At 36.8% G+C, this 137,807-nt stretch overlaps 5 protein-coding genes across 7 annotated transcripts in view; all 5 read right to left on the reverse strand.

The window, feature by feature from the left end:
• pip (heparan sulfate 2-O-sulfotransferase pipe) overlaps positions 1-36,870 on the reverse strand; it is a 91,123-nt gene extending 54,253 nt beyond the window's left edge. Inside the window, exons 1-2 of the mRNA XM_074090979.1 lie at positions 36,595-36,870; positions 33,133-33,311 (exon numbers count right to left, since the gene is read on the reverse strand). Of these exons, the coding sequence (XP_073947080.1) occupies positions 33,133-33,176 (44 nt within the window). The 5' untranslated portion in view covers positions 33,177-33,311; positions 36,595-36,870. The remainder of the gene's footprint in view (positions 1-33,132; positions 33,312-36,594) is intronic.
• Positions 36,871-48,162: 11,292 nt separating this feature from the next.
• Positions 48,163-53,966, reverse strand: LOC141430328 (uncharacterized). The gene is made up of 4 exons (XM_074090981.1): positions 53,462-53,966; positions 52,687-53,044; positions 52,217-52,478; positions 48,163-51,591 (listed from the first exon to the last, which is right to left on the reverse strand). Exons 1-4 carry the CDS (start codon positions 53,964-53,966, stop codon positions 51,229-51,231), a joined length of 1,488 nt encoding a protein of 495 aa, XP_073947082.1. The 3' UTR covers positions 48,163-51,228.
• An 8-nt stretch (positions 53,967-53,974) lies between these two features.
• Positions 53,975-54,777, reverse strand: cnir (cornichon-like protein). Its single transcript, XM_074090982.1, has one exon. It carries the CDS (start codon positions 54,446-54,448, stop codon positions 53,975-53,977), a length of 474 nt encoding a protein of 157 aa, XP_073947083.1. The 5' UTR covers positions 54,449-54,777.
• Positions 54,778-56,756: 1,979 nt separating this feature from the next.
• On the reverse strand, positions 56,757-115,150 carry Mrtf (Myocardin-related transcription factor). Its single transcript, XM_074090986.1, has 6 exons — positions 115,000-115,150; positions 68,851-69,088; positions 67,084-67,223; positions 63,514-63,579; positions 62,974-63,107; positions 56,757-62,731 (listed from the first exon to the last, which is right to left on the reverse strand). Exons 1-6 carry the CDS (start codon positions 115,070-115,072, stop codon positions 60,590-60,592), a joined length of 2,793 nt encoding a protein of 930 aa, XP_073947087.1. The 5' UTR covers positions 115,073-115,150; the 3' UTR covers positions 56,757-60,589.
• A 12,147-nt stretch (positions 115,151-127,297) lies between these two features.
• Positions 127,298-134,105, reverse strand: LOC141430018 (ethanolamine-phosphate cytidylyltransferase-like). Of its 3 annotated transcripts, XM_074090554.1 has the most exons (7): positions 134,006-134,105; positions 132,736-132,813; positions 131,745-131,798; positions 129,537-129,696; positions 128,832-129,020; positions 128,102-128,260; positions 127,298-127,675 (listed from the first exon to the last, which is right to left on the reverse strand). In XM_074090554.1, exons 2-7 carry the CDS (start codon positions 132,762-132,764, stop codon positions 127,499-127,501), a joined length of 768 nt encoding a protein of 255 aa, XP_073946655.1. In that variant the 5' UTR covers positions 132,765-132,813; positions 134,006-134,105; the 3' UTR covers positions 127,298-127,498. The 3 variants fall into 3 exon arrangements, with proteins under 3 accessions (XP_073946655.1, XP_073946657.1, XP_073946656.1); XM_074090556.1 differs by lacking the exon at positions 131,745-131,798 and having other exon boundaries at positions 129,537-129,693; positions 134,006-134,104; XM_074090555.1 differs by lacking the exon at positions 131,745-131,798 and having other exon boundaries at positions 134,006-134,104.
• Between the last annotated feature and the right edge of the window lie 3,702 nt (positions 134,106-137,807).

The following is a 137,807-nucleotide window of genomic DNA, read 5'->3' on the forward strand; positions in this document are numbered from 1 at the left end:
CTCTCGTGGCACTAACTAGGTATACGTAAAGTACGCCTCCGCTATCACGAACTCAGCCGCTTAACGTCTCAATCGGCCATTAAAGTCATTCCATAAACAGCTCCTGCCTCGCTATCGCACACACACCCGTGGCGCAATCAGAGCCCTACGTAGGTTGATTTGAATCGTTCTCGAAGGATTTAAGATAGCTAAGGCAAGGTAAGATATATTAACTTGCAGCGCTTGACATTTGCGTGCAGAAAAATTACACTGATACAATGAAGACACCCGTGGTGCAATCGACGAGAGATACGTAGGTTGATTTAAATCGTTCTGGAAGGATTCAAAATAGCTAAAGCAAGGTAAGATATAACTTGCAGCACTTGACACTTGCGTGTAGAAAAATCTCGTTGATGCAATGATTGCTCGTCACAATGGCTCAGTAATACTGCACGATGTCACCCGTCATGCATCCGCCTCCGTTCTGCCTGTCTGCTCGTATTGTGCAGATGAAAATAATTCGCGTTGAAATCGCGCGCGCTCATGTGGAATACACCTGCTATATTTGACATGGTTTCTTTGTTTGGAAAAACAATTGAAATGCGCTTAGAAATTTTCAGCCAAGCCCAGTTCTGATTTTGGGCGACACACTTACTCCGAAACACTAAGTTGATAAAGCGAAAACAATGGGATGTGTAACGTGCGATTTAACTTAAAACTCTTGGTCCCATGATTGTTACTTTTCTATGAACTAGTTTCCATTTTGTCGATCCTTTTAATTTGGATCTAAAGAATACTCTGATGATTACATTCTGCTTCAAAAATGTATACACAATGTAAATAATTTCTGAATAAACTAAACTGAAACTGATCAAAATGGGACCATAATAATGTCCATTTCGTATTTAAATGCAATGGAGTCCTCTTCATGAATCCCTCTTTAGTTAATAAACACATCGCACTAACACGCTCTAACGAACATACATAATTCATCTGATTCTTGCTCTAATCTATCACCATTTACGTATCCACTGGCATAAATCAAAGTCTTTTTTTTATCTCACCATTGCATTAATATATAATTCGATTAGCCTTACATTTTCTCATCCATCAACATAACGTAAAAAAGGTTAGTATGATGGAGTACAACTGGAAGGAAAATGGATTGTTAAAATGCGATTTCCGAGTGATTATGCGCACGCTTTTCAACTGGAACCAACATTAGTCTATGGGCATGCAAACGGGTAGATTCGGAATCACTCCTGTAAACTAAACGTTGTTCTTTACACTTAAACTTAACATACATACATAGACCTTCCAAATTTCAATACATGATATGTTAAGAGCGTTTATACCTGCTGAGCTGGCAACTTATATTCTTTAAAAACGAACAAATGTTTATTAATGGTTTTTAAAGAAAATAAAAGTCTATCACGAAAAATTGTTGGAGTAGACCGTGAGTAGACCCATTAACTTATATATTAAGGTTGTTGTGTTGTTCTTATTATACACTTTTTTCATTATCTTCTTTGCATTTTGAATTTTGAGTTGTTCCATGGAACACGTCAAATAATCTGGCAGATTTACTAAAGACAGTCATAAATTCAATGACAATATTAATAATTCAATTAAAAAAAAACAATACATTCCTTCATCAATATAGAATCACATCCACGTCAAAATTTTGATGGAGACTTAAAAATAAACGTTGTTTATTTGTTATAAGTTCTTTTCCATAATTTTTTTGTTTGAGAATATTGTCAGTTATTTCCCCAATTAAACACATAAACATACATTTATAATGTACAAATAATTATTTCACCGTTGATATCCACAAAGTTCTAGAAGGTGCAGTCATCAGCAGATACATTATTCATTAAGCGTAATAAAACTTAAAGATCAAAGACCTCAAAAAATTACAAATATCTCTTTTGTGAAGAGATGCGTTTGCGTGTGGATAATCTTAATTTATCCCCGAGTAAGAACATACTTAAATCAACGTAAAGGAAAAGTAAATGTTTTATTACTCTGAAGCCGAAACTAAAAATAAATCATTTGTAAAAATATCGTTTTTTATTTTTAACCCCACATATTAACCGTGAACAATCACGTTAAAGTTTTAACGCAGTTAAATGGTTTGAATAAGCATACCTTTCATTTTTTTTATATGTATAGGAATAAAAGCTACAAAAACCCGTATGATTACTAATTCGATTCGTTTAACGAATGTTAGTACTGTGATAAACACAGAGTATTAAACGAAGACTATAATTGAAATGCAAAAAAGAAATAAAAGTATATTGACTGCAATAATGGAAATATTAGACTAACTTCACATAATTTGGATTACAATTAGCTTCATATGACGTTTTGTTATGTGTAAATACTAGTACATACCTATAAAATAAACTCTTAAATGATTTACATATCAAAGATACTTAACTAAATATTTCAGTTTTGGCTCATGAGCCATATCAATAATGATATGTTAAGTAACCTAAAGTAAACTTTCGAATGTCTTCACCAGGTCTTCACTATAAATAAGGCGCCTTTCAAATCAGACAAGAGTTGAAAGCACTAAGTTCTGAGCACAAAGGGATAGTTTCTTTTTTTAGTCTTGCGTTAAATGTTAAATAGAAGAAAGATAAATATTTATTTATGGCTGGCCTGCTCTAGTGTTACAATACAATATAAATATTCTTAATTGCACTCCGCAACACAACACAAAAGTTATAGTAAACAATATGCTGTTATCGCTTAAAAGTAATCTCTTCCAGACCATCATAAGTAAATATAAAGAAACTAGTATAAATATGTTATAGTAGGTAACGAAAACACATAAACGAGAGAAATAGTCAGTAGTATTAAAATAAATATTAATGTAAGTAATACATTAAAATCAATTAAAAATAAAACAGTACTGAGAACATAATGATAAACTTGCGTATAAAAAATAATGAAAGAAAAAAATGACTTATTTCTTCATTCCTTACTAAGTTCCTGGCCTGATGCTGAAGTAGGTAGTATTATGCGGCATTAGTTGCAACTATATCGCATATATCTGTTACATAAAATAATTATGGAGCTAGAAAACAATTTATTAAAAAATATTAAGAAAATACAAAATGTCCATAGGACTAAAACTACTATTAAATTAAAATAACTAAAACTTTAATTAAAAAAGAGAGGTGGGCCTCTTGGCATGGTGCCCATCACGCAGGCAGCATTCCCGCGTTGAACTGCGATTGAGATTCTTTGCACGAGAAAACTGCCGGCGCGAGTAAATTATTACATATAAATGAAAATAAAATTATTCAATTAAAAATAAATGCTGTTCAATAACGAACTTTGACAGTCCTTGACACGATTGTCCTTAGACTGGTAGTGATGTGACGGTTCGTGATATTATGATTGTTAAAGTTTCATCTTAAATACCTCCATACGAAAACATATCACTTTCTTTCACTGCTGTTCGATGAGGCAAGGCTGCATACAGCCCGTTTTATTAACCGATTTTATATTCTAACTACTTATAACACTTTGGTCAGCATCCATTACAATATCACATCTGCTTTCATTTAATAAAATAAAAACTGAAGATACTGGGTCATGTTTTCAGATCATATTCGTGTATTATTTTTTCCTTCTTAGTACCTCACGTACCTCGCAATTTCTTTTATGCCATGACCAGGTCCGAGGAAAAAAAGCGAATAGCATTACATTGCCGTACTCGCTTTATCACTTTTTACTCGATAACCCGGAGAAAGCGCAATGTAAATGCGACTCTAGAATTTTCCCGCGCTGTTCCAAAGCCATTCTTCCGCGGACGTGCCGACAACCGACGTAGAGTGTATTAATTGCCAATCGGGATCCAATCAGAAGTAGATCGCGCTGATATCTTCATATCTCGCACTCAATTACACCGGCAAGTGCTAAATTAATAGACTATTTTTGTTTGCGCCTCGTTTTTTGCCGTCACACCGCAATCAAACTCTGTCCATTTTAATTGATCTTTGCTGTATGTGATATTGGTTAGGCATAATGGACTGAGATTAAATGGATTCCCAGGAAGTGATTCGGATAAGCTTATAATTAATGCTCTATAATTGAATTGAAACCGAATTCATTTCAAATGTTTTTTGAGGACATGTTTGGTTGGACTGTTATGTGACATTTATTAAACAACTGTCAATTTAATTTGTTGTTATCAGAATAGTGCTTGTATCTGAAATTAAACTGCTACCGTACAACGGCTAACCGATAGTGTCTTTTCCAACCTCGACATTGGCGGAATCATGATAGTATCGATGGAGCTATACTTTCAAGAACTGAATTGAATTGAAATTAAACTATGTTTAGTTATAAATATTACAGGAATCGCTTGTGTAATTTGCAAATTCTAGTGTTATTGTTTGATTAAAAAAAATAGCAAAAACTATGTTTATAACTTGTATTTAATAATATAAGGTTGAATTCAGTCTACCGTTTTGGTAGTTATTATTTTTAAAACAGTTTTAATTGTTATCCAACAATCTTTGCTTCCACTAACAAAAGGACATCAAACTGATAATAATGCATACACTTCCCACGTCTAACCGTTACAAGTTATTTTACCCTTCACAAGGTCTTGCTGTTACACGAAAAAAAATCCTGTTGTTTAAATTGCTTACTGTAATTGAATTAAGATAATTTGGTAACTCGAAATGACGAATAACTGTTGTGAAACACAACCCGTAATCTGCGTATACATTAATTTGGTCTCATTACCATTATAATTTTATAATTGCCACTGTTGTGTAATAGCCAGCATCTATTACAGATGTTTACTAGCATAACTTTACGGAAAGATACAATACCTACTGTGTTTATAGTTTTTATAGCATTTGTTAATTTGAAATAAACTAAAAGAATTTCTTTGCTCACCCGCGACCTTTTGACAGCTAAGTTTATGCAAGATATGCGTGTTCATGCAGTTCTTCCACCTCCACACAAATGACACAAACCCATCTATCACCTCCATCACACTACACTGACGTGTTTCAAACTCAACCAGAGCTCATCTTCAGAGTAACGCAACCATACACCATGCTACCAGATGTTAGAGTAATAAAACACAACAAACATTTTAATTTGTCACTGTAACTTCCTACGTACCTACCTAGGTATACTTTTTCTCAAACAAAACTATATACCCACAACATATTAGTATATTTTAATCGTCATAATTATAAAACTACCTTGAATTTTTATTTATTTACTTTTAAGGCGTGTTTTATTAATCCTAACTGTTATTGCTGAAATTAGACCCATGCCGTAGCAAGGGAGATGATACTAAATTTACCTGTTCATTATAGGTCTATTATAAATGAACAGGTAAATTTAGTATTGCCTAAGTTTGCGAGGTAAAAAGAGTCCCACGCGGCGCCCTTGGGTACTCTCCAGGGTGCCCTAGGGTGCCGCGGCACACAGGTTGAGAACCCGTGATTTATACTAATGATTGACTTTTATTACCCTTTATGACCACCGGTTAGAAATAATTACGCTATGCCAATTTGGTTACTGTTTTTAATTCGTGCCAAGTCTATCGATCACGGGATCTGTCTACATTAGTGTGAAGTATGAGCTACACAGGCTAAGCACAATTGTCGTCATAAATTTCCTCTAGCTTTTGATATTTATAGGAGTTCTTGAGATTTATAGGAGATAAAAACCTGGCAGTTTTATTGCTTAAAGCGTTAATTTTAAACTGATACATAAGGATATAAGGACTACATAAGGAGCATGGCAAAACTCAAGTATGTATATATATTAACTCTTTATTGCACATAAAACAACATGAAATTGACAGATAACAAAGATGTATAGAAGCAAACTCATCCCTTAAGCGGATCTCTTTCTATTAACTTCCTAAGAGTAGAAGCGTGTTCAGATATTTATGATTAAATTTTTGCTCAGAAGTTTACGATATCGACTGTACACAGACCATTAATTAATCCCCAACTTGCGCGTTTGCATTCAGATCTAATCGCACCTTTAAACTTTTATGAAATTATTGCCTTTAAACTAATTTTAGATTAGATAATGTCATACAATAGATTAAGTAAACAATGTCTATTTATCAGTTTTGTGTATCAACTTTTGGAAAAGTGCTTATAGCTTTCTTTATCATATCATTATCATGCATCTTAACTTGATTGATTGTTTATTGTTTGGTCTACCTCTCAGTTTATTGTAGATGACTGTTTTACTTTTGGAGGATTCTATGTGGCTTGGCTTTTTCACCGACACAATGCATACACCATTATTGTCATTAATAATCATCATCATTTAATTTAAATTTAATGTGTTAACTTAAAATACTTATAGCACATGTTTTTTTTTCTTTGCATGTTCGATGACACAGAAGTTAGTTGTGGTTACCTATAATTAGATAAACATCTACCTGGAATGTCTTCTACTCGATATTTATGTTTTTGTATGATGTATTATCTGTTGGTGATCCTTAATAAATAAATAAATAAATAATCTTTTTGTCCCATATAATTAGGCGCACTGATTCTACATATACGAAATGAAGAATGTAGAAACTTGACATGTATGCTTATTCCGGCTCATTGATTAATTTTTAAGTGACATATCTGTGCCGTCTCTGTTTATTTGCTCCGAATAAACACTTTCTGTAACTTTAATTTAACGTGCGCTAAGTAAAGTCGACCAGTCAATCACCCTCAGCGATAATTTTTCTGATGAAAGGACTGTCATCAAAATACCACTTGATTAGGTACCAGTACTTACTTACTTACTTGGTTGTCAAAATTTCATGTTTTCTTACTTCAATCTCATGAAGTTGTTATTTATGCTATTCTCTCTCTACTCTGCATAATATGTCAATGCTGATTTGAATAAGGCGCTTGATAAGAAGTCTCATATTTTCCCTATTTTTTACTTGCGCTTGTAAAGGCAATGTTTCTACTAAATCATTTAACACGTCAATTAAATCGCGGTGTAGTTTTTTATATTTAATAGTTAGTTTTTGTTATTTGTCCATTACGTTTTTGCGCGGTGGTGGGCTGACAGGTGACACGATGCCGCAAGGGTGACCAGTTGTTCTAAAGACACCGGACACAAATTAAAAAAGGAACATACTTATCGCTACATGTGTACTTTTTATACGTAGGATGAAAACCCTACGGTAAAAAAGGACAAATGTAGCGATAAAGATAGATTATAAAATGCGTAAAGCGACTTTGTGTACTTAGCGTGTAAAGACTTATTCGTAAGTTTGAATTATAATATCAATACCTTGCTTCTCCGCTACCAACCGTGAACGGCAGCTAGGTCTGTGCGACACATAGGGGAAGGGGGGGCATAACGGGGACGTGGGGCACGACGGAACCACCCACACATACAAGTAACTAAGCACACTAACCGTGTTTTGTTTTCGCCAATAAGAGGGCATTTCGCATCGGCCTTCAGCACGGCAGTGACCGGCGACCAGAGTGCACGCGTTTATTTTTGACGACCGTTTTTTTTTCCGACGACATTTCATCTAATTTTGCGTGGTTACCAAAAAGCGTCTAAAAAGGTAAGTGTTTAGATTACTACTATAGTTTTTTTAATGTTTTTGACTACTAACATCAACTATTGATATGTTTTGAGCAAAATCACTCTGACCTTAAATTATTTTTTTTGTTCGTTATTAAAAGTTCTGTTAGATATGGGGGCATAACAGGGACAGGGCTATGAGACACAATGGGGTACCCCGTTGTGCCCCGTCCCCATTATGCCCCTGAATAGTCTGTTCATGTGATAATATTACAATAATATTATTTATTTTGTTTTAGGTATATAAAAATGGTACGAACCCACAAAAATAACAGTTCCAGAGGCAGTTGGTCTGTAGAAAGCATGAGACACGCAAATGATACAGTTTGAAGCAAATCAGCAGGTTACAAAAAAGCAGCTCATTTGCACGGTGTTCCACAGCCCACATTGGAGTGTCAAGTCGCCTCCCCTTGAAGAGGAACCTCTTGAACCTGTTTTACCTGCAATATGGACGCATTTACATCAGAAAACTCCTATCTCAAGAGCCTCAACCTGGACCATCTCTATGCAAGACAAAAATTGCGTTAACCGATCTCCTATTCGAAGAATTCGTCGTGATTTAACAACTTCCTTTGAAAAAGCTTCTCCCAAAGACATTTTCCCCATCTCCACAGTCAAAATAATGTACCCCGTACTTACCCCGCACTGGGTACCCCATACTGCCCCTACACCGGGGCACGATGGAGTTTTCATGAAGGTTTTGTGAAATTAAAATATTATTTGATTTCTTACTTCACCAAATTTGGTGTCATATGATAATTTAATAAGTAACCAAAGAGTTGTTATTAGTTTCATTAAAAAATATTTTACGTTTATTTATTTATTGTTTATTTCCCTTAACGTCCCCGTTATGCCCCCCTCCCTTATATGTTGACACGCAGATATGTCGCACAGTACATTAACGCCTGAATAAATAAATTTATATTTAAATTAAGTGCTTACACAATTCGGGCGCCAAAGTACGATAGAGTAGCGCGTAATTATGTAGGTAGCAAAAATATTTTTTTCTAATTGAATTTCATCCACTTCTAGTGCTCGGATCGACTTCAAATTTGGTACGGGTATGTTGTTTGAATTTATAGTTAAAATAATTCAAATTTTTTTTTTTCTTGAAAAAATGAAATTATGCCAAGTTTCTTGCAACATTATTTTTAGCAATGATCATTCCGAAAGCACCTGCATGCTGATAGTATAAAAAGATGACATGAAAGAGCCCTTTGCGGTCTACTTACAGAATAAATGTTTTGATTTAGATTTTGGGTGAAGTGATTAAAAAAAGCTTGTATTAAATACGTTTAATTATTTTAAAGAAAAGGTCGTCTTATGCCTGGTCACCCTATGAGCTAATGTGCGAAGCTAAACGCCGCCTGCGCACCTGCAGGGCTACTACAAAACTCCAAACTCGAAGTTCGTGTCGTGCGGTCCCTCTGGCACTCATACTATTTAATACTAGAGCGAGAGGGACGTTACGATACGAACTTCGAGTTTCGAGTTTCGTAGTAGCCCTGCTGCTCTAATGCTAAACATTACACTGACAAGCTCCTTGCTAACTACCGTTACGTTTTGACATATACGAGTAAAACATGTATATTGGACAGGTATTACTGGTTTTTTTTTCATGAACTGTGACCTGGCTATTCTGCAAAAAGAGAGTGCTAATACTTTTTATACAAATAACTGCCCTCCTCTGCTTTTTTTGTAAGAAGCTGATATAAGTAGGGTTACTTTAACATATACACATATACAGGGTGTTATAAAAATAATGAGGGTTTTCACGGAGGCGAAATATATTTTGCCTCTGTGGAAACCCTCATTATTCCGGAATATTTCAGTAAAGCATATTTTTGGGTCAGTATGACTGAATAGTAAGCCGTGGTGGCCTAGTGGTTTGACCTATGGCCTCTTAAGCAGAGGATCGTGGGTTCAAATCCCGACTCGCACCTCTGAGTTTTTCGAAATTCATGTGCGAAATTACATTTGAAATATAGCACGAGCTTTACGGTGAAGGAAAACATCGTGAGGAAACCTGTACAAACCTGCGAAGCAATTCAATGATATGTGTGAAGTTCCCAACCCGCACTGGGCCTGCGTGGGAACTACGGCCCAAGCCCTCACAGTCTGAGAGGAGGCCTGTGCCCAGCAGTGGGACGTATATAGGCTGGGATGATTGATGATTGATGACTGAATATTCTGTAACGCTTTAAAATTATGTCCAACTCGGACACTTTCTTTGTTTTGTTGTTTCGTGTATGTTTCTCAGGTTAGTCGGGCAGTACATTTTTATCGCACATATACGTATTAATGACTAAATAGGTTTGACTGTCGCAGACCTGATTACATTTTTTTCACATTTCTGTCTTCTCATTTCAGTACGGCTAGCCCCGAGCCCGTTACCCGCGACTCCGTCTGCGTAGAATTCTTTTATCGCTATCCCGCGGGAACTATGCATTTTCTCGTGATAAAAACTATCCTATATCCTTCCTCGGGACTCAAACTATTTGTATAACAAATTTCATCTACTTAAATCTGTTCAGTGGTTTAGACGTAATGAGGTAACAAACAAACAAAAAAACAGACTTAAAAACTTTTGCATTTATAATATTAGTGGGATTTATAAAAAAAATATAAAATAATTGCATGTGAAACAAAAGAACGCATATCGTAACACAAACCCAAATATGCTGTTGATTAAACAAAACCGCTGAACCATTTACTTAAATAAGTTCTCATTAGCCCGTTGATGTCTTTGATACGGACACGAATTCCAACGTCGGAGGAAGCCATATCGGCTAACTGCGCTGCGTATTCAATTCAAATAGGCTCATTACTGGGCGGCTCATTGTGTAACTAAAATATGGCTTCCTTATAATTCCCTAATACGTATGGGTATTTCAGTAGTTTCAGCATGACCTTGTGGAAGGTATTATATTCTACCTTATTTATAAACGCTCCTTAAATTAATTTATCCTTATCTGTTACTTTGACATTTGCCTTTGCCGGAAAAACACATTTTACTTTGAAAGGAGATTATATTAATAAGGTAGTTAGATTTATCTTTGATATTATGAGCGAAGAATTGACCAGCATAAGATGCATTCAACTTTAGCCGTCTTTATTGACGATGTACATGTACTGGTCTCCCTTAATTGACATAACATTAATATACCTACTATAAAGACATATAATAGATTTGGCATTATTAAACATAACGTTGAAGTGGTGTAGCATTCAAACGCGTGATACTTAAAATCCATAATATTGAATACGCATAGTGTAAATTTGCATGACGTTATTAAGCATAAATCTTGAAAAGCATAACTAGTAAATCCCCTAAAAAATTAAGGATATAAAAAAACATATTACGAGTGTATAAAAACGCCTGCATATTTTTTTTATTAGTACTAAAATACCTTTTATACCATTTATCTTTGATACACGTCGCCTGTTATTATTCAGTATAAAAGGAGTAGTTTATGTTGTCTTTAATTACATTTCATCATGCTTATGCGAGGAATGAAGACTCAATAAAACTAAAAGGGCGACTTTATGGTAATAATTAACTTTATAATGAACAAGCGCATTAAGTATTTACCTAGATAATGTAAACCTCCGAGTGCACGACACTCTAAAGCCCAATAGCCACTCACATGCTTTTGGTAACTCTAGTTGCCTGTCAACGCTCTTATTTTGTTAATGAATAGAGTTCAACTCAAAATTCAATAAAAAAAAAGATAAATATATTTATTTGTTAAAACACATGCATGCATGTGAAGTAGATAGAAGACACCCTAGTGTTACCTCTATTGCTAATGAAATAAAATTAAAGATGATGATGATAATTCGTACAATGACAAGTACTCGTACATTTACCTTATCAAGCCTTTATTTTTTTCTTTGAAATACTGTCATTACCTTAGAAAATCTCTATATAATATACATGTGTTTCCTGTACTGCTTACTATGTGGTGGTGTGCAATAAAGAGTTATTGTATTGTTTTGTACCACAACACTGCAAATATTCTATTGAAGCGTGAATGTTACTAAGATGATTCCTCTTTGACTACAATTCAATCTAGTCATCTACATTTACATGCAGTAAGAACTTAGCTACACTAATTATTGATAACAATACAATATAATGACTCTTTATTAAACACCGCAATATAATAATCAATGTAGAAAACAGAGGTATTATAAGGTTCACAATTAATGTATTCTAATATAATAGAGAGATAAACTTTGGTTTTGCTTGTTATTTTTTAAATAGGGTGGTTTGCAGGTGGTAGGACCTTGTGCAAGGTCCGCCCGCCCAGATTGCTACCACCATCTTGCTCGCTAATCCTGCCGTGAAACAGCAGTGCTTGCACTGTTGTGTTTCGGCGTGGAGAGTAAGACAGCCGGTGAAATTACTGGCACTTGAGGTATCCCATCTTAGGCCTCTAGGTTAGCAACGCATCTGCAATACCCCTGGTGTTGCAGATGTTTATGGGCGGTGGTGATCTCTTACCATCAGGAGACCCACTTGCTCGTTTGCCATCCAGTCAAATAAAAAATAAAATAATTAAAAAAAAAACTGACAATACTGAACCAATTTTTAAAATTATCTCACTTGCATAAAGGTAAGGTATAAATCCGAGTGCTCGGCATCCTGTTGTCTCTTTTCCTCTTTTCTTTTCCTGTTGTGTTTGACGACCAGATGGCCTAGTGGTTTGAGAACCTGACTTGAACCTGGTTTGAGAAGCTTGAGGTCCCGGGTTCGATTCCCGTGTCGGGGCAGATATTTGTATGAAAAATACGAATGTTTGTTCTCGGGTCTTGGGTGTTTAATATGTATTTAAGTATGTATCTATATCTATATAATTATATTTATCCGTTGCTTAGTACCCATAACACAAGCTTTGCAAAGCTTACTTTGGGACTAGGTAAATTAGGTATTTATTATTGATAATGAGTCATGAGACATTAAATTAATGATAGCAACTATTGGGACCGAGTAAATACTTGTACGTGTACCTTACACTATTCCAGGTTATGTGTTTAACCCGTATGTATATAATATGTATTCCTATGTACTCTCGTAACGACATTGATAAATGATATGTCATTGGATTCGTCTTGATGACGCGAGTGACACTGGGTACATAAAATTCTTGAAAATCAAAATGGCGAATTTTTGGCGCCAAAATGTGAGTTATTAAAAATATATATATTCAAACCTATCGAGTAGGGTATCAAATGAAAGCTAATAATTAGGCTATTCTAAATATACATGGGTAATAATAGTTTTAATTTACCATTTTCACAGAAATATCAAAAAAGTGTGAAATAAAACAATAAATTTAAAAAATCAAAAAACCCGACTGCCTTAAAAATACTAAAAAGAAGAAAACAAGTCTAGTGGGCTAGAACTCTGTTAAGTAGCTATTCAAATCGTGACCAGCTCAAAAATTCTTAGTACTTAATGGGTCCCGTCCCGACTGTTGAACTTTAAGTTAGGTACTTAACAAAGTTCTAGCCCACTAGACTTCTTATCTTCTTTTTAGTATTTTTAAGGCAGTCGGGGTTTTTTTTTATTTTATTTATTATCCTGGGGAAGTGCAAAGTCCCCGCAGTATGCAGACAAAGTTGTAGGCAACAGCTAGTTAGTCACTGAATTTAGTAAATGACGAATGTAATGTAATGTCATATGTGGCACCAGTTACCACTTACGACAACGAGTTCTACTAAAATACAAATGACATATTTCAGAGTACCTTATAGGAAATTCTTAATAGATTATGCATTCATCCCACTAATATTATAAATGCGAAAGTTTGTAAGTCTGTTTGTTTGATTGTTTGTTACTTTATCACGTCCAAACTGCTGAACCGATTTCAATTAAATTCGGTATACAAATAGCTTGAGTCCCAGGGAAGCACATAGGATACTTTTTATCTCGGAAAATTACATAGTTCTTGCGGGATAGCGATAAACAAATTCTACGCGGACGGAGACGCGGGTAGCAGGCTAGTTATGCATATGCTAACGTACATTTTATTTTACCAGTGACGTTTGTAGGTGCGCAGGTCCCCGCGGGAAAAATAAATGGGGTCCCCAATTTTTTTCTGACTATTTTCTCTGTCTTGGCGATGTTTGCGCTTAAAAGCACCAATAGCTTAATTTTATTATGCGTCTTAAACCGAGTTTAGCACCAGTAGCTTAGGAGCTTTACGATTCGAGCTAAACTTTGACAATCCGTTATAATATCATTTAATATGAGTGAGTCTCACGGTAGTTTCAAGCTTAATTTTTATTCATAATTTGCAATTTAGGGTCCGAAAGCCCCTTGAGCGCTCTGATAGGTATGCCACTGCTTAACACTTACATATAAATAGCTGTTATATTGTATTGGATACTGTTGCCTGTAATCACGTAACGCATTAACATATGTCTAACCGCGATATAGCAAATGTAAGCCGCATACACATCAGTTACTAATGGGTCCAAGCAACGGTACCTTTTTTGTCACAAGATTGCTTAATAAGATATGTAAGAAGATTATTAAAAAAAAATCAATGCAACCTTCCGCTGCATTCACGCACACGATGCTCTGATTCACAAATATACACACACTTTGATATCAAGCACACACACATTCATACAATTACCGTCATGTGAAACAACAAACTAATTAATCTAAAGTCACCAATAAGGTTGGAATTTAGGCTTTCGATAGAATACCTAAACCTTTTTTACTCGATTTTTTGTGTGTGTCGGATATTACTTAAAATGAGGGTGAATTTTTGACTTTTTCTTTAGATTAAACTTGATTTGCGAGTCTACTATAAATCGTGACATTTTTGATTTCCGTTAACTTCAAGAGAACTTCAACAGGTCAGATGAAGTTAATTTCTCTAAGAAACTCGCAACCTAGTGAAAGAAACGCCCAACTCTTGCTGTTTGATAGATTATCAAGAATTAAAATAATTTATTAAACGTGGCAAAACGATATAAAAAAATTATTAATTTATGACAATATTAACTTGCTGTTAAATTGTTTTTAAATTTTATTTTTACGTTATCTGAACGTGAACACTTTCGACATTTTATAAAAAACCGAACCTAACAAATTGTCAGCAACACAATGTTAAGAGCGTCTGAAACTAGAGCTCTCGACTCGATGCGTTACCGGAAACAAAACCTTATAACGCAACGTTAGAGCTGAAACCGCGAACCGCCACACCACAAACCATAACAATTTTAAAATAAACCTTACTTAAGCTTAATACAGGTTAAATTTCAATTGTTAATCCAGGTGCATCACTGTGAAACTGCATTGCTTAGAGTAACTTAGTAGTGGTGTAATAAAGAACTTTAGTTGTGGAAAGTGCAACCGTCAGGCTCTAGTGCTGCGGTTTCCGCGGCGTGCCATTGTGTTGCAGTTATCTTGGATATGTGTCAGTGTTATAAGATCAGACGACACGGTGGAGGCACCGGAATCCGGTTAACGTTAATTAAAAAAAAACTACGGATTGAGTTTGCTGTATTACTATTTGTCGGGTTTCTAACCAAATAATTATCTCATTCACTCAAAGGTTGACTTTAAGAGAACTCTCAAGGCCAATGACCTTTGACACGGTTTTGCGCGCATAAAACAATTGAAAAGTAACTAACCACCCGCTCCGGCTCCGCACGGGAATATTAATGAGACATATGAGACTAAATCTCCCCTGCCAGCGTGTTCTGCCTCACCCACTCACTTTGTGCATGGAGATTTTTAAATGCGGTTTTTTTCTCGCATATAATATTTAACATTTTTTTCATACAAAGTTTCTCATACTTCTCACAAACAAAAACAAAAATAATTTTCCATTTCTGCAATTCATTTTTATTTATATAGACTTACAAGTTAGTATGTACTTACAAGTAGTATAATTTAGCGGCAGTAAATACATTCCTGAGCAAATAGGAACATGAAAAGAAAGTTATATTTCGGGCGCCTTTAACTGTTACTACTTAATCAAGATGAAAAACACTCCCTGTTTAATCACATCACACAACAATTAATCAAAAGAAATCGTTTAGTAAAACATAATTTATAGGTACTTCCCATAGCGGCCCGCTAACGGTGCAATAATGCACCATTAACAAATCATTAATCGATACATCGTATCGAATCTATCACCTGTTATCAAATACTCAAACCAATTGCTCGCTTTCACGGAAAATCGACTATTTTCTGGCCCAGTTCTCAACTTTCTACGGACCTTTCATGGGACTTTAATTATTATTTTTATAGGCTCTGATCGAGCGTGACGACGAAAGTGGTGCATGAATCGATCTTGACCGATTTTATTGGTTAGACCAATTAAGACGAGACACCATACAATTCGCTCAACACAATCGTATGCGGCAAAGCACCTAAAAGTATAAAATCAGTCATAAAAAGTTAAGTAAACCTAACGACTAACGCTGCAAAAGAAATTAATTTCTATCACTCTTGGAATATTTTCAGATGTCCCACTTTAATGTGCAACACAATCATGACACTACCGAGCTTTATCTACCTCTATTCTTTTTTAATCGACTCCAAACTTACACTCATTTGTTTACTACACAAGAGTGAGAAATCATGTATTTTATTGTATACTTAATTGACTATAGTAAAACCTGACCCGCAGTTACTTTCAATATGACTTTTAGTTTGAAGATGAAATAACAACTAAATTGCAAGACAGCCACAATGGTGCAATGATTTAGTTTCATGGCTAATTAACCGGGAGCAACTAAGCAAATTTAAATGAAGCTGTTTTGTGCAAGGAATTGAACTAATTTTTTTTTCAACACATAAAAACACAAGTGAACTGCCGTTGAATTAAACCACCTTTGAACGTAATTCTACCTACTTAGTATAACTCAAATTGTATTAAGAACTGGTGGTATTTATGATGTGGTCCCAGCAATTATATTTTTCAATTTAAATCTCCAACCAAGGCAGAAAAGGCTTAAGTATTTAAAACTAGGAATTTATCACTACAGAACTGAGCGTAATACAAAATCGAGATTTGGTGTTAAGGTCATTAGTTTTTCCTTTTAAAATATAGAGATACATACCTTCATAAAAGTATGAATAAATTAAATTCAATCTAAGTCCTCCCAAGTGGGTACCCTATGAAAAGAAGTTATTGTTACTATCTCGGGAAATTAAGAACAAATTGACGTTAATATCGCCATAGCTAATGCGATAAGGCAAAAGTAACGCAAAATTATTACTAAAAACAAAGAGGTTAGTATAACGCATACCAAGAAAACGCTGCATCACCGTGCCCTCCTTTTGAAAAATACAATATCGCTTTTTTGATACAAATAGTTGGAAAACTTTTTGTTTCTTATGAGTACCTGAACAAGTACGCGAAAAAAATATATTCGAATCTTATTAGTGTTTTTTAGGGAAACGAGCAAGTTGGCAATCCCAAGACAGTCGGTGGTCCACCGTCGACGGGAGTTGATTTCACGATTTCGACGAGGCAGAAAATTCCGAAGGAGACGTGCATTTGTACACCACCATTCATTCAGCTAGGTGCTGACGATAGAATCCGGAATTACGACGTGACCCAGTGGCAGCCATTGGCTTAAAAATCTGTATCACACTCGATCACAATTTGTATGTGTAATCAAGATCAATTCACAATCGATTATGCCCGCAGCGGCGCCGACGCACGCGCCTCCGTCGAAAGTGGTGCGCGCGCCCCGCTGCCACACTTGCGGCACGCGCCAAACTATCGTCTGAATATTTACATGCATGGCGTATGCGGGAGTGAACCAGCGAATTGAGACAAATGCGAATCTACTTCAGAAAGTTAAATTGAACTGAGAACTTAGGTAATTCGTAACGAAACTACATTCTTAGCAGACAGATTTACAAACAATCCATTAGGCATGGTCGATTGTATAATGGCGGATATACCTAATAAGTCTCTACTCTACTAAACTAAGGTTCGTGAAACTGCAGTTACACTTACACTTTTTAATTTTTATTTTGATGTCAAAATCAAAAAAATTAGGTGAAACTGTTTTTAAAGTAGGTACGTACCTACATAAACCAATAACAAAATCATCAACATAACCAATTACATTCGTGCTCCAATCATCTATGTACGAATAAAAGATTTCTAAAAACAAGTTTAATGTAATTTGATCTGAACTTTCACCTCAAATTACGATTTCGCCGAGTTATCACAACGACAATGTAAATCATGTTTGTGTTTACTTTCCACTTGACCCGCATCATCAGCCGAGCCCGAAAGAATTACCGCGGCATGGCGTCCGAATTAAATTAACACAGAACAATTTGCTTCTTAGAGTTCCACACGTCGGAAGTCCTTAACAATAATGGCTCTCTTCGACCTAATAGCCGAGTTTTACAAAACCCAGACAATTACCCGGCCGGCTAACAACAGTGTCCGACCACCGAACGGTAAGTTGGGGTTACAAAAAGTCAATTCATGCATCGGTCCGAGAAAGAAATTATCTAACTGTTCGTTACTCAATTTTGGAACTCGACACACGAGATGTCCAAGTCCAACAAAGGCACCGGCCGCACTTGTATTTCAATAACGAACGAAACGAGATCGCAAATACTCAGACTTTCTAAGTCGGATGCTCTAAACGGGCAAATTTCACGGACAAAAGCGCATTGTCTGAATTGAATACCCAATAGAAAACATCTGGGTTGTCGTTGACAACCACAAAGCGACGGGTCAGGAGGCATGCCGCATCGTTGACGTTCATTTGTTTACCGATAATCCTGCGCTTGCGTTGACAAGAAGACAAATTACCCACGCAGATTATCTTTTTGAGAGCTGATGACAATCATACTCTGAACAGGTTATATAAGTAAGATTTCCACATAAAACGAAACAAGTATTTTTGCCAACCGAGCCTAGAAAGCCACTTGGAAATATCCATTTTCGACGGCCATCCGTATACATGCCGACAGGTCATAAGAAATAGTGCCGTGCAAATGGCATGGAATGATGCTTGTTAAGCCGAAAGCGACAAAGAACGTCTACGCAATTTTTTTTGTTCTCACACATGAGCCGTTTGACTGGGAAAAGTGTATTGTAAGTGGGTATACGCTTGTGAGAAAAGCGGGTTGCATGAATGCGATTGCAAAAAAGTTGGTCAAACGGAGCGTCTTCCCAGGCCGTTAGGACTGCCCATTAAGGACAAGATCAACATTAAAGTAAGTAAAAGAAATGCTGACGTAAAAAGCCAATCATGGTTATAATCAGAAGTGATCGACACACATCCTGGTAAGGCAGCGTTTTAATACCAGGTGCACGCAGTTAATACAAGCACTTCATTAAATTTACAAAATTTCTGCACATTCAATCGTTAACCATTTCAATTAAGTAGCATATGTAAACAGGTACGGTCCATTAAACACAAAATTAAAAATAAATTATAAGAAACAAATTAGTAACATCCCGTTTCATCGAAGTATGAGGGGATAATAAATAAATACCATCTATGTAGACGAGTTTGTACTTCAAGTTTTTCTTACTAACTCACTCAATTAGTAAATAATTATCAATATTCTCAAGGAGCTTTGTTTAACCGTTATCGACAATAATATCATAACACTTACTAGTTTTTGTTCTAAAGCACACATCCTTGTCGACGACGACGATGCGAAAGAACGACTTTACATTGACCGATATGCATGAATCGGTAAACTGTTACCAGTTACATCCGCATGGGGTAATTATAGTAAAATTACATAACTAGACGAGGGTAGGAAGTGAAGCGTGGCGCTAACTGTCCGGCGGATATTACCTAGACCTAGACCTAAACTGTCTTGGTTGCCCCTGAAGCTACAGCTGTTGCCTTACAACTTCGTCTGTGTCCCACAGGAACTTTTTGCTTTCCGAGGAGTAGCCTTAGTAATTAGAAATATCTACACACTGCTTTCTATTAGTGAAAAATGGTTTAGAATAGAATCGGTTCAATAGTTTCAGCAATTACTTCTATCATCAGGCCTACGTGTCCGTCCCAGACGAATTTTGGCGTGTTGCCTGTGCACAACGTCTTTGGTGGCTGACCAGGCCGATGCGAGAGCGACATGTTCGTCCATAGACCTGATAAGAGAAGTCTTCGGATGTTGGTGCAGAACCACCTTGGTGTCGTTTCTGCCTCTTGTCAGCAAGTGCCTTGATGGCTGGCGGCTTCATCGCAATACTTGCGACCCTCCAATACACGTCCGCGCCAATCTGTGCGTTTTACTGCCAGCTTTTTCCGTCAAGGTGGTAAATTTTTTGAAGGCGGCCATATCTCGCTTAGCGCAGTTCTTAAATCTGAGCAAAGGTGCAAATGCGTGTAAAATATGTTGTTTTTATGTGATAGTGAGGGATCGAACTTTTGGTGCGGATGAATTAAGTATTTTTAACCGATTTCAAAAAAGGAAGAGGTTATCAGCACCTGTGGGGACCTGTTTAGCGTCATGTATGTCTTTATTTGTTCTATGTTTGTTCCCATTGTAATCAGCCCTTTGATCACTCTATATGTGACTGAAGTTTATTGAATCCTGGTCAGTACGGCACCCTATTGTAATAACCCTTCTAATGGCCTTGAATTAATAGCTAATTTTAAAGACTAACTAACTACCCCTTCTTAACCTACTTAATACTACACTTAACTTGAGGTAACGCTATGGTGATTTAACTTAAATTAATTTATGGCCTTGTGATCGTGAATCGTCTAGTGGATTAGGAACCTACCTTATGCCCAGCAATAACCTAAGTGCTTTTATTTGAGAGTTAATTTGAAAAGCCTACAGTTGTGTTTCTAATGTTATAATTAATTAAGCAGTACCTAACTTCGTGATAATTTTGACTCTAGATTGAACTCTACTGAACTTTAGGATGAAATTCTAATTACTGAGATGTGAATTTAGATATACTAGTAAGTTTAGATTGGATAGTTCTAGAAATGGATCTTTCAGGTTACCTAGAATAATCAGTTTGGAAAAATGAGAGGAAATATTTCTACTACGGATAGTGTTTGTGTTTGTATTACTTCTGAATCTATTTTGACTTAAAACTAAGTTTAATACCGAGACCTAAGGTCTCGGAGGATCTCTTCCAGCCACCCCCGATCCTTTCCTTTCGCACTCCAGAGCAATATATCTCTATGGATATGTCAAGTTATGATTTTACTAGACTAAGCACTAACCTTGGTGCATCAAATCAAAGTATGGAAATACAAACACAATGTTTTGTAAGAAGTTGAATCTAATTTTAGACTTATGGTTACTTATTCTATGCTTATATTAGAATACTCTATGAGATGCTTAATTATAACTTTGATAATTAGTTCAGGAATGAGTTTAGACACTATAGCTTTTCATTTACTATAGGCGCTAGTATCTCTTAATTTAGATTACGTCTTATCTATCTTAGATATATGAAACGTCTAATTTGACATAATTTTATTTTGGTATAATTACTAATCTCATAGTGACTTTCACTTATTTTAATGAGCTATCTACTTAGTCTAATTTTCTAGTTCTACCAGCATTTGGCGTTACCAGAGTAAAGCAGAAAGTAAGTACCGATTTCTATACTTTACGCCCAGAACACAAGCGTTAATAATAATCTAACTAGCTTATAACTAGATAACCCTTGGGTATTCAAGATAACCTCTGTATTAGGTTTTGGACTCGTCTATGACTAGTTTTGTCTCAATTCATATATTTTAAATGAACAATAAACTGTTTCAACTATCGATCCTTAATCAATTATGTTTAAATCGAGATCGAATGAAAAGTACGTAAATTTCCAGATAGACTGTTGCCTGGTATGTGTCAACGTAAGCTATCGACCGTAGTCAGGATTTCTACATCCGTTCACTCAATGTAAGTAGGTACGACAACTAAAACAGCTAGTATGTATTTATAACACGAAAGACTTTTGTATTTTAATTGATAGATGGTCCAAAACCCTCTACGATTTTATCTCTAACTTATTACTAGACATAATTTGATGAGATCTTGATCAAAAGTATGAATATGATGTTTGATATTAATTTTATCAAAACAAAGCTTATTTTAGCTGGCAATCGTAATTCAAATCGAAATTAGATGATAATTGTGTTAAATATTATTCAGTAAGTTATCTGGCATTTAATTGTCCACTTAGCTATGAGATCGTGTCATATCAATTCCCGCTTATTCATTATAGGAAAGACAGCTAAAATATGTTATTGTTATTTACTCTTAACAAAATGATCAAACCGTATTTTGGTTTTAAATTGAAGTCAACTTACTAATTTTAATAAAGTTATTCGTAGTCAAGTTCTTATGAACTAAGTTTTGTATAAGTAATGAAGTTTTGACGTAAATACTTAAATAAATTTTATGTTTTATTTTATTTTCTTAAAATCTAGTTTATGCCTTAAAACTATGTGTGTGCGAGTTTAAACTTTCCCTAGCTCTGTTTTGAAGTTTAGCAATTTGGAGGAAAACCCTCATAGGTGAACTAATTGTGTGGTGAGTTAAAAATAGTAACTTTTCCCGGTGTAAGGAAACGATACTCTAGTTAAGCCCTATGAACTTCCCTGCCTATATAGCCCTAACAAATCCTACAATTGTACTTTAAGCTTGCCTGAGGCCCCTACTCTCTGTCTGTGATTAGCAAAACTAGAGAATTAATCCCACATGTACATTTAGTGTAATGTAGAAATTCACGGTGCAATGAATTTCTTCTAATCTCCTATCAACAATGATGGTGTGTATACCTAAAGCCCTATCGGTCCCTAAAAGGTGCTGAGCTCTCAACTTTCCCGAAGGAAAGTCCCTATGACGGAGAGCCCCGCGGAACAGCAGAATACCTAACGTTGTGCATAAATACGTAAATAAATAGGGGACAGGAATTCTGAGTTTCTCAAGTACAAACCAAGCGTCAACAAGACACGCATTCACTTCGACGAGCGCTACTTAGTCGTTACAAAAGACAAACAGAATCCACTGGTGGCTGGTACGACAGTAATTTGCCGCTGAAGCCGCCACAGCTTCAGGAAGTGGAAGCCTATTTCGTCCACGGTTGTCACCGTTAGGTGTCAGACGATATAGACGGACTTAAAGCTCAACCAAGGTACGTTATGGAGGAACCAAAGTCATTTCCATTAAGTTGGGAAAAACACAGAAAAGTTATGGGTTAGTACAAAATATACGTAGGCTGAAATGAAACGCTATAAAACGATCACTCCACACTACAAGAACAAATAAGGGACTTCACCGCCACAAGACCGCAAAGATCCCCTCACACAAAGATTTTCCGAATGAAAATCAGCACTAGATATTTCACAAATAATTAAAAAACCAGAGAGTTAATCATTATTCCGCAGATTAATGATCAAGACCCCGACACTTTACTTCCTGAAGAAATACTCATATTTCTTGTAAATTAAAATTAATTTATAAATTAAATAAAAGCAAATCCCCAATTAAAATTAATGAAATAAAATTATCCGATACTATTGACTCTAATTTGTTAACAAAATGGCGCACAGAAACTAAACCCCCCGACTAGCAAAATAACGATGTTGACTCTTACGAAATCTAAATCCATCTGGCCTCCGCCCTTTTTGTGTCACCTCTATTTATAGCTTCTCTCCCGGGACCTCTGGTATTTTCGCGCCAAGCGACCAAACGACGCCAAGCTTACCAAAGTCGACAACGTTGACATTGCCCGCCTCGCTTTTTCTTCTGCCAAATCCTTATCTCAAAATAGCCAAATTTTATCCGTAAAATTTATTTTTGAACTAAAATTTCCTATTTATCTTGACACTATCCTAGCTTAACTATTCTAGTAAATACGTTCCATTTTTATATTGTGCTACAACAATAATTTTCAATAAATATTTATATGTAATTGGTCAAATACTTCAATTTTACCTCAACGTTTTAATTTCCTTAACCTATCTAACAATAATCTTACTTCTAATGATAATTTTCTACTTATTACTCCCTACACTCTTTGAATATAAATAGCCAATTACATACTTCTATTGTTCGTTATAAAATAGCTAATTTGCCTACAATTATTAACTGGTATCCCCAAATTCGCGCCACTTATTCATAGTTCCCTTTGTCGTATTAACGCTACTCAAAATTTGCTTATAATTTCGCCACGTTCCTACTTTAAGTCAGTGCGACAGAGTGCTTGTAATTTCATCATAACTAAATGTGTAATTACTCTGCTAATACTACTCCGTTTTGAATGAAAACTTAAATTTATAATAGATAATGAACCAATGATCTATACTACGATTACGTAATGCTTGCATTTTCGGTTTTTCTTAACTTATTTAGCTAATTTCGACAACTTGCCGTTTCCATGATGCTTCCGTTGATATTTCTTTAAATTAACATAATTATTAACATCAAATGTATCTAAGATCTACTGTAGACTAATACTAATGATTCTATTACTATATCAAGTCTATTTTTGATGAATTTGTGACCATATTTCTTGTTTTTAGATAAAATTTACATTTCCATTACCAAAAGCGACCTCTATAATTCCCACGTGAAACTAACTAAATAGCCTCCCAGGTTAATCTGCCGCTAAACCCAGTTCGGCATTAGTTCACTAATTTTCCATGACGCCTACCATTAATTCCTTTAATTGACCATAGATGGCGTTTTTTTACATTAATTATTATACCCGAACAACACAATTCTAATCTCCAATTAAATTTAACATTTACTCATTAAATTGACTGCTAAATTATCCCTGCTTTAATTACATCGACATTCTAATCTCAATTACTCTTATTTAACTGTCTTTGTCGACATGTTTTTGTTTCGAGTTTCCATCAAACCTTCATAGATGGCCCCCACTAACAATTTTCTACTAATTTATTCCCAGTGACGGTCGTGTGACACATCCGATCCGTTACACCATGTTTGTTTTTTATGGCGTTAAATAAATGTATTTTCTTTCTTTCTTTCTTTCTATCAATTCGGTTGTATTTTTTTTAATGTTTTTTACCTCAGAACCCCGTCACTTATGAACCGATTTGAAAAATGTTTTGTTCGTCTAGGTATGTCTTCAATTAGGTGCCAATGTTTTAATTATTTGCTCATAATACAGGCCACATCCGGTATATACAAAATGACGCCATCTTAATCTCAAGCGCACAAGTTCGCTCCCTGAGAATCGCATTGGTATAGTCAACCAAGAAATTCCTTTACCACCCCAATGTTTAATGTTTTTGTAGCGCTTAAAGCTTCAAAGCCTATTTTCACTCACAAGTCAATATGACAATCACAATCACCCTTATTGTTTTATTTCTAAAGTAGGAACTGTCATTAATTGGTAAAGCTCTTTCTTGGTCGACTATACATAATTGTTATTATAACATACTTAACATTTTTTTCTTCTACGTTTTCTAATAATAAGTACAATATATTGACGTACACTGTGACTGTTCACGAATTATTGTATTATTATTACATGAAAGTACGCATTAACTATATTCCATTTATTTTAACATTTGAAACTTAACGGTAAAATTTGCACACGTTTTTAAATTAAACAACGAAACTATTTAAAATTGTGTTAACTTTTATAACAAAAACATAATAAATTCCGCATATAAATGTACATGTAGGTATTTTTAGTCCATTTGCGTACGAAATAGCAAGAAACGTGTGTATAAATAACGGAGTATAAATACGCAATTTACGTTTCTGTTAAAACTATTTTATCTAGTTAACTATGTTTTAAGACAAGTTGTTGCTTCAGAAATTGTCTGTATCTTGGACTATTTGGACCTTTTCACATTTTAGATCTAATACCGCTTAAATACTGTTCTCGTATAAGTAGATGTTCTATAAATAGAATTAAATGGCAGATGTCAACATGGAGAAATCGCTGAGCTTCACACAATTAATCTAAACAATAGAGCAATTAATTAATTAACTATATGGTAGACGGAAGTGTGTCAAAAACAACCATTAAGGAACAATTAAACTACAAGCGATCTGGGTAGGTCAAAGAAACTTGAATATTTTACTGTATGTTAACCCAAAACGCTGCCATAATACGCTTAAATTTGACTGTTTAAACTTTCATTATCTTTAAGTATAATACATTTATTGGCTAAACCGAGTAATAAATATATAGTTACTTTACTTAATACTCAGTGTTATAACCGTATATACAATGCAAGCCTACGAAGAGGAGTCATGCCTAAATGCAAAATCCTAATATTACCGTAAACTGGAAATCTCTGGAACTTCAGGACCGAATTTAAAAATTCTTTCACAGATAGCTGCTCTATTCCAAATTATCATGCTAAAATTAGCATTCCGGGAAAATGAGAAGTATCCGCGTGTCATATAGTTCAATAATACGATGGTCGCTAGCTTTGTTCCCAAGGTGTGCCTTACAACAATACGTACGCATCAAAATTAAAAACGTTTCCTGTAAGATTTACGTACGCAGTCATACACTCAAATTAAACACCTATACAAGCCTGATTCATAAGTAACATTACAAAATACTGACATTCTGTGTAACAAGCGTCCAACTTTTGGTAATTTGGCGATTGGATTCCTCGCTGTGATATAACCAGAGCGGGGAAAACGTTTATTAGATGTGCTAAAATGTGTCGATGGTGCATGGGGCATATAATTTATAGTGCCGCCAACTTCATTGTGGGATGTGGGAAGCACCACTGTACAATAATTTCACCCAAAGTGCAATTTGGAAGTTACGCGGCAGAATACTACCTACGGTACTAGCCCAATCTACGGCCACTTATAGTTTTTTTTTAATAATTATACCTAGTGCTAAGCTCAGTTAATTATTGTCAAAAGTGTGAAATTTATATCCGGGCCAAATTCCATAACAAAGTACAAGTAAATAGTGTTAGCGATTTGGTATTGAAATTTACTAATACTATTACCTTGTACTTTGTTATGCAATTGGGCCCAGGTAAGACGCATTTCTAAAAGCAGTCGTACGTTTAATTTAAGACTCCGATTTGCAAATAGGTTAAAACGCATGGTTTCAAAAATAACTCATTGTCTCCCAAAATATTCCATTTTCTTTGTATATAAGTACATACATAATAACCTAATCTTCAAACCTCAGACTACCAAGCGTAGAAGAGTCATCACTGTCCCCTCTTTTAAAGCTGTGTTTGCAAGCAGACAGTACTGATACAACCACCGCACATGTATAATGTAATCAACAAGAAAATACAAATTTACCCTTTAAGCCAGTTTCAATGTAAAAAGGCGCTAGTTAGTTATATAATGGATCTCACCTACAGTGAAACTGAAGAAATTCTTATGAACTGAATTCTGATATTTTAACTTGACTGAGAGTTACCGACGAGTATACCTACTACGAGTATTGTTTTTTATGTAAAGTTAGATATTCACATGTGCAAACACACAAGGAAACACTCATAAACACTCACTAACACACACACACACACACACGCACACACGCACACACGCACACGCACACACACACACACACACACACACACACACACACACACACACACACACACACACACACACACACACACACACACACACACACACTTGAATTTTTTAAGGAGGTATAGTTTGTTAAGAACTATGTACCTAAAACGTTAAATGCAATAAAATTTGAATTGAATTGAACTGAATTGAATTAAGTATAAGTTCCTAATTATTGTTACGAGCGTAGCCTGTAATTTTTAAGCCAATGTTCTACTTTTTGGAAGAGCGCCGGGTCTCCTGCTACAGGTAACCTACTTACCTGCTAGGAGGCCTGAAACTATACATGCAAACGACATAGTTAAGTATAACAATAAAAAATATTATTATTATTATAAGTAAGTTGGTGTTAAGGTTAAGTTGATGGTTGAGTTATTTTGGCCTAAACATCTATGTGCAGGATTTTCAGAGAATTTTTAGTTCAACCCGCAACGCAAAACTTCAAAAGTCACGACGACGCGATCGATCAATGTAAGGAAACATTTGTCAAACTAACCCGACCATCTCCTATACATAAAAATCTTTCGCAACCCGGATACTGAGCGGTACAAAATTAGGTAACAGGTGTTACTGCGTACAATGGAGGGCCATATCTTTTGCCACTCAGAAAGTATATATTTGACAAAAAAAAACCTGCATATGTCGTTGTTTCAGATCAATTTGAATCGCGGATGCAGAGCCGCAACCAGAGCGCGAAGACGATTTCTAGACGACGATGCATTTCCCATAAGAGGCTATCATGTTGCATTTCAAAAGTAGGTCTATGCATTTCGCTATTCAATTAATTTCAACTGAGAACAGTATACACTATAGGGCGACTATTATTTATGGTATTGTATGTACGGGTGGTTTTATGTACTTTTGTCATTGTTCTAGTTAAGATGCTGTTATGCACCAGCAGCTGCAGGTGGAAGGACCTTGTGCAACTTGCACGCTAATCCTGCCGTGAAGCAGCAGTGCTTGCACTGTTGTGTTTCGGCGTGGAGAGTAAGACAGCCGGTGAAATTACTGGCACTTGAGGTATCCCATCTTAGGTCTCTAGGTTGGCAACGCATCTGCAATACCCCTGGTGTTGCAGATGTTTATGGGCGGTGGTGATCTCTTACCACCAGGAGACCCACTTGCTCGTTTGCCATCCAGTAGAATAAAAAAAAAAGCTAAAACCTACTCCTTACTTCTTTCTGTCGTAAAACTTGTCTGGAAGAGATCGTTCTGAAGCGAGCGAGAAGTTACATTAGGTGAGGTTAAGTGTAACTTGACCTGTTGCTGTCATCTATCAAACTGTCCTTAGATCTGATACGAGCTCTTCATTTTTATCGAGTCATTAGTTCGTATTGCAACAAAATGATATTAACTACTCGTACGTACAAATATGAATTAAGTAATTGTTATTGTTTCGTATCACTCGAGGGAAACACACATGTATAAGTCAACAACACAATAAACTTCCGCCCTCTCAATGCTCCGTCTGTTTTTACTCAATTAAATCCAATTAGAACAATCAGGGAATAAGTACTAAGCTAAAAGAAATACATAATGGAACAAGTACAAACATCTATTCACAGAAAGTTGCGGTCTATGTTAATATGATCAATTATTGTTGAAACACGGCGCACGCTTGTGAGATAATAGTAATTTCTTTGCTCACATACAACAGTGTAAATTAGTACAGCGACTTTGACGACTATGTACATGCAATGGCATAAATCTTATTTAAATTTTCGCTAATTTTAGAGCTGTGAACGAAAATTTCCCTGAATGTTGTTAAGAGCTTGTTTAAAATACTCATTTGCAATTTGATTTTAAAATATTCATACCTATTCTATTTTTAACACTGAGAGTTACAAAAGTAACCTACTTTTTTTTAGCTTTTGTACCTACTTATCTCGATATTGTCAAAAAATTTAGATCACACTTGTACATCTTAAAATGATTGAGTCATGCACTTTAGATCAACTTTGAAAGCGTCAATGTAAGTCAGGATTAATATTTTAAAACATTTTACAGTCGTCCATTGTTCGGTTGGGTCAAAAGACCTCTAAGCTAAAAGCACTTTCGCATTCTGTCATCGTAAACTAACACACATCCTATCCTTATTACATTCTATTTCTATCTCACTAATATTATAAATAAGAAAGTTTGTGAAGATGTTTGAATGGTTGTTACTTAACCACGCAATAATTTAGATGAAACTTAGGGTACAGATATACATATAAAAAAATCTACATTAGATACTTAATTGGCAAAAGACGGCGTTTTTTTTGAAAAGGTTGAAGTATCTCGACTCTGAGTAACCCTTTTTAGGCCGAACTCTAAGATTGTATTTTTTCGAAAATTTCGTTGTTTGTTGCTTAATTGTCCTTTAGTGGACGGAGTTATTTTTTTTTACTAATTACCTAACTAGCAAATGCTTCTCAAATAACCTTAGCCAAAAACAAAAACTTAAACTGTCTTAACAGACGAGCACGACAGTACTTCAGTTTTGCAGTAGGTAATGCAGTGTTACCGGCATCAGTCAACAATGCGCGAGATCGCGACAAAAACAGCGCCCGCGCAGACCGGTGTCATTCACCCGACAGAAGGAAATCACTATTTACCCATCTGTGAGTATAATCGATCCGAGAATCGAGACTAAATCGATGTTTTATCCGACATGTTTTGTGATAATTGCAATTTGCCACCGTGTCCGGGTGGAAGACGGATTGCGAGAATAATTAAATACCCCATGTGTATAGTATAGACAACAATTTAAAGAAAGAAAGAAAACAATCACAACTCCAATGAGCTTGTCTGTCCATCTATAGCAATACCTATAAGGCTTATGGCGGGAGAATTAAGCGATCAAAAATACATTTTGTCGATTTATGTGGAGGAGGGGGGCTGGTTCCTGCATGAAAACACTCATGTTGTAAAGACGTAGTTGTCTTGCACGCAGTAGCGAAGGAGCAAGGTAAAGGGATTCAAGCATTTTTACCGCTCGGTTAAGCCTCATCACCATTTCAGGACTATTCGATAAGTACCACAACAGAAGGGCAAGTGGCAAGAACTTTGGTCGAACTAAATTTGGCATTGGTACTGTCCTAAGTTTTCATAAAAGTTAACGATAAGCAAATCATTCGTATTGTTGAAAAAATCCCGTAAAGACGCTGAATATCAAGTACAAAAATAAAATTTCGATCATATAATTTATGGTACGTTGGCTCAAGTTACGACTGTAATTGTGCTAAGCTGTAACATAACATAATTTACATAATATCGCGAGTAGGTAATTCCATTATTTATGTGTCCGATTCGTTTTAAAACGTTTTATAGGAAAGCAACCACCATAATCAAATGCTTCGTTGCAGGATGCAGGATGCTACGCCGATTTAGCTTTCCCTTTAGATTATTTTATCGTATTCACATACTTAAAGCAGCTTAAAGTTTTTTTTTTTTCAATTAAAGGATGATGAATATTATTTGTAAAGTACGCGGTTGCTTTTGGTTACGATAAATTTGTAATACTTTATTTATTGAGAAGAGAAACAAACGGTCGTATACAAGAATGTGTACAGAAATACTTATGATTAACATAAGACACACAGTTTCCTTAAATTGTAAATGTGCTAAATACAATCTAAAAAGGATTATAACTAAAATTGTTTGCAAGTTAAAATTATTTTATGATGTCGGATTCTTTGCTTAAAGATGTTATTGAATTTTGAAACGTTTAATTTTGGATATTAAGGTAACTTTCGGCATGTATTATTCCGACATCTTAAAATTAATATTATTATTTTATTTTTTAAGTATAACTACATACAATAAGAAATATATTACATGAACATTATATTAAATATAAAGATGCATGCGTCAGTGACATTATAGTTAAATATGTTGTTGAGAAGTACCTACATAGTTACACATTATGATATAAACTAAGTACGGCTAAAGTTATAAGTTTAGAAACCGTTGTGTATTGTATTGCTAATCATTGGAACAACTTCTTCAAAGATACTACTATTAATAAGATAGTACTATTAAAAATATCAAAATTTGTTAGTTTTACATTTTTATTAAAAAGTCTGCAAGCACGTCTGATAAACATATTAGGTATGAGCGTAACATGTTCTGCTAGTAGGGATAGAGATCAATTCCTTTCTGCGACATTGACGAATACGGGCACGAGGGACCTTGAGATAAACCATTTGGAGTAAGGAAGGGATTTCTAACTTTGCATTTAGTATTTTATAGAGTAAAACAGAGTCTACGCAGTCACGCCGATCGCTCAGTGACTGCATTTTATGACGTTATAAAGAGTCTGCGTAATTAACATAGCTATGTCCAGTTCTAAAATCAAGCGATTTCATAAATTTCTTTTGGAGCCTTTCAAGTCTATCGATATGGATAGAAAAAAAGGCTTCCAAACGGCACAGGCAAATTCAAGACGACTTCGGACATAGCTGTTGTATAATATTTTGTAAGTTGATGAATTGTTGAAGGGTTTTCCGAAGCGCAAAATAAAACCTAACCGCTTAAAAGACTTTTCTAGTGTGTTTTCTATATGAGGGATGAATGACAGTTTAGCATATTTAAAATTGCATCTCCAAGTGTATAACAATAATCTATATTTTTCTTTTTTCTTGAGAAATTTATGATACTACATTTATCATTATTTAGGAAAAGATTATTATCGAGGCAGTATGTTTCAAGGTTTAGTAAATCCTGTTGTAATAAGTCACAGTCGGTAAGATTCTTGATTGGTCTAAATATTTTAGTGTCATAATATCAGCATAAAGTAATACTTTGGAATATTTTATATAATCTGTAAGTAATATAATTTATATATAGAATAAAAAGTAATGGGCCCAAATGGGAGCCCTGTGGTACTCCAGAAGTTATAGTTTTGTATTGTGAATACTTAATAGTTTCTTCTTCAAAAGACCTCATGTAATACGGTATTTCACTAATTTGTATATGTTTTATAAATTAAAACTACACAATGCCTGTTATCGAATAGAAAAACAATTTTGAAGCTACCTTTACAAATAACAAAGTTATAAAGGTTTGAAATTCAAGATTAGACAGAGAAAGACATACTGGCATGTGACGTCACACGCCAGTACCGCCATACTTGCTGCATAGAGAAAAGCGTTTGAGAAAGAGACAAGTATAGATTCTTCAAAAAAAAATCAACTATTAATTTTCTCTTCGCTAAACACTATCTGTATATCTATATTTTCATAATAATACTAAGATATGGCAAAATCAGGTTGTCAAATACCGTATTAATTGATTTTAAAATTGCTACGCCCCAACAGAACAGGCCATCATCTTTTATATTTTTTTTGTAAAAAGTGTTGTAATAAATAAATTCTGAATACCTACTGAATACTGAACTTAACATTTTGTTAATTTTAAAATTCTTATGTACGTACAAAAGCAAAGCAAAAATACACATAACACGTCTAACTTACTATTCGGTTGTGTTAATCGATCTCGCAGTGTAAAGAAGCCTGAGTAAAATCACAATTTCTATGAGAAAATAAACGATCAGGTACTAACTAGTATTTAATACAAAGTAAAAAATAAATAAAACACGTAAATAACACACCTTTACCTTTTATTTATTTTTACGAGATCCAAAATTGATATTTTGTAGCTCAGTAAAATGCTGGGCAAAATAATACATATATGAACTCAATTATTTCATTAAGTCTGAGTAAAAGGACATTCATACTTTGTTAAAATTATATCACAAACTCTGAGTATAGAAACCCTAAATTAAATAAAATGAACTAATTTCCAATAATTAAATAATGATGATGTTGATAATGATGTATTTATAAAATGCTTCTTTTATTTTTTAATTTTTGTAGCATTAACTGAACTAGGTATACTAATTTCGTATCTCGTAAAAAACATCTAGTATGTAAGTATGTAGTAGTACCTAGCCTTGTCGTGTGGCAGTAGTATAAATCTTAATAAGGTCGTAATGGGTAATGTAACATGTAATGTAGGTAACTCACCGTTTAGGCACGCTGATCCGCCGCTGCCGGAACAGGTGATCCATTGTTGCTGCTCTTTGTTCCTCGGACGCTCCCACACGGGAAATTACTAACTTTCACTTGATCTCAAACTGCATTTACGTCCATTCGAGTCACAGCTTTTACGTACAGTATTGATATCCAAAGCACTCACGTTAGATCTGTAAAAGAAAAATTTATAAATATAGTTATGGGTAATAGTTTTTTTTTTTACATTTTGGTTACGATTCGTAACTATTAAGTTCGTAACTTACGAACTTAATAGTCTAAGGAGGACATTGAGATAGATTATAGAAAACTAGACAGACTTAGTTAACAGGGATAATATCATTATGACATGATTTTTAAATACTTCCACGTATACATACGAGTATTTGTCGTAAAACATTTTAAGACTTTTGTTTGTTCTTCGATTCGAGAGGTATCCTTCGCTTCCAAAAGCAGGTAATGTAGTAGCGAAGAAGCAAAGTAAAAATAGTACACGCGGTTCATTCATTTATATGGACCTCCGCAAAGTAATGCCTAAATCAATTGAGTCATATAGAAGCAAAGTCAGTAAAGTCCACTTCAACTGAAAAGCGTACAAAATATTTGACCCAAATATGTTAAAAGTAACACGACACGAATGCATTCAAAGTTTCTAGAGTAAAAAGTAAAGATGTCGCTGACTTTGTTTCTATTTTACTTAATTATTCGAACGAGTTAGATTAAAGAGCGCAATGTTTAATTGTTGATAACAATGCATGGAAAACACTGACTCCTACTCACAGATCTAAGTTCTAGTATCCACGCAACTATTAATCGCCCACCACCAAGGCATAAATGGCCATGTAGGAGTTTCATTTCACAATGAATACCATAAACGAATGTTAGAAAAGTGATATAATAGCACGTAAGAATGTTTTGGCGAGATTACTAGAGAAAGTGAAGGCGAGCCAGTCCGGTGCTCTCCACTGTGACCGGAGCCGTCTTGTATTTAAGTGTCATTACCTACGTAGTGAATCATCTTTAATCCTCGCTAATGCGAAATGAATTCGCATATCACGCTGATCGTGATGCTTTTTCCAACGTGCGAAGTGCGTGTGAGTGAGCACGGTTTTCTAAAAAAAAATATAGATGAGCGGCAAATGTTGCCAGTGTGGTTTCCTCGCATAAGTACCTCGGTACATCTCAACACTTAATACAAAGTGATCGAACGTCATCGTAAAGTGTATATTAAAATAGCTTTTATAATAGATTCTCGCTGCTCTACTTTTTTATTTCGCATGAGCATTAGCATGGCCTGACTCATAATTTTTATGTTGATTTGATGAGAATGTGATTCACATATAATTTGAAATATATACCTATGTTGTGGACCAAGTGATAAATCGGTAATTTTTCGTAATGCTCGGGAGCATACGTTAAGTACAAAGGCGAACTTATCCCTGTAAGGGATCTCTACCAGTCAACCTTTGAACCATTCAGTTAGGGACATACATACAAAAGTGAGTTTTAAAGTTAAAATAGATAGTGGAAGCTACAGTACAAAAATTATGGTTAAATTGATTATAAAAAAATCCATCCGTGACGATTCAGTTTCCTCGATTGTACCTTCGTTACTTTCTTGTATAAAGGTTTGTTGTTCATAACTATTGTCTCAGAGCAAACAGTCGCGATCTCAAAACCCCGATAAGCCGGCAATGACATTCGATCTGTCTAAGTTACGTTTGTATAGTCATTATGGCAAGTACACAACCTATGTACATAATATTTATTCACAGCTACCGGCAAACTTTGTATGTGGGTTGTAAGCGGATTACTATCACATCATTACGGCCGCGGCATCTAAGGCCATATCTTCATATTAGTACATTATAATAAGATCAACTAGAACTAAGTTTGTTCATCGTTAGTATCAGAGCAACTCTCTGGCTCTGGTTGAGTTCAAACGCGTCAGCGTATTGTGGTGATGGTGATAGATGGGTTTGTGTAATTTGTGTGTGTTCTTACAGTGCGGAGGTGGAGAAACTGCATGAACACGCATATTACCTTGCATAAACTTAGCTATCGTAAGGTCGCGGGTGAGCAAAGAAATTATTTTAGTTCATTGATATGGACCTCCGCAAAGTAATGCCTGATTCAATAAGTTTTTTCTTCATTCAATTTTCTCGACTAGTTCATGTCAAATAAAATTCATTTCAAGCGGTATTTTTGTAAGCAACCAATATTTTTGTCTGTTCGTATTTCCTGGATCTGATTTTGTAAGTTCACCTCAACAATCGCAATTGTTTTTAATTTTCTTCGATCTGAACATTCCTGTATTATGTATATTACTATTTCTCGTAAAAAAAAATGTTGGATTATTGTGTAAAGCTATGTATTTGAACATATAAAAGCATATTAAAACATAAAAATCAGCAGAGCAATTTTTCAGTAGAAGTTACAGTGCAAAATGTTAAAAGTTAAATTTGCGGTATCTCTGAAGTCGAAAAACAATTGGATTCTTTTACATACATATTCTAAGTAGTACATAGGTACGTATGCAGAAAGAATTTCAGACTGAGGATTTTTTCACAGAGAGCTAAAAACGATTTTCATATTCAGGTAAAAGTACCTAACTTCTCGTAAAAAAAGTTGTTGGATTATTGTATAATTATAATCTGTATTACCTATTTTCATCATGTGCCAAGTTTCATAGACGGGGGAATTTTTCGTAAGTCTCCATACAACAAATCTTCTCGTTGACTAGAGTAATTACAAATAATAGTTAGGTACGAATCAGTGCATAGGTGTACCTGACTTACTTGTCATATTTTACGTATCATATCATAATTAGGTACATGATATTATGTTAATATACCCTAAATGCTCTATAAGGCAAAGCATATTTTGGTAGCAGTTGTTCATAAATTCGTTATTTTTTTATATTATTTACATCCTGAGATATTTTAATACATACATGCGAGCGTTTAGATTACACAGTTATAAAATATGGGACTAAAGCACTTAAGTATATACATTAAAAGTAAAGATTATGAGCAAAATAACTAAGCTATAAAAATATCCCATCCTTCCGTGTAATTTTCTATAACCGTATTTTTTCCTGTACTCCATAAAATACAAGTAAGTAGACCTTTAGCTTTAGTAAAAAATATAAAAAAATAAACATTTTTGCCTGTTAAATTTAAATAATAAGTATAATCCTATCCTAGCTGATAATTTGAAACATAATCAGTTGCATTTCATTAGGTACTTAATTTTATTTCTAAAAGCGCCTTCAACCTCGACATGGGCAGAATCCCACTAGTTAATCCCACCAATAATTGATTTACACTAAGTACAATGTACATCCTTACAATAAAAAATACAAACAAAATTATCCCACTGTCAAATAAAACAAGTTACGATTACCCTCGAATAAAAACCTAAGCACCTACGATAATTATTATAAAAAAAAATTACCTAAAACAAAATAATCCAGTTGGTTTTTTAATTTTCACACTTGGTAACACGTTTTTTTTACAGTTCCAACAACTTTCTACCGCGTGCGTGCATTTGCGTTCGCGGAACACGCTGCGCTGTGGCGACCGAACGCGAGGCAATGTACAGCCACACTGCAGAATAGTCTTCGTTTGCCCCCAGAGCTCTACAAGTGCCTGGCCGGCCTCTCGAGGGCGACAAGGAAAAACGAATAAAAGTTCAGACTGAAACAGACAATAAAGCGTTTCATAGCGTACTCGTAGCGCACTGTTCGCTCTTCAAAATGCTTTCTTTTTTTGAGACGGATATAGTGCTCCTTTCCGGTCTGTACCGAAGCCTTTTATTTTTTTGACGAGGGTGAAAGCGCTACAGTTTTATTTAATCACATAGGAAGAGGGCTTTAGGACGAGGCAGTATCATACACGCTTTCAAAGTGATAAATTTATTAGTATAGGTATGACCAGGGGTACTCACGTTTTTTTTTGCCACGATTTTCAAGAGCCTGATAAAAATCTGAAAAAGCAACGTCGTTAAGTAATTGTAATGGAACCTTATTACGAGTATGGTAATAATATAAATTATACATTGTTTACAAATGAATAAATATCGAATAATTTGATATTGTCCACAGCGAATCGATAACGTTTTATATAAAGTATATTTCATGTTTTAGGTACTGAAATAATCAGTACCTACCTAGATTTTTTTTAGGTAGGTACTGCAGCATTACAACGCTGCATGTGAGTTGCGTGTTGCATACTTTTTGGTTATTTTCATTCGTTTTCACTGGCCGGTTTTGTGCTGGCTGTTTACGTCTTAATACTATGTAGTTGATTTTTGGTTTGAATTTTGAAATTTAAATTTGTGTCTTGGCTGTTCCTTTGGCGTTTTTGTTTTATAGAGTCATTCTTTGAACATTGGTTGTGGAGTGCGGAACTCTGTTTTCTGTCCTGAAGAGCTATTTTTTTTGGAAATTATAACCAGTTTATCAGTGCTTATTCATCTGTGCCGTGTTGGCGACGTTATAGAAGTGCCGCTAGTTGGTGCCACAACCGTTTTTCTACTTATTTTCGACATATTTCCTGCTTTCCCGTGCTAAGGAGCACCTTTTTCTGTATCGCCGATTTTCCATCGGGTAAGTGTTTATTTCATTGACGCCTAGGGTCGTTTAGGCTAGGTTATTTTGCTTTGTTGTGGTCTAATTTATAAAATTCTTTCCAGCCCGACCGTTACCCCGGCCAGCCAGAATCGGGTGTCATCTACCGGACCTTTTTTCCGTACGCTTGGTTGCGGAAGTTACCAGCCATAGTCCTGCAGTATTACCACGCAGGCTGTTGAGTCGCGTGCAAGAGGAAGGAAACCTGTAACCATACACTTTGGTTCGAATAAGCATTCTGTTCAGTGCCTATTTTTATACGTTAGGTTTCTCAAACTTACATTAGAGCGTATCATTTTACCCTTTTTTTTCCTTAAAAGCAGCTAGTTTCTACTTTCATGCATGAAATTAGGTTTAACTAGGATTTTACAGCCAGTTTTCATCGTAAAGGGTACATTTGCTCCTAATGTTTTGAGGGCCTAACGTATTTTTTACTCATCTTACCGTTTCCAAATTCAAATTCAAGGCTTACCATAAGCGCTTCCGTTTTTTCGGTCTTATTAGGACTCTATATTTGTTCGGCACTAATTTGTTAAATTGCTTGTACCTGATACACTTATTAGCCATTCAATGTTCCGCCTCGCAACGCGTGTTCTATCAATGTGTTTATATTTTTTTACAGGACTTTCGGTCTGTTTCTTATATAAACTGTGTTTTGTGTTTATTTTTTATATATCTTTTGGTTATTTTTTTATAACAATTTTATTGTGTTTGTGTTTTTTTTCTTTTTGTGCGGCTTAAACGTTTAATAAACAATATTTTGTGATACTAAATTCTACGTTGTTTAATTTATGCCGGCCTGACTAGGGTCTACGGGCACCTTCTGTGTTCATGGGCTCTTAGTTTTGCTGCATAAATTTGGCGCCCGACAAAAGTAAGTAACTTTTAAATATAATTGAAATTCAACTCATATGTTTTTTTTGTTTCTTCTGGGGGGATGCTGGTCGCTTTGCGACCATAATATTTCTTTCATTTTTATGTTTCAGGCCTTCATTAACCCAGTTTTATTTAAAGTTTAATGTAGTTCGTGCCCGCTGATACTCTTTCGTCCGTGATCGTGCTGTGACATTTCGTGAGTGCCTCGTTTAGCCTTCGGTGTGATGATGTATTAAAATTTATTTACTCTGCGTGATTTAAATATAATAATAATCTGTTAACATTTTTATGTGGTTTTTTATTTATTTTCCAATGATATGACCCGAGCAATTTGTTTTGTAGCTTGTTTTCCCGTAGTTAACACCCGTAGGAACGTGTAAGGGCCCTCAAAGGTAGGTCGACGTAGCTTTTTAGACAGACTTTTTTTGATGTTTTTTGCTTTTGTGTTTGTTTGAATTGTTCTACGTCGCCTGCATCGTGTGTTGCTCTTGCTGGTTTTTTGGGTTTTCTTTTCCTGGCTTTAATCTGTTTTTTAGATTGTGTTTTTATCCTTTCGTAGCCTTCAGTGTTGGATAGGGTAGTTTCTTTTTGACGTCCATCATCGCATCCGGAGTTGATGTCGAACAAGATCCTCGTCTTAATTCTTCTATAATTATGCCACGTCGGTTTATTGCGCCGGATGAACGGGAGTGTTTCTACGTTTCTGTTTCGGGCGAACGACCTCCACATCGTGTTTTGCAGACGCTGTATAAAGGAAGGGCGTTCTTAATATTTTACCTGATGCACAGGAGTGTTCTTACGCTTCTGTTTCGGGCGAACGTCCTCCACTTTGCGTTTTACAGGTGCAGAACATAGGGCGTTCTTAATATTGTTCCTGATGCGTTGTTACGTCGTCATGTTAATTTGATTTCGTTCAACGACCGTCCTAGTGCTACAGCCGATCAGTGGTATAGAAGATCTACCGTGGTGTTTTAGGGAGTCCTCAGTAGTTTCGTTTTGTCACTGCTATGCTTTCCGAGTCTCAAACTTGTTTATTTGTCGTGCTATGGAGTCAGATGTTTTCATACGTGTTCATATAGTACAGTTTTCATACGTGTTTTCATTCGTGTATTGACCAGGCAACGTCTTATACCCCCAATTTTTTAATGTACGGACGTGAGATTGTTTTTTCTCGTCACGTTATTGTCCAGCCTGAGGATCAAGATTTGATTCGCAGCCGGGAAACGCGTGCAGAAAATCTAGTTTCTCTCCGTGACGTTTATTCTAGGGTTGCAGACGCTTTGGCTCTCGCGTTTCAGCGTAACGCCGCTCGGTATAATTTAGGTAGGATGTCCTTTCGGTTTAATCTCGGCGATTTAGTTTGGCGAAGGAATTTTACTCGTTCCAGTGCTGACGAACGTAGAGGTGGGAAATTCGCACCTCGTTTCATTAACTGTAGAGTTACCAGGTTGATTTCATCGCAGGTTTACGAACTTACAGGACTTTGGGTCGCAGTGTGTCGGTAACTATCACATCAAAGACATTTTAAAATAATTTGGGTTTTCCAGATGTTATGGATTTGTAATGGTAGTTTTTCATTTATTTTCCAAATCCTAAAGTCGTGTGTTTCCTGTCGTTTCGTTATTTCGGCCTAGCTTCACTATTCCGTTGGTTAATACGATTTTCCAAATCCTAAAATCGTGTGTTTCCTTTCGTTGCGTTATTTCGGCCTAGTTTCGCTATTTCGTTTGTACACGCGGTTAGTGATTTATTTGCAGACCGTACTAAATTTTGTAGGTGTGTTTGTCCGTTTTCATCGTATCTCCTGAACTTTTCCTCAGGTGATTGCTAGTAATGTTTGTTGCCGTTTGTCATTAGTTCGTTCAGTTGTACGTATTTGCAGATTTTGTTGTTTAATTTATGCCGGCCTCACTAGGGTCTACGGGCACCTTCTGTGTTCATGGGCTCTTAGTTTTGCTGCAGTACTTACTGAACAACTGTTTTACGTTTGATTTAAAAGGCAGTAGCGTTTAACGAGCACTGTAGGTATAAATACTTTATCTAAAAACATGTCCATTTTTCTAGAGCATCTATTTCGCGTGCCGTCCTGTTAGGGTTACCAACCCAACCATAGATTAATGAAAGAAGTAGATATTGTAAATTTAAGTTACAATATCTATAAAACTACCATTGAAAAGTAGAGAAAAACTGTATTGAATTTGAAGTGCGAGTAGAGTAGGAGGTAGGTAGACGCCGCAAAATGATCCATTAGATTTTAGGTAAAAAAATATAGGCCTGCCTGGGGATATTTCTTGTCTCTAGACAGTTTTGAACATTTTAATACTTGGGCATAGATATTACTACTGTGTCAAAACATCAAATTAGTCTACGGATAATGAGTACCTGTGCCAAGACTTTTTTGATATGTGCACATGTGACAGGAAGTCCCGTTCCTCCAAAAGTATTACAATTTATTAATATTATAACAAAACAAATTATCTTACATAAAAATAGCTTAAGAAAGAAAAACTTTATATAAAATCTTTATATCGGCAACAAAGGTAGAAGAAAGGTAGTATTTCACAAGTGATTACAAAAGTCGGCTCCCAGGCCGGGAGTTGTGGAGGTTTAAAGGAAAGTCATCTGTCCCGCAATAACCATTTTTCAATTCAAGGTATTTTTTTTAAATTACCAACCCTAATATACAATGTGCACGCGCACGCGATTGCAATGCAGGTAATTGTTACTCGTAACCGATACATAAAAAGTGCGCGGCGGCCACGGCCACGGCCACTCCGAGGCTGCGCTTTGGCAGAGCTCGGTCTTTTATTTAGCTCTGGTATATATGTATACAATGTACTCTATGGGTCAGGTATTATGAGATTTCGCTTGCAGCTGCGCCTGTGTAAAACCCTTTAATGCAGAAGTTGATATTTATCTGAGATAAAAGTTATCTTATGTCATGTCCTAATTCGAGCTAGGCAATTTATAGGTAGAGTCATTCACGATGACGCGTGCCGTGGTTCTTATTGCAATGTCATTAATGGCTAATTTTGACAAAATCACGCGTCTTCGTGGACGACACTAGGTATATGAATGTAAAGTTTGTTGATTCTGTAGCTTTCTTTAGCGTTAACAAATAACAGATGCTACTTATATTACTATGACTTTTTCTGTCAGAAGACTCCATAGTTGGACACTGAGTGATTCGATACTTACTATATTTTTCTAAGTAAATGCTTTACCATTTTTTACCACAGATTACATCAGAAAACAACAAATAAAGCTAATTGTCAGATTGGTTTGTAAGTGAAAGTGGTATTTGATCTTTTAACTCTTATAGACACTGATCCTAAGGGCGATAAATGAATTTTTAGGTCGACTATACTTTGCTATATGTATAACTATTTCAAGGCTTTAAATATCTTACTACCATACCAACGTAAAACGTATATTTTTGGCCAATCTTTCTTTGCACATTTTGAGCAAGGTAGGCAAAATATTTAGATGAAAGAAATGGTACATTTCACCGTATATTCATTGGTATATTCTATCAAATTAGGAATTGGAAAATATGATTACCTACTGAAAATTTTTCGACAGAGTTCCAAATTGACATCCAAAACTGTTTTATTTAGCAAATACTCGTAATTGCGAAATAATAAATAATATATATAAAAAAAACGAGGTGAAAAATAAACAATGAAAAGAAACATCAAAAAACTGTTTTATTCTTAAGTTTTTTTTTCATGGCGACGAAAATAAAGTTTGATTAGATTGTGATTAAAGATTCTACTATGAATCTAGCAAACTGAAATAAATCATCTTATTAAGTCGCTTAGGGGCTTAGTTTATTTTTCATTAGGCGAATTGTATGAGCGGGACCAGCTTTAGAACATTTTCGGGAGTCTCGTCTTAATTAAGCACCCAACGCGTTATAGCATTACGCAGTGCATGCTTCATACACTTCCTCGAAATTCTCGTTTGGCTGTGGTTACCAAACGGCCGACTGAAATGGTACTTATAAAACAAATATTTTTTGTGTCGACCAGCAATCGAAAAATACTAATAACGGTAACGAAAATCACATTATGATACTGTAGCTATAATCACTATGATACATCACATTCAAAGCTGTTTGATAGGTAATCGCCGGTCAAGCACTCATCAGCCTATTTTGTTATTATTTGCTCGTTAAAGATTTGCTGTAGGCAAATCTAGAATTAGTATCTCTTTAATAGTTGGGTTTGTCTGTAGGAAACTGTGGTCGTTATTTCAGGCAGATCATTATTTTCTCGATCTCTACAAACAAGCTTTCGAACAAATCAGTTCTAACAGGAGAGGTTAGCTAATGGAAACGAGTAAGAATACGAGCAGACATTTTCATTTAATTTACAACATAGTAACACTACATATAATATTTAGGTAAATATTGTACCTAAATATTACCTGCCTATTGTATTGTGACGTAATTTTATGCTACCAAAATACTTATGCTTAAGGAATTAAATATTATTCAGAGTTTCCTATACATTAATCGTTCCTATAACTACTTACGCAATAACTCAAAATGTTACTAAAGTGGTTAAGTTACCTGTTCTTTCCGTGGACCCTTTACTTTATCTTCTGCAGGCAGCTAGTACTTGTCTGAGTACAGGGCTAAAGAATATAAAAAGTTTATATGAAGGGCTAACATTTTTCACAGAAAATTGTTGTCATTCATTATGCAAGCAAGCATTTTATTAAACTAGGACCTCTGTTAAAAACAGAACCGACTACAAAAAACCATGAAAATAATTTTCATGAAAATTATAAAAATAAAAAAAAATATTTTCATGGTTTTTTTTTGTCGGTTCTATTTTTTGTTATAATTTTTTTTCACTCTTTTTAGTGTAGAAGATCTAAGATACAATAGTTTAATGTCAACTGCTCGTCACCTTTTACGAAAAATTGCTTTTTCCGATACAGCGACGTTTAGTATTGAGGAGTCCTGGTGCTTCATCACCCGTTCCACGTCACCATATGAATTACGATGAGCTTAAATTGCTTAGCAACTGCGTTAAAGTAGGTAATTGAAATTCAACCCGTGAAGTACCTACCTACTTGTTATCCAGTAGTAGCTCCGTTGGTCAAATTTGGTCTTCGTCATCAGTTCCACTTCACCAAATGATGATTTTTAAGAGCAAATGCACGAGTTAATCTTCCGTCTTTCTCAATTTTTAATACCTTTTTGTTAAGCTACGTTACTTTGTCACGAATAAATGATTTATATTTCTATTTCTATTTAGTTACTACTAAATATATCGAAATTACCATAGGTGTTCCTGCAATATTTGAAGAGTTCCCTCGATTTCCCTAGGATTCAATCATCAGATCCTGATTTGGTGCTTATGGGACCTAATTGATAGCTTTCCTAGTCGAACGAAAAAACATTTTTCAAATCGGTTCATAAATGACGGAGTTCTGAGATAACAAACATAAAAAAAGTACAACCGAATTGATAACCTCCTCCTTTTTTTGAAGGTGGTTAAAAAAGAATCTCTAACAGAATGACATGTGGGTCACCGGGATGCCATATTTTATTGTGTTTCAAAATTTAAATAAAAGCGTTTACCGCTAAGATACTATAAACGCTTAATGATTTTATTAAGTTCCACTTTGCGGTATCCGACCACGAAAACGACGGTACACGGAATGGTGTTGGCTCTTATCGGTGCTTGTTGCGTTGCGTTACATTAAATCTGACTGTGTTTTTGGGGCATAGCGGCATATATGACAGTTTAACAATATTAAAGAATTCCAATGAAGAAGCTAGTTCTTACTCTTAACTTGAAAGTACGTGGGAAGCAACCATGACCAACCTTAAATGAACAAGCGTCGGACCTGGCGTAGACCACGAGGAGCAGTCGCTCTGGCATCTAGGAGCCAGGTAGCAAGGGGCGCCATTTTCCAGTTTCTACTCGTAGTTCAAAATGAAATTTTGATGGCGCTTTTTGAGAGGCGCCGAAGCGGTGTAGACAATCTTGCACTACCTTGATCAAGGGCTGAGCTAGCGCTGCTCGCCACAACGAAGGCACTTGTCTCACTGCCAGCGAGGAAACGATTGGCTATCGACTATTTTCTCGCTCAAGAAACGAACAAAAGATATAAGATCCTGTGTGAGTAAAAGAGACACATATATTAATAGTTGATCGCTGGCTGTTCACACTGTCGGCGAGAACTCGCTCTTACATCTTTTGTCGCAGCGACAAGAGCTATAAAACTCGCTGAGCTATAGATACTCGCTCAGCGATGTCAGCTTGGCGGCCGCCCCGCACGAGCGAGTCGAGTGGAGCGAGTAATCGCCCGTCGCACGCGAAAACTCGCTTACAGCCGAGCGACAAAACTACACTCGCTTCTCGCTGCTCGCCCACTCGTTTCTAGTTACTCGCTCTACTCGCTTCTCGCTCATCGTCGGCGGTGGGACAAGTGCCTAAATGAAGTGCGGTAAAAAGTAGAAATAAAATGAGGGCGCCACTGAGTTTATAACTCACATTTTTTTTATAAAAAATTGATCAAGATACAACAGGCGCTGATTAGAACTATTTAGCCTTATTAAGGTACAGTCACCTGCATTAATATCTGACACAACAAATCGTGCATAAAGACCTGATGCTATTCTATTCTCTAAGGCCGGTAGGAAGTATTAGATATTTTGCACGCTCTGCTGTGGCAGACATGAATGCAGGTAACTGTACACTATTTCGGCACCGGGCAAGTGTGAGTCGAGCCGCGCTCAGTAAAGGTTCCGTACTATCCTACTATTATAAATGCGAAAGTGTGTGTGTGTGTGTGTATGTTTGTTACTCCTTCACGCTAAAACGGCTGGACGGATTTGGATGAAATTTGGTATGTACATAGCTGGAGATCTGGAATAACCCATAGGCTACTTTTTATCTCGATATTCCCACGGGATAGGGAAAAAATCTTGAAATTTCAACTTTTTAGAGGCTTGAAATTTTGGAGAGTTGTTCAACGAAGACCATGATATAAGTTTTGGGTATTACTAAGGGAATTTTACAAAATTTCGGAATTTCAATTGTACCAGATTTAATAGTTTACGCGTGCGAAGCCGTGGGTAAACTCTAGTACCTAATATGCGGGAAATATTCAATACTGACTTTTGATCGACTACGACATTAATTTGTAAAACCTACTAGGCTGTATTAATTATCCTTTAAAATTACCTATACTTACTACCGTCAAGGTTTTTTTTCACTTTCAAGCTAACAGTTTAGCTTGTGGAGGGAGAAACATGCCTCTAACAAAACTTAGCACTTCAAACCCAAATCGCCCAATTTGCCTCCACCACTCCGTGCGCTGAAGTCAAAACATAATTTTAAAACTAAATGTAAAAATTACTTTCTGGCACTGGATACAATTTAGATTTGGCATATATTTCTACTTAGCTTGCTCCAATAATGATCCATCTGCCTGAGGTAACACTATTAGCCACTGAGCACATTGAGCGCTTTTGAGAAAGACTATGAATATTCATTAATGTTTTTTTTCTTCGAATTGTTTTTGCAAAGAATGACGGTACCTTCACTTATCGTGAACGGGTTTGCGATGGGCCGGGCTGTGTTCCCACCCAGTCTATAATCAGGAATGTTTCTTTTATTTTTTGCACTGATTTTATAGTTTATCGAGAGTTATTGTAATGCATCACAATATCATTGTTATTGAAATTAATGTAAATATTACGCTACAATCCTGGTTTGACTTGTTGAGGTTTACTTAACTGTTTCGAAGATGGTTAAACTGATCGAGTGTTGCCATTATTTCCGGTTGCGAACTTCCTTCCGCTGGCGTTCGAGTCGTCATAGTGTGTTGTATGTTTTTATGTTTTAGTTTTTAAATGGGTCCCACTGAAAAACAGCGTTGTGGCTTGCCGTAACAGTATGCTGAGTGGGGTCCACTTTATACCATTCGATGTTATATTATTATTGTTTTCTCTCCATCTAATTTATGTGTATCGAATATGTGTAAATAAATTTTTCTCTCTCTCTCTCTCTCATCTTACTAACAGATACCTGAATCATTTTCATTCCCACCTGTAGGTAGCTAAGTTTGATAAGTTAGAATCCTATCTATTGATGTTTCTACATCTTAGAGAAGGATCGCGGACCTAAACAAAAAATTTTTAGGTATGTAAGTAAGTAGGTATGGTCGGTTCCCTAACTTATGTATCCACTTTTTCATACTAGTTGTATAGAAAAGTGGAGACTTATGTTAGGGCACCGACCCACTTGTGGGGACTGTAACTTGGTAAGAGCTTAGGTAAAGGGGATCTACGCGCGTGACTTCAGTTCAAATAAAAAATATAATTCTTCTGTAGTTACTTTGCTTTTATTTTCTTTTAGAGCTTAAAAATACTTTCACATAGATAGGTCCAGCCGCTCAGGCTGTCGGGAGCAATCTGTTTACATCAAAGCTAGTCTTTCAGCGAAAATCCTTCTTAAAACGCTGTTATCGCTGCGGCACTACACATAAGAAGCCGTAATTTTGGCCTAAGGTTTCATCTACGAGTATAGTCTCTTAAGCAGAGGATCCTGGGTTTAAACCAAGTAACACCTCTAAGTTTTTCGAAATTCATGTGTGAAATTACATTTGAAATTTATCACCATACAAGAAAAATCATCGTGAGGAAACCTGTACAAACTTACGAAGCAATTTAAAATATTGTGTGAAGTTCTCAATCCGCACTGTGCCCAGCAGTGCAGTGATATTGTGCAGCCAATGGAGATTTTGGCACGGTGCCTTCCTTTCGTCCCTCAAATTACTTTTTATTTATTTGACTGTTTATTTTATAACTAAAAACCCGTCATGTTGAACATCTGTTGAAAGTTCCCGTCACGAAAGATTACATGACCATGACAGTCACACTACATGATTTCTCTTTCTTCCCACCCAACATGCTAATACTTAATTACCTGTAAGTACAACAGATGACTGAATGAAATAGGCGTGATGAAACATGGCGTTCATATACGTGTACCTACCTACCTTAATGGATTTTATCTTCTGTTGATTTTGTACAGAGTTAGGTACCTACTTACCTACACACTGATACGTAGGTATCTATCAGACTAAGTGATACAGATGAAAGGTTTTACAAATTCTGATTCGGATCGACCATTTTTATTGGCCAGAAAAGCGCAGATCGGTTTTTGTTGTTAGTAGCTAGACAGGTAAAAAAAATACAAACATTGGAACATAGAACCTCCTCCTTTTTTAAAGTCGGTTAAATCTATGTCGAACTTTTAATAAGCAAGAGCAAAACAAAACGCAGGGTATTGCTTGCAATCTATCTTACAATGCGTTTTCATGTCTTGCATTATTTTAATGATAAACTTGGGAACACTATAAAATACTTAATTTGTTACATACACGACTTTAATCGATTCTGTAGTTTCAGAGCAAATTGACTGTTCCAGGCAGACAGACGCGAGTGATTTTAACAATAGTGGCATACCCGATTTTAATAAAAAACGCGCACATTTTCTTAATTAAAATTTATTATCATATCGATACAATACACTTTTCCACTACGGATCGAGTTGTTTATTAATGTGAAATATTTAGACATGTAGAAAGTTTTATCTACTGGGGCCATACCAGCGATCCGAGTAGGTAATCTATAAAAGCTTATTTTTGACTGGTTTATGCACCATTCTGAAAAATTTATAATTAAGCCTTATGGACAGATTGTTAGTGTTCATTAATGTTCATAGATAAAGTGAGTCGCTGATATGGTCTTAGTATAATAACAGGGACACAAACATCTGCTAAAATAGGGCCGGATTAACCACGGCGTTTGAAGACTATCAACTCTTTCACGATAAGTTATATCAACTGACAACATGCGTCGAAAAACAGCAATACTATCTATAGAGCAGTACAAATGCAGTGAATTTAATAATCCTTTCTTTGCCATCGTATTTTCTCAGAAACGTATTTTTTGTGCTACTTCAGAAAGCCTCAGTATCCACCCAAGACAGCGTAGGAGAAGTTCGCATCGAGAAATAAATTATTCAATATCGAGTGGTTAGCGCCCAAGTTAAGATTTTTATTCGATTTTTGTTTTCACTACATGTTCTATGTAACTTGATCGTGGGGGTTATAACATCTCAGTGTGATGTACTTCAAACTCATGGTTTGTTTGACACTTGTAAGCTTGTCACCAATAAATAAAGTACCCTACCTAATGAATACAAACATGTCACATTATTAAGACAATAATTCATAGACACGTCGGCAGCACTCGGAAGGAGTCGCTTGTTCTGAACTATACTGCCTAATGGTTGATCCGGTCCTGAGGGGCTACTAAGAAATTCAAAAATCGAAGTTCGTATCGTACCATCCCGCTGACGCTAATACGAGAAATATAATACGAGAAAGAGAGGGATGGCACGATAGGAACTTCGATTTTCGAATTTCGTAGTAGCCCCTATGATCTAAAACACGATTATGCAACAACCAGAAAACAAAATATTTGGTTACAATTTTTCTATTACTAAATACCTGACTACCATAGCAGAAGGTTATTCTAAACAGCGCTCGCACTCTCGATTACAATCAAATGACAGTTTTTGTATGCGAAAACTGTTAGACAGTACGGCCTCTGCGGGGCTACTCCGAAATTCGAAAATCGAAGTTCGTGTCGTTCCGTCCCTCTGACAGTATACTATTTAATACGAGAGTGACATCGATTTTCGAATTACGGAGTAGATCCTCTGGTTAGCATAAAAAAACAACCCAGAGGCCTTATTGCTTAACGTTTATAACGCTCGCGATCGCAATCAAATGACAGTTTTTATATGCAAAATCTGTCATTTTTATTGCGATCGCGAGCATCAGAAACGTTAGGCAATACGGCCTCAGGTTATTTAGGTACTATGCTAATGATTCATGACACTCGTAAACAAGAAGTTACTTTAAGTCAGTATAAAACTAAGCTGGCAAAAGTTGCACCGAGTTATTTGATTGTGATGTCCTTACCCGGTAATAAATAAAATTCATTTTAAAACTTATTTTAACTAAAACACCAGTTACAAATACTCCAGTTAATTATACATGTAAGTGCAATATTTTATTTGGTGTCGTAAAGGTCTTACATTTTGTATCCTGACCTGCCACTGTTGAAATTTACATCGAAAACTGTATTTCCAACAAAATAGGGTGGAAATTAAATAAGATTGCCGCTTTGTCTAAATTTCACTTGTCTGAATTTTCATTTAACTGTAGTATAATTTCAGCTAAAGCTGTTTACTTTTCAGTGCACTTTTTAACTTAGGCTTATCTTAAGTGACATTTCCTACAATACCGAAAAGATAACCACTACAGCTAAAAACTGAAAGAGAATTCGAGCAAATGATCCATCAGAAAACATAAGGTCAGATTTCGCACCCATATAACAAAGGTTTATAAGTTCAGATACTCTCTTACCATACCATACTTTAACCGCGCCGACATTTATCAACTCCGAAAGGAGTACGCTCACTCATTTAGAATCATGACAGAGGAAGTAGTGTTGGCAATTACCGTAAGACAAAAAGAGATGGCACTACTTTCACGGTACCGTGCCATAGCGTCTAAAGATTTACACTTTTTCGCTGCTAATGCATATCTATCAATATAATGTAAAATAACATTTTTAATTAGAGTGATGGCACCCAGCCATGGACAGGAACTAATAATAGATTTTTTGTTCATGAAAAGTGAGCTATAAGGGCTATAATCCTTGTTGTCCATTACTGGGTACTACTATGGTTAATGCGTCAGGCACTGGTACACCCTGTTGCAAATTACATAACATAGCCGAATAGTTCACGTTTGAGGTTATCAATACAGAAGCTACAGCTTTACCCCCGCAGTTGTCTTTAAAATTGTCTCTCAGATAAGCTACATTACAGTTCGTTTGCTCAAATATTGTGAAAAGGTAGTCGATATATAACAACTATATAATCTTGTTTTTACACCAACGTTGGAAAATGATGGTTATGGTCTTGGCGGGCGCAGTTGCACACTATGAGTTTGTAAATTTTATCAAACTGCTAAAGAAATCGGGCATGGACATGGTATAGGCATGGTAGGTTATTTATTCTCTTAAATACCCTGTTAACAACAGCAGATGATTTTACCTTTTCGCTAAATATTTGCACTATGACCTAAATTGTTAAAAAAAGCACAAGAGTTCTCTAAGTTTCTAGCTGTAGCTTAAAAGCTGTATATTGGACACCGCAGTTCAACTCCATGCCTACTTATTTAATATAAAAGATAAAGGTACATCTGGCATAGCATAAATCATAACAAAAATAAAATTAAACATACATACAATGTCAATTGTAAATTCAAGCAGCGACTATTGTTTAACAACTTTTCATACACCAGTATTGTTCTTTTTCAAATTTCTGACAGAATATGATGTAAGACTTCAGACTTAAAAGTATCCTTCCACATCGACCACAAGTGGATTAAAATCTAAAACTTATTTAATTATAAAGTACCCTCATGAATATTTTGTAAACTGGAGAAGTGAAAGCATGAAAAGCTTGAGCCAAATCCTAATTTTTGTGACAGCGCGCTTGTGTTTTGCCGCGTGTTTTCTGCGTGCTCACTGAAGGTTCAGTGGGTGGGAATCGTTTACCCCATCCCATGTACAGGAAAACTGTGGAGTACGAATACATAATACCGAAATGCGGGCCTGTGTCTTTACGGAAACGTTTGACAGTGTTGAGCAGGCTGTCAGGGGGCGGCCTAGCCGGGTGATTGATTCCGAGCTCTCCATTACCGTAGCAGCCGACGATGCGAGTGTTCGGGAACGACGCCCGGAAGTAATCCTGCTCGACTTCGTGCTTTTGGTCGCGCCCGAGACAGGACAGTTTGATCGCCACGCTATGCTCGTATCTTGGTACTTGTCTTGCGAACTGTAAATGTGCAAGGCAGTATTTAAAGTTTTTAGATTACTCGTTAAACTCGACCTTGTTCATTTCATTTCATTAGCCGACTTATACATACTTGTAGTAAATATTGTCATTAATAAACCAGAATAACAGTACACGGCCAAATTACGAACAGTAACATGGTAAGTGGCTCACCAATCCCTGTTCGCGACTGTACACCGTACTGCCGTTTGCCATTATTAAAATCATAGCAATAACACCAAAAACACATAGTATCTTAGTATATTAACAATATAGCATAATTTTTTTTAAAGCACAAAACTTCAAGCTCAATTGGGGACCTAGTGAAAAAGGGGTCAATTCTGCAGAAGTTGAACAGCTGATTTCGACTTAAACCTCTTTACACATAAAAAAGAAAATAGCTATGTAATTTCTGCAGACTTATCCCCCTCTTCACTAGGGTCCCAGAATTAATCTTTGCCTTATTGTTTACATTACTTAATTTTTTTTTAAATCATCATCTGTGTTTTAGGACAAAATAATATGACTAAAATGCGTTCTATTTACAGCTGACATACGAAAATTTTAAAGAATTGAATGCTATCACAATGTACAGTAAAAGAAATTAAAGAATTTCAGTTTGACTTACCTCTGTTATTGCTTGCATTATTCTTGCTTTAGCCCAATCAGATGTATCAATAATAAGTGAATACATTTCAAAGTTGTACCTATCAGCTCTCTCTGTATTGTTCTCACTCTTTGGAACGGAAAATATGCCAATTGAGATAAGATTTTCGGTGACAAAATCTTTACCCTCATTTACAGTCTTGATTATGTGATTCATGTCATTCTGCTCGAACATTGTATCCTCCACTATACAACCTCCTAAGGCATAAGGGATGTCAGGTTGCCTGAAAAATAAGATTACAATATGTTTTACATCTATATAATAAATCAAAATGGTGCATTATCATATTTCAACATATCCATTTAATTTGTATGGGAAACAACCTATTTTTGGAAACGAGTATTTTCCACATGCACAATATTAAATTAATTTAGCTTCCATAACAGTTTTAATATTTCATTTCGTTGAAATTAAGAGTTTTGATTACTTACACTTCTTTCAAATAATTCAAGAACACTATATCTTGAACTGAATGTAGCAAGTATTTTTCTGTGACGTAAACTATCACTCCTTTGAATACTCTAGTTTGTGACAGCCTATCTATTTCCCGGTAGAAATCACGCTGCATATCCACTTTAGATTTTATGTTAATAACATGAAACTCCACATCTGGTATCTGAGGGATGTACACTCCACCAATGAAAGGATTTGAAAGAATAAACATGTGCCTGGTAATGGTGTGCTCGTAAGTTATTGATGGAGGCAGTGGCATGTATGAGAGATAATGAGCCCGAACTGACAGCATACATTCTTTTGGAGCACTGACATTATGCTGTATCAAATCCAACACTGAAAGAAAATAGAAGATTGTACAAATTTATATTTTATACATAACTAGTCTTTACGGCTTTGAATTGAAATTCCAGAATAAGATTATATTAGATTAGATTTATTTACTACCTTTTGAGAATTCCACAAAAATTCTAAGGGGAATACCCGAAAATTACATTAATGTTGATAAAAAAACCCAAACTATCTTTCATGTCTCTAATCCTAGTGGTTGTAATTTAACATGCTAAGGTTACAATAGAAAAGTGAAAAAAGATGTTGAATTTCTTAAATTTTCTAATTTTCTGCATAAATTTCATAATTTATATTTTTGTAATAACCTTCTACAAAGTTTAGAACACTAAAAAAATGGATGAAATCAGTATAGTTGTTCTCAAGTTACTATGTGACCAAGAGAAATAGGGATTAAAGACTTACAGCTATGTTCATACTCGCAGGCAGGGGAACATGGAACTGGATTGATAACTTTACATTGGCAAGTTATGTTGAAGCCTGCTGTGTTGGCAAATGTCAGCACTGCTAGTGGCTCTGTTGGAAAACTAGCAGATTTCTTGTATTCTATTCCCCCTAAGGTCGAGCTGCATGAATGCATATCTATCACAAAATCGGCAGGGCTCAGTTGCTCCTTTTGCAAGGAATGCACTGCAGAAAGCCAGGTGCTGCACACAAGCTTAGCTAACATTTTGTCCTGCCAGCTCAAATTACTAAGGATTTCTTTGGCTATAATATAATTAGAAGTAACTTTTTCTGACAAACAGTTGGTAACAGTCATTAGCTCATCTCGTACCAGTTCTCTTCTTTCAATGTAGGCTAATATATTTTCTGGTAACCGCAGCTTAACACATCTTACGGCCTCATGAGGGGCTGCTGGCGGGCCAGCCTCTGCGCCCCTCGCGCCTCCATCATGGAGAGCGTCTGCCATGGCTGATGTTATAGCTCCGTCACAATCTCCTCATCAGCCCCGCGGTTTAGTGGATCACCTTTCAATATAGCCAGTATAAAGCAGTACAGATAAATGAAGAAGAACACCAAGTAATAGCCGACATAGATCATGACATCACGCAGGTGCCGCTTCAACTGCCCGCGGTTGTGGATCTCGGCGGGGTCGTACGCTCCGAGATTACCTTGTGGTATAGTAAAATATTCGTAAGTTAACCAAATAAACATAGGCAGATTTATCAGGAACAATAACAGTTGCCCGTGTAGCAATAACAAGAATGTAATAAACGAATGCCCTATGTATTTTGGTAACAGCCAATAGTTTAACTTTTCACAACATTCTTGAGCGTTCAGATAGTCGCATTCTAGGTCAGATAGTGTAATTATAAAGTAAACTAAAAGAAACAATATCGCACCACTATCGATCAAAGACAGAGAAAACAACAGAGTTTCGCCTAATATCATAACTCGTTTGGAAAAAATACTCTGCAAAAAACTAAGTACAGTAATTACTCAAAACATTAAATTAAATTTACTTCAGTTTATCAATTCATATCCACAATTAACATTCACTTCCGTTTTTAGTGAGTTTTTGCCTTGCCTTGTCGGTACAAAATATAAGTATCTCTAAGTAGTCTGTGAAAATATAATAACGAAAATAATTGATTGACAACTTTATTAACTGTACGGCAGGTAGATAATAAACTGGATATGAATATTATGACTCGTTCGGTTCTTTCTTTTCTTTTCTTTCTGCCATTATTTGACACATCAATCAAACGAACCACAGATTGTGGTAAAGACCGACGAATCGTCTTTCCTACGTTCCTCCTTCCTATGAAGTGCAAAATTTCAACTTAGAACCTATCTTGCCGTCCCGCTGGCGCTTACATTATTTAACACGAGAGTGAGAGGGACGGTACGATACGAACTTCGATTGTCATAGTAGCCCCCAGATCTAAATTAAAAAAAAAACCGGCCAAAAGCGTGTCGGACAACTCTAAAATAGGGTTGCGTAGCCATTACGAAAAAATTTAGTAATATTTTTCTGAGGATTTCGTATTTTATACGGAATCTTCCAAGTTTAGGTATATTTTATACCTTAGGCTGCTATTTACTTATGAACTACTAATAATTCTCAAGCAAACTTAGCCGTTATTATATCCGTGCAAAATTACAGCTTTCTAGCATTGATAGTCCCTGAGCAAAGCCGCGGACGTACGGACAGACCGACAGACAGACAGACATGGCGAAAGTATAAGGGTTCCGTTTTTGCCATTTTGGCTCAGGAACCCTAAAAACTAATACTTATTCGCTGTGGCTTTTTCGTCGGAATGTAATGTGAAATCGTAATGTGACCTGATGATATTTAGCAGATGTATTTTATTGGGCACCTTTCGCTATACGTAAACCCGGATTTTAAATCCCATGGAAAAAATGTAAACAAAGGTGTTGCCGTTATCAAAAAACATTTTCAGAATTCAAGATATTTTATTCTTTCCACATTTGCCAGAAATCGACTTCCCATCAAAAAACTGTATTTCTTAATCAAGACAAAATATTTTAATTTACTGATGAAAATCTTTACTTTGGCATTTACTACGCTTTGATATATAAATTTACAAAGAGAGTACTGTTTTCGTATGCATAATTTTTTTTTTTTTATTGTAGCTTCGCGCTCTTGGCGCATTTAGCCAAACGGGGAAACGGAATTAGATAAGGGAAATGCGTAAGGATCGGAATTTAGAAAAATGGGTTGGAAAAGATCAGGAAGGGTAAAAGATAAATAATAATACTTATAGTTTTATATTGTTATGAGATAGAAATGTATATAGAGCTTTAAATATATATATAAGGAATTATCATTACTTAATTACAATGAGGGATGGAACAGATACGGGAACATAATTTATTTATTGTCCTGGTTTTACACCCGGGTTTTTAAACTTTAAGCTGTGGGCCGCTTGACGCGAGACGTCACTCAATGCACTAACATTCGAGACTGAATTCGTAATCGTTTTCCAGTGACTTTTGTTCTGTTATTTTTTTTACTATCTACATTGTTGTTATACTTATTTTTATTGTGGTTAAGTTGTTCATTGTTACGTTTTCCGTTGTTTTTTGTTCATTTTTGTATGAAAGGATGGAATCCGGTCCGATTACTACTCGGTCAAAAGACGACTTGTAAGTTGTCTCCCGTAAAAACGACTCTTATCGAAAATATAAAAAAATATGGCAACAACAGAACTTTATATAATATTTCTAGCCGGCCCATACCTTGAAATCCCCTGAAATGTCACTTTGACAATGACGAAACTTTGTTTACATTGGGTGACACTCTTTCCCGGCCCGGATAGCACCGACATGGAAATACCGGCCCTGCAGGGCTACTACGAAACTCGAAGTTCGTATCGTACCGTCTCTCTCGCTCTCGTGTTAAATAGTATGTCAGTCTTGTTTCGTAGTAGCCCTGCTGTTTTTTGTGTACACACACGCCTATAGAAACTGACAGGAACTTCTATGGGCGTGTACACGAAAAACAGGATTGGTATTTCCATCCCGGTATTAATTCATATTTGGGCCGGGAAAGTGTCACCCTTTTACATTATTAACCGACTTCAAAAAAGGAGGAGATTCTATGATTCAATGTTTGTATTTTTTTCCGTGGGATTCAAAATTTTAAAAAATAGATCATTCGTGGCAATAATTTGAAAAATCTAAAAAAGGATTAAAAAAAATACTTTGCAGAGATCCACCCACGTATTAAAACAAGATTTATTTGTGTCAAAACTTTTAATGTAACATTCTTTCCTTAAGCTAGTAAAGGCTTCATGAATATTTACACAAGGCTTCAAATACAGGGCAAGGTATAAAACTTTGATTACTAGGTATAGATCCGACTCCTTTAGTTATTTATCACATCGCATTATTGATTATTGGCTTTGCTTTTTTATTTATTATACTATCTAAATTTAGCCAATGGACTTAAAGCCCAATTTTTTACTCTTATGTTAACTAATTAAGTATATTTACGTTACCTAAGTTTCAGTGATATAATTGATTATTATGTATGATGCAAAGGTGAAATACCTTCAGTGCAAGTATAGCTGCACAAACGCGTATACACCGTGTTTTTCTTAATTTCCGTTAATTTCGACAGACGGCTCAGTTTACTGATAGAAACTACCTAGTTTAGTTATTAACTTTAGGGCCAAATAGAACATACACTCCAGTCATTATTAACGGTCAAATTGTAAAATTCACTAGCCAGGCGAGTGAAATTGATGCGACACTTAAGGGAGACATCAAAAAAACTCATGTAGGTATAAATCAAAAACACTTTAAAGTCCATACCTATGAATTTAAAAAAGCGTCATAAGTTTACACCTTTTACGTCATTTTACAGCGCATAATGAATAACTATAATTTATGATTATCTTTTAAAGGGCCAGAGTTACCACTACTTTAGGAGAAATTAACTTCATTTCACCTGTTAAATGTTCCCTTAAGGTTAACGCAAACCTAGAATAACACGTATCTTTTCAGACCAAATAACTCCGTATCTACGGAATCATTATTATTACAAATAACAAGTTATGTATATTGTACGTTGAATTTCGTCAATAACAATCAATTCTATTTGTAAGTCAAGCAATGGCAATGACACAAAAACTTACTTTGACTAATGTGATGGGAAAACAGTAGGTACATAATATTTTCGAAAAAGATACATAAACATTGAACTTTAAATGTGGTTATAGAATTATAGAGTAAATTGTGAAGCCAATGTATAAATTCTAGTGTAAGTATAAATACTTATATTTGCATAGCAGAGAGCTAAAATACACATGTTAAATCCAGCACAATTGAATTATCACTTCTGAATATAATCTAGTTAAAACAAATATTAAAACTCTCCTAAAATAATTACAACAATAACAAATATGCAGATAATATACTATTTATCAAAACATTAATCTCACTTAGTATCTCGTTAAATACATTTAAACTAACTCTCAGAGGAGCGAGTATAGAAGCCATAAAACACACAAGCTTGTTAATGATAGTTGACATACAACTGTTGACTCGAATAATTGGCTAAAAGTGTAGGTACAATTTAGATAAATGAGCAAATATATTTTTATAAATATTTATATCTAAAGGATATTGTTATAATTTACTTAGATAATGGAATATTACTTAAGTTTACAGTTTACTTACAACCAAACAGAAACATTATATTCGTATCTGCACTATTGACTTCTGATTCAAACGTTAACCTTGTATTGCACAGTGATATAGTGGATTTAATTTAATATTGTGATACACGTGATAAATACAAATTTAGTCGTTGAAATTTTAGAGCCACACACACAAGTATATTTTATTACATAATACGATATGGTTTTGTATACAAACTAATTCAAAACATGATTTAAATCAATATCGTCTTACAAAACTATTAGCACCAACCCTTACATGAATGTACTTTAAAATAAATAATTTTAAAGTACTGTCATATATTTTAACCACCAACATTTACAGACCCCTTGCTGCTTGCTATTGTTCATGTAGATGTTTATATACGTATGTAGCCGAGTTTATTTTAGTTACTTACATAATTACACGGTAATGGATTAAGAGCACATGCACAAGTTAGGAATTAAACATTTTAACTGAATTGGCACACGCGGGTAGTAAAGCCACATTCGTTGTCGCTATTGATATTTTGATTTAATATAAATGCAAATAATGGCAATTTACTTTCGTAAAACTATCTTTCCTTTGACTCTTGACTTGATTAAACTAAGGTTAAAACAATAACACTATCGTTAATATAACACAAATAAATTAGTGAATACTTCGCACATAGCAATGAATATACCCGATCAAACCAAACGGTACATTTGAGAAATGAATAAATAAATTATAAATAATGCATTCAAACAATTGCACAAACAGACATTATGATTTGGAAGTCATTTAAATGTACAAAATAAAACTCTCCCGGCCTATTCAATCAACAGCAACTTACGCATAATGGTTCACCTAGCCTACACTTTAGACAATAATAAATTGGAATGATATTTTTTCAAGAATGTAATGGTTACGTACGTAAGAACTTTAAGGACGATGTAAGTTATGCTCTACTAGAGATGTGTTCGGTGGCGATTAAATTCTGTTTAAACATGAAGTGGATTATTAGAAGGTTCTAGGAAGATAGTGATCATTTAACAAGTGAAACGTGCCTGTTGGCGCAATTGTTTGCGTGCGTGCGCGGAGCCGGCTCCCTACTGACTAAATGAACTCGTATCTAACATTGTTCCCGAGCTGGTCCCACCCATGACGATGGCTTGTCAATGTGCAATCTACTCTCTCTGATAACCTTACTGCCATGATTATTCTTGTTCAACATAACATTAGTGTAGTAATGAGCTAAAATAATTTTTTCATAGTATTTCTTCAATAGAGAGAGGCAATTATACAGAAATTCTGCTTTTTGCACTTCAACAAGACTGGAATGTCATTTAATAATTTGGGAAATAGCTTTATATGCGACAGACACAGCATACAGCATTTTTGTTAACTGACACAACATCAACTCAATATTTGTATTTAAAATAAGTGTTAATTAATACAATGTGTACATAGCAGGTGTCTCAAACATTGACTGTTAGTGTGTCAACAAAAACATCTTTCCTAATGATAATTTTCCCTTATGTTTTAAGTCATCGGGCGGAATGCAGAAATCCACAACTATGTTGAGTATTATTACATTATTCTTTCAATATATACATAAGTAGATAATGCTTATAAATAGTACACAAAATGGATTTATTACAGGTGAGCTAAACGCGCAGTCGTGGCGTGCGCTCGATACTCTGATAAAGTTAAATGAATATTTACCCACTGTATCACCATCCTTTGATTAAATTTATTTGACGGATAAATCTCCGTCTATTCGAACAAAACAAACAGAGACGGCATCACATTTATCCGTCAAATACAATTAATCAATGGGTGGTGAAACAGCCCCTTAGACTATTATTATAACTAGCGGTAAAAACGAGTCGCTCAACTGTTAAGTACAAAACACCAAAGTTCTATAAATTAACCTATCGATGCCGACACTATGTGTCTGAACATCACCAAACTCCGATTTATCTAGTCTTTACTAAAAGTTAATCACCATCTGGAAGAACGTGTCACTGAAGACTAGCGCATGTCTCTGCGGCCGCTGCTCAACAGCGGTCGTATTGTTTTAAAAACACAGTAATTCACTTGTTTACGTTGCCACGCCAAACATCACTTGTTTTAAATGTAGAGAGATCATATTTACCCGACTGCGAAGAAGGAGGGTTATTTATTAATTGTATCGCACAAACTAAACTCAATTTTTACGATACGCTATACGTCTCTTTAGTCTAATAATTTGATTTAAACTATTAAGTAGGATATATTTGATCTACACGGATGAGTGAAGCGTTCGCAACTGCGTCCACCGTTGGATGCAGTCGTGGTAAGGCGTGATGTGTACTTTGACGAGTAGCATTGGTGCGGCCGCGGGGCCCCGGAACCGGAAGCGATGTCACTGCGCGGCGGAGGTCAGGTGGCGTCGTACTCGATGCGGTCCCACGAGTAGTGTTTGCGCGCGGGCCGCGGCGGCGGCCGGGACAGCACGGCGCCCAGCAGCGGGTCACACTGTGGCACGTGCCCCCGTCCGAACAGATTAGGGATCAGCTCGGTGTCCATATAGTCGTACGCGTCACCATCCACGGTCATGTTAGAGCTGAGGTCGATACCGAACTCCTTGAGGTCGAACTCGCACGGCCGCTCCTGAATCATGTCCTCCTGGAATGACGGTAGAGACAGGTCGTCCATGTCCTCGAAGCCTGTCCGAGTGTGGTCTAATATATCTCCATTGGTGAGAGGAGTCATCGTCATCCGCTCCGGAGGGTCCTCACCGATGTCCATCGCTGTTTGCGAGTTGTCGTCGGTTCGGTTGCTGTCGCCCGAAAGCAGCCCGAAGAAGTCGTCATGGTCACCCGACGTAGGGTCCGAGCTGAAGTCTGGATGGAAATCGTTGTTGGATAGTAAATCGACGCTCAGATCAGCGTCGATGTCGTTAGCGGCCGAATCGATGTCACAGTGGTTCCCGTTGACGGCGTGCAAGTCTGCATGGTTCATGATTTCGTTCTGAATGTCGTTCAGTTCCCGTTGCAGCTCGTCCGCTGCGAGCGTGTCCTGCGCGCGAGTCTCGCCGAGCACCTCGGCGGGCGAGAACGCGTCCGCGCTGCTGTCGAGGAACTCGGCCCGCATGGGGGGGTCGACCGGCGCGCCCACCACCGACGGCGGCAGCTCACCGTTCTCGACCAGCAGCTCTATCACGTCGTCCATGTCTTCGTTGCGATCGTGCAACGAGGGCATCGGCATCGGCGGCGGAGGAGGCGGCGGCGGCACGACGGCGCGTTCGGGTTCGTAATGCGGCGACGGCAAGATCGCGATGGGGACCACTTTGACACCGTTCAAGATGTAATTGGTAGTTTTGGGCGCGGTGACGTCGGCGGCGTCGGCGGCGGTGGCGGGCTGGGCGACGGTGAAGAGGCGCACGAGACGGTCGGGGGTGGCGTCGGGCGCGGCGGCGAGCACGTAGCGCGGTGGCGCGGGCGGCGCGGGCGGCGGCGGCGCGGGCTGCTGCAGCGCGTCCAGCTGCGCGCGCAGCTGCGTCACGCACAGGTGCGCCTGCAGCAGACGGCGGCTCTGGTCGGAGGCGGCCGCGCCCGCCGCCTCGCGCCGTACCGTCTCCAGCTGCAGCCGCGACGCCTCCAGCTTGCGCTCGAGCTCCTCGATCTGGCGCCGCTGCGACTGCACGATGTCCTCGGCCGGCTCGGGCTCCGAGCGCGGCTCCGGCGAGGCAACGGACGCGATCGACGCGATGGAGGCGACCGAGGCGACGGAGGCGGGCGAGCGCGGCGGCTCCTCCTTGTCGATCAGGAACGGGCGCAGCCGGCTGATGAGCTGCGGCTTGGGGCCGGAGACGCGCAGGTTGCGGCGCTTGCACTCGGCGCGCAGGTCGGACACCTTCATGTCCTCGTAGCGCGCGGGGATGGCGGCGAGCGGCGCGGGCGGCGGCGGCGGCGGCGGCGGCGCCGAGTACTCGGACGAGTCCGACGCCACGGACGCGGAAGAGGTGGCGGGGGACGCGGGCATCAGCTGCAGCAACAGCTGCTGCTGCTGCAGGAGCAGCTCGTACGGCGTCTCGGTGGAGTCGGGCGGCGAGGGCGCCTTGTGTGCGTTCGGGGGGCCCTTGTACTCGTGGAACTTAAACCGGGCCTTGGGCTGCTGCTGTTTGTGTTTGGTCTTTTTGCGGTTCTTGTCAGCTTTGCCAGGCGCGGGGTGTTGGACGGTGGCCGCGGGCGTGGTGGGCGCGGCTGGCGCGGGCGTCGCTGGTGAGGGCGCGGGGGAGAGCAGGCAGGGCGGGGAGGGGGAGGGGGAGATGTCATCCGGGGGCCCGCAGTAGGATGAGGGGTGCTCGGGGCGGTGAGAGGCGCCCTCGCAGGTTGCGCGGAAGGCGAGCGTGCCGCTCTTGACGGCGGTCTCGATGTCTTCCTCCGTGTGCAGGATGTTTTTCTTGATGAGCTCGAGCGGGCCGGGCCGGTGTGACAGCTGGTCGTTGAGCGCGTCCGCCAAACGCGCCTTCTTGAGCATTCGCTGCTTCTCCGCCAGGCTCGGGTCCACATGGCTCTCCTGTTAATAAAAAAATAACTTCATTCAAACTGAACAATTTAGTTTAATGCGGCAAATACGAGTAGAAAGAGAAAAACAGTATTGACAAGTCACACCTAATCGCACAAAAATTTTATTACAGTTTGAAAGCAATTCGCTTAATAAAATGCAAGATAGAAAACCTGGTAGTCGAAAGCTAAGCGTTGAAATTTTACCTCAATTTCGTGAATGCTTAGTTATAATTATAAATTTTACAAACTCACCTGTTCCAAAATATGTCTCCGTTCGAGTTCTTGGCGGTCTGGCCGCCGTTGTATTTTTGCTTTCAACAAATCTCCAGTTTTCGCTCTTTCTAATTGCTTGGACTGTTCAAAGTAAGCAGGCGGCGTTTTCAGCGCTGTAAAAAATATATTTCTTTATTGTATACTTCTGTGTTGTGTACCTGTATTACACATGGCAAAATATGCATATTTAAAGGAATTCAGTACACGGTCTCTACTCTACTGCAACTTTGATATCATCAAGATGATAAATTAATTGTGAACCTTTCTAATTACATACTGATGTTTACAAACACAAAAAAATAGACATTATCGAAAACGCGTATTTTCATTCCGTTAAGAAGAATAACACTGATTACACTAGATAAAAAAACTATAATAATAATAATAATAATAATTAGTAATTGTAATAATTAATAAGTATTTGTAATTGTAAGTAGGTATATAAGTAATTGCTTTAGTTCATTAAAAACTACTGCGTTTCAATTTTATCTGTAAGCCAGGGTATTAGGAGTTACTTACGCGGCATGATCCCTTGTGCCACCAACTGGTTGATTGGTCGCCTCATCATCAGTTTCACTTTCAACGCTGAAATAAATATAATACCCATCAATTATATTATTCACACAACTGTTAATAACACTAAGAGACACATGATGTTCAACTCAATCGGTGTCTTCTATTATAATTACAATATTTCCTCGTTATGATAAAAAAGGTACAATTACATTGTTTTTCCGCAAATAATTCCTGCTGTATATTAATATTGATCGGTATTTCCAGTGGTAGAATTTAATTTGGAATGCAGACAGCGGACGATTCCATTTTAATATAACAATGTCTATGCACAATGATTATGCTGTCGGTGTTTGTGGAAAAGGTACTGCCGGTGACGACAGGTAGTTTGACGTAAGTAAAGTTGTGGTGCAAATACGAGTCCGCGGATTCGCCCGTCGCGCGACGTGTTACAAACACTGATATATTATCGTGATATAATAGGAAATGCAAGTGGAATGGACATACGCTACATGCCGAAAATTGGATTCCTTTTTTTCCTGCCTTTTTTAGGGTTCCGTATCTCAAAAGGAAAATTGGAACCCTTTGTGGTGCCACTTGTACCTATTTGCCCGTCTGCAACAGTCCATTTCTCAAGAAATAGTAGTCGGATTTAGATTAAATTTGATATTTAAATAAGCATCTGTGTCTCTAACACAGCGTGACAGATTTCAGACATTTTGAACACGAGGACATGACATTTGGGAGCAAATCAGGTAAAAAGTTTGTCAAAAATTTTCACGTCGTGAGTATTGTGTGGCTTGGCTTGCAGTAGAGGTAGACATATGTTTTCTTATTGTTTTTAAATAAATAATCTCTAATATATAAAATTCTCGTATCACCGAAAAATGCCTCCCATATAAAATTACTTTTTGTGCTTGGATTAGAAAGTTTTCCCGACTTGGGGGACCAAGTACAAAACAGTTACACCATGTTTTTTTTTTAAAGATGATATCCTGATGAGCTTAAAACAGCATGTAAAAATATATATACAATTGTGGCATTGAAGTTGGAAACGAGTGAAAATTATCAAAAAAACGCTGTTCAAAATAATTTAGGCACAGTTAAAACTAAAAGAAAGCAAAATTAAAACTCACAGACGCTCTAACATTTTATTACTATTGTATTTTTAATTTTATTATGTAGTTTCATAACCACTAATTACTTGAAAAAAAGTGCTGCTTGAAAATTACCATTCATTGCATAGTAACACCAGATCATGCATGGCCAGATTTTATCGTGTACACAGTTTACTAATGCAGGTGACTGTATAGTTCGTTCGGCTTACTAACTGTCTCGATAGTATGCCTTGTGTTACGATTCATCGATAGATTCGTTGTTTTGGTGTAGGCGAGGGCTCACGCCCGGTGTTTGCGCGTGCAGACAAGCGGCCAGCGACGACGGACAACGCTGGCCCGCTGCCAACGTAAACACTGCACAAGGAAACTAGTGTTATGCCGCGACCGTATTACAGACGAAACATTCACTACCAGTGGGCCGAATATTGTGGGTTACTGGGCGCCTTCACGCCCCCCAAAGCGGTTTCGTTTTCGCACGGAAAGAACCGTTTCGATAAATTCCTTATACACCGTGTTTTCCTTAATTTCCGTTAACTTCGAAAGACTGCACAGTTCATTGATAGAAACTACCTAGTAATTAACTTTCTGGCAAAATCGATTTTTTTTAAAGTAAGTTTTAAAGTAAAATTTACAAATTTGACAAGTAGGCAGTAACACTGATGTGACACATGAGAGTAACATCAAACAATTTCACCTAAAGGTGAGAATGTATCCTTCTTTTTTCTAGATATGTATGAACCAAAAAACCGTCATAAGTTTAGAACTTTTACACTCTCTTAGCGCGCATATATATAATTATATTTAAACAAGTAAGAGTTAGGCTACTAGTTTCTTAGAGAAATTAACTTAATTTCACCTGTTTTAATGTTCCCCTAAAGTTAATGGAAATCAAAAATAACAAGGTGTAGAATGTGAAAGCCAGGATTTCACCTTAATTACAGTCAAAAGTATTGCTGTATTTACCTACACACAAAATCACTAGTGATTCTACCAGAAACTAATAAGAAATGGTATCATCCATTATGTTGCCAGTTGCCAACACTAACGTTCGAGTTGGCACTACAATAGGAGGACGAAACGTTAACATTATCATTAATTTCTCGTTTTTTGTTATTTAATACCAGCTACCGATCAGAATGATGAGCTTAAAAAATACTACCTGATTGAGATTAATTAAGACAGCGACTGTACCTGTTAGGTCGTAAAGTAAGTTTATTTATTTTATTAAAACACCGGTACACGTTTTGTTCATGTTTATTGTGTTGACAGTGGCTGGCGTTTGTTTATTCGCACGGCGCGCGGACGGGCGTCGGAAACTCCGACCAACAACCGGATATGTAGACACCGCCGGCATTCTAATGCGGCCGTGGACACTGCCCAGCGATGCAAGATAACAGTCAGCCTCGAGTTGATTCCTAACAGATTGGACGACACTCGAGTCGCGTACAGTACTTATAACTATACGCACGCTCATCGAGGAAAACCGGCATTTATAATATTCAGTTCACTGACCGCATTGGGTAGGTATATTATATCAGTATCAGTAATGAAAAAAATGCACAATTATGCTCTTTTGATTTTAAGTTTTTTTTTTGTGAAATTATTATCCTAACAAACGTCAAATATTATTTTTACCATATTTGCTGAATCTGGCTAAAGCCTAGATGGATGAGGAAGGAACTAAGCCAAGATACCGAGCCTTGCGTGTCGGACCTTCTACAGCCTATCAGCTTATGCGCCCCTTAGATAAAATAAAGGTTACAAAGTGCTACAATTTAACATACCTTGTGGTCAAGTTTTCATATGAAAATGTGACTATTTTATTGAATTGTATCTATTGTAACTTCTATTGTACAGTAGATGCCTTACATAACATGGAAATTGGTTACAGATGCGAAACGTAGCTTTTGACAGCTTGAATTCGTAGCGTCCTTAACCAAGAATGGCACGTTGGCCTGTAGTCAGTGTCAACAGCTGCTGATGCCAATGTACCATCAGCCAAATAAGTGGTCTATCAATTTTTAAACAAGTTCTTATTAAATGAATATGTCGCTACAGTCGAACTTACAAGTTGACAGACACGTCTATTGGCATTATTGTATTATGTCTTGGGTACAATGCCCCGCGCTGCGCTGCCTTTGGAAGAGGAAGCCCGTTTTAGTTAATTTTATGTGTTTTTATTTTTATTTTTACGTAAAAATTCATTGTTTGAATACATTTATAAGACGGACCGCAACGGAAATAAATGAATTTTACGCTTGCGGCCATTTTTTTGAGGTAGTAAATTAGAAAAATTATAAAAAAAAAACAAATTATACCGTAATTAATTAAAGGGCTTGTTGTGATGAACATTATGAGATGCAAACGATTATCAACTTTAGGGTGGTAGACCACATATTTGGTTGATGGTACAAATGAAAACATGTAATAAATGGCATAAATAGTTGTTATAACTTACATTCCTTGTGCTTGCCCATGGCGGGCTGCAATGGGCTCTCGTCCACGACCACCTTGGGCGGCGACGGGCGCGGCGGCGAGCAGGCCGGCTCGCTGCCGCTGCCGCCTGCTTGCCGACCAGCCATCTCCTCCGCGCCCGAGCTGTCACATAAATAGACAATCTTTATACCCTGTTAATTCAAGTGCTAGTCTAAAGCCACGTAACCACTAACGGCAACCGCAATTCGAGGTCTACGACAGTATGGCAACAAGCCACTTTCAATGTTTAGCAGTAACTCAATAGTTTACTGATACATACGAGTAAACGCATATTGCTTCAGCATCGCATTTTTTGTATCAGCGACAATCCGTAGCTATAAAAGTGTATCATATATATGGAATTGTCTTTAGTCTTCGATCTTGTGTGAGTTTTACTCCACCTCCTCCTACGACATTTATTCTACTTATATTACAATATAACTGCCTCGGAAACGCGGCTTGACGCAAAATAAAATGTCTTTAGAGTAGAGTGCTGCAATTTGTCCGGTTTCATAATGCATATGCATATACAAGGTAAACAGAGTCAGTTATCCGGAGTATTAACACTCTAAATTATTATACTAACTCGTCAAAATATTTTGAACATGCCTCAAACTACACGTCGGAATGCGGCCAAACAGCACTAAAGTCAATTATCGCATGCGTGAAGTGATCTCGTATCGTAGAGATATTCGCTTGAATTTGCCAAACGTAAAAACCCTTGCTTGAGTTGGGTTGAGTCATACAAATAAATATCGATCTAGATTATTCCCAAATGTTTCATGGAAACAAATAAATTTTCAGATTGATCATCCCATAATCTATAACATAAAAAATGTGGATTATCAGGGAGTCCTACTAGATATAAGAAAATTATTAATCACTGTAATACGGTGCCCCAAATTTGTTAAATCTTCTAATTAATTATACACTATGTTATTCGTAATTTATCATACTGTACATTTGGCTTAATGTCTACTTTAAGTATCAGCATCATTCTTTTGTACAGAAGAAGCATGATGGACTTAAATTTACTATTGGTAATTTCAGCAGTATAACTATCTAAAAAGAATTGAAAAAGATCTATACAAGGTTTTAGATAATTTCTTAGTGGTCGAGTACCTACTTAATGTTATGATATAAACAAACATAGCACTAGAGGAGACATTTTGCGGGCACGACAGTTGGTAGCGTTTACAAAAAAAAAAAGTATTTATACTTAGTATTTTTTCTCCTTACTTACAGGTACAGTACGTTAGGTCCCTAGGTAGCCGAATGTATCAAAGCCAATTTATTTTAAATAAAACAAATAATATTGAATATTATATAAATATTTTATACATTACCTAGGCACATTGTGGGAATATATCATATTTTTTTCTAAATTTTTGGCAGTCAATTTGTTACGCATTATTTAGGCAAATTAAGATTGGTTTAATTATGATATTACATGATTTCGACATAACGGGTTAAAATATTAGGTAATTTATAAATAATTATTACGGATACTCGTATTCGTTTCGTTTGTAAACGTTACCAACTGACGTGCCCGGTAAATGCCTCCGGTAGTGCTATGTTTGGATATGAGCTCTTCGATTGAATAGCTATTTCAGCTGCAGATTGTTATTTTTTTTGTACCTCTGCTTCATGCGGATTGAGCGAGGTGTAAAGTACGACACTTTTAACCGGGAAGATTTTCTATACTACATTCTACAAGGCTCCTGCGTGATTGACTAGTCGGTTTGTTTACCTGAATGTGTCGTCGGAAGGCGAGGTGGCCGGCGAATCCGGCGTGTCTGGCGATACGGGCGAGGACGGCGAGGCGGGCGAGGCGGGTCGGCTACGCTCGCGCCGGTGCTGCGGCTTGAACCACTCAGGGTAGATGGCGCTCAGCGTCTCCACGAGGTCGTGGTCCAGCGTGACGCGCCACGACGCGCGCCCCTCCGGACCCTCGGAGGCGCCGCCTCCGCCGCACGAAGATCGGCTCTCTGTTGAAGCAAGAAACACAACCATACTCAGTTCCGATGTTTGGTTGGGGCATTGATGATCAATAAGTTGTGAGTGACATAAGTTTAATTGGTGCATGTTACCCGTATATCGACTATCGACGCAAAACGTGCGCGCGGGTTAAATACTTACACACTAAGGCTGGAAACAGTGCTCGACCGACGGTCAGCGCTGACCGTCGGTCAGCGTAGCTATATCTATGCGAGTCTATGAATGCGCACACAGTTACGCTGACGGTACGCGCGTGATTTGGTGCGCGCGTACGGTCGGTCGAGCCGTCGTTCTGGCTCGTCGGTCGCGCGGCGTCGGTCGACCGTCGAGCTATGAGATTGTATGGATGCGTTCAGTGCTTCGCTGACGGAGCGACCGACCTGTGAACTGTACACACGCGTCGCAGTTCGGCGTCAGCGTAGCACTGAATGAATTTTCGCAACCGACGGTCAGCGCTGATGGTCAGGACGTGCGGTCAGGACGTACCGTCGGTCGAGCACTGTTTCCAGCCTAAGTTAGTGATGACTGACAGCACCTGTGGCCTGAGCCACTCGCCTAGTCTACCGTTGGAGGATCATTTCGCGTCGGTAGGCGCTTTCTATAAGAAGTGTTCGTAGAGGGAATCTATCATTTATCCAATAGTTTTCTGGGCTGTCTGGTCTTAAGGATGGCATACATTCTCAATGATTTATTTATCCCATCAGTACAGCGTTTCGCACCCTTTTTCAAGGGCAGAATCTATAGCCATTTTTATCATGATCCACGAACCCCGCGAAAAAATGTTACTTCCAATATTCATATAAAGCTTTTTTTTATGATGCTTTTGGATGCGGTACTCCATGGGACAGGACCACGGGTCACTGTTGGGAAATACTGCCTTAGTAATAGTATAAAGCCCTTCAAGTCTGCATGTCATGCAAGGTTTAGTTAGATAGAACGACAATGATCTGCATCCGATTTCTGAATTTGGTACAGGTAGGTACCATCAGCCAAATAGTGGCCTATCAATTTTTAAACAAGTTCCTATCAAATTAATATATCGCTAAAGTAAAACTTTCAAGTTGACAGATACGTCTATTGGTATTATTGTTTTATGACATGCAAACGATTATCAACCTTAGGGTGGTAGACCACATATTTGGCTGATGATATATACATAACAGCTTATAGAAAAGTTAAGTATAAGTCTGGGACACTTCGTTCGCGTACTCTTAACTAAACGAGGTACAATGGCCTGCATAAGTGGATGGACACCTTACGTTCTATAATCGTTTGAACACGAGAGTTGACGATTTGGTTAGGTGTTCACAAGAAATGAACTAGATGGCGCTGTTAAACAGTTATTATGATATGATCGATATTTTATCCCGTAACAGCAATGTGCCGATAGCTGAGTTGATCGGCTGCTTAGATAAACTCGTAAATGATCATAAGTTCGTATCCTACATATCAGAATTGTTTTTTGTTCTTATTTTTTATTTTAAGTTTCTATTTTAATTTTGTAGATAACTGATATGGAAATAAAAAAAACTGAAAAAAGGATAACGTTGCAACAGAAATAATACACGTTTTGAAGTTTAAAACATAAAATTTTTATTCCTAAAACAATATTTCTATTCATTAAATATTGACGCAGTTATTATATACTATAATATATTAATTAAATAACTGAAAACCAGAAAGTAGTTTGCGCAGAATACAGAGTAGAATCGATTACACTATGTTTTAAATCAGGTAGTGTTAGAGTTTTTAAATCCTTTTTTTATTGTGTCCAGTCTAAATATTACGAATTCATACGCCAATTAAATGTTTTAGGGATGTTTCAACAACTAACTTAAAATAAAATGAAAAAATATTTTCTGTGTGTCGTGTGAGGTTTTCAGTTATTTTATTAGCACCTGATCAAAAGTTGTATTTTAACATTTTATTGAGGTATTAGCTTAAGTATTCATTTCCGATTCTGGAAAGAGGATTGAAGCCGAACCACAATAAAAAAATAGTATTTGAAAGTAAATTATACCTGAGACCGGGTTATCATAAGACTCGTACGCGTTATAAACTATAATAATTGAAGTTTTCCAGTTTTAAACATTTACTTATCAATAACTGATGGCGTAGATCCACTGTAGTGTGTTACTGACAGTTATAATAAGATTACAGTCATATATTGAACTTTCACACTTATATCACATAAGTAAACAAAACTATCAAGGTATAATTAAAAGTTTTGTTCATAATAATCAAATAATTACTTTTCATAACAAAGTGATACCTACAGGATCACAAATAAAGATAAATATTTTGGTTCATATAATACAGTGTGCTAGGAAATCAGATGCGGATATTTTAAGGATCGATTATTTGCATCGTCGTTAATTGGTTTCAATTAAATTAAATTAAAAAAATACAGTTAATTTAATGTTAATGCGAGGATGAATTTTTTTGAACGGAATGGTATTTTTGTATGAAGCAAAAAAATATTACCACACTATACTTAAATAATTTATGTATAATTAATTATTAGGTTATTAATTACATACCCTGAAAATATCCGCACCTTATATATTTTATTATAACATAATTGTTTGAGTATATAACCCGGTCTACACGTAACTATCAATTTTATTTTAATAACTGTTGTAACCACCATGATTGTCGATAACTGCTTGCAAAAAGAATCGCATCGATGCAACTAGATTTTCACACATATTAGAGCCGCGAATACTGTCCCTTATTTTTACACAGTGGGCTTCTAATGTTTCCGGAGTTCGCTTATTTTTGTTATCCCAACGTTGGACATGGTTATAACAACTCATAATTTTTCAATGGGATTTAAATCCGGTGATCTGGCAGGCCAAGGAACGACTTTAACATTATTTTTGTGTTATAACTTATATCATTATAACTGTTTTTATCTGTAACAATATAAATAAACATAAAATAATATAACGTAGATATCATTTTAATGAAGAAGTTGGTAGGATGAACGTAACCAAAAAAAACTCACATTAACATTTCTCTACAAATTTCCGACATATTTTTTCCTTCTTCATATAAATTAATAATTTCACAACTTTTAACCATCTCAATATTGCGATGAGAACTCATTTTAAAGAATAATTACGATAATCAGCAGATTCAACTTGAAAGAGACGATCAAACGATGTTGCAAGCAGCTGAACAAGTAGCAAAATCTTTGTAATAAAAACTTAGCCTGGTAGTTTGAAGATCTTCAGTCTACCCTCTTTAAGTTTCGTTAAACACGCATGACTTACCGATTAATTTTAAGACGACCCGATATAGATCCGATTTTCATCGCTTATGATAACAGTAATATGGTCAAGTGGTTATGAACTTCGTTCTTCGTTCGTATGTCACAAGTTCAAATCCCACCAGGCGATAATATTGAGTTTGTGTTTTTGTAAATTTACTGCTAGATTTGGAGATTACTAAAGTTGACACTCATTCGCAACATGGGTCATCATAAATAAAGAATTTCATTATCATCAGCCTCCCAGCCTATAGATACACGTCCCACTGCTGGTCACAGGCCTCCTCTCAGAATGAGAGGGCTTGGGCCGTAGTTCCCACGCGGGCCCAGTGTGGATTGGGAACTTCACACACACCAAAGAATTGAACAAGAAACGATAGTAATGCGAATAATAATATTCTCCTTCTCTTACGATAAGTACGAAAGAGACAGAAAATGTCGTTACGCGATTCGCGGTATCATCTCACGGTGTCCCACCCAGGCAGGGACATAATTTAGTTACTACGGCAGCGAAATATAAAATTTCTAACATGAGTATAAAATATTTTTTTAAGGTCAGCGCCAGCGCCATCTAGTGAGATATTAATAAACTAACTAAGTTAGTAAATAAGTAAATACCGCTAATACACTTCAAACACATAGATGGCGCTGTTTCTCGCGTCAGACGATTATGTTTTGGAATTGTCCATCGACTTTTGCAGGCCATAGTACCTACTTAAACAAAAACTTGGAAGTTTCTTTCCTGTATTCGTGAAATTCGTGACATTGTGGTTTGTGGTGACACTAAATTGCTCGTACTCTCGCTACGTACATTTATGTATTTTATAGATCGGAAGTGCGTATACGCGGATCAATACAAGTGGGTGCGGTTGGGCGAGGTAATCTCATGGTCAAATTAGCAACCAACTATTTTTGACCGCTTTTTTGTTCAATAGTACCTACAACACGTCATGCATACGTCGGTTTAGGAACGAAATCAGGCTTGTTACTTAGAAGACGTTCTTCCAAAGTTTATGATTTCGTATTTTTATATTTTATTTTAAACTAAAGTATTTGCTATTATGGCATGGCATCTAGAGGCGAGAAAAGATGGAATTACGTATGTTTAAAACTCGCAATAAAGCTGGAAATACGATGCGGAATAAATAAAACATCTGTCGGAATACGTGATGTGATGTATAAAAGTAAAAGTTACGTAAACAGGTGCAGACTTCAAAAAATGAAAAACATCATATTTGCCTTGTTTATTGATCAACGTTTATATCGAAGCCGCTTAAGTACAAATGTACTTAACATATCGAAATGGCTAACGCGCTAACGCATTCAATGTCATATACTACCAAAAGTTTCGTAAATGTTTTATAATATTCCTGTTTTTAGGATTCCGGAGCCAAAATGGCAAAAACGGAACCCTTATAGTTTCGCCATGTCTGTCTGTCTGTCTGTCCGTCCGTCCGCGGCTTAATTTCTAGTCACAGGCTCGCGATGTCGAAGTTCCCAAGACGATCCCATAGAGCTTATGGGAACAGAAGCAATACCATGCCCTCGGTACCGCTCTGCTTTCAGAGCATGACATGAGTGCGTGTGAGCTAACTTTGGGGGCGGCAGACATGAGCTTGCCTTCGGAATCCAAAAGCTTAAAGGTTACTTGACCTGAAATGTATATTTCCGAACTAAATTATTAATATTATAATTTGTTTAACTTATAACGATGGAAGCATTCTAGACTTCCACTGAACGTAGATATAGTTAGTGTTTTGTAACTAAGGGACCCCATACATCCCTGTATTACATACTACTGTAGTTATTTTTTCTTTAATTGTATAAGTACATAAGTATTTTACTTGTAATTATTTTATTATGAAAAAATGACTTTCTGTCAAGTTTCTTGCGGCGCATTCTTCTTGGCAATGATGGTCTTTCCGAAAGCGCTGGTAGTTTAAAAAATTACGTGTAAAAGTGCCATTTACTGAATAAATGATTTGAATTTGAATTCGACAATAAAAATTATAAAAAAAAAATTTTTTTTAGTGTACCTCCCATAGACGTAAAGGTTGACTGACTGGTAGAGATCCCTTAAAGGGATAAGTTCGCCTTTGTACATATATTCCATTGTTTGTCATCTGTGTTTGTTTACTTATTTTGTACAATAGAGTTTACATACATACGAAAAGTGGGGGTGTTTTTTTTTCTCATCCAACCCTATAGTGTGGGGTATCGCTGGATAGGTCTTATAAAACCATTAGGGGTTTGCTATTTTTCGATTCATTGTTCTTTTTTGCGAAATATTCAATTTTAAAGTGCAAATTTTTCATTAAAATCGAGCGTCCCCCCCCCCCTCTAAAATCTAAACCTGTGGGTGGAAAAATTTAAAAAAAATCAGTGTGGTAGTAAGTATATCTGTCGGGGGCCGACATATCAAACTTTCAAGGAAAACTATAACGGCTAAGTTTGCTTGAGAATTATTAGTAGTTTTACTCTTAAATAGCAGTCTAAGGTATAAAATATACCTAAACTTGGAAGATTCCGTATAAAATACGAAATCCTTAGAAAATTACTTAATTTTTTCGTAATGGCTACGGAACTTTATTTTGGGCGTGTCCCACACGCTCTTGGCCGATTTTTTAAATAAGTGTATTTAGGTTAGGTACAGTAGGTGACATGCTATGTAGATATTTTTTAGAGATTTCAATATAGTTTTGTTTACAAACAAAACACAAATTTGCCATTACCTAATCCGATGTAAATGCCTGTTTCTTATCTGTGTATATCATAATATCTTCTTGTAAACAAAACTGCGCACGTGCGTGAGGCTGACTCATTACCAATTTACGGCGGCACGTATACGTATTTCATACAATCTGCATTGTACTAGTTAAATGTTTCAAAATAAAATTTTGAAAATAAGATAAGCAAAAAATATAGGTCCATATAATACGAACTTAAAAAAAAGAAAGCTCAACGTATAAATCATGACATGGTGAAATAAACGTAGAAAAGCAAAATTCTTCTTTGTTTGGGTTTCTACTGAGCAGTTAATGACGGTTTGTTTTATATTTTATGTATTATGATACTGGTGTTATTTTTACTCCGGCTACCGCAGTGTGGGACTGTCAACGAGGCAATGATTTGTCTCATTTCGACGCTGCCCACGCGATTAGTTTTATTATGTTTATGTGACAAATAGAGCTAAATTAGTTTTAAAACCGTCAGTGTATAATACCTAGCTAGTGACTTAGACTTCAATAAACGCAACAGAGATCAGCAACGGTCTAACGAATTGACAATTCATTTCAATTTTATTAAAGACAAGTGACATGCTTCTATGAATAAAACGGGATGGTAATAATGTCCAATAAAATCTTTTGAGAGCAACAACATACAACAGAAAATAATAACTCAAAACACAACTTTTGCATTAGCTAACCTTTAAAATTAGTACATATAATGTCGAATATAGATCAAGGCAAGGATACCATTTTGTGTGAAGCCGCAGTCACATCACAACGCAGTTACGCATAAGTAGCGGAGAATTACTGGAAGAGTAAAATAAAGCCCACGTGTAACTTGGTCCATGCGCGGCACGTCAATCAAGATGTCAGCATCAGCACAGGCGCCATTTTACATTTGTGTTTATTTAAACGATTTTATATCAATATCAATAATCGATAATATCAATTATGATCAAACAGCAACTAAGTGAACTGGTAATAAAAACTATGAATTCATCCCGTGAAGAAGATTAAGACGCAACGACTGAAAAAAAACTAGCTGAGCTACTTATGTATTTTTTTATATTATATTAAATAGATACGTAAATGCTAAAAATGAGATTAATTTTCCAATGTTCAAAATAATAAAAAATAGTATCAACAACAGCCAGGGTGAAATTTAAAAGTTTTGACATCGAAAAATATCACTTGCCTTTTAGAACGTAACTGCTGCCCCTGACTTTTAACACTGTCCCAATTATCCGCTTGTATGATCTGTTTATCGAGTGTTATTATGACAAATTATGTAAGAAGTTTGAAGGTCCACGTCATGGAGGCTGCGAAGCTGACGTCAGGTTGTGCACACGGTACTATCGACGTGGGCGCCGGCACCTGTCCATCCCACGTCTAATTTGATCCTGGACGGTCATGATCTTACTCAATGATTAAAATATGGCATTAGTATTACAATATTATTCAACTTCTACGAATTAAAGCCGTGAACGAAGCGACGAGAAATGTTTTACTACATTCAGTCGTAAAGCTTTTAACAAAGTTTAAACTGAATAATATATGGTTGCAGCGCAAGATGACGTAATTTTTGACGGCTCTTTTTATAATAATCCGTGTGAAAAGATAGGTTCTTCAATATTAAGCGAAAGAAAAATAGGCTAAAAAGATTTTCTACAGGTGATAAGATAATTTAGCGTGTTTCCTTGAATTTAGGTCGGACACAACAGCCATGTATCAGATGCCCGGTTTCATTAAGGCGTCTATTCCAAGACAAACAAACAGCAACAGTCGCATTTCTCTATAGTAGTAGGCTAAATATGATTTGTGGGACAAATCTCGGAAACAGTCGGCGACAGAGTAGCGTGGTGGTGGGTGACCCCGTTTTGTCGCCACGCTAGCTAGCTATGTGTGGCACGTAGGTACTTCATCATCGTCAGTACAAATCCCAATAATCTGGACAATTTGCAAAAAAAAATTATCCTGAATTTGAGACCTTTTGGGATTGACAAATATAATGGGTTTATGTAGTATATAGTTGCGTCAAAAACAAAGTTTATTTAATATTCTTTTTATTTTTTCTAAACCTTCGTCTTCCATTTTTAACAATGATTAAAAAAGGCACGCAAATAAATACAGCACTACAGTTGCTAGTAGTAAGACACAGTAGCTACGGACGGAGTGAGTAACTGTTGACGGAAACTGGTATCAAACTTTAGAGGCGCCCTTGTCTGGGTACCAGCGAGGTTATAGGATTAGAACGAGCGCGTCACTGACTCATTGTTTGAATGAGATTTAATCGAAATATATTTCAGCAAAAATCAACAAACTTTGTTATGTTTATATTCAACTGGATCGTAAAACGATGTTTGATTAATCACAACCTTAAACTGTGGCAGCATTTCCAGAAAACGAATGGATTCTAGAGCTGCTAAATAAATAATTACACTTATAATCAAACGTAAATAAGATCACGTTTATCCAAACGTGTAAAAAAATCTTAAGTGGGTTTGGTCTCTACCTAACACGTAACATGCAGCTAGGAACACAAACGCATATCAAAACACTTGCCCGATCTAATGCTTACGCATCCGGTAATAATGATGAGGTTCTATTTGGGCTAGAATAATTAATTGGTACATTACGCCAATACATGTTCTAGACTAGAAGCTAATAAGGGTTTATTGAATGCTCTGTAATTCTGAGTGACGTATGTAATTCGAAAGTGATAAAAAGTTGTGCTGAATTTGAAATAAGTACGAGTACTAAACAGTAGAGTATACTTAAGTAGTAGAAAATTCCAACTAACTACAAATTATTCCTTCTAGTCAACTAGTCGAAAAAATTATTGGAGCTGTTGTGAAAAATTATTGAACACAGATTTTTACCACTATCGAATGGTATTTTCGAGTAACGTGATTTCAAAGATCTTCCATTCCATATAGTAAAACTTAACTTATTTACAGCGATAAGTGATTTTAGGTTTCCTGGGCCTCCTGTTGATCGCTTCGTAAGTATTCAAATGGTTTTGATTAGGAGGCCATCCAGGGCCGAGTAGTTCGCTTGCACAACGTGTATATGTTTGGCATACCGAACTAGGCTAAATTCGGATCTCAATTGACTTTCGTAAGTCGATGAACGAAACGGCGGCAACGGTAAAGCTCCAGTGCGGTTTCCTTAGCGAGCGACGATTGATGCCAGCTAACTTGAGGGCGTATTCGCATTTATTTAACGGATTCTGTACATTTTACAATACAGGTTATTGTAAAAATTCACTGTTTAATGCCAAACATAGGACATAATCTTTAATTACAGACCACCGACTAGAAACCAACATCGATATAGTACATTGTATAAAGTGGGTTTATGAGCGATATCAACGATTAACAGCAGCCGATGCTCATAATATTTACGTTATTGTCAATAAAATTGCCAAAATGGTTTTCATTTGACTGTTCAGACTTAGAAAATGACCCATGAATGATGCAGTTTTAAACATAGAACCAGACAGTACCTATCGTCATAATACGGATTGAGCGTGACAGTCATCGTAGTAAAATTCGGAGTCGAGATTCTTAAGCAAATCAGGGATGAAACCATAATCGATTGATGACGTAAAAGGATGTTTTCATCGCGTCGAGCCGGAGCACGTCTGTTTATCGTCCGAATACAGTTAGAGCTACTCGGACCACTCCTATGCCGCAGCGCAGCTGTAAAAACACTCAAAATTACCCTATTCGCAATTAATGTGCAATTGTATACGAGAGCCAGCCTGTTATGCAAAGGTTGCCATTAGACGCCCACACGGTTGTTACAACATAACTACTTACAAAATAACAACGAAAAAGTATGAATTAAGTCCAGTGCTCTGCCAAAATTCGAACAGATCACGCAGCAACTGAATGTTGACAATTATATGTAGAATGCACCGACGATATTTATAGTGCTAGCGGTACGCCAAAAATGCTGCAAATGGTGTTAAAAGCATGAAAATCGGAACGATTGATCTTTAGGCCATACGAATCAATTTGACCCGTATTAGCACGAAAAAAAAAACAAAAAGGAGAGGAGTTTTGACGTAAATCTATTTCTTGTATGGGAAAAAAATTGTTCTGAAAACTATCGTGCGTGTGTAGTATCTCATGAAAGGGCTTACTAAGCAGATTCTAAAAATATATCACATCATTATATTTCAGTTACTTGTTTTAAATTAAAATAAAAATCATTTATAAAACATAACAAGTTTGGGCTCCTCGAGATATGATACGGTTGAATCATTATTTGTTAAATGTACCTAAAATGATATGTAATAGCCTCATATCCAACCCCAAGAAAGCAATTTTGAAAATATTTACATAAAGCGCGTGAGTGACTGAGTGCGCCGCCGGCCGCCGAGCGAGCAAAAAAGGGAAGTAGGCAGGGAGCGGCAAAATAATAAAAAATACTAAATGTAAATATTTTCAAAATTGCTTTTTTGGGGTTGGATATGAGGCTATTACATATCATTTTAGGTACATTTAACAAATAATGATTCAACCGTATCATATCTCGAGGAGCCCAAACTTGTTATGTTTTGTAAATGACTTTTATTTTAATTTAAAACAAGTAACTGAAATAAAATGATGTGATATATTTTTAGAATCGGCTTAGTAAGCCCTTTCATTAGATACTACACACGCACGATAGTTTTCAGAACAATTTTTTTCCCATACAAAAAAAGATGACATCATAACTCCTCTCCTTTTTTTTCGTGCTACGGGTCTCATTGGTTCGTATGGCCTAAAGATCAATCGTTCCGATTTTCATGCTTTTAACATCATGTGCAGCGTTTTACTGATTTTCGGACTGATTTTTGTACCGCATGCACTATTAAAGGTAAATCCCAAATACTTAATCGAGCAATTCGTGTGTATAATTTCGGGGATCTCGGAACGGCTCCATCGAATTCGATGAAATTTGGTATATGTAGGGATTTTCGGGGATGAAAAATCGATTTAGCTTGGTCTTATCTCTAGGAAAACGCTGGTTACCGAGTTTTAGCCCGTTCGCCCAGGTACTAAATCCTAAAACGACACATTACACGCCCGGTTCTTTTCCTGAGAAAATTTCTGAACAGGCACGTCTAATTATTTCGTACAACCTAATGAATAAGGGTGATTATAATACCTTAACTTTGACTTACTTATCTACTTAAAAAAATAGTTTTATCTTAGGCAACACGCCGCCACTCTAAATCAGACTAAAGATGAGATATAACTTTTTTCACACTATGATTAGAAATAAAATCTCTAATACGCTAGTCGCCGGCTCGTTCATAATGCTACTAAATCATTTAAAAATACGTCCACGCGGAGCCACCGACTACCAATAAGACACATAATAAAATGTAGTAAAATATAAATACGCAGCACCTGGTCCAAGGCCAAGGAATTCAATAAAATTTTCATTCTGAATTAACTTTTTACCTTCCAGATAATTTAGTTTCGAATTTACAGTAAACGGTAACTTATTGTGTTCGATTGTTGTGCAAAAGTTTTTCTTTCCATTTCAGAATTATATAAGTACCTAAAAGCTATTTAAGTTCTGTGTTCACTATCCGGGCTAGGTTAGGTCTCATCAGATTCGGTATGTACAAACTGATTTGCTAAATATAAAAAAAAAACTGATGCTACGCAATCCTTATACTTCAATGAAAATAAAATAGGTCTTTTTCGTCTAGAATATAGTATAGCAAGTTTAGCAATAAATATCGCTAGCGTGACGCTAGCATAGGCACGCCACTAAAGTAGTTTGGTATTTTGATCAGCCGCCGGGCTCGAGCATTACATTATTTTAGACATCGGACGACGACTTACCATTTTTTATTAACTAGTCTACTCATTTTTAGAAGCATTTCTCATAAATTGCATTTCGCTGCCACTTGAAAGTATCCGGACTTCTATTGCCAGCGAAATTATTTTGTTTATGAGTAACTAGTTTAAGAAGAAGTACTGATAATGATGCACGATGCATTATATAAATTGTGTTTAGGTTGAGTGCTAAAGACGCGTTGAAGAAAAAGTGAGAAAAGTGAGGTGAAAGTTACAATTATATATAATATAACCAGAGGAAAAGATACATGTACCAAAAAGAGCAATATGGGTGAAGTACCTATAAGACTATGCGGTAATTGTTGTATAATGCATGGTAATGAAATGAATGTATCAATTGTGACAACCTTAAAAAAAACAATAATTTACTGTGAAGTTCTGAGGTATTATTACCACTAATTGTGCTTCCTCCATCTAGAGTAGGAAGAGATAGTCATAAAAATTTATTAAGTAATTAGAATAACTTGAATATTCTAAGAATAAACCATACCTACAGATTTGATTAGTAGGTAAATAGGAAGATAAGCCCCAGTTGGCACTTCCGAACATTAAACGCAACGCGATAACTACACATGGCTGTGGCTTATATATTCGTTTATTGTCTTCCAATGCTACCAACATTAAGGTACAATGCACAATAGTTTTTAATTGGGACACGAAGTCTGTCGACTGCAGAAGCAATATCACTTCTCGTAAAACATCACGCTTTGCCCAATTGTTAAAAATGCGAAGAACGTTCAGCTACCGTGTTGATCTGTCGGACTTTATAAAAAACGTTTTGAAATCTATTCTAACACCGAGGTTCTGTTTTTAATTCGTGTAGGCATTGGAAACAAGAATAAAAGTTTCGAAAGTTTCATACACAAGCACGCGTAAGTCGTAACCTTGGCAAGGCGCGAAGATAATTATGCGAGCGAGATAATAACGCCGACTGATTAATCTGAATTTATAGTCATTGGCAACCGAGCAGAACTCACACTAGACAATTAACTGTAACACTTGTAATGTGCTCCACAGAGACAGTATGAAATAACTTCCCAGTGTTGCCGCTATCATTTCTTTGGCAACATTGGTCAGTAGACTACAAAACAATGTACCAGATTAAACACCATTCATCAAAGGCAGTTCCAATCCAAGTTAAGCAACAACAACCACATCTATAAATCTTCCTGCATAATCAAATCGCCAAAGAGACAGATTAAAAGAATAATAAAAAAAAATACCGTGGACGGAATACAATCTAAATCTACAAGCTAAAATCTAAATATACTAATCAAACAAGCAGTTTTGGGAGGATATGCCATTATGCCTTCGGGATTTATGGGCAATCAATCAGTATAGACAAGGTAATTTAAGAGGTAATACGGTTGTGGTGTTATGGCTAAAGAGCGTTCCATCCGACGGCAGCGCCGGGGCTCGCACGTGAGTCCCATTCATCCGCCGTTCCACGTGCCGTGCGGGTCCGGTGCTGGCACGGAGCCGCGTGACGATTTTACCATCATATTTGTAAAACTTCATAATAATATTGAACTCTCAACGTAATTAAGATAATTAGTACTTGGTAGGTAGATTTTAACGTCACCGAGGACGTCAAATGTTAGATGTGATGTACTCGTAGAGCAATATATTTCAGATAAGACCTTTCAGAATAACATAAGTTATCTCTATACTAGCTAGTCGGCCAGGCAAATAACAGACGAGCAAAACGAGCGCTGTTTTAGGTCAACGTTGAACAAATACCAAACGGGTCGCTCGGACGCTTCCGTGGTCTATTTCTGATCTGCATTAAAAGACGTCGGGCCAGGACTGCGCTGCTGCCGACTTGCGCGACGTGCATGCGTCTGTGCTCCTCGCGGCTGACGGTCTTTCCTACACTTTTTGCATTCTCGCCCTACATTCCTACTTTGAACTCATAACAACGTACTGCGGCTGAATGAATGAGTTTTTCGTAATTTGACTTGTTACTGACTTTGTCGTAAAAAAAGTGAAATCAATATTGGGAGTTTATTAGCAATAATTTTTTAATGTGAACAGTAAGGTCGGGTGGCGTCAGGTGAAGGATTAGATTCGGCGCAAATTGCGGAAGCAATTTTCGTATTTTGCGGGGCAGCGCCGAGTGCGTTCGGTCGTCGTCTTCACTCTATAATCTAAATAAGGCGCAAAAGTTCAACGTCCGACTCAGCCGACTAGGAAGAAATTTTCTAGAGACATCACACTGATTTACATATCCACTGTAAATAGATTGCCCCAAAAATTTCTTCAAAAATGGAAAGGGTTTCAAACATTTCCTCTGAAGGCGTCTAGACCTAAAACTATACTTAATTTAACAAGATAGTGATGATAAATTATGTCATTTTTATTTTTACGCCGGAAATAACCCTTTTTATGGGCTTGTCTGATACTTAATCGTAGTTTCTTTTTTTATTTTATGCGTCATTCAGGTTTAAAATAAAAACCAAGAGCAACTTCCCGGGAAATGTAACATACATTTCAAACGAAGTTTTAGTCTTACTAACTATTTTCCCAGTCTTACAAATATTAATAAATATCTCTGTGCAAGAGATAAGCTGTAGTTACTATAATTAAAAGCATTTTTGATGATACACTTGAAGTAGAAAGCCGAACTCATAAATCAATCATCACAATTCAATAAGTTATTGTAGAACCAAAGACAAAAGCCATGGACCATTAGTAATTAACTAGGTCACCATATACCTGGCGTCACCTGTAACGCGTTCTAGGAACGTCGTAAGTGCAACACCCTTGTAAAAGAAAGTAGGCCTAAAAGAGGAATGCGGGGAGAGCACTTTCCCGCGGCGGGTACTGGCGACGCGACGCGAGTGACGTAGCCTGTTGGCAACCGCTAGGGTGTGAGACAGGAATTGCGTAAAGGTGTCGTGAACACTTCATTCGAAACTCACTGAGAAGTTTTCGAGACAACGAAAGTACAAAAATACCATTAGCGTCCGTCAACAACGTCAAAAATAACTCTCAATAGTCACAGACCACTAATTTACTGGGCGGAGCCTCTTTGTTTATTGCCGTTTTATGCTGAGACAATGTACGCGAGACCCTCCTAAAAACTTACCGATTCATAAACTAACCAATAAAACCTTAAAGAAACTTTAAAGATCTTCAAATCGCTTAGTATGGGACTGATATTAATTGTTAGAAATAAAATTAAAGCGTCTATACCGATTAGATAGTATGAGATCTCATACGACAAGATGAGAGGAGTTTCAAGCCGAATAATTGAACAAGCTATGAAACCTAAACGTGGAAAAAATCTTGGACACGTTCCAAGCAGCTGATTGATGAGGATGGTCATTTCGTACACGGCCAATCCCGAGTTTTTTCTTATTATTTAGCGGAGTAGTGGACGAATCTATTTCTGTGACGCGAAAAACAAGCCACCACGAAAATATGCCAAAATATTTTACACAAAATTGAATCGTAGGTGTTTTGCGCACCATGTGAAATATATTGACTTTTATAAATAGAGGTAGTATTTTAGCCAAATATAGAATGTAAAATGAAAAAAAAAACCTACACTCGGTTATAAGCTACTTTATTATCTATTTATCTAAGCTATATGCCGACCAAATGGCTAAGTGGTTAGAAAACCTGACTACGAAGCTTGAGGTCCAGAGTTCGATCCCCGGCCGGGGCAGATATTTGTATGAATAATACGAATGTTTCTTCTCGGATCTTGGTTGTTTAATATGTATTTATCTATATATATGTATGTTTATCCGTTGCCTAATACCCATAGTACAAGCTTTGCTTAGTTTGGGACTAGGTCAATTGGTCTCAAGTGTCCCATGATATTTATTTATTTATATCCGACGGTCGGAATTTCTCACTTACATAGTTGTAGCATACAATACGCTCTACAGTTAATAGGTGCACCTACTAAATTAAACTCAAACCAAAATCATTCTCACAAATACGTTTTCTCATAATAAATATGCACCGTTTTATAATAATATGAATCATAAAATGACTCTAATGTAAAATAAAACCGGTTGAAAATACACCGTTAACCCGACCGCAGCCTAGACGCGTTTACGCAAATCGCTCTACTTTGAATTTCAATAGAAATAAGTATTATTTTTATATAGATTCTTTAACCTTATTTAATCAACACTGGAACTTAAAGAATTTCTTCGCGCACCCGCGACCTTATGATAGCTAAGTTTATGCAAAATATGCGAGTTCATGCAGTCTAACAACTGGTAGCATGGTGTACGGTTGTGTTGCTCTGAAGACGAGCTCTGGTTGAGTTCGAAACGCGTCAGTGTAGTGTAGTGCTAGTGATAGATGGGTTTGTGTGATTTGTGTGTGTTCTTACAGTGTGGAGGTGGAGGAACTGCATGAACACGCATATTTGGCATAAACTTAGCTATCATAATTCATAAGGTCGCGAGTGAGCAAAGAAATTATTTTAGTTCATTGATATGGACCTCCGCAAAATAACGCCTGATTCAATAAATTACCAACACTGGAATCAAGGTCTAAGCGAAAGGAAGGAATGAGTCTTTTAATTGAGCGTGTGCATTGCACACGTGGGCGAGCGCGCGCACCGAATGCGCTTAGCGACTAGATAAATCTAAATGCTCCACATTGCGTGAATGTTGGGTACTTCAAAATTAAATTTGTACAGAAATAAAAAGTTACCAGCTGTTTCCCTGAATTCGTTCCGTGTAGCTTTCATATATTCACTGCAGTCCTATTAATTAAAAGGTTTTATTTAACTTGCAATGTATGTATGTATGTGCGGGTCAAATCTTACAGATTTAATTGGACCCACTTTCTGTGGTCGGATTGACTTGAAATTTGGCATACTTACTTATGTAAATTTGATGTTAATGCAATAATCTAGTAGTAACATCTTGGTGGTCCAGCCAGGATCGCGTCTGCAGGGCGGAACTCTTCAACGGTTTATGGCATCGACTTGAAATTTGGTACGGAAATGTAGTTTCGATGACAATGCACATGCACAAAAAGTACAGTCCGCAGTAAAGCTTGTATTAAAAATGAAATTTTTACCAAAAACTTACTTACTTATACATTTATAGACTAAGTACGATCGGCAGCATCCCTTTGATAATTCGACATATTTATACTACCTTCTTACGTTGTGATGTGATACGATAAGACTAGTTCAAGGCTCACGAATAGTAAGTCAAGTAAGTGTTCTGCTGTTTCCACTGTATAAGAGTACCAAGGAGTATTTTTGTTAAGACCAATTTCCTATCTGTACTATACTGTTGAAAGACTGTTGTCTTATTTCGAGCGTAACTAATTAGTGTTTGTCCCAGACTTACCGGAATTATTGTGGATTTGCCAAACATTGGGCCGTTCAGTAAAGAGGAACGTGAAGGTTAATTACCTGAAAATATAAAATAAACAATGAGTATGATGTACTGTCCTGACTCAATCTCCCTCGCGCGTCCAACATGATATATGGAGCTAGAGTGTACCCTACTATTAGCAGCGGATACTGATTTGAAAAGAAGATAAAAAAAATCCTGATGGATTTATAAATTTCTTGGTTTGTCAAAAAAAGTTACATTTTTTTTTCGTAAACATATTCCACAATTACGGTAGGTACTGTTTTTTTTTTCGAAAACGCAGAAGAGCAGTTCGGCTATATCTATCAAAACCCTAGTTTACAATTTTAATTTGTTTTGCGATACGATACAAAAGTTGTCAATAATAATAAGGACTCATTATGTTACGTCGTTTGGAGTATAGTTATATCTGTGCTTGACTACTAATACTATTGTCAAATGCCAGTAATTGTGGCGCACGCAAATAGACAATACTTGGTAAACAAGTAAGACGGTAGCGCCGGCACGACCTGCCCACGCGCATCACGTTTGTCTGCGCAAATGAGCCCTAAAGATATTTTAACGCGCTTACTAAACCGAAAAGCATTCTGTTCATTATTACGAGAAAACAATACATTACATTCTATTTCACTTTTGAAACGTTGTTAGACTCTAAATGTTAAGACTAGAAACCAGTAAATGAATATAAAATCTAGTCGAGCTGAAAACGAGCTCCGTTCTGAGTCCCCTCGTACTGCTAAAAAAATTACAATGTTGTCACCTCGATTTACCTGTTACCTTTGCTCGCTTTATAGGTCAGGCGTCAGAAGTTCGTTAATCTCTGAACTGACAATTATTTTCGACGAGGCGACGGCACACTGCGATCAACGTATCGACAAGCCAAAAGGATCGGCCATTCTGGCTGTGTACCAAGGAACGCAATAGTCAGCCTAACTAATGTACGTTTCGCGACCCAAGTTGGCATTTTGTCCGGCAACGGGACCGACATAAGACTAATTCACTGGTGAGCCGAAGTATTTGGCCAAAAATCTAGAAAGATCCTTTTAAAGTATTACTAAATTATGAACAAAATTCTCATGTACGCTGACAGTTTTTTAAGCATGTTACTTTACGTCTTCAGGTATAGCATGTTTGTTTGCTTTAGAGTTTGGATGACAAAACTAAGCCGCATTAATACATCAACTAAGAAGCTATTAAACCAAAATACGTCATGAGTTACGCGTATGTCGCACATCAAACTATTTTATTACATTGTAGCCGAGGCACGTACCTATACCGTGTTGATTTTGGACGTGTTTGAGAGACAGGTGTATGCAGCATTACTGTTATTTATACGAATCGTTTTGATGTAGTTGCAAAATAAGAAGCTCTATTGAACTTTACAAATTTAGCAACTATATGTGTTGACGACCAGATGGCCTAGTGGTTAGAGAACCTGACTACGAAGCTTGAGGTCCCGGGTTCGATTCCCGTGTCGGGGCAGATATTTATATGAAAAATACGAATGTTTGTTCTCGGGTTTGGGTGTTTTCTATGTATTTAAGTATGTATCTATCTATCTATATAATTATATTTATCCGTTGCTTAGTACCCATAACACAAGCTTTGCTAAGCTTACTTTGGGACTAGGTCAATTGGTGTGAATTGTCCCGTGATATTTATTTATTTATGTGTATGTAAATGTCTCTCAGCATTTATTTTGGATATTTCTAGCAAATGCAAAAAGATAGATGATTGTTACTTCACAAAGTTTCTTTCACTAGTAGTGGAAGTAGTGAGTACTAAATCATTATTTATAAAATACAAAATTCTGTTGTAAATTAGATATATACTAAAATTAATACATATACTGAATTTTCTCCGCCATTTCGTTTTTTTTTCTGGTCTTCCGTTACATTAGGATAAATCGATTTTAAAGAAAGATGCTGCATTCAAAGAAAATCAATAGATCAGAAAGACATGCAAGTCCCTTTTAATCTTAAATCTTTTATACCTAATGATCGTTTGCGATATTTTATAACATAGGAGCTCCAAAGAAAAACACAAATAATTAAATATGGCTCAGAATGTTTCATAAAATTGGTCATTGGCAGATATTTGGAGTCACATCAAACACGCTGACAGACAATAAGGAAAGTCGGAAAACGTACAATTGGGAGCATATCGGAGTCATAACGAAATAATGAATCGGTTTCGCAAACCTTGCGGCCTGTATTTCCATCGGCGTCGGGCGGCGAGCGAGCGGCCGTTGCGAAACGCGTCAGCAAGCGCCAAGCGCACCCAGCCCGCATGCAGCATCAGGGCGGCTCGGGATGACGCCCTCAGATGACACCCGGACAGAAATAAATGTGCAAGCTAAACAAACTCGGCATTTCCGGCGGGCACGTGGGCTCTGACACAGACTTATAAAATTATCCGCGAAAAAGTAAGCGCGCGGCAAGTGGTTGGCACGGCCATGATTCGCATTTGGCGGCGATACGCCATGAATGGGCGTAATATTACGCAAGTTGGCCTTTTCGATCCTGAATCACTCGTACAGAATTAATATGTCTAGAGTGTCGGCTCGAGTACCCAGCAGCTGCATTACATATTTCATAAAATATTATTTATGTGTTCCTGTTACATAGTAAGATCAATTAATTGCATTTCACGGTATTTACCTGGCACTGGGCGCTTACAACGGCACTTCGAGGTGCTATGTTAAATGTTAATACCACCTGAATTTTTTTGTGCAACGCGTACCGGAAATACGAATGCATATTTTTTGGCAAAATTAAACATGGAAAGAAAAGTTACGTAATTAGAAGAGCGTCTATAAAAAATAAACCAAAGGTAAGTACACTCTTTCTTTGGGTCAGCCGTGTTAAAATTGCCTCCTACGCCTCATGCAGTTCCCAGTTTCTTATCCAGATTCAGAAGAGTTCATTCTATGAATGCCTAAAGTTTTAACGACTTTGCAGAAAAAAAAACAAGCTTATTACAGAATAGTAAAATGGCAATGGGTGTGAAAATTACTAAGAAACAACAAGTGTAATCCCACCCACGTTTACTTCATTCAGTAATTAATGTGACACATTTGTTTTCTACCATCGAGTGTCATATTAATATGCCAATTAGTTACATGGCTGGTTATAATATAAATATGGATACGTTTTCGATGCAGGTATAACTCAACGGGTAACATGCCGACGTCCGTGCGCCCGTCTATTGGCAACAATTCGGCGTCTATCTATTTCTACGCAAATTATCCTCTTGCATGAGTTATGGACACGGCGGGGTGACGACTAGTGCGCACGTTTGCCAAAACGAGGATTATTACTGACTTAACATCAGCTGCCTCTCGAACACCAACCATTAAGAATGTAGTAAAAATCTTTTAAAGCTGCCACGGAACTAATAAAACGCAAAAACGTCAAAGAACATTACAGTTGTCTTCGAGGTAGTAAAGTGTCAAGAAAAATTCGATCATGGATGTTTGGTGTGTATACCTACGTGCATTTGATTAAAGATACTTGTATTTATATTAGAAATACTGTGTTTGATTAGCTGCTCTTTTAAAGATCAGATATTTAAGTAATAAAGCACGCAAATGTTTGTAAACACAACTAACGCAAAAGTGGAAAAAGTAATAAATAGCACCTCTTTTTGATTAGTGATTACTGCTAGGTATTTATTGTTTTTTGTTGAGTGAGTGATGTTTTCGCTTCACTTCAAGTTTGACAAATGTCAGTTCAAAGTGCGTGCATCCGCTAAATCGTGCACGGCCGTACCATCATTTTCTGAAACAGACTCACGGCCTTTGACCCCATGTAACTTCGTTGTGGTTTCTTTACAGAAATACATATAAGTAAGGCTCATCAAAATAATAAGCGATCATATCATAACCAACCGTTATCGCAAAGCGTTTACGCACTATGCAGTTGGTATCAAGGAGAGAAATATCTTGGTAAAGCAATATATTTAAAAGTAACGCAGTACGTTTATATGACTGAAGATTAACCGGGACAGCAAAGTTCGGCAATAAATTAGACATAAGGTGACAAAGCTTACTTCAGTCCGTACAGTCATATTTAAAGATCACGCCGGAATGGGCCGCAGCAATTAGCATCAGTACTTCGGAGTGCGCAGTGCCAGGCGGTAAAGCCGAAGCTGCGGCCGCGACGACCGGCTCGAATCATTCGGAACTGTTCTGTTCCACTGCACGCTTCAACTCGGCTCTATAACGGATCAGCAACGAATATTGTATAAGAAAGGTTATTTTTGCCGTCGTCCAGGGTCGCAGCGCGTAAACACTGCCGATACATGGCAGAAATGCCTCGAAACTGCATGTTGTGCGCAAGCACGTATTGTACGGATGTTTACTATTATGATTATCTGCTCCACACATGTTGCTAACCGGGTATTAATCATTTATTACCTATTTAAATACTGAAGAATACGTCTCTATATATAGGAGTATGTTTTCAATGCTGCCGTACGTATACGAGATATTAATATTTGATATATATATAACTGATTTAGTGCCAAATTTCTGGAAAATTACGCTTCATGAAATTGCTAAAGTTCATTTAAGTTTGTTTATACAGCTGCAGTTTTTACGTCTCGGTGAAAATAAATTTCTTTGAAATTAGTGGATAATGCGCAAACTAGAGCGCCTTTTGTGGCTCTAATTAAAGTTCAAAAAGTAGACATAAAATTCGCTAAAATAGTCTATGAAAAACCAATAAATTGGCTAGAATCTAGTGCAATGAATCACGCAACAAGCTAGTGCGCACCTCCTCCTGCATTTTAAAACATTGACGTCAAAAACTTTAAATGTACGTCAAGGATAAACTCTAAACTGCCTGCTTGAGTTATGTAAACACTGCACTTTACATATTCAAATTAGCAGGCCTCTTCATAAAAACAATAAAACTTTTTCAGGAAGCTGCTGTTAAACTTTACAAAGTCGTTAAAGCAAAAAAGATGTTTTGAAACAAGTTCCGTGGCAAGGACCGTAGTGATGTGTCGCGGGCCGAAAAGTCTTATACGTATACAAAGTAAAGCTTTAAATGTCGTAACTGTGTCGTAACGTTCGAAGCACTTTTTATTTTAAAATGTATTTGGGGATGCTTAACGTTGGATGTCGTGCTAGTGGCATCACATTAATCTATTAGACTTATGAAATGCCGCACGACGCCCTCGCTCGCTCCGATAGGCGTGCTGTTAAAATAAACGAAAACGTTTAAAGAATCTGATTGTCTTTCTCGCGCCATCATTCCAACAAATCTTGGAACTATTATCTAACTAGCAGCTCGCGGCAAAGCAGCGTTGTTTTCCGCAATAAAACTATATTTATAGTCAATTTCGTTCGGTACGGTACGTTCGTTTGTCATTCCCTGACAGCTCAGTGAATTGATTCCACCACTTAGGAAGACGAAAATTTATAGACGAGTTCTCTAGAAGCCGCAAAGAGAATGAGAAGCAAAGACAATAAAAACTGGCCAAGAGCGAGTTGAGCTCGGGCAACAAGGGTTCCGTACAGTCAGAAGCAAAAAGACTAAAAATTTTAACAAAGCGACTACCTCTTTAATTTCATAGAATTGGTACAGCCGCTGACAGACATCTAACATTTAAAAAAAAAAAAAAAAAAGAAAAAAAAACCTTTTTAAAAACAAGCTTTTATTAGAAAAAATAAATGAACTAAAAAGGAAAAATAAACTGAAGTAACAATTGTCACATGTATCACATGTATGTAGTAGGAATGCTTTAGGTTCAGGATAACCTCTTATGTGGATACTCGTCATTATAAGAAAGCGTGTGTAGATAGTTAAGTTCTAGAGACTGATATAAATATGGATGTACTTTCAAAATGTAAAATAAATAGCATTTTAAAAGCTTGCGGATGTCACTACCAGATTATTGTATTGTCACACGCGATTTACATAAGTATTCCAAATTTCAAGTCAATCTGACTACTGGAAGTTGGTCAAATTACATTTGCGAGATTTGACTACTTACAGACAGACAGACAGACAACAGGACAGGTAAATAAATACAGGTAAAAAAAAAAAAACAGAGCTTGTAAAAAAAACCTAATATCGACTCGTTACCAGTTTTTATTATTTGATTTGTAGCATATTTGTGTCTTTATCATTTCGAGTTAAGTAATATACTTTTGAGTAAATAGATACTGAATATCAACAAATGATAAAAATCGGTCAAGCATGAGTCAGTCTTAGGGAAAACATATAAATTTAATTGTAAATAAAATTAAAACATATCGTCACTACTTTGAAAAAATCTCGTGTCTAAAATGAATATGTCCACAAAATTGAACTTTGATAAGTATATAATGTTCATAAAGTTCACTCAGAAAAATTATCTATTTTGAGGTACGAGTTTTATTAAAGTAGGTAGTGACGATATTACGTTTCTTGTACGGCGACGCCCTCCCCTCTTATTTTTTTATTATTTAGTGTGGTGTAAATTTCAGCTATCTTCCCCTATGTATATAGCCCTGTGACATAGAGACAGACAGACACACGAACTACGTAGCGACAGTAATCCGTTTAGGTGACAAACAGAACCCTATTACTGTATTCATCATCATCATTATCATCCCAGCCTATATACGTCCCACTGCTGGGCACAGGCCTCCTCTCAGATCAAGAGTGCTTGGGCCATAGTTCCCACGCGGGCCCAGTGCGGATTGGGAACTTCGCACGCACCATTGAATCGCTTCGGAGGTTTGTGCAGGTTTCCTCACGATGTTTTCCTTCACCGCAAAGCTCGTGGTAAATTTCAAATGTAATTCCGCACATGGATTTCGAAAAACTCAAGAGGTGGGAGCCGAGGTTCGAACCCACGACCCTCTGCTTGAGAGGCGATAGGTCAAACCACTAGGCCACCACGGCTTCTACTGTATTACGGGAACGGAAACCTAAAAAAAAAACAAGTTCACTGATCTAAATGTTTGTTAGTACGACGGACTCACAAACCACTCTATTTTTTATCCCGAAACCTAGCTTTTGTAAAAAAGATTACTAATTTCAGTTCATAATTTTCTGCCATGATTCAACTGATCATGTTCAAAATAAGACAGAGTGAAAAACCGGCCAATGGCGTATCCAATAGGGTTCCGTAGCCAATACGAAAAAAATAAGTAATATTTTTCTAAGGATTTCGTATTTTATACGGAATCTTCCAAGTTTAGGTATATTTTATACCTTAGGCTGCTATTCACTCATAAACTACTAATAATTCTCAAGCAAACTAAGCCGTTATAGTTTTATATACTTACTACCATCCTGAATTTAAAAAAAAATTCCACCCATCGGTTTAGATTTTAGAGGGGGGGGGACGCTCGATTTTAATGAAAATTTGCACTTTAAAGTTGAATATTTCGTAAACAAATCACTGAATCGAAAAAATCGTCTTAGCAAACCCCTAATGGTAAACCCCAAAGACCAATCCAACAATACCCCACACTATAGGGTTGGAAAAATCACCCACTACATCTATGGGAGGTACCCAAAAAAAAAATATTTTTGAATATTTTTATTGTACTATTTTGTCGGCATACTTTACATATATATTTGTGCAAAATTACAGCTTTCTAGCATTGATAGTCCCTGAGCAAAGCCGCGGACGGACAACATGGCGAAACTATAAGGGTTCCGTTTTAGCCATTTTGGCTCCGGAACCCTAAAAACCCAATTCATCAAGTACGCAATATTTTTTTTAGAAAGAATATTTTCGCCCCTCTAAGTGAATGATAAAAATTGTTTCATATTAAAATTACAGCGCGATTTCACAGAATTATTTTGAAAGGCGGCCGAAATATGTCTAAATGCCACTTAGTTGATAGCTGTCACGTAGCTGCCCTAAATACAAAACTATCTTTGGTGTAAAACATGTTACGAAGCGGACGACTTGAACAGAGATTAATATTATTTGAGCCGCGCTTTAAAGCCGTGATTTAATTAATTAACCCTCTACGAGTATATTTTAGAATACTAAACTATACTATACGTAAGGTTGGTGATATACCGGGGCTTAGAAATTGAAAGTGGTTTGTCAGCGTGTGTTGACACGGGTCCAAGATGCTGTCGGTAGATATCGGTAATATGGTTCACATGGCTGGCGCAGTCGCACCTTGCTAATAATGAGGGCTATCGTTTTTTGTCTCACTAGATGGCGCACTGTTGCGTGAGGTTTTTAAGTATGGCTTTCAAAGTCTGTTATTACGGGCGTGAAAACAAAGTTTAGATTAAAATCATCCTACTAATATTATAAATGTGAAAGTTTGTGAGTGAGTGAGTGAGTGAGTGAGTGAGTGAGTATGTTTGTTACTTTTTCACGCTTAAACGGCTGGACGGATTTGGATGAAATTTGGCAGAAAGTTAGTTTATAACCTGGATTAAAACATAGGATACTTTTTATCCCGATATTCCCACGGGATAGGGATAAAATCTCGAAATAACAACCGCTAGGCTTAGAGTCATGAAATTTGGTATGTAGGTAGTTGGACGTCTGGAATAAAACATAGGTGACTTTTTGACCCGATATTCCCACGGGATACCTAGGGATAAAATTTTGAAATAACAACCGCTGGGCTTTGAGCCATGAAATTTAGTATGTAGGTAGCTGGACCTCTGGAATAACACATAGGCTACTTTTTATTCCGATATTCCCACGGGATAGGGATAAAATTTCGAAATAACAACCGCTGGGTTTAAAGTCATGAAATTTGGTATGTAGGTAGTTGGATGTCTGAAATAACACATAGGCAACTTTTTGAATCGATATTCCCACGGGATACCTTAGGATAAAATCTTCATATAAGCCCTTCAGGATAAGGACTTCATATAAGCGTTAGTATAGTCACTTATAAGCTATGTTAGTACAACTTAATTTAAATATCTGCCACCCTCAGGGACAACTAGCACGAGCACATGTTGAATGTACCTACGTACGTGCCGCAAGATGGGACAATCTGGCTTGTCAGTAATGAACCTCAGGATGGTGTTAGTGGTTCCCTGCACCCTACACATGAGCGAACAACATCGCACTGTAATAACGCGAGAGCACTAACGACAACCTGAAAACGTTGTGGTGTATTGTACTCGGAGAGCGTTGAAGGTCCGCTAAAATAAATAATGATTTCTATTTCTGTATTTCGCTGCGTGTAGTTGACCTATAGAGCGCGCTAAGTTCCCTTCACGCAGTGGATTTTTGCGGTAAATGCTTGTATTATAAACCTAGCTAGCAACACTCCAGCGCGCTGTACCGTATGTACAAGTCTTTGGTTTAGAGAGCGTTGACAGTAAAACGAACACATATCAACCAAATGTTTCAAGCTATTATCTTATCTTAACAGTTTACCTATCAAACGAATACCTAGCTTAATATTTTACGAGCGAAGTATAGTTGGAAAAAAAGGTATAAAACTGGATAATAGACAGGGGCATAAATACAATGAGGTCAAGGTGTGTGTTTGAAATGAGGACGAGTCGACTAATTACCCTCCCACATTGTCTATAACTTCCCAATTGCGTGTACTAAAGGTTAACATCATTTCAGAAACGTAGCCAGGCGTTTCTGTGTACAGACGTATTTCTTACAGAATCAAGAGCACAATAAAATAAAATGTCCCCATTTTTTCATACAAAAATGTATGAGTCAGTTGTGTTACGCCCATACTAAGTGTATGAAAAAAACGTAACAAAATTGACAATTTTTTGGGGACATTTTTTTAAACTATCGGAATAGATTCTAGGTAGGAAAAGCCATATTTTTTTCTAAAAGTGAAAAAAATAATAAAGGGACATCTGTACACGAAAATGCCCAGCAAACGACCACAAACACAGACTTGACAAATACCGACTTAAATAAAGCACTCACAGCCGCTGTGTTTAGTTTCTACATAATATAACGAAAATTGGTGGGTGTCCTGGAAATAAAAATAAAAATTGAAAACTTAAAGTGAAAATTTCACTACTTATAAGGATATTTGGAAATCCATTTTTTTAAATAATGCATCTTTATAACTTACATAATGTGTGTAAGTTACAAAAAACGGTTCTGTAGTTTAGATACAAAAAAATTAAAACCAATTTTCTTTTTTTTTTAATTTTCTCAAAAACCTGCAGCATTTTCGATGTTTTTTTTTTATGAAATAGCATCTTACATCTGGGCTTATAAATCAGCAAAACGGCAATCAATTTGGCTTCTGGGGCCAATGTCCCATACAAACACGGCTATACCCTTTGAAGTGGATATCTTCAACCGATTGCGCTGAAATTTTGCATATGCACGTATAAATCCGATGGCAATACAATATTATTATGACGTAGAGCTGATCTGAATGTTGGCCATAGGAACTCTGTAATAAAACGACACGAACGCATCGATTTTGGTCTCATTTGATTCGTCTTGACGACTACCTACTTTGGTAACCAGGGGCAAAAAGTACCGCCAGCTAAAAAGCTTGTACTAATTTTTTTTACAAAAAATTAGTACTGAACTATTGTTTTTAAAATATTGTATACGGAGGTGCGGAACCTTTCATGCACGAGTCGCTCGCACTCGCACTTGACCGATTTTTACTTATAGTTCATCACTCTATACCTAATTACCTAACTATTCTTGATGCAGAACATAATCATAAAAATAGACCATCTATTCTAATTTCCACAATGTATTTGAAAATCTGTTATTTTATTTTTAATACATCGATATGCAAAATATCGTAGTATTTATTACAATATTAGAGGTTCACGTTGCAAGTGATCTTATTTGGGATTATTAGGTACCACGACGTTTCGGCCACATTCACAGCGCCCGTGTGGCCACGTGTAGACTGTAGTGTACATAACTTCAAACAAGTTACACCAATATCAAAGCTCCAGTTTTGTTAAATAACAATAAATAAAAAACGTCCACAATTAATACTATTATAGAAGTATTAACGATATGTAGACAGTTTAAATTCAACAAGTGGTTTATATGTGAATTACACAACCACGGACAGTCAGTGCCAAAATTCTATTTGTGACGACAAACCGAGACGGGTATATTTAACTGCCGCCCATAAACTGTCGAATACTGTCTCTGACAACATCGGACGATCTCAACTATATAACCATCAACAAGGTAACTGATAATAACGAAGTCCGACCTGGGTTCCCTTTATCTTGCATAATATCGATCCTCCGAAATACACTTTGCATAACAGGTATCTCATATTTTTTTTTAGCTGAATGATACTTTTGCATAATCATGACTTTGCATAATTATATTATATTATTTTTTCGAATATAGTCATTTCTCAGAATATTAATAGCAGAACACTCTTATCGCCGAATATAATGGCATAGCAAAATACTAGTTTGGACTATTGTATTTTCACGGAATTTTAAATAGCGCTGACTATAACATGGCGTAATGACATCGTTAAAGGAACTAACAGCTACCATAAGAATGGGTTAAGGTTAAAGTAAGGCGAGCAAAGTAAGCGTGCTGTAACAGCAGCAGGCAAAGCGCCAGTAGAACAGAACAGCAGCTACATAGTAGGTTGGGTTAGGTTAGAATTGCGACCACAACAGCGCGCGAGCCGCGCGAGCAATCTTACTGCTGCCAATAAAGGTTAGGTTAATATAGAACTACAATTAAAACAACGCTGGGGTGTTTTTAACGCTTCAGCATTATACTGAGCCATTTTTATTATCCTTATGCAAAGTAATATTATGAGATATGTCTTTCTGCGAAGCAACTATTCGATTATATAAATATTATTCTCATCGATATTATGTGATGTTAATATTCTGCTTTACAAAATTATGAGAAATGATAGTATGAGAAAAAATATTTGCGAAAAGTAATTCGGTGATATGATGATTCTGCTCAAAGTTGTTATGAGAAACGAAATTATGAGTTTCGATTTTATGCAACATTAGTGAACCGTCCGACCTACCTGCAAGCAATGCGTTTCTGGATGACATTATGCAAGGACCATGAAAGTAACTTTTCAGGAAAATGTTTGTAACATCTCATGTGTGCTGAAAAGGTCTTCTGTAATTGCTTCAGCTTATTTGGTACAACTCAGAACCATAGAAATGGATTTTGAATAAGAATATCACGAAAGATACCTTTATTGTATCTGTTCACATCAATAAAAAAATAATTCTTAAGTCATCCGCCATACGTCCGTCATTCGTCAAGATCGAGTAAATGATAGTTTCACAAAGAATTCGATTTGTAGCATTTGAACGCACGGCGGTGGATGTAGACGATATCTAATTTTGGTATTTCTGCTTCTTTGGCTAGTGGAAGTATAATTTTGATAGTGTTTTATGCGGCGATTAACCTTAACAGTGAACAGTGATCACAAAATTCTATATTGTTCTCGTGTCTGACATTTTTTAATGCGCAAGTTGTCTCCGCGTGGTTTCTGGAATTTTGCTATCAAGTTGCAAAAACTAAAATCACCTTACAACGTGAAGAAGAAGAATATATTTATCTTTAATTTTACTGACATTGGCCCAAGCCTTAAGGCCGCCATTGAGGGGAATAATAATAGTTTCACAAAACAGATATCTCAATTTCAAGGAAATGCAATGTTTTGTGTTCACCGTGCAAGCTACATTTACATGAGTTACCCAGAACTACGCTTTTGTTTGTAACTCGTCAACACAAACATTCCATTATTACGTGCGACAGAATTCGCATAACCCTGGTCCCTTTAGTTCGGTGCATAAATAGATCTTGCTTCGCTCATGGACGGAAAATTGCAAATTCCATTCACAACAACAACAAGCCCAAAATATTGATTGTGACTACCTACCTAATTTTCGGAAAACGAGAAGTTTCTCGTAGCCTTTATCCGCATAAAGGCTTGTTGACACGGAAAAGTGATGCTCTGATGATATTAAAGTTTTTATGTTTTTTCTTGTATGTACAAGTACACACAAAAGTTTGTCTAGGGAAGATCTCGTGACTGAGCGGCGAATGCGCGAGCGCACGTGGGCGGACGATAAACCGCCCCGGCAAACGAAAACAACGCCTCTGTTACGACATTCTTCACTGGAACCAGGGAAATTAAGGAAAAACAAGGTCTCGCCTCGCCGTCGGTAAATCGTAAATAACAACGCGCTACTACTAATAGGACAAAAGTGTGTCATAATAACCACTATCTTTTATATCTTATGATTTATTACTGTCGACAACACATTCTGTTTTGTTTTATTATCTCTTTGAAATGGTTTAGTAGCCATCATAAACCGCCAATGTTTTATTCAAACAACTTTGGAGACCTCACACCTTGAATATCCCTAATTCGTATCAACAACGAATTGATTGGCTTTAGGAGATCATCACATGACCAGGGACATTAATAAAGTTAAGCATAATTATTGAAAGCAAAATCATACTAGACCTAAAAACCCTGAAATAATACTTTTGAAATTGGGAAACTTTGGCTCCAACTATTTATTTTTTAACGACTTTTAGGATATTTTAGACTAGAGTTTTCCCGCGGCTTCGCACGCGTAAACTATTCGATCTGGTAGTTACAATTGAAATTCAGGGATTTTACAAAATTCCCCTGGGAATTCCCAAAGGTTATATCATTGTCTTCATTGAAGTTGTGTTAAGAACAAATTTTAAGACGGTTGAAGAAACCCAGCGGTTGAAATTTAAAAATGTTATCCCTATCCCGTGGGAATATCGGGATAAAAAGTAGCCTATGTTACTATGTTATTCCAGAGATCCAGCTCCCTACATACATACCAAATTTTCAAGATTTTATCCCGATCCCGTGGGAATATCGGGATAAAAAGTAGCCTATTTTAACCCAGGTTATAAACTTACTTTTCAACCGACTTCAAAAAAGGAGGTTCTATGTTCCAATGTTTTCCTCATCTAATTCCTTCCAGCCGTTTTAGCGTGAAGAAGTAACAAACATACTCACTCACTCACAAACTTTCGCATTTATAATATAAGTAGGATAGGATAGAATTAGATACTTAACTAAGTCTGTAAAATCTAGATATATTACCTAACCCATACAGTCTTAATTTTTATCTAATGTTTATAATTATGTTTTGCTAGCTTTAATAGTTAATATAATTGTGATTTATGTATATATGTTTAATACCCTTTTGCGGCCTACCTATTTACAGAACTAACGTTATGATCTCGTTTCAAAAAAAAAAATTTTTCACGTCAACCCTAAAACGTGTAGTAAATGAAAAAAAAAAACTACTTATGATCATTAGTAGGTACCTATATATTCAGTAATCAATGAGACTGCTTTCTTTCATTTTATGTTACTCAACGACTAGATGTCTTCTCAACGATCCGACGTTGAATATAAACGGACAGAAAAAAGCATATGAACAAAGTGGCTCTAAGACTGACATATTCGTCTTACTTGATGACCGATGATTTCATCTGAGGCATCTCTGCCGCGGCTGTCTCGCGTCGCGTCGAGCCATCCTAATTAATCGGCGTTTGCGCAGGCCGGCTCGCCACCGGTACGGATAACGGTAAGCACCTGTCATTAGACTGCACGAGCTGACAGGCGCGGTTCTTGTTCCGCTCTCGCGTGAGTTTTCGAAAGTTTAACAGTTTCCAAAATTGTTATGTTGCTTATAAAATTCTGATATAACTGTCAATGTTCCAGTGGAGTCAAAACTTGAACTGAAGTTCATGAGGTCACACATTTTTAATGTCAACAAGTTCAACTACAGTTTTAGGCGAATAATCCATACTTCCATACTAATATTATAAATGCGAAAGTAACTCTGTCTGTCTGTCTGTCTGTCTGTCTGTCTGTTACGCTTTCACGCCTAAACCGCTGAACCGATTTGGATGAAATTTGGTACAGAGATAGAATAGACCATGGGAAAGAACATAGGCTATCTTTTATCGCGAAAAAGAGGCTTTTAGGGGTTGAAATAGGGGATGAAAGTTTATATGGTGGAAGTTCGTCGCTGTCGAAGATAAAACCATGAAACTTGGCATTTAGGCATTTAATAAGAAATAAGTCGATATTTAGTTGAGCTTCATTATCGAAGATAAATCGATGAATCTTTATTAAACTTGCTATTTCGGCACGTGATAAGAGACAAATAGATATTTGTTCGCGCGTTTTTTAAAATTCATCCTGAGAGGGGGTGAAATAGGGGATGAAATGAAAGTTTATATGGAAGATCGTCATTGTCGAAGATAAATCGGTGGTTCTTTATGAAACTTGGCATTTGGGCACGTGATAAGAGATACATAGATATTTGTTCGGATCGGATCGGGGCGGAGGCAGGGTGGCAACGGAGTGGAGCGGAGGCAACGGATGGAGCGGAGACAATGCGGGCTACAGCGGAGGCAGTGAATTAGAGCGGAGGCAGTGGATCGGAGTAGAGACAACGGAGCGGAGGCATCGGAGCGGAGGCAGCGTGGCAACGGAGTGGAGCGGAGGCAACGGATGGAGCTGAGACAATGCAGGCTGCAGCGGAGGCAGTCAAGTAGAGCGGAGCTGAGGCTGGCGGAGCGGAGGCTGGCGGAGCGGAGGCTGGCGGAGCGGAGGCTGGCGGAGCGGAGGCTGTGGGGAGGAGGTAGCGGAGCGGAGGCAGTGGAGCAGAACGTAGCGGACGCTGCTGAGCGGAGCGGAGACTGTGGAGCTGATTGATAGTGATGGTGATGATAGTGGTGCTGATTATGATGATTGGTGATGATGATGGTTATTGTGGTGATGATGATCGATGATGATGAATGACAAAAAAAATGTTTATAAAAATGTCTCATTTGAAAACTTTACCTGCGGGGGGATGTTAGCAGAGGGGATGATGCAGTGTTAGCAGAGCCTATTAAGCTCATAAGAAAAATGTACGCAATGTGAGGTCATCATGAAAAAAATTATGATTTTCAGATTTTTCTTATTTATTGTGCTATAAGAGCTACCTTTATGCAAATTCCAAGTTTCTAGGACAGCCGGCAGTGCGCTATAACTTTTTCTGTTAAGGCGATTTGTATGAAAACACCTTTTTAATGACTGTAGCCAGTTTAATACATCAGTGACTGTAGCTTTTGATTACATTGACTTAGAAGTTTGATTTTTTCACAGCTATCGGGACTATTGACCTGAGTTTAGGATTTAATTTCAACTAGATAACCCACGCGTTTACGAGATAAAGGGTCTTGACAGACGAGCGGACGGACGGACAGCAAAGTGATCCTATAAGGGTTCAATTTTTTCCTCTTGAGGAACGGAACCCTAAAAAACATTTGTTCTGGCGCTTTTCACATTACAACCTATTTAATTGAAAATATGGGGATGAAAGTTCTTACGGAATTCCAAACAAATTTACTATAAGTATATTTATCGGAACTCTGTGTAGCTAAAATGCCGTCTTAATTATAATCCTACCCTCCTAACTTACAATAAAGGACGTAAGGTGTCAAGAGTTCACTATGAAGATTGAGTCCTTTTGTGTTGGCATTGTAGAATACACGTCGTTTTGCTAAAATGTGGCTACCCGCAAAATAATTATGTTTTACTAAAGAACATAGATGGATGGAAGAACAAAAAAAATTATATTCATAGCAATGTATTGAAATGGTTATTTTCAGTAAACCGTAGAAGTTTCTATGTGCTATTATTGGCAGAATAGGTATCCTAAATACATTAAATAATTCCCAAAGTTACTATTCCACGCGGACGAAGTCGCGGGCAAAAGCTAGTTTGTTCATATATACTTTATGGATTCAGCCAAAGTCTTACTCATGTATTTATCTATCATCCATGAATGTACACTTTAAAAAAATAATTCTGCAATGCCATCTGACCCAGCATGCTCCTCCGAAACAAACCATAACAACTTACAAAAAACGTACGCATTGCGCAGTTCCAAAACCACCGCGATTGCCCTAGTAAACCCAGTGCTAACAGTAAAACAAACATACGGGGTTGAATGTATATATTATTTTGACGAGACGCGTGCGCCGGCACGCCCCAATTATGCAAGTGAGACAAATGTAACGCGAAGTATGGCTAACGCATGTTACGATGCGCGAGAGTCAAAGACTGAATTTATCTTTAGTCATTTTACAGTTACGTCCACGCGTGTGAATGGAATTCGCACGAGATATATTTAAAAACGATAACAGTGTTAGTGCGCTTATATTCTCTTTCATCAGCATGAATAATGGTATTATTGAATAATGTCAAGTAGGATAAGAACCAAGTTACTGACGATATTGATCTGGTTAGGTGAGCGGTTGTTTAATCCAATAGCACTAAGTAGTATATTCACAGCATATGGCGGCGTCTGTTTATCGTTTTACGTCATAAAGACTTTCTTACCCCTTTAGGGCGCTTCGCCTTTATACAGCACCGCTAAGTCAGGAAGCGGCCTTTCATACTATAAGTCTTATACATAATGCAGGAAAATAGACTCTGCCTATACCGACCTACCATTCTACGTATATATTTCATTTTAATAAATTGATTATTTTCTTTCCACTTTAGAGTGACACGTAGAGTATGATGATGATGAAAAAAAATTATTCGACACACACATGCGAGATACACACAAAAATTACAAAAGTATGATGATGAGTATGAGGGTACATAAGTACAAACTGCATTGCCTACAGTCTACTCAGTATAGGAATGGACAGAAGGAAAATAGGCACTTTATAGTGCACGCTTTAGGAAATTATTTAATAAATTTTATTTTTTAGTGTACTGTCCAAACTTAATTCTAATTAAAATATCGAAGATATCAATATTACTATCATTTATTAATTGAATAGCTGTTGCCCATGACTCCGTTCACGTAGAATTCGTTTATTGCTTTCTCGCGGGAACTATGCAATTTTCCGGGATTAAAACTGTGAAATAAAAGGGGCACAGATCTTCCGAAGAGTAATTTAATTTAGAACTTCTAACTCCACTTTCTCACAAACAGAAGATCAAATCAATATAAGTGACATACATATTTCTTCTTAATGTCATAAGCTACGTAGAGAGTATTCATTACCTCAAAGAGGTTCCAACACCCCTCTTAATGAGTACTCTCTTGGAAATCAAATACTCCATCTATCATGGTTATAATCAAATCACAACTTAACAACAGTTAAACCTAACTTACAGTAAAACTTTTCAAATAGCACTTTAGCTAGAGGCTTCGTGAAAATGTCAGCTAGCTGTTCACTTGTTTCAACATATTTTAGTTTAACCAAGCCTTTAGCTACTTGATCGCGCACATAGTTGTGTCTTATATCAATATGCTTAAGGCGCTTTGAATCAAGACTCTCTGCGATCTTTATAGCACCTTGGTTATCTTCGTATAAAACAACGACAGGAACACTACTGTACAACGACAGATCTTGCAATAACTTAGATAACCAAGCAGCTTCAGTACAAGCATGGCTCAGAGCCATATATTCAGCTTCTGTTGACGAAAGTGCAACACATTGCTGTTTCTTGGACAGCCACGAAACCGTACAATTAAAAAGTTTACAAGATCAATTCAATTCAACAAGATCTGTGCCCCTTTTATTTCACAGGTTATGGGCTATAAGGGCAAGCAGAACACGAAACGTATAAAATAAAATCATTTGTCGATTTTATTCTGAAGAAAATAACCGCTTATGATATAAAAAAACAAAAAAAGCGGGTCGGTGTCAAAAAAATTACGAAGAGGCAAGAAACTAAAGATTTGTTATTCAAGAAACTGGATAATGGATTCAGGAAATACAATAAGACTTAAAAGTAACGGCAGCAATTACGTAAGTTGGAAATTTCAAATAGACATAAAGTTAAAAGCAAAATTACTTTTCAAAAATGTCGAACAGGAAAATGAAAATCCTGATGATAAATTCAGAGAAAAGGATGCAAAGGCTTTAGAGGATGGTGCGATGTGTCTTATACTATGCTGCAAGACGGCATATCAAATGTATACAAGTTGAAGGACGTTTTCGAACCTAAAACTAATATCAACACGCATTTACTACAGCAACAATTTTTTGCGACGACTTATGAAGACGAAGGTATTTGCATGTTCATATCAAAACTAGAGGAGATACGAAACAAATTAAAAGAAAATTCTGAAGATATATCAGACACAATGATGATGACTAAAATTATAATGTCTTTACCTGCGGCTTACAAACATTTTGTTACGGCATGGGAGTCAGTATCCAAAGAAAATCAAAATTTAAACGAGCTTATGTCCAGGCTTATAATAGAAGAAAACAGGATGAAAATAGACCAACCAACCCAAGCACTAGCCTCAATTTCCAAACAGTGTCAAAAATGTAAGAAGTTTGGCCATGAAACAAGATTTTGTAAATCTGATATTAAATGCCACTTCTGCGGTAAACAGGGTCACTACGCAAATGAATGCAGATATAAAATCAATAAATTTGGAAGGCAAGGAAAAGGTCGAAATGATGGTCGTGGAAGACAAAATGTAAATGGTGCCGTGAACAGTCATGGTGGAGCTAACGCTTTCATCGGAGACACAGATGAAAATGAAGTTGAGTGGTACATGGATTCTGGAGCGTCTGAACACATGTGCAGAAGCGCAGACATGTTTACAGAAATTTCAATGGGAAGCCATAATAACGTCAAGATTGGAGACGGTTCGATGCTACCGGTACAAGGAATAGGCAGTGTTAAATTAGAAACTTACAACGGTGAGGTCTGGATAGAGACTGTGATGTCTAATGTATTGTTTGTACCGGATCTTAAGGTAAATTTGTTTTCTGTAAGCAAGGCTGTAGACAAAGGATATATCTCTGTAATTGATAGTAAGTTTTGTAAAATTTTAAATCTTGATAACAATGTTTGTGCTTTGGCTAAAAGAAGCGGTAACCTTTTTAAAATGATTTTTCGCTCATGTAAGAAACCTTATTACTGCAATACCGTTTTAGATCTGCATGACTGGCATCAACGACTCGCACATCAAAATTTGGCACATGTCAAAAATGTCTTGACGGAGCACAAAATAAACTTTAAAAACGTTGAGAAATCAGTTTGTGAGGATTGTTGTGCTGGAAAACAGCATAGGGATCCATTTTTGCGTAGCGAAAAGCGGGAAACGGTTCCGTGTGCGTTAGTCCATGCGGATCTTTGCGGACCAATGGAAGTTACATCCATAGGCGGTTCGAAATATTTCTTGTTATTGAAAGATGACTGTAGCAGCTATAGGATTGTTTATTTTATCAAAAACAAATATGAGGTCAAAAAGTGCATTGAGAATTATATCGCTCTTGTGGAAAATCAGACCGGAAGAAAAGTAAAAATACTCAGAACGGACAACGGCTTAGAGTTCGTGAACAATGAGGTAAGGGAAATTTTAAATAAAAACGGTATTATTCATCAAAGAACGGTAAGTTATAGTCCTCAACAAAATAGTAGGGCTGAACGTGAAATGAGGACTTTGGTCGAGGCAGCTAGGACGATGATAAAAGCCAAGTCAATGTCAAAACGATTCTGGGCGGAAGCCGTGAACACGGCTGTTTTTGTTCTAAATAGAACAGGTACAAGTCCCGTAGATAAAAAGACGCCATATGAACTTTGGACAAATAAATCGGTTGACTTTAATGTTTTTCAAGTTTTTGGTAACCGTGTATCTTTTCATGTTCCAAAGGAAAAGCGGAAGAAGTGGGACGATAAAAACCAAATCGGCTTATTTGTCGGATATGAAGACAACGTGAAAGGATATCGAGTTTACGTACCCGAAAAGGACGCTGTAGAGGTATCGCGAGATATAGTGTGGTTGAATAACAAATCAACAGAGGTGGTGAACAATAAACCGAGCACTTCGCGTGCTGGGGCTGATGAAGACTCTGAAGATGATGAGGTAAGCGATCAACGAGACCAACCGACAGACGTAGACCAAACTGTAGGTAATAGCGATAGCAATATGACGCAACCGAACCCTGGTGGTGATGTACAACCACAGCGCGTGTTGAGGGATCGTAGTCTGATTCGCCGACCAGAAAGATACGATAGCTGCGAATTGTTTAGTGTACTTAATTTTGCGGATGTGCAAGAACCCAAGACGTATGAAGAAGCTATAAATTGTGCTGACGCAGACAAGTGGATCGAAGCTATGGAAAAAGAGAAAGCGTCTCTTGGAGAAAACCAGACATGGACGGTTGTGTCGAGACCAGCAGAATGCTCGCCAGTAGACACAAAATGGGTGTTTAAAGTTAAAAAGGATGAAAATGGAAGCAAAATGTATAAAGCACGTTTAGTTGCGCGTGGTTTTAAACAGAAAGACTTTGTGTCTTCATCTGAAGTGTACTCACCAGTGGCACAACTTGCTACGTTTAGGATTTTCGTAGCTGTCAGTGTCAAACTAGGTATTCAACTTCATCAAATGGACGTATGCACAGCGTTTCTAAATGGATTAATAGATGAAGTTGTGTATGTAACTGTACCCCAAACTTTAATGTAGGGCTAAATGAAGTTTGCAAATTAAATCGAGCCTTATATGGATTAAAGAAGTCTCCTAAATACTGGTACGATACTTTAAACAAAACATTAAATGGATATGGTTTTATTGCTAGCCAAAATGACTATTGTCTGTATATAAAATTTAGTGATTCGATTAAAACCTATTTCCTGGTATACGTAGACGATTTTTTAATAATGTCAACAGATAATAATGAATTAAATAACGTAAAAAGGTTCTTAAAAGAAAGCTTTAAAGTTAAAGACTTAGGTCTAGCTAAATGTTATCTTGGTATAAACTTAATACAAAAGGACTCGTGTACGATTCTCAATCAAACTGACTACTTAAAAGGTATTCTAGAAAACTTCGGTATGTCCGATTGTAAACCAATATCCACACCGATGGACCCAAACGCAAAACATGACAATCTAAAGTTAGAGCCGGCGTCGCAAAATACATCTATTGAGTTAAAGTGCCGAAGGCTATAGGCGCCATAATGTATTGCATGTTAGCTACGAGGCCAGACTTAGCTAATTCTATTTCGATTTTGAGTCGATATCAGTCATGTGCGTCTGAAGAGTTGTGGGTAGCAGTAAAAAGAGTTCTCAGATATATAAATCCACGTTGGATCTAGGTTTAGTTTTTGACAAAAGTGCCACCAGTACTAATATAATTGAGGGCTATGTCGATTCAGATTGGGCGGGAGATTTACAAGATCGAAAGTCCACTACTGGTTTCGACACAACCGTCCATGTCTGGTTTTCTCCAAGAGACGCTTTCTCTTTTTCCATAGCTTCGATCCACTTGTCTGCGTCAGCACAATTTATAGCTTCTTCATACGTCTTGGGTTCTTGCACATCCGCAAAATTAAGTACACTAAACAATTCGCAGCTATCGTATCTTGTTGGAACCTCTTTGAGGTAATGAATACTCTCTACGTAGCTTATGACATTAAGAAGAAATATGTATGTCACTTATATTGATTTGATCTTCTGTTTGTGAGAAAGTGGAGTTAGAAGTTCTAATTAAATTACTCTTCGGAAGATTGTGCCCCTTTTATTTCACAAAAACTATTCTATGTCCTTCCCTGGGACTTGTACTATCTGTATACTACCGAATTTCATCTAAATCGGTTCAGCGGTTAAAACATGAAGAGGTAGGATAACAAATAAACATACAGACTTACAACCTTTCGCATTTATAATAAATATTAGTGAAATTAACTTTGCTATTTTTCATATCATAATTTAAAAACAACAAAAAAACTTATTCTATTTTGGTAAAAACAGAAACGTCTTCCTATAAAATACCTAAAGAAACGTTTGTAATATCATGAACTCATGAAATATTCTGTACATTATTTATAGTTTTTAATCGCCAGCTTGGATCTAAATGTGACCTTTAATTGTATAAAAATAGTTAACTAAAGACCTGCACCAAAGTTGATTAAATTTGGAATGGAAAAAAGCTTGAACCTCATAGCAGGAACTATGAGTAGAATATTTTTAAACGGGGAATGAGAGTGGATGAGTCCACGAAACACAGTTATTAACCCCCTTATTCATAAACGACAATCAAACCTATTTTAGTTAAAATGCCGCTAAAATTCGTTTGTCCTTATCTGTCACTCCGACATTTGTATTTGTTAGAAAAGGACAAAGCATTTGTTAGTTAACATAGGCTTGTTAAGTTTTATGAATAAGGGGGTAAATGTATAAATATAAATCAAAATAATATTATGTAGCAAGTTACATATTAATATTGTGTTATTTTGAAAGTACATTACGTATTTTATCTACTTACAAAATAAACAAAATTATCACTATCTTATTAGTTATTTTATTCATCATCATCATCATCATTATTACTTCACAAAAAATGTTAAGAACCCCTTCTTCTGTGACCTTCTAGATTCCAATGTCATCTTGAATGGACTATAGCCAGAAATTAAAACCGAAGTACCCAAGTTACTAGTAGAAGTATGTATTCAAACAATGCAAAAAGCAACTCAAGCACGATATATAACCCTCACAGCAAATATTTAATGCAAATGAACGGTAAAACAACAAGTCTCAATAAAGCTAAAAACCACAACATGTGACCAGCATCATCACAAAAGAATCTCAAACAAAGCCAAAGATAACATCGATTTAACTCAAGCAGGTAATTAGCATAACAAAGGTTCGTAACGGAGAACCTTAAGACCACAACTAAGGAGGTGTGCAGACAATTTGGACGTCGCGAGCATGTTTACGAGGCGGTTACATAAGCCGGCCCACTCCGTAACGTTCTGGCTACTATTTATATGCACTTTCCATTCCCGACTGCGTGACACATATTACTTACTCCAGTGAGTAAGGATGGCTAAAGATAATTCCTTACGTTCGAGAGAAACGCCTAGATCTAGATCTTAAGCGGAAGCAATAGCAACAAATTGACTAACTATGATAACGCATTTCCCTGTATTCCCAAACTGTTTGTTTTTTTTTTCGCTCATAATTTTACTGCTTACACTGAGTATGGTTTGCAGAAGCAAAAACCCTTCTAAACACTACTAGCTACGAACGGTTATAATTAACAACTTTTAAATCTAATTTTTTAAACATTCGGTAGTGGTTCTTTTAGGACCGTAAGGGGCTGTTTCACCATCCATTGATTAGTATTAACTGGCGGTTAGGTGTGATGCTGTCTCTATTTGTTTTGTTCGAATAGACGGAGACGGCATCACATTTAACCGTCGGTTAACGCTAATCAATAGATGGTGAAACAGCCCCTAAATAAAATAATATTTATTTTTTTCTTTACTTGAGCTTTTGATGTTTTACTAATGGTTATTTCTAGATCAATTCAGTATTGGTAAGCAAGCATGCCCTTTCTACGGCCCAAGTAACATTTAGCACTTGTCATTAGCAATATCTAAAACCCATGAGTACTGTCCTAATTTCTAGGGGGTAAACACCTCTGCCACGAACTAATTACCGGTCAGAGGAGGCTGACATAAATAGCAAAAAAAAAACAATACTCTCCGCTTCTAATCTAAGCGAATGTGACAGCTACACGGCATGTGTAGAAGCCAAATTCCCATGGAACTAAAAGCAAATAAATGCTAGTGTAATAGGTGGGGGCACAGCTGTCAGTCAACGACGCACGTGGCGGTGCGCAGGCGTCGATTAGCACGCACCGTAATTACACGGTTCAAACGCTGCCCAGCAGCCAATTAAATCATCCGATGTCTTCATAAACAATCAGTTATCAGGGAAAGTGATATATGCGATGAAAAGGAGAATGATTCAATAGCTTGCGTACCGGTCAAGTCGAATCAATGATAACAACTAAGCCCACATCGGTATTGTAAAAGATATGAATTATAATTTTACTAGAATTTACCCGCGGCTTCGCACGCGTAAACTATTCGATCTGGTAATTACTATTGAAATTCCGGGATTTTACAAAATTCCCGTGGGAAATCCCAAAATTTATATCGTAATCTTCATTGAGGTGTTGTGTTAAGAACAACTATCCCGTGGTAATATTGGAATAAAAGTAGCCTATGTGTTATTTCAGATATCCAGCTATCTACATACCTCATGACTCTATATAAGCCCAGCGGTTGTTATTTCTTAGATTTTATCCCTATCCCGTGGGAATATCGGGATAAAATGAAGCCTATGTGTACTGTTTCTTATGCATATCTACAAATCTGCAACTGGAGTGCCGAAAACGCCGATGGGCGTCTAATTTAGCTTTCCCTGGATGCCGCTGACGCCGATGGGCGTCTGTTCTGCAGAAGCGTCGGCATCGCAGCAAAGTACGTAATCTGGCGCGCGGCAGTGAATGGGTTAAAGAGCTTTACAGACTGCAGAATGCAGGATAATGAATAGATTTCTTTTTCCCTGAATGACAGCACGCACGCACTAGCATAGATAAAAGAACGCTCGTTTTGGACTCGAAATTCGAACTTGTGATTTTATTTTGCTTAATATACAAAATACACACCCAATATCATATTTTCTCAAGTTTTTCTCAAGTTTTTCGCGATTCCCAAGGTCGAGGAATCGAATTGCTTTAAAATTCCAGAGAAATAATGCGTTGTTTGGGAGAAACCTTCAAAATGGTGTTGTAGAGCGATCATTCAATTCAGGAGATTTATAATTTTGATATGTTGAGTTATATGATGTATTCTCTACATAATAGACATACTACAATATATACAGTCGTCACTCTGAAGTCATTATTTTACATAGTAGCTTCAAGTGGACGCCGCGTTATGTCCGCAACGCAACCCTTCCGTTTTAAAAATAAAAAATATATCGTCGATCATAAACTCTTGACATGCATTGGTTTTGTAGACAAAACACGAAATGAACATGAAACTACCGTGAGACTCACTCATCTTAAATTATATTATAACGGATAACTCGGTTTAAGACGTGAGTTATCCGTTATAATATCATTTAATATAAAACACGAAATGTTTTTTGAGAAGAGGATTTTAGTAAAGAATTGCAATTAATACCACTTAAACGTAAGCCTCAGCATAAAGCAGCATAGGTACGACCACTGGTGAAGTAAATTAGACTTCCATTTCATTGCAAGGGTTTCAACTCTCTAATAAATATGCCTATTGTCTGTTTGTCTGTATATAACAATATTATGCTGGTGTTTCATTCTCCGAATAGATGCATCATATATTAAAATGCCAAACAAGAAATAGATTAAGTCAATAAAAACATGAATTTTGTAAGGCTTTACTTCAAAAAACAGAGAAACATTGAAGCCACCAACTTGCTGTGATATAATAGAGCAAAAAAAAAACTAGTAGTAGCATAGGTACTTACGTACTTCCTACCACAGAATAAGTCTCCTACAGGTACTACAGAACAGAATGAGCAGTTTTTCAATATTAAGGGCTCTTGTAATCGAGTACTATTACATTTTACTACTCGTTAACTTTGTTTTAATATATTTTGGTTAAAATTTTTGGATCCCAAAAAAAATTTTTTTTTACATCTTAAAAGTATCTATTCCCAAATGTAACTGAATAAAAAAAATTTTTGGCAAATCATCATTTTTTTTTGATGGATTAATATTGGGTTGTAATTAACGCAGCTTCTTTAAACTGTCATTTTTGGCTACAAATTTCATTATTTGTCTTCTGAATTACTAAATCAGCGACTAATTTTAAGCGCCTAATAAATACTTTTGAAGCGACTGTAAATTGTGTAATCCGAGCTACCTTTTAATAAATCAGCATGACGATTATTATATAGCAACTAAATTTGTAATATGCCTACAAATGTTAAGCTTCTAATAAGTGTATCTCTTGCATCTAGAAAACAATTTTAACAGACTCTAATTTGATATTGTCACCTCTATTTTTATATACATTAGTATATGGAAATTATGACTGAAGCAACCATTAATGAACATCAAATTTAATAATATTGTCATCAAAAAATTAACAGTGGTAGGTCTAATTTTATATAACGTCCACTATTTTATACGTTAGAATTAAAATAATTAGCGACTAAGGGCCCGGCCACATGTCCACGTTGCGGCGTCGTCAAAGTAAAACGTGGAGGCAGCGGAGCGAAGGTAGCGGAGTGAATACAGTGGAGTAAAGTGGAAACAGCGGAGCGGAGTACCACGGAGCAGAGGCAGCGGAGCGGAGCGGAAACTGCGCAGCGGAGCGGAGGCTGCGGAGCGGAGTGGAGGCAGCGGAGCGGAGTGGAGGCAGCGGAGCGGAGACAATGGAGCGGAGCGGAGACAACGGAGCGGAGGCAGCGGAATGGGGGTAGTGGAGCGGAGTGGAGGGAGTGGAGTAAACAGGAGACAACAGAGCGGAGCCAGTGGAGTAAAGCGGAGGCAACGGAGTGGCGATAGACAATGGAGCGGAAGCAGCAGATCGGAGGTAGTGGAGTGGAGCGGAGGCAGTGGAGCGGAGGCAGTGGAGCGGAGGCAGTGGTGGAGCGGAGGTAGTGGAGTAAAGTGGAGGCAACGGAGCGGAGCGGAGCGGAGGCAGCGGAGGCAGCTGAGCTCCACTCCGCAGCCTCCGTTGTGCTGCCTCCGCTCCGCAGCCTCCGCTCTGCTGCCTCCACTGCGCTGCCTCCGCTCCGCAGCCTCCACTTCGCTCCACTGCTTCCACGCTGCTGCCTCTACTCCGTGGTACTCCGCTCGGACTATTTCGTAGCCTTTCTTCTCGCGACTCGGCGGCTGTCAGTGTGCGTGTTGCGGCAGCCGCCGAGTCGCGTGCTCCTGAGAAGAAGGGGCTACGAAATAGCCCGAAACATGTCGAGCTAAACTCGGTGTAAGACGTAAGTTATCCGTTAAAATATTATTTAATATGAGTGAGTCTCACGGTAGTTTCATGTTGAAAATACACATATTGTTAACTAAACTTGTTGAAATGGCTTCAAAGTAGCAAAAGGACGAGTTATTTTAACTTAAAAGAAATTTTTTAATTGTAATTTGTTTAGAAGAAATATTTTGATTGTAAAACTGCCTTGTTTCATAGTAACTGTAAGGATAGCAAATAACATGAAAAAAACAGAAACGTTGAAAATTTTAAATTATTTCTACCTACTATGTATTCAACCAATTTTTATAGAAATAACATATTTTACACATAAGCCTGTTTGTTATCTAGAATGACTACTCGGCCTATCACATCCCACATAATTGTACCCATGCCTCTAGTCTAGTCATCAGAGGAGCATTATTTAAGCGTAGAATATAATTATTTATTGAAATATTTACATCTTCAGTAAGTGCATATTATACTAACAAAACAACAAAATCCATTTAGTATAGTAGATTTCATGCATATTATCATGAAAAAAAAAACTGTATGCGTGGTTTATGTGAAGCGCCGTCGCAGATCTTTATCAATATAACGAACCTTATCAGCATCGTTTTTTTTATGGAAAGGCTAAGCTTTGACCGTGGCCAGTGTGCAAGATTATCGTTACTAGTTAGATGTGTAATGATTACGTGTTAGAAAGACTAGGTTCTGAAGGCTATCGTATTTTTGACAAATGTTATCAGTCAGTCTCAGCTTAACAAGATAAGCCTGATTGTATAGCCTAAGAAAATTAGTTGCGCCTATCGACTGAACCATCAGAATTTTCTTAGGCCTCATTTTTGTAGCTAACTTATGTGATGAAAATATTTTGTCGTATATGTAAGCGTTTTTGAGAGCGACAACAGCGGGATACACGTGTAATGGTGGGAGGTACCGTACCGTCGCAGTGCCGGCAGCGTTTTGGCTCGGGGGGTGCGATCTCGTCGCCGAGTTCGCGGTGTCGTACAGGCATGGCAGCGCATCCCGCGCCGGCGCCGCCACCCGTGCGTCGTGCGCGCGCGCTTTAAACCGCTCCTCTAGCGGTGGCGGCGTCGCGGCAGCCACTAAACTGATCTACCCACCGCCCGCCCGAGCCGATAGGCGGCGCCCATTCCACGGGCTATTTTGGGCGGCTGTGACTCATGGCTCGAACGGCCCGCGGCCAGCGGCGCCCGCGCAGCTGAGCCTGTCGACTACCCCGGCAAGCCTATTCAACGCTTCGATGCACACCCTTTTCTCAAAGGCTGTCATCTCTTACCCTGTCATAACGCGATTTTGCAGCGTTTTATTGAATTTAAACGTGAATTCTGTGATGGCGTTCAACTTTTTTTTTTGATGGTTTTTTAAAAGTATACTGATTTTCTATTCACATTTAATTGTTCTATTGTTTATTATGAAAGAGATAGGTAGTAAACAAAAACATTTTAAAGTTAATATTTGATTTTCTAGCGATAAATAAACTTTACATTTCTTTAATTTTCTTTCCTTTATTTTTAATCTTTTTACATTTTAATAAATAGGTATGTGGTAAACATTAAACAAGGTGTTCAGTTTGTTATTAGGAAAGTTTCCACTGCATCTACAAATAACAAGTCAACTAGGCCAGGGACAGATAGGATGGGCTTGGGCTTGGGCAATAACGAACTTTATCCCGAATACCTACCTCTAGAGTTTTTATTATTGTATTGTTTAGTCACAGTTCAGTTATGAGAACAAATTATTGCGTTTTACAGGTTTTACAGATGAGACAACATCATCTGGCTGAGGAAAGGTTTATTAGTGGCTTAGCTGGCTACACTACGCTCATTTAACAAAATTTTATTGTAGTCTCACAAAATGACACTGAAAGAATTTTAACGCATACCTAGTCTAATTTTGCAAGTTGACATATTTTGTTTAGTGACAGTCTCATTCTCAAGGAGCGACTAGCTGAGGCGGTTTGTAAAAGCAGGTGGACACCTACTGAAAAATAGTATGAGCAGCGCTAACTGCTCGTGTTTTACCTGTAACCCGCACCCATAGCCGTTCGCCCGTTCCCTGCACCCGCGCCAGCTAGCGTAGCCCTTAGTGGCAGCCGATGCAGATTTGATTGGCAACTATTGTTATGAGGAATCGAAACTAATCTAGTAAAAAGATCAGCTACTGCAAAAACTAAGCTTGTAAATCAATGTGAGTAAAGAAATATTTTCGAAGTAGCTCAGCAGGCAGTGCAATAGTTCAAACAAGCTAGTGATTAATAAACTATTTAATTAACAACTAGTTGTGTTTGTAATTAGCTATTTATCTGAGTCTATGCTAAGCAAGCTGCCGCACTGAGGCAGCCCACATAATTTAAATTACTAGTGAGGCTAGCTGGCTGTGTGTGGTTGAGGCTTTCAGAGAATTTTCATCAAAGGGCCTCTGTGTCTAACACATTCCACCACTTCTTTTTGTCACACGGTATGGGATAGGATAGCAAGTAATGCTGAATGCAATCAGGAGCGCCTCAGGCAAGAAACAATAACACACTGGTTTAATAAGTTTAGTAATCTGAACATTACAAACCATTTACAGGCCCATGAGCACAAGAACATAAGATAGTAAAGAAAATGAATCATTAGACGTTTGTCAAATACTTTCGAAATGTAAATACAACATCTATGTGTTTTTCCTGTAGTTTTTAGAAATAGGACTAGACTTCATTAAACGTAAACATTTCATTATACCTATGTGTGTTGTCATAATCAGATATTATTATACTATTAGTTTAGAAATCCTCTGGCATATTCCAAAACTAATTGTACATGTATATTTGAAAAGTAAATGTGTATAATAATAATATTTTATTATTTAATATTTTTAATTATATATATATTGTTAATTTAATGACAGTGTCTAGTTTAATTTATTTTAATTTTATCAAAATCGATTTAATTTGGTTCAAAATGGTCAAGAGATACATTTTGAGAGAAAACAATATCAAATCACGTAAAGCTACTGTCAAAAATTGTCAAAAATTAATTTATTATATTGTAGGAGTCAACTGTCGGCCCAAATGCATTTATCACAAACAAAATTTAATTCATTTTGGAACATAGCTCTGGTGATTTGGCAACTTCATGTCCCATGGGGCCAGAAGTGGTCAGTAGTAAACATTTAGTTATTACTCGACAAAGAGGGTTACTTTTTAACCCCTCATATGCTTAAGCCGGAGACATTTGCACTTGGCAGTCTCTGTGCGCAAAGTTATCGAATCCGGTAAACCGGAATATCTTTACGAGGAACTGAAGTGGGTAAAAGATGTTTGTACTAAGTCCATACGACGATGTAGGGAAAACACACTAGTGGTTCCTCGATTTAAAAAAGCTTTATCCAAGGGGAGTTTCAAGTATGCTGCAGCGAAAATTTGGAATAATCTGCCTCCACCTCTGCGTGAACAATATCTTTGGCTAAATTTAAGAATTAGTTAAAAAGCATTTGCTCGAGCTGCAGAAACTAAAATTAAGAAATTGTATGCGAACACCTGTATGGACACCAATACGAGAACCAGGACTTAGACTATACTTATACAACTGTCATGAAACCTCTACAATACTGATACATATGCATATATATAGACATGGATAAATACATAACACACATATAGCATACTTACATACATGCATGTAAAAATACATACATATATATATATACACGAACATAAATATAATGTATATACACGAACACAACGCAAACCACTAACTTCAACCAAAATTACCCCTCGTGTAGGGGCCAAACTGAAAATCAGCGCTGGTCGCGTCATGTGATCAGCATTATGCTGAGTTTGGTACCCAGTGCCAACATGACTATAACATGAATATTTGTAAACATTATCAATAGAAATGTGTAAATTTATAAAAATGTAACTTGATAAGTATTAATGTTAGGCATTAAGTTTCATTTCATTTCATTTCATTTCATTTCATTTCATTTCATTTCATTTCATTTCATTTCATTTCATTTCTTTCATTTCATTTTAAGACATGGATCCGTGTCAAATAAAATAAATAAATAATAAATAAATATTATGGGACACTTGACACCAATTATTGACCTATTCCTAAACGAAGCAATGCTTGTCTATGGATACTAGGCAACAGATAAACATAGATAAATACATATTAGATATCCAAGACCCAAGAACAAACATTTGTAATATTCATACAAATATCTGCCCCAGCCGGGAATCAAACCCGGGACCTCAAGCTTTGTGGTCAGGTTCTCTAACCACTTGGCCATCCACTTATCGAATTTAAGACTAGCTTTTAGTGTTTTTTTTTTCAATCAGTGGAATTTGAGCTAAGTAAAACAGATGAGACTAGAATTCAGTATTTTTTTTAGTTTCCGCATATGAGGGGTTAACCCCTGGTATGCTCAAGATGCGGATCTGTGCCAGATTTAAGACTATATCTCATTATTATTTTTTAAGACATGGTATTTTGTGTCCATATTTTTACACTTATTTTTTACATCTAAGACTTGATTTTCTTGAGATTTTGTAGTGTTTTCAAATGTATGAATTTTTTTCTCATAACCATCTCATTAATTTATTTATTCAATTACATTAATAATAAGTCTACAATCAGAGACTGACTCACTTATTATTAGCAAATTTCAAATAAAAGCTGATGCGTTTTTATTTTTATTTTTTTATTATACAACCATACAAAATAATCTAATATGTTTAAGTCTGGAAAACTAGGTGGCCATTCATGTTTCGGCAAAAAATGGGTCAAATTAGCCTGACACCAAGCTTGAACAGGGTTTGCTGTGTGTGAAGGAGCTCCGTCTTGTTGGAAAACATAATATTAATTCCCAAACATACTTTTTAAATTTGGGATAGTAAATTTTCTCCAAATCCTTCGGATTTATCGCCTTTATCGGCGCCGAAACGCCTTTATCAATAAATACTAAAGCTAGGTACCCCACCTAAAAACTGGACCCCACACCATCGAAGGTGAGCTCTGGAACCTCGGAAAATTTTTTTAGTTGTCTGGAATGTATTCTATCCTTGGTGTCCACAATTGATCATTTTGGGCATTATGAGGCTGTTACTATACAAACAGTTTCTCGTCAAAAACCAAACTGATCCCCTGCGTGCCAAGAAAGTATTATGTTCGATATATATATTTTTTTAATCAAGTATTTTAACGGGCTTTAGTACACCAAATGTGTCTATGTCAGCCTCATGATAAATGTCTCTCTTTTTCTTGGTCACTTCGGAAATGCCATGAACTATGCGTTTTTTGTAAGCATGGCATCCAAGGTCTACCCTCAAAAGGCTGTGCACCAATGTCCTTGAAATTTTCAAGTCAGCAGCTTATTTTCGAATAGAGCGGTATTATTTACGCCAAAATATCTCTCTCACAATTTTTACTACTCTATCGGTTCTAGCTGAATGTGACGATTGACATTATTGCATTTTATTAACGTTAATATATTGTTTTAATTAAAATCAGAATATGATGGCTTGTAGTCCGTATGTCTTTAGGGTCAGTCAGGGTGCTAGGATATATATCATGATATATATCACGATACATATCAATGGATTTTTTTACTAAAAATCATTGATATATATCCATTTTTTTTAAGTTTCAGAAAACTTGACTATTTTCTTAAGACAAAGGCTAAATGGGATAGATTCCTTTGCCTTAAACCTAAATAAAAAAAAGTTAAATAATCATTCAGTCAAAATAAAACGAAATAAAGTGTAGTTTTTGTTGTTTTTGCGGGATTTTAGCCACAAAATACAGATTGGATTGATTTGCCGAAAAGGTATGTAAAAACTATTGTGTTTTCAAGCTTAACATTATGAATTGTTGATGTGATAAGTACCTATATAAGATCGTAAATTTTCGTGTAGATTATAATAATTTAGAGTCGGTTATATGTTTCTATTAATATGTCCCTTATTTACGAGCTTACTTACTTACCTTCTCCAAAAAAAAAATGACTCGTATGTATTCAATATTAAAATGGAAACAATTATAGTGACAAAAGGCTTGTAAAATGGTTTATTTCTGCACATAAATTAAAAAATAATTATTTGGATATATATCAGATATATATCTGATTTATACAAAAAAATCCGATTTTTGATTTTTATAGTAAGAATCGGATTTTTTTCGCACCCTGGGGTCAGTGCAAAAGATGTATTCAAACTTATTCGAAACGGTATGTTATTCCATTGTCACTAAGTGTGTTAATATGAACAGAACCACAAAAACATATTACACTGTTATACTGTTTGCACTAAAGAAGGTGCCTGACATGTATATTTATTAACCCAGTTGGCTAAACAAACCTTAGTCAACTTCAACTTCAACTTTTTGTTTAATGGCAACCGGTCGCTTTAGGTTAGCAACCTTAGTCATATTTATTGTAATGCATGACTTTAAAGAAAAGTTTGTCTATGTTAGCTGATATTGTATTCACTTTTCTTATCCACACCCTGTAAAATTGAATAAAGTTTTTTTTGTATCAATCTTAACTTGTTAGAAAGAAATGTTTGTAACTGTGATGTTGAAACATTAATTAGTTTGGTGGTTCAACCATGTACAGTTACGTTTGAAGTTAATAATGTAGACAGATATGGCAATGACCTGCATTTTATAGTATAGTTTAGAGTAGGTTCTGTGAAATAATTATTTTTCTAATATATATCTTTAGATTGGACAAGTAAAGGACCTGGTGTGTAAATGAGAATATTGTAACATTTTTGATGAAAGATTAAGTATGTACCCATGAAAAATATTTTTGCGAGAAAATTAAGACAAATTGGTTGTAGTACGTAAAATAAACAAAACAAAACAGTTGGTCACATAATGTCATTAAATACTTACGTTACTTTTACCCTGACAATTTTCAATGTTATAAAAAGAATGAAGTCAGTGAAAAAACCGTTTGCATTCAATTCTATTCTGTCTGAAAATCGTGTTTCATGCTATTTCAATAGATTTCTCATCTTTTCAAAACTTCTTTTGTGACATTCTATTACGAATCAGAGAATTTGGCAATCAACAAGCATGACATTCATTTTCCAACACTAGATCGTTCACAGTTATATTATAATTACTGATGTCTACTGCCTAGGTACCAGAAAGTTAATAATAATTAGTGCAGGTGTCTGATTACAGACAGCGATACAATCAATGAAATGACAGCTGATTTTCATGATGTCATACAATAATTTTAACTCAACCATTCGTAATCATATGTTAAATTTAATTGAACTCATTCTTTATCAATAACCGAATACAAAACCAAAATTTTTTTTCATAATCGTTCCCAATGAGAAAAACTTATCAACAAAAATGTTAACAGGTGAATTGCTGTGGGCGGCGTAAAAACACTAACCTTTGTATGACGGAATATTTCTGTGTTTGCTGAAGTCTCATCAATTGTCTGCGAAACTTATTATGCCCAAAGTCACAGAATCTTTTCACTCCACGACACTAAACTTAAATATACATAGCACAAATTTAAAAATAGTTACTCTCACTGGGTACATTGTTCAGCCATTTTCAATAAACATATACACATACACAGTACAGTACTGGCAAAATAGAAAACTATGCTGTGACGTTTTATAGATGTGGCAACATTACGTCTGGTGACCGATTAATTCGAAAATACGTCTTGATAGATTACTTCTATTTAAAATATTACTTGCGTTAATTCTAAAAATTGTGCTAGTTGAAAGTTTATTTGAAGTATAGTTTTAGTAGCAGTAAGGTAGCAGTATAAAGATTTAATGCTACATTTACACCCTTACCGAAGCTTGCCAAGAGTCTACAAACTCCAAGCCTATACAAACATTGAATGCCATTTACACGCTTACAAGCGCGTCAGTGTATTCCGGACGATTCTTATAATCTGTGTTCCGGACACCGGACAGGCAAGCATGGCAGCCAAATGGCAGAATGGCAGCAGGTCTGCCAAGACGTGGATCTCGAAGTTGCTTCGGCTCTTGTGTTGAGCTTGATATATTTTTATTTAAAGAAAAAGAATGAAATTTCTGCCATAGGGTACATTGTCTGTTGTGTTTCTTCGATAGTCCAAGCACTCATGATAGTCACTAAATATAATATGGACATCCGTACGGCGTGAGCGTGAGCTCCCGACTCTTTCCTCCCGACTGAGCGACACTAAACACGAGCCAACGTGTATATAAACACGTCACGTCACAAGCGCTTGCCGCAAGTTCCTTTGATCTGTGTTGAAAAACCGACAACGGCCCGGGTCGGTGGCAAGTGCTGGCAAGGTCAGGCAAGCCTATCTAAGTGGGCCGTTTACACGTTTGTGCTTGTCGAGTGCTTGCCAAAGCGTGGCAAGTGTAAGTGTAGCATAACACAGCTTCGACCATAGACAACGCAATACGTATGCCACCACCACTTTTCGCTACTTTAAGCTTAAGCTACTGTTACACATGTAGTAGTACTAGCATGCTTATGAGCATGCCACAAATGAGCATGCTCATGGACTGTTTACATTTGGGTCATTTTCACATTGCTCGTCTTCACGTGCTCCCTAAGCTAAAATAAGTAATAGCAAGTATTTTACGAAACTTTTTTATTTTAATGGTCAATAGTTTATCTCGAAACAAATACACAATGAAAAGGTCACCCTAACTGGGTTAATTTTATGATTTATGTAGAAAAAGTTGCTAATTTCTCATCCGTATCACAGGTTCCAATTTAAAGATTGTATTTTAAGTATGTTTAGTTGTGTTGAATGAAACACCCTAATTGATTGTATAGAAGTAGAAGAAATTTATTTACAGAAAAATTGTATATATAAAAAAAACAAAGCGCAACTAGTGCGAGGTTCGCGGAGGATTGAGATTTGAGAGCGTCTGCCGAGCACTTCCGGCAAGAAAAATACTGACATATTTCGCTTTCCTGTATCTACCAGTAAATTCCTAACTGATGCCATGACTATTATTTCAGTATCAGATGGGTTAAATGACGCCCCTTTTTTCGCACCGGATTTTTTGGTACTTTCGGCAAGTTCCGCCGTGGCAGACTATCAAATTCGGACTCAGCATCAGTTTTATGGGAAACCATTGTGCGTTTCATCGCGGTATCAAGTAGGTACGAAATTTTGCAGTCCGCTCTCCGTGTACAAATAAGTGGTCTATCAATTTTTAAACAAGTTCCTATCAAACGAACATATCGCTAAAGTCAAACTTTCAAGTTGACAGACACGTCTATTGGCTGACATCTTTAATTGGCAAACGATTATCAACTTCAGGGTGGTAGGTAGACCACATATTTGGCTGATGGTACAAAGGCGAACTTATCCCTTTAAGGGAACTCTACCAGTCAACCTTTGAGTGGATGAGAGGAGCATTCAGTTAGGGACAGACAAATGTTAATTTATTAGGAAACAGTTCTCTTATTGTTTATTCAAGTTTTAAATGTATAAACACATTTTTTCAGTAAAATCTTGTTTTTTTTTTAACTGCAAAAGTAATCGAAACTTAAGAAACCCTAATCTAATAGAAGCTGTCAGATGGCATACAGTGACAAGGTACTAAAATGTAATGACCTACAACGGTCGAGCTTCAACCCGACGTTAAAAAAAATACAAACATTGGAACATAGAACCTCCTCTTTTGAAGCCGGTTAAGTAGAGAATCTCTACAGAAATATACCTATTACTAGATGAAAACCCGGCTTCGCTCGGTAAAATGTAGACTCATAATAATATGTTTGAAAAAAATTTTTGCCAGTAAAGACTGTCGTACTTATCGAAAAATCTGACGTATATTCCCAGCCTTAATTATTATCACAAACACTTTAACGGCTTACCTACGTATCGGTATTTCACCAGTAGATATTTCTCCTAAATCTTATTTGCCCAAATAACTACGTAGTCAGTCCCAAAGTTCTGTCACAAATGAAAATAATGATAAAAACAAAAGTACCAATCAGTTTTTAATAAATTATATACCAATTTAAAGTACATTTAATAAAAAAATAAATTTAAGTACTTAAAATGATTCAAAATGACTTCCTTTGTTTTTAATACAGGCCCTTAATCGGCGCAGCCAGTCGTCTATCGCAGCACGCACCATTTTCATGTCTATTTCAGCGACTGCTTTTCTTAAAGATGACTTCAGGCTCTCCAAATTTTTATGGGGTTTAGCACAGACCTTCCCTCTAAGACCTGCCAAATTTTAAAGTCCAGAGGATTAAGGTTCGGACTGGAGGAAGGCCAATCTTCGTGTCTTATAAAGTCGATTTTTTGACGGCCAAACCAGGCTTGAGTGGTCTTGGCTTTGTGTGCTGGCGCAGAATCCTGCTGGAACACAAAATTATGACCTGAAAATAGCGTGTTGGGCAGATCTTTGACATGCTTATCCAAAACCGTCTCTTGGTACACTTTCGCACTGATTTTGACCCTTTTTCGCAAAAATGAACCTCAGTTGGCCCGTAATAAGATCAGAGAATACTCTTCAGAGCTCCTAGCGTACACTCTATCATTATGTTTATTGTACTTCTCTTCAATATCGAAAATCTTTTCGTCTGTAAAGAGGATATCACGGTGTCGATTTTTCGCGTACCGCTTTAACAACTTCCGGGATCTTTTAAACCTTATTGTTTTTAGACGGGCATTAAGTAAGTGCCCACTCTATTTTTTGTATGCTCGCAGACTAAGATCTTCGTTTAAAACCTTTTTGACGGTTTTTCTACTGACACCCATCTGCAAAGCCATCAACTTCTGTTTTCGGACAGGATTTCTTGCTATGCGTGCCTTGATCGCTTTGATCACTGCTGGTGTTTGTACGGAGAGAGGCCGGCCAATTCTTTTCTTGTCCTCAACACTGAAGACTTCATTGTACCTGTCAATCGTACGGTACACAAACCTAAGCGTTATATTTACATTTTTGAGCAACTTGAAAATGGTACTTGGCGAGTGCCCACAGCGGTGCAATGCTAAAACAGCTATTCGGTTTTCTTTTAACGTCCACTCCATCGTGAGAAATTGCAGCGAATGACTGTTTATTGTTTTAAAATAATTGACAAACATTCAAAAATGGAATTCAATCAAATTTTCTTAAAATCATGTTTTAAATTTAAAAATAATGTGCCAGTGACAGAACTTTGGGACCGACTACGTATGTCTGTCTCGTAATCAAAGAAATTAGACCTAAAGGGCCCCATATAAGGTACGATCCGTCTGTACGATCGATCTGATGAAAATCGACGAATCGTACCGTGTGTGGGGCCCTTAAAAGGTCACAATGGAGAACGAAATGCAAACCTGTGACACGTGATGACGTGACACTCACGCCACTTTGATGTGATGACTTTGACATGTTTACTTCGCAACGCCATTATATATACTCAGTAATTTATTCCATTTTTTATTGAAAATACTCGCTAAATCCGAATTTTCTACCTACAAGTTGTCGACTCGGAACAAACGTCAACAACTGAAGATAGTTATAGTTGAAGGTAGTTGGTGATAGTTTTGAGTTTTGATAAGATCCATTCAAGTTTTCCGGCAAGACGTTTCGTTTTACACAGTCACATGAGTCACAGTTCTTTGTAATGGATACTTTTTTGGCGTGACGCACGCGATGTGTTGAAGGCGAGCCGTATCTAAGAGCTAGCTAGTATGAAACGGAACGTTTATTAACTACCCAAGATGGCGACTGCGGTTTGTTTGTCAGTGCCATTAGAATTTAACGAAATTCTCCATAATCCGAATTTTGCGGATATATGTTGTCGACTCGGATCGACTAATTTTTACGCTCTTCAATTTGATGTGCATTTCGTTCGAGTCTACCGTACCCCTGGACGAAATTATTAATATAGATTGTTATAGCTACGTGTCCTTAAATTCATGTGAGAATTGCGCTCATTTTTTTCTCCAATAATAAAGAGGAATATCTGGCGGTTACGTCTTTTTGTGTCAGCTGTTGCAGACTATTAACTCGTATGGCGTCGTAGGGTAGGTTGGGTGAGCTGTTGACGTCGTGCTATAGTAGGGTGAAATATTGAATGTGATACAAAATTAGTGTTTCAAGCTCAGTTAATGCTCGTCAGTATAATGTGTTAACTCATTTGTTAAAATGAGTCTGATAAAATTTATTGAGTTCGTGATTTAGGTACTTTCAACAATTAATTAAAAATCACATATAATGCATCAAACATTTGTTATGTATCCGTTCACAGACTATCATGTGTCAATAAAACATAGTTTAGTTTTCATTACATTATATTTTTTTAATATGCACATAACTTCCGTGTGTCAGTTCTGTAACATAATCATTGAAAATTAATAAATAAGTAAGACAAAATCTGAAGATATAATTTATCAGAAACATGCCTACATAGTATAAATAAATAAATTTAAAATAACAATATGTAAACCACCTTAAAATGTAAATTGATTTGCAAGGAAAAACTGTAAATTTATTATACGTTTCAGAATAAAGATCCAACTATATTCAATATGAACTTCATTAAAATCGAAAATAGTGAAAATCTTAATACCTAATATAGCCTTTACCTTAATTAAATCTTCGCAACAATAAAATAACAAACAAATTAACATTCAAGTTTCTGCTAGTTCCAATACAATACTAGAACAAATATGAATTATACAAGATATTTAGGCAAAAACTTGGCAATATTTAGGTAAGATTACTTTTAAAATTAAATATTTAGGCGGGCAAACACTGGAATTCGAAGTAGTAATTATAAATATTGTACAGTTAAGTATTGCTTTTAAAAATTAGTTCCAATTGAGGAATTACATTTTTACTAATAATAGTATACACATACGAATCAACTTTAAATTTTACCAAAACCAGAAGCTGTATATTCCAGGCTTCTAGCTTAAGTTTTCAGATTCGCAATTCAAGATCAATAAATGAAACAAAAGACTAACGCTTCAAATTCTAAGTTTTTGAGCGAGTGAGTGAGCACCCATGGCGCTCTGGCTCAAAAACATACGAGCGTTGTTTACATAAAATCTTTATTCTAGTCTGATTTAAAAGTTTCGTCTTTCATATTTCACTACTTGAGACAGGTTGGGTATGTGACTGAAATTATCAATCAGGTTGTTAACTCCGTGCAGTACTTAAGCCCCATCCCAAAACTACAAATAACGATAAGTTATAATAATATTTGTCTAATAACGTTTAAGCAGAATACATTTGTTTAACGTTTAAAAAAAGAACAAATTTAACGATCCCCTATGCGCTTAACAAATTATGGCTTTAAAAAGCCTTAGGCATTGCTAAAAACAAATTTGACAACTTTGGTTATTGTGGTTTTATTTGCACAAAAATTTGCAATTAAATAAAGTCATATTTTCTCTATATATCATAATATTTTTGGTAACAATGACTTTTCTGTGGATTGCTTTAGCTAGCGGGCTCTACGCACGTTCCATTTTGCTTGAGGTGTTCCTTCTGTATGGCTTTCATAACAGCGATCTCGTTCTGTTCTTTGCGCCTATTTCTCACTTCAAACTCGAGTCGATGACGTATAATTCGTTGCACAATGTCTTCGGTTGTCATGGTATTGCCAGAATCCAGGATCTGTATAAGAAATTTTGCGTTAAATAAATATGCGTATGTACACAACGTGAGAATATCTATATTATTTAGTTCGATAAGTAAATTAATATATTTTTATAATATATTTTATAAAAAATATCAAATAAACACTGTGTTTGTAATCCATTCACTCTCGTGGCACAATCTATACCACCACGCGTAAGCGTCGTCCAGTCGCTTGCCTTTTCATCATCAATATCATCACCGTCAGCCTGAAGACGTCCATTGCTGAACAAAGGTCATTGGAACGCCACTATGAACGAAAACTCGGCACTTGCATCTACCAGTTGCCGGTAAGTCTCATCTAGTGGGAGGCCAGCTAACGCTTCGTCTTCCAGTTCGTGGTCGCCACTCGAGAACGCGAGAACTGGTCGCTTGCCTTTAAGCCATCAACAAAGTTGAACATACCTTGAAACACCCCCGCTGCTTCGGCACCTGGTAAGGGTCGGAGCCGTCGGAGTCTCGCGAAATGGTCGTCGCGCCGTGACATACCACTTGCACCTTGAAATGGTCCATGAGCTCCGCCGTTACACTATATGGCGCACCGATCACTACTTCGTGCACGTACTGTAATAGAAATACAGATAAATCAGCGGATATCGAGCATTACCGAGGCACCAGGCCAACCCCTACGGCTAGCTAGACTCATGGCTTTAGCAGACAGACCAACAGGGTTAGAGATGTATCTTAATTCTTATAGTTTATATTTTTTTAAAAGCCATAAACCTTCCGGTAATGGTTTTCATCTTTGTTAAAAAAAAAAAAAAAACTTTTTTTATCCCACTAATATTATAAATGCGAAAGCTTGTAAGTCTGTTTGTTTGTTTGTTACCTCTAAACCGCTAAACCGACTTAGATAGGATAGTTTTTATCCCGGAAGATTGCATAGTTCCCGCGGGATAGCGATAAATAAAACTCAATATCGGAATGACTCTGGCTAATTTTTTCTTTGATGTTTGTAATTATCAAGATTAGGTCAGTATAAAAAAATCAAAACAATAATGTCACTCACTCACATAACTCTCTTCGTACCTTGGCAGTAGAGTCGTATGTAGATCCATTTGAGCACTGTAACCGCTTATCTACTTCTGCTACTGTACCAACTAGTTTAAAAATTACACAAATCGACTCCAATTACCTTGCACGCGAGCACAGATAGCACGCGTTCGTGCAGATTCATGATGGGATAATTGGAGCCCTTATAGCGGTTGACTTCAAGGTCAGTGTGGAGGCCTACGATGAGGAAGTCCCCTTGCTTGTGTGCAGCCTCTAAGAAGTCCAGAAGTCCCACGTGGAACAGATCAAAGGCTCCTGCGACGTACACGACCTGTGAATAAACGTGATACTTATTTAATAGTGCTAAATAATATCTTGGAACAAATTACGCCAATTGACCTAGCCCCAAACTTAGCAAAGCTTGTACTATGGATGCTAGACAACGGATAGACATACATATAGATAAATATATATTAAATACATACAAATATCCAAGCCTCATGTACAAACTTTCGTATTCACTATACAAACATTTGCCCGTCACGGGGACCGAACCCGCAACAACCGCTAGCGTCGTAGCAAGTTATTGGCTATTAGTAATGCTCAAATCATCGAATATAGCCTACTTCCAGTGGTCGGATAAACTTGAAATTTGTTGTCATCTAGGTTGAACGATAATGCGAGTACATCCAGCAAAAAGCTTGTATTATTAAACAAAAACTAGTTTTATAGGTAGCCGTAAACGCAAGCGCTACACAATGAACGAGTCAATGGGATATAATTTCTCTCGTGTCGTCCCAGCCTTAACGATTTTATGTACCTATTCCTTGTTTGTGAGAACAGTTACCTTATCAGTGGGTTTTGGTGAGAGACCACTGCTGAACTGTATGATCTTCTGTGTAGTAGGGAGGAACTGCGAGCAGCCAGTGTAAGGTGACCTCGCTGTGTGATCGGTGCCCAGGTTTGACGAGTGCTCCAGTGCCACTGAGTATTCTTTGTCACCTCTCCTGGAATTGAGAGCAGGCCTTAAGTGCAACATTTTACATACTAATGAAGTCACTATTAGAGGCGATAAAATTACATAGATAAAATGTGATAAGATAAATACAGTGAGATTATAGCAAATCTGTGGGTGGACCCTAGTTATGGAAATTGACTACGAGAGTCACGATCGGTTTCCCAATAAACTATGTAGTTAGATGTTTATCATCTTAATATACACCATACTTTTCTTGATTTTTGTAAACTTCGACCGACGGCTCAATTCATTGATAGAAACTACCTGGTAATTAACTTGTTTTCCAAAAAGAAATAAATATATAGGTACAAATCTTGTATGTAATGTACCGATTTTATGATTACTTATATAAAACAGTTTGTGCAACTAAGATTGGTTTTTTGGAATCTTTTTGTATTTTTATTTCAATTCCAAATTGTTACTTTTACGGTCATCCCGTAAAACCTAAATTGAAAATACCAACTGAAATATAGATGCACAGAAAAACCAGAAAAATAAGACCAGCACTGGGAATCGAACCCAGGTCCTCGGTATTCCGTACGTACCGCGTGCTATACCGCTACACCACTGCTGGTCAACGGTACAGACACGAATTTCCCCTATGCACCTCATATCTCAGCTTGTTTGTTTGTTATTTAGCCACTTAAGCAGTGACGCTAGCGACATCTATACCGTAGCCCTCATCGAGAAACTTTCGGCACTCCATTGGAAACCAACCGCTCACCCGGACAAGAGATGTCGTTACTAAGCAATCAAATTAAGAAAAATTTTGATTTTTTTTTTGGGAAATTATTCTAGTTTGAAGCAAAATAATCATAAAAATTTAAAACTGTACATTAAAAATATATATAGCAATATCAGTGTCCATTAAATAGTCTCCATCGAATACGATAGAAAAATCTCTAAATGACGCAATGTGTGAAACGGAACAGAGTATTGACGTGACACAACATTATCGGCAAATTCGCCAATACGGTATTTGACTACTCCTGATTTTGCCATATCTTAATATTATTATGAAAATATAGATATACAGATAGTGTTTAGCGAAGAGAAAATTTAAATCGGTTGAAAATTGGATTTATAGGGATTTTTTGAAAAATCTATATACCTGTCTCTTTCTCAAACGCTTTTCTCTATGCAGCAAGTATGGCGGTACTAGCGTGTGACGTCACGTGTCAGTATGTCTTTCTCTGTCTAATCTTGAATTTCAAACCTTTATAACTTTGTTATTTGTAAAGGTAGCTTAAAAATTGTTTTTCTATTCGATAACAGGCATTGTGCAGTTTTAATTTATAAAACATATACAAAATAGTCAAATACCGTATTGCCGCGGTGCATTATTCAATAACATTGAACATTTATAGATATATTAATTTTTTAAACAAAACTTGCAAGATTTCTGCCACTGAGAGTCTGCCTTGTATACGAGTTGAGTCTTCATTGCATTTTCTTTGCATTGTATTTTGTTATTATTCATTTCTGTTATTATTGTTGTTGACTTTTGTTACTGTTTCTCGTTAGGTTTGTTGTTATTTTTTGGCAAAATGCCGAAACGGTCTAAAAAGACTGTTTTGAACTCCTAGAGTTGGGAGTTTGTAATTAGTTTGAGGGATTATTTTGAGCGAGAACGAGAAAACGGTGTCCCGGTGGGCATAAACTGTTTTTTTCAAAATATAATGCAATTTCTCCAAAAATAGGCACTAATAACTCGTAGAAAAATCGATAGGTCACTCGATAATTGGTAGGTACATCTCTAAAACTCTCAAACTCGAAACGTCATAGAACTCATCATAGGTGAAAAATATTAGGACTGCACATAATTTACGCATAGTTTTTTTTTAATATTATAATGGATATGTCATTATAGTTGTAATACGTTTAATAATGGGTAATTACATTAATTACATGGTTACAACAAGCTACAATTACAACAGAAGCCATTTCGCTATTATGGAACTAGATAAAATGACAAAACCCTTTTTTCTACAGAAATGATTATAAAATCTCTATTCTTTTAGGAATTTAGAAACAAACCAAATCATGCGATCAAATAAAGCAGCCATTTCAACAGACCTCTCTTCTCTCAATCTGAAAAATATAGATGTGAAAGATCTACATGTATACCTATTACTTATTCAGTTTAAAAAATAAATAAAATAATGGGACACTTGACACAATTGACCTGTCCCAAACTAAAGCAAAGCTGTTATGGCACTAGGCAACGGATAAACATACTCTATATAGATAAATACATACTTCAATACATATGAAACATCCAGACGAGACAAACATCGTACATTCATAATATCTGATTCGAATAGCTTCGTAGTAGGTTCTCTACCACTGCCTGTTACAAGTGATACTGATATCTTTGCCTTTCTGTTTAATACTACAAGAAAAAACTTTTGGACGTAATTGTTGCACGAGAGCGCATGGCACCAATGTTTCGCAACTAACGTTTGGCAACCTGATTCATTTGCACTTTTATTTCGCAACTGTTTAATTTTTCTGAAACTGTAAATATTTCAGGATTTTTATAAAACTACTAACCTAAAGGACACGAACACTATGGCCCTAAAATAAATACTGAAATATACTCAGCGGCACAAAATTTGGCCCACTCTGCGTACAAAATTACCTGAGTATATTTACAGTTTTAGTGTTTGCGAAATGAATCAGGTTGCCAAACGTTAGTTGTGAATGAACGGATACCATCATAACTACAAACGCGAGCGTCTTTTTTTTAAGTAGGTACTCATTATTCTATGTATTCTCTTTATTGTGTTAGAACCTTAAAGGGGTGTACAGAGCAATTCCCTCTCATTCTAGAAGTCTGAAAAGTGATCAGTCGCTTTCCAGCTCCATGTATAACATACATTGCGCAATATACAAACAGATATTCCATAATATCTATGTCCTCAACGCAATCTAGGTTCTAGGAACAATATGATTTGAAACTGAAACAGACAGCTTGCAGGGACTAAGCAAATCTTACGTGATAACACAAAATTAAAAATGGTATTACTTGAAATGCTCTCTGGTTAGCAGTAACATTCTTCCTACGAGATCTGTTGTCGAAACACCAGCAGTTCTTTGCACCTCTCTGTAACAAATATTTAATTTTAAATGTGACCAATAAATTTATTGAAATAGCACCGATTTCTCACAACACCTACCAGCACTACTAATTGACGATGTTTTAATCATAGAATTCCTCATACACATACATATACCAAGGTCAAGATCGTTAATTCGCCGATTTGTATTGATTACCTTTATTAACCGGTGAAAAAAAAAACAGAGGAGGTTCTCAAGTCGACGCGTATTTTTTTAATGTATGACCACGCATAACTTTTTACAGAGTAGTCCGATTTTGATAATTCTTTTCTTATTGAAAAGCGTATACTCCGAGGGTGGTCCCATTTAAATTTGGGAAAAAATATTCCTACCCTAAGAGTAGGAAAACAGGAGACAATTGATTGTTCAGTCACTGATTGTAATGTATGACCAGGCATAACTTTTTACAGAGTAGTCCGATTTTCATAATTATTTCTTTATTGAATAGGGTATACCTTGAAGTTGGTATTATACAAATTTAGAAAAAAAATACCCAAGGGTGGGAAAAAAGTATTAAATAAAACTTTTTAACAAAAAAATTAAACCGCCGAAAAAACAGAAAAGCAAAAATGATAAACTTTTTCTCCATTTTCTCCTATTTAACCTTAATCTAGGTACTTGTTTGAAGTCGGTGCCTCAGCACTTGCCATCAGGAGTGGACCTATAGTCGTCTACCTGATGGGCTTCTATCACTCCTGATGGTTCGTGCTGAGGCACCGATTTCAAATAGTACCTAGATTAAATAGGCGAAAATGGAGAAAAGGTTTATTATTTTTTGCTTTTCTGTTTTTTCGGCGGTTTAATTTTTTTGTTAATAAGTTTTTGTGTCTGACTTTTTACTACACCATGGACCAATTGCAAAACAAATTACAAGCTAATAGTATTAGCGATTTTGTATTGAAATTTCATTAATAATACTTTTTGCTTGTAATTTGTTATGCAATTAGGTCCATGTCAGCTTGTTTAAAATTCAATGCATATTATTTTGTTACTTTCCAGCTTTGATTTAAAAAGCTACATTCCGTACTGTACAGAACTTGGCAGCCATATCTGTTTTAGGAAGGCGTATTTTGCTAAAGTCGACGTAGAGACATTACACATGTGAGGAGACAGTTTTGAAATTTTGATTTTGGGGGAGGATCAGACAGGAGACTTAAACAAATGGACGGCATACTAACCTGTATCTGCCAGCACTTTTCACTAAGTGATATGTATCAATCCCATCAGCTGTTACTGTGATGTCATCTGCAGAAAAACAAGAACTAAGTTATTGTATTGTATAACTCTTTATTGTACACTAGCTTTCCGCCCGCGACTTCGTCCGCGTTGAATAAATTTTTCGCGTGAAAAACAAACAATAATCCTAGCATAAAAGTAGCGTATACATGTCATTTTGACCAAAATCAGCCAAGCGGATTAGGTTGCATTCCCTCCAGAGATATGCAAAGATGTGTTGCGAGGAATGTGTTTGTCATGATCATCTATACCTAAACTTGAATATCATATAATATGACTGATATGTGTCATCCATTCACAGTTGTGTTCACAGGTAGTACTCATTTGATAACATCAGTTCTTGATAGTAGACAAAATCATGATTCATTGTGTTGTTTTCCTAAAGTGAAAGCATGACAGAGATGAACTCACAACTAATCTGATAAAAATAATGGCTCTTATCCATTTAGAGATGAGATCTCTTACTGATCGTCTCTGACCACTAGTTTTTAGAATTCTGTACCAGAAAGTTGACAAATGGAACCCTATTACTGTCTCCATGCTGTCCGTCTGTGCGTCACAGAGCTTTATTTCGAGAACCATAATAGATAGACTGCTGAGAGTTATACGTGTTTATTTCTATTGCCGGTACAACAACAAATAACAAAAAAAAATAATTAATTAACAGGGGTTGATGATGATTTATTTAGTAATGATGATAAGAGGTTCCCATGCAAGAAACATATTATTTTTGTTGTTCCTTTATACCAGGGGTCGCCAAACTACGGCCCGCGAGCCCCCCTAATCCGGCCCGCGGAAAGAAAGCGTTATGCATTACTCGTACCTCTAACTAGTACCTTGTACCTAAGTACCCCCTGAAAACTAAGGGGCTGTTTCACCATCCATTGATTAGTGTTAAGTAACGGTTAAATGTGATGCTGTCTCTATTTGGTTTGTTCGAATAGACGGAGACGGCGGCACATTTAACCGTCACTTAACACTAATCAATGGATGGTGAAACAGCCCCTAAGTCTACTTAACTAATGTACTCGTATTACCCCCCTGACCAGTCACGAATTTACATTAAGTGCAGTGTGGCCATCGAGTCAAAAAGTTTGAAGACCCCTGCTCTATACTATAACATTTAAAGATACCTACACAATTTAAACAGAATAAAAATAAGTAAAACCTGGACAATTGATTCTGTTAAAGGATAAAAAAAACTTTTTAATTAATCATGATTAAGTTTATAAAAGTACAGCTGCAGCCAGACAAATTTAAAAGATTTACAATTAAAAAGATACCTACAAACTACCGAGGCCTAGTCAGTTTGATATTTACCGATGTATGGAACCCTCCAAGCAGGAGGAGTCCAAATAAATCTGATCATGCATGATCTGGTGTATCTTTGTAATGAATGCTAATTGTCAAGCAGCACTTTTTAGTAGTAATTAGTAGTTATGAAACTACATAATAAAAATATAATCATAAATAAAAAGTCAGGGCATCTGTGAGTTTTAGCTTTGTAATGCAAAGGAATAAAAAGCAACCATATATAATATATGATTTTTCTTTACATGTATTTGTCACCTAACTTCTCCTTTCTCCTAAACGGCTGGACCGATTTTTATGTTTTTTTTTTGTGTATATTTAGTAAGGTCTGAGAATAGGATGTAAACTATTTTTCATACTTCTACGCAGACGGAGTCACGGGAAACAGCTAGTATTCAATAAAATAAATCATGAGTAATCTAGCAAGTACTTTGGTTACTAATACTGATCCCTGAACCAGGCCCGCCGCGGCGCCGCTAGCTGTTTGAACGCCCGCGTCCAAAACCCATTAAGCCGCTCCATGTTCAACCTTATGCAAATTATCGAGGGTTCCCTGGTCAAACCCAATAACTCGATCTAGTAATTCAATAAAATAATCGAATTCAAACTTCTACATAGTGTTTTTTTTTACCGGACTGCCCAAATGAGGGGTTATGTTTTTCGAGCGTATGTATGTATGCATGTATGTATGTGGGTATATGTATGTCCATTTCTTTGGTCCTCGCTGCAGCCTAAACGGCTGGACGGATTGTAACATATGAGGTATCATTAGATTCGTCATAACTGTCGGAGTGACATAGGCTATATAAATTTTAAATACGGCGTCTGCGAAAAAAAATATGGCGGAAGAATGAAAAAATATTTTGTATTGTAACAATATGGGTATCAAATGAAAGCTAATAATTAGCCCTTTCTAAATATATAGGGGTTTTAATTACTTTTAATCTACTATTTTCACAGAAATATCAAAAAAGTATATAAAATAAAACATTAAATTTTAAAAAATCAAAACCCGACTGCCTTAAAAACTAAAAGGACGAAAATAAGTAGTGGTCTAGAACTCTGTCAAGAAGCTCATTTAAGGTTCAACAGTCGGGACCCTTCAAATCGTAACCAGCTCAAAAAATCTTGGTAATGGGTCCCGACCCGACTGTTGAACCTTAAATGAGCTTCTTGACAGAGTTCTAGACACAAGACTTATTTTCTTCCTTTTAGTTTTTAAGGCAGTCGGGTTTTTTGATTTTTTAAATTTAATGTTTTTTATTTTTTCAATAGTCAATTATTTTGACTTATTGGTTTTGACCTTTGTTATGAGAATTATCAAAATGTCTTGGTTTCCGTTTCGACATCTGGTTTTGCCACCCCTTGACAATGCCGCCTTTGTACGGTACACGCCCTGCACGTCCATACGCGGCGGCCTACCTGAACCATCTGTTAAGAACCACTGTCACGAGTTTAAGGCAACTAGAGGCGTAAGTATTTAAGAATTGGCGCCGCGGTCCAGTTAGCTTTGCTGTCATATTACTTAGATATGATAAAATATTACATTAAAAAAAACCGGGCAAGTGCGAGTCGGACTCGCGCACCAAGGGTTTCGTACACATTTACAGGTATGTAAGTAACGGAAATCGTGTCTTGAAGATATTTTCTCGCTTTTTTCTGAATGAACCCTACTCTTAAGCAAAATGTACGCAGTGTGGGGTCAGATTATTATTGGTCATTGATATTTACAGACAGACATAAAAAATCAAGATTTTCAGGCTTAAGTAATTCCTTTTGAGGTACGAAACCCTAAAAAACCTGCAATACGTGGCTTCACAGCCCTCGCAGCCTGCCGCCCAGGGCCGCGGCCGTGGCCCCTTGGTAAGTACGCCTCTGAAGGCGACCAATAGCTTAGTTATTGAGACCGTAATAGTACATTGTATCTTAAGGGTGGTAACAAGGAATTACGAACGAGTCTTTAATGAGTCGATATTCGTAATTCTAGTACCTACCGCCCGTGCGACATACATTTTTCATCACATTTGCGAGTAAAATTGTATATTCGTAAAAGAAAAACTAATATTTTTTCAAAAATTGCCGATACCGCTGATTGCGCTCTTGGCAGCGCCAGCTTCCTGCCGCCCTCCCCCGCAGCATGGGCATGGCGTGCGTGGTGCAGCGCGCGCACGGAGCAGCAGCACACCATGCAGTAAACTCATTTACCGACCTTGGGCTTCATGACATGAAAACTATAATGGGCAATCACTCATTTACCAACCACGGGCTTCATGAGAAGCACATTAAGGTCGAGGGTTTTATATGGGGGGTTGCAACCAAGGTAGCCTGCATGTTACAACAATGTTTACGAGCAAGTGTGATGAAAAATATTTTGCATTGCTTTGCTATCAATATTCTCAATCTCAATCACAATTTGGTGATGAAACCATCGAA

The sequence above is a fragment of the Choristoneura fumiferana genome, chromosome 8, assembly GCF_025370935.1.
Source record: "Choristoneura fumiferana chromosome 8, NRCan_CFum_1, whole genome shotgun sequence".
Classification (NCBI taxonomy): domain Eukaryota; kingdom Metazoa; phylum Arthropoda; class Insecta; order Lepidoptera; family Tortricidae; genus Choristoneura; species Choristoneura fumiferana.

What these genes read in the sequence shown, in the direction of transcription:
- LOC141430328 (XM_074090981.1), bottom strand. Translation starts at nt 53,966, where the DNA reads ATGGCAGACGCTCTCCATGATGGAGGCGCGAGGGGCGCAGAGGCTGGC. An exon ending in CTGCGAGTATGAACATAGCT is followed by an intron (nt 53,045 to 53,461) that starts GTAAGTCTTTAA and finishes ATTTTCTTTCAG; the next exon opens with TGTTGGATTTGATACAGCAT. An exon ending in TAATGCAAGCAATAACAGAG is followed by an intron (nt 51,592 to 52,216) that starts GTAAGTCAAACT and finishes GCACATTTACAG; the next exon opens with TTCGCAAGACAAGTACCAAG.
- Mrtf (XM_074090986.1), bottom strand. Translation starts at nt 115,072, where the DNA reads ATGCCTGTACGACACCGCGAACTCGGCGACGAGATCGCACCCCCCGAG. An exon ending in CCTTCCGACGACACATTCAG is followed by an intron (nt 67,224 to 68,850) that starts GTAAACAAACCG and finishes TTTATGTGACAG; the next exon opens with CTCGGGCGCGGAGGAGATGG. An exon ending in CATGGGCAAGCACAAGGAAT is followed by an intron (nt 63,580 to 67,083) that starts GTAAGTTATAAC and finishes TATTTATTTCAG; the next exon opens with CGTTGAAAGTGAAACTGATG.
- LOC141430018 (XM_074090554.1), bottom strand. Translation starts at nt 132,764, where the DNA reads ATGTTACTGCTAACCAGAGAGCATTTCAA. An exon ending in TTATTTGATCGCATGATTTG is followed by an intron (nt 129,697 to 131,744) that starts GTTTGTTTCTAA and finishes TCTCAATTCCAG; the next exon opens with GAGAGGTGACAAAGAATACT. An exon ending in CACCAAAACCCACTGATAAG is followed by an intron (nt 129,021 to 129,536) that starts GTAACTGTTCTC and finishes GTTTATTCACAG; the next exon opens with GTCGTGTACGTCGCAGGAGC.
- cnir (XM_074090982.1), bottom strand. Translation starts at nt 54,448, where the DNA reads ATGATATTAGGCGAAACTCTGTTGTTTTCTCTGTCTTTGATCGATAGT.